Source organism: Anguilla anguilla, chromosome 4, assembly GCF_013347855.1.
Source record: "Anguilla anguilla isolate fAngAng1 chromosome 4, fAngAng1.pri, whole genome shotgun sequence".
NCBI lineage: Eukaryota > Metazoa > Chordata > Actinopteri > Anguilliformes > Anguillidae > Anguilla > Anguilla anguilla.
In genome coordinates, this window is record NC_049204.1 from 51,049,269 (window position 1) to 51,181,958 (window position 132,690).

At 41.1% G+C, this 132,690-nt stretch overlaps 1 protein-coding gene and 1 long non-coding RNA gene across 10 annotated transcripts; one reads left to right on the forward strand and one right to left on the reverse strand.

Annotated features, from left to right (window-relative positions):
• Positions 1-34,971: 34,971 nt before the first annotated feature.
• Positions 34,972-117,707, reverse strand: eya1 (EYA transcriptional coactivator and phosphatase 1). 9 transcript variants are annotated; one of them, XM_035415573.1, is made up of 20 exons: positions 117,582-117,705; positions 79,598-79,875; positions 73,633-73,683; positions 71,742-71,869; positions 71,057-71,122; positions 69,244-69,321; positions 66,999-67,065; positions 66,462-66,607; positions 65,095-65,232; positions 61,225-61,307; positions 60,620-60,806; positions 56,477-56,619; positions 55,026-55,109; positions 50,323-50,412; positions 40,021-40,079; positions 39,750-39,910; positions 39,462-39,576; positions 39,008-39,129; positions 38,183-38,283; positions 34,972-35,122 (listed from the first exon to the last, which is right to left on the reverse strand). In XM_035415573.1, exons 4-20 carry the CDS (start codon positions 71,863-71,865, stop codon positions 35,042-35,044), a joined length of 1,845 nt encoding a protein of 614 aa, XP_035271464.1. In that variant the 5' UTR covers positions 71,866-71,869; positions 73,633-73,683; positions 79,598-79,875; positions 117,582-117,705; the 3' UTR covers positions 34,972-35,041. The 9 variants fall into 9 exon arrangements, with proteins under 9 accessions (XP_035271464.1, XP_035271465.1, XP_035271466.1 ...); XM_035415574.1 differs by lacking the exon at positions 79,598-79,875 and having other exon boundaries at positions 117,582-117,707; XM_035415575.1 differs by lacking the exon at positions 117,582-117,705 and having other exon boundaries at positions 65,095-65,217; positions 79,598-79,910.
• LOC118226178 lies at positions 93,510-120,583 on the forward strand. The gene is made up of 3 exons (XR_004764975.1): positions 93,510-93,950; positions 107,818-107,885; positions 120,219-120,583. It is a non-coding gene; the product is annotated as an uncharacterized LOC118226178 (long non-coding RNA).
• The last annotated feature ends 12,107 nt before the right edge of the window (positions 120,584-132,690 follow it).

Below are 132,690 nucleotides of genomic sequence, written 5' to 3' on the forward strand. Positions count from 1 at the left end.
GATTGGCTTGTGCTGTTGCTTTTTAACTGATGAGCCTTCAGAGAATCAGGCTTTTGAATGGGCTCGGGTTTCAGGGGATTTTTTTTCTGTTGGAGTGAACATGGGACTTCTCACAAACAGGTCTCAACTGAAAAAGTAAATCTGGTCTCAGTGATAACTCAATATTCTTATATAACTGTGGAGAAGGTCATTACATATACATTTAAAACAGAACTTCTGCCTTGATGCATGTAGTCTTTAGTTTCCCATGGTGATGGACCGGTTCAACACAGCTAGGTTTAAAATCCAACGAGAATTACGGCAAAACAACCTAAAGTTTGTTCTACTGTCACTGTAAAACGCATACATTCTCTTCTATTGTTTAGTCTTGTTTTCATTTGTATTAAGCTTGACAGAATGTTCCTCCATAAGGGACTATGTTTAATAAAATAAAGCAACAACATTTTTAATATATGCCCAGAAAACAACCGTCTTGATTACAGCCCATGATTTGCATTTGCATGTTAGCACTGTGAAATTTGAAATGACAAATGAGGTCTTGATGTTTTGAAGCCCGGACCCATAGTCCTAACCTACTAACCAAGGCAGATGTTTCATCTGGAAAACATATACATCCCTTTTCTCTTTTTTGTGTGTTTAATTCATTGTGAAGGCTTGAAGTAATGTGGTTCCTTAATTAGGATTGTTTCCGACATATTTCTTCCCAGAATCCTTCGCCTAGCAGGCGAATCAGAATGGCTTGACTGGAAAGGGTAGAACTACGCGTTGGATGTGAATTAGTGTGTGAACACGAGGAAAACAGGGCACAGAGTTACATTAATCACGAGATTCACTGAAATGTATTTGCCTTGTGATTTTGATAACTCTCCATTTCTCTGTCATTTGCTAAAAGCAAAAAATATCATTTCAATTCAGTGGACATAATCCTGATTTTATGAGAAGGGAAAACCTATTTAAGGCCTACAATTTAGTCTACAATTTAAGATATAGGTTTTCCTTCCTTTGCTGTTTATTCCATCAATGAAATGCTTATTTAGTTTCAGGTCAGTTTGTTTGCATGAACCAAAAGAGCTTTCACAATAACATCAAGGTAATGTTGAGTTTGGACATTTCCTTTGTGCTAATTTCAAGGTGGGAAACCCTTTGCATGAAAGAAAATATCTACCTACAGCACGTATGGAAAGGGAGCAACCTTCACATAATTGAGGGCTGCTCACGCACATAACAGTACATTGTCCCAAGAAGGTTACAGGTTGCAATCCCAAATATTTTGTCCCTGCCTGGATCATGGGTGTCTACTCCGGATCCAACCGCCTAGAGGTATTTTTGTCACTGATAGCATGCCAGTGTTTCTCAGGGGGGTGACACTGACACTGCGATGTCACCCTCACTTTGTCAAAATAGCGTGCCTCCACCTTTTACCCTCCGGGCATTTCTCAGGCCTTGCTCTTTCACACCTTCCATTGTCCCCAGCATATTCACGCACACACAATGTGCTGTGTACCTATAGGACTGCCTCACACCTGTGAAATCTTTGTTGTTGTTGTTTTTTTTTTTTGCCCCTTAGTACTTTTAAGGATAACCCGTGGAAAGATTCTCAAATGTTTCCCAAACTATCAATGTGAGGCAGGCAAATGTGACCTCAGTGTTGCCGGGGAAACAAAAGAAGCAGTGTGAATGCGCAGCGCATCACTCCAACAGTGACGGCATAGCGTGACGGCGCCTTGTAAACAGCATTTTCATATTGCTGTTTGAGGGACATGATGCTTGACGTAATTATGTCCAGACCTTCCACGCAGCTCATATTAGACAACATTTCAGTTGCCGTTCGAATTATACAAGGGGGCTACCATAAATTATGGAAAATTATGGCACTGCGCGTGTTGTTTTTGTTCAAAGAAAGTCTGCTTGAGTTTAGATTAAGGCTTCTGCTCCAAATAATGTGGTGTTGCTCTGGTGGTCAAAGTTAAAATAAATGTAATGTGTTCAGCTCAGTTTTAGCCCTTTTGCATTTAATTTTAAAAAAGTATTTCTTGGAAGATTTTTTTTTTTTTTAACATTGTGGCTGTAGTCCATTTTGAATGCTAAATTTAGTCATAATGGTGCCTTTTGGAAATTGATTAAATATCCTCCTGAGGATATATATTTTCTACAGATTACATGTGTCTTGGATGACAAAAAACATGCTGTGAAAATAGTTTTAAAAATGTGATTTATTTTATTTTTACTGAACCTCTCTTGTAGTGTAAATTTCAACACAGCAGAATATTGTGCTTTTTGAGATTATGACCACAGGTTGGACCACAGGTATGTGTGTCCCCTACAGGGGACAAAAATGAATTGGCCAGTCTTAGGAGGATATATATGTAAAAACCCCTAACCCGGACACTCCCGGGGACAGGCCGGAAGCAAAGAACACTGGTACACACGTTGCTCAGGACAGAACAGTTTTACTGAATATATTCTATATATAATGTTATTAATGTATTTATGTTATTAATGTTTCAAATGAATAGCTCAAAAGAACCTGCAATAAGCAGCAGCATTCATTTAAATTGCTGTAAACACAGCCTGATTTCATGCGAGCGCAAACTACACAGTGAATACCTACTAACCGCGCATATCAACTGCGTTCAAAAAGATACAGACTATCCTCATGACACTTAACAGGCCAATAACTAATAGCATGTGAATGATTTGGCCCATATGTGCGCTCATGTCTTACAATGTTAGGACATTCCAAAAAGCATTGGGGTTTAGTGATTGTCAGCATACCTGCTCTGCTTCAGGATTCCTCCTCATTACAGGCTTAGTGTTCCAAATGGATTTTACAGTTGCCGAGTGGGACATATGTTGAAAAACCCTTGGTTCCAGGAATTAGAACCACTTGTGTCGGGCAAGGGCTTCTCAGCCTGCAACTGGCATGCTTCACCAGCTGAAGAATAGAGTTTGAATGAGAGCATCCTTACATAACAGGTATTTACATTGTCAAGATGGGGGTGGGGTGGGGGATTGATTCTCCTGTCATGCACACATTATTTCAGAGGGTTCCCATGAAACCCAGGAATGCAGAATGCATATATATTTGATTGGTAAACATTTGCCAGGAATGACCAAATGATAAGTCTTTGGTCTGAATGGAGTTTGGTTGTTATATGATATACGGATGTTGTTCTCAAGAGCCTGTTTTACATTGGTTCGCCAATGCGAATCCTGGCGAATTTAAAAAAGCCATTATGTGGTCTGAGCATCTGCTGTAATAATTTCATCCTTTCATCACCAAGCTTTAGCCGCTAAAGTTTAGCGCAGTGGTTTCATAATATTACCTGCCTCGTCATGTGTCCGACTGCATTAAACACACCACCGAGGGGTTGGTCACATAGGTCACAGTCCAAATGCACCTTTGCATTGAAGAACAGGTTGCCAGAAACCAATGAGCCACGCTCATTTGTGTATTTCTAAAGTATTCAAATCCCCAAGACAGAACGCTGAAAAAAATCATGAGCATTGAAATGTAAACAAATGTAAAGGAGCGAAAAGTTTTGATAAGATAGTAAAATATCACAGGCCTGTCATAACAGCCTACTCTCAGTTTGTTTAGCTTTACGTATATTCTTTGGCTGTGATTCTGGAGGGTGGGGGGGGGTGGGTGTTTTACAAAGCCTTTCATCTTGTGTCTTCAACTTGTGACCTCATTTGACTGACAGTTACTCTCATCAGTCAGGAGAAAACAGAGTGGGTAATGAAATAATGGGCAGGAGCTGTTTTGCAGGAAGGTGCAATATGTACAGCACCGAAAAGTGATGCAAAATGTATGGTATGACTAAACTGAAAGTCTGAAATGTATAATTAGTTCAGGTCCTGATACGGAAAAAAGCTTCCAATGACGAAAGATAGTTTTAACATCCATTCGTTTAGCCCAGCACAGCACTGTTCATGTTGGAAAGCGCTATAGTGTTGCTGGTTTCCAGGGGGCATGATCAGTCACATGCGTAAAAGATGTGGCCTGTCTTTTATCAGTCTCCATTAACTGGGACAGGAGGTCAGCTTCAGATGGCTCGTTTGTGTTGCTACATTAATCTCCATAAGTAAGCAGGAGCAGGTGTGAATTCCTGCCCCTGCTAATCACGTGGCAACGGAGGAGCAGCACCTGGACACGGCCGGGACATCTGCGCCTCCTCTCCGGCCCGCTTGTTTTTCAGCGGCCCCCTTGAAACCCCCCCCCCCCCCCCCCCCCTCCCCACACAGGCCTGGCGGGGCCGGGCCCTGGATCACCTGGCCGTCACCGTCGCCGTCAGAGGGGTGATGTATGAAGACGAGACACGGCACGATTGAGCGATGGGGGAGGGGGCGGGGGGGCGGGGGGGGGGCAACCTTCCTTTCTGCTGCCAGACTGATTCGTCAGCGTCGTGTGACACGCGTGCAATAAACTGCCACTGCATCAGGCCAAAACATGACTCGCCAAAGCAGTGACAAACACAATCTACCAAGCTGGACTGAGACCCAAACATTATTTTAAAATAATGACACTTTAACAAGCCACTGGCTAAAGTGTGTACACACCCTGACTTCAACAGTCAGCTTTGTACAGTCCATTAATTTTTTGGCAGCATTCTGTCCGCTGAAGGTAAACATCACATAACCCTCGAGCAACGATCTGGAAGGGGCCGGGCCCTCGACCAGACCATCCCAGCAGGGCACACTGTGGCACAGGACGACGCTACGGCACCACGCTCTGGCGGCGGTGACTGTCAGGCTCGGTCACGCTAAATGCATTCATCACCCGGCCTGTAAATATCGGGTTCTGCTGACTCCGCCTCTTCTATTATCCGATCATTCATCTTTGTTTAGCGAGGGCTGTGGAGGGAGTGCTGTTTACTTTCTGGCCCTCGTGACGCTAAACTAAAACACCGCTACCTAATTGTCAGTGGCAGCTTTCTGAGTTCGGTCTCTTGTGGATTTCTGTAGGCTGAATAGCTGTCATCTTTCTAATGATTTCTTTATTTTTCAGGAAAACCTTCTCACCAGGGGAAACGGGGAACTTCCGGCAAAGAGAAATATAAGCTGGCTCAGTCCAGGCCTTCGAACCCGTCTCGTCTAGAGCCTCATCTTGGGGGACCAGCGGCCTGCTTTCATCCTCCTTATGTTTCTCTTCTTTTTTGACCCTTGTTTTTTATTTCTCAACACAGAATTCTTCTTAGAATAGGAATGAGCCCTCTCTGGAGCTTATTTCTGACAGAAAGACTTGCACTTAAAGCTGCAAGGGCACTTTTTCTCAGTGTGTGTTTATTTTTTCATTGAGGTTTCATAAAGCGCACTCCATGAACTTCTAAAGTCTTATGTGCATACACACACACACACACACACACACACACACGCACATATATTATTTTGAAGGCTATATGACTATAAAAATGACCACTGAATAATGAGTGCTGAAAGAAGACTGATTGAAAACTGTACATTTCAACATATAATTTACCCTTTGCCCCAGTCTACAACTGATTGTTTTGGTTCCAGTTGCTGAACCCAAAAGTGAATGCATATATATACAGAGTATATATATATATATATATACACACACACACACACACACGGTGCAACATCTTGATTTTGCTATTTCCAACATTCTTGAATATTAGATTTTCATATAGCTTGCAGAGAATGTAACTGTGGACAGGGCGAGTTGAGTTTAGCTAATATCCTCATGCTGAGTGAACTATAGTGAAAACAGCCCACTGACAGGGAACGGCACGGCGCTTTAAAGGGTAACACAGATCCAGCGGGTCCGGCAGAACAGAAACAAGGGTCTGACGAAAAACTAAACATTTTTTTTTTCAGTTGAGCTGCAGATAATCAGGTCCAGCTTCCAATCATGAAACATAAGTTGAGCGAGACTCAGAGCAATTTTCTTTGTTTCTTTCTAGGCACTACTGATTGTTCCAGAAACAACAGATGGAAATTATGAATGTAAACATGTAAATATTGCAAAGTCATCGCTGAATATCTGCAAAAAAGCTCTGCGTTCTGATGGTTATTTATCTACAGAGCATAGATTTAGGTGAAACTGTACAATACTGTTAAATATCTCTCTCACAAGCGCTTTACACACACAGGCATGCACGCATGTGAACAGGCATTAAACTAGTGCAACGTTTAATTGAATGAAATTGAATGATGCAATCAATATTAATTTACTGTAAATATAAAATAAAATGTACTATGCCTTTATGTTGTGTACTCATACAGCTTATTAGGTTGTGATCTTAAGAAGTATTATTTTATAAGTAATTTATTTATGCAGATCTCATTAGCCAGAGCATAATTAAGCTATAGCACAGAATAGAAATGTCAAATAAGAGTACAATATATCCAGTAGCCACACAACTGAATAGCAAGCTTTTAAAAATAAGCTGAAAGCATACCATTTTAATAGGCTCAGAAAATCTTAAACTTTAATGTTTCTGTATCAATACTCCGTTTAAATATTTTCCAGAGGCAATGTGACAGAACAAGCGTCAAAACCTTTTGAGGTGGTGTTATTTGCCTCAGTGTGTATACAAAAATTAATTTAAAGTTTACTAGAATATTAATTTGTAATCTTTATTTTTTCAGGGTAAATGAAGGACAACCTTTATTTATAAAGAGTAGGTTCACTGAGTACTAGATAAAGTGTATGCTTGGTAGCTAGCTATGAACCAATTTTAATTAATTTTTTAATTAAAATTTTCTTTGATAAAAATAGTCGACTTTATTTGAAAGGCACGTTTATGTGCAGAAACATATGTTGCTAATGCAGGGGGGACACCAACATGTGCTCTCTTCTAATGTGTGTGCTGCCAACTCCAGTGTGCTGTAAACTCCTGTTGAGCTCCTGACCACAGTCAGGAATGGCATGGCTAGGATTTGATATCAGACTAGGGCTACATCACTCCTTTGAAATCTAATGTATTAGTGGGATGAGCCCCCTGGCAGCACCAACCATTGATGATTTTTCTACATTTTTCCCCCCCGCTGTACCTAGTTCCAGACTGGCTCTAGAGATTCTTAAGGCAGTGATTCTCGACACTTGATACTGCTGAGGGTTATATTTTCCTAGTGCAATGAAGGTAGGTCTGCTGTGGGTTTTCAACCGCAGCCCTCACCAGTACACTGAACAGCAAAAAGTAATATTTAAAACCAAGGTTCTCTGGCAAAGGAACTGATCACACTCGCCACCTTCTGTTGCGAATGTTCACGTGTCATGTCTCTGCGCCCTGTAATATTTGCTATCCATAGAAGTTTCATGAGTCTTTAAATAGCTTGCTATCTATAGTTTTTTGTTTGTTTGTTTTGACTTTGTGGCATTTTAGTGATTGCATCCTGCTAGTTAAATAAAAATGAAAGATAGCTAAATTAACTATCTGGTTCATTCACTAATGTCAAGAATGAATAGAAGTTGCAAGGTACAGTGAAATATTAATGTGAATTAAAGTTATTATAGTGTGCAATTTGTTTATCTTGGTTGTTACTCCCACGCAACAAGCTGGCTCCAGCCTAATATTTGTGCAAGATTGGATTTCATCATGTTATGTACAAGCAGAAATAGGCCAACATATCAACTGTGGACATAATCAACAACAACAAAAAAGTTTTAAGCAGTTAACTTATTTAGCTATAAACTATATGACAGTTTATATAAAATACTATACCACTGTCTGAAAAAAGATGAAAATTATTATAAATAGAGAATGCCACAATCATGTTGCTGTGCACATGTGAGATAATGGTTAGCATGCTGGCTGTGGCAGAGCAAGGGGCCATAGTTTATGAAAGAGCCTGTGGGTTTTAAATGAGCACTGGGATTCCTCTTAACTTCTGTACCGTAAGCTGAGCATTGCCATTGGCCTTGTGTCATCTATTGTTGATTATGTCATTATATTTATTTGTGCTTGTCTGATAATCCTTTCTCACCAAAGAGTCTGCTAAGAATCTGCAATACATACATATGTTATGCATCAAAAGACCAATACTGTAAACACGAATACACCACAAGAGCTTCAGTCAGAGGACTCACAATGCATATTACCACAAAATTCTCATACTGCTGGAAAATCGTATAAAATCAAGGACTATTTTTTGTGTGGCTACAGTGCAGTTTTTACGGGTCCTTGGATTTAGGGGATTTGCATTTGAATTAGTGGTATAGACGCACAGTAAATGAGAACACTGTTACTACTTCAAAGTCATTGACAAATTCAGTTCCACAATGTCAGCTAGTCCTGTTATGTCTGTCTCCCTTTCTTTTCTCTTTTCTTTTCGTGTTTTTTCTGAATCACTTTCCAATGAAATGACAACGAATGCTGATTTAGAACCTTGCAATCTGGAAAGTTCACGCATGTGTCCTTAAAAATTAAAAATTTTAAATTTAAAAATCAAATTACAATGGCAACCATATCAAGGAATGCTTACCTCAAATATTAATTTACTGCCATTGAATTTATATAATTATGCCATTGGGTTTATATAATTATTATCCTCTTTTCTTTAACCCCACAATACTGCAAATAGAAATAAAGTTATGGAAAAGGCACCGGTTTATGGGATGGAAGTTCCATTCCTGCAGTAAGCCTAAACTGGGATTTAATCAATCCTGTCTGGATCCAGTCAAACGTGTGACTGACAGAAGCTTTTTAGCCAAAGGCCTGATACCGAAAAGGCAGGCTGCCATCGGTGCTGGGTGTGTCATTTTCAATCGGCACGTGGGTGATGGGTTTGATTTGATCTGAGCCACAGCCCGGCGATCGGCGTTACTGTTGCGGGATTCCCGAAGTCCCCCCTTCAGGGTTTCCTCTGTCGCGTTCTGTCCGGCCAGCTTTCACCGCCGCCAGCTGGATCTACAGCATGGGGTGCGTGCTGGCGGGATTAGCCACACGCACGGACTCACGCCCTCTAACGCCCCTGTCTTTTACTACCAAGCTCATTTACTTCCGCATCTGTATTTACTTTGAAATCTGTCCATCTCTCAAAATGTGGCCAGACGTGCGGGACGGAGAGCGTTACGACCGTGGATGTCTCCATAGTCCGCCAGGTCATCCGGGTCAGGCGAGGTCTGTGAATGATATGCAGTTTCGCTCAGTAAGTGAGGGGTTTGTGGTGGCATGTGTATATGGTCTCTAAAGCTATCAAATATAACAGCTGGAAAACAAGGCAAAATTGACCAGCATTACAGAGAATGAAATATGTTTACTTTAGGTGAGAAGCCCCAATTTTCTCAAGTGCTTTAATGAGCTAAAATGCTGCGTTATAAATTCACTTTGTTTACCTTCTTGTTTTAAGATGCAATTTGGAGAGAGATCTTAATTTAAACTAACAACATAAGCAGAGCTTTACTTGCATTATACTAAATTGTAGCAAATGCCTCTCCAATATAACATCACACGGGCAAGGATGAGTTATAATTTCACAAGCAGTTCATTTTGCACATGAAAAAAAAGTGTTTTAATTTAGAAATGTCATTTGTCACTGTAGAGATTTATAAATAAAAAAGTATGTGTCAAGAGGAAATCTGTTGCAGAAAAATTATGTTCGTTTATTCTATTAGTCCCAGCCCTTCTGCTGAACTGGATAAAGTGCACATTAATTTCCAGCCGTAGTTGCTGTTTTGGGAGCTGCTTTGGTTCACATAATACTCCCATCAGCGTTTGGACATATGTTACAGATACATCATCATCACTATGACTATAAGTGCAATAAGCTACAAGCGGTGAATGCGACAATATTACGAAGTATGGTGACTGCAGTGTCATCTGATCATTTGACTGGACACACGGCATTTGCATTATGTGAAGGATACTGTTGTGTGAGCTGTGTCTCATGTGCATGTGCATGCGGGTCTGTCTGTGTGTTGGGGGTGTACTTGGCTGTGCTGGCTGTTTCCTGTGTTTTACTGATCTCAATTGTATTTTGGAGACTAACAAAGGCAGTTACAGTCTTTCTTCGTCACACAACTCAACATTGGATGTTAGAGAAAAAGGATTTAAAAATCATCCTTTTTCAGTTTCTGTACCTCGAATCCAGTAAAAAAAAGAAAGGATTTTATTATTTTTTTTGGGTTCATATTCATCTTGCACTTATTTTCTTATTTGCATTATTTTACAGTATTCCATGCTAATTAGTATCATTTTGTATGGTTATCACGGTAAAGAAAGTTTATTTCAAAAAGATGATAGAATAAACAACTAACAACTATTCAGTTTGATCTTTAGCGAATTGGATAAAGATCCTAGTCACAGTCTCAGTCTACTTGTTGTTCTAAATGTTTTAGTAAATTAAGTAAAGACATGTTTATAAATCAATATTGGTCTTGCTACTCTAAATAGTCTAGAAATAAGACTACAAATGAATACAAATAAGATCTATAAGGCGTCATAAGTTCAGTCTTCATATAAGTGGAATACAGACAGCAGGAGAAGCCGATGTACGTTTGAAAGCAGAATTGAACTGGTTTGATTTTTTTGATGTCAGGCCAGTCAGTTTGAGGTGGGAATGGTGATGAATGGGGCCCTGAATTCCAGCGTCTAGCCAGACCCTCTTGTCTCCCGATGAGCCGCAGCGTTTCTTGTGGCCTTGTTACGGGGGCTGTGGTGTGAGCGTTCTGCCACGCCAGTCATGGTCAGGCCTCTCTGGGACTGCAGAGAGCTGGGGAAACTCATCGCTCTCCTTCCAGAACCTGGCTAATGTCACGTTTCAAGACCTTCCCCGCCTGAAACCATGGCGACATGCGCCAAGACATACAACTCGGGACCAATACGTGTCATACTTAGGCTTTTGATTCTGACTTCTTCTGGTTAGAGCTACTGCCCATTCTGGTTTCATTTGCTTCAAGGGCTGATGCTGTAGGCTCTTTTTTTTCTGGATTTCCAGAGTAAGTCTCAGAAATCCTTCACCATCTTTATCTGAAGTTTTGGAAAAGTAAGGTCACTATAAATCATTTTCTGTAATCGGATTTGGTAGCCTTAAATTCATTTGGAATCCATTGTGCATCGGAGCTTTTTAAAATTGCATACACAGTTGTGATTATTTAAATTAAGCCAACCATATTGGCTTTGGTGAAATCAAACTAATTACTGCTTTAACTCGATTAATTTTAATAATTCTGTGAACAATGCGACCTATCAGAGAACAAGCTCGAGTTTCATATCCATCTGGTGAGGTTTTGCTCCATATGGGTATTGTTGGTATTCGTTAAATTGCAATTTGAGCTGATTCAGTTAACATGGAATGTGATTTGAATGGGTTTTTTTAAATGATTGCTCTTAACTGCTTTTGTAGAAGACAGTATATCAGCATCTTGTTGCAGGAGGACTGAATTATGGCCAGAAAATGACATCCATCAGTCAGGAGAAAATTCTGGGCCAAATGAAAAAGACATGAAAATGCCAGCTTTTGCCATTTGGCCAGGTCAGGCCAGATATAAGCTGATAAGATAAGAAAACAACTTTGAAATCTTCGGCAAAGTTGAGTTTGTCAAATTTCCAGTTCATATTAAAAAAAAGATAAGCACTTAGTCGTTCAAAAATAAATTCTAATTATTTTTTAAAAATTGGTTCCAGTTCTGGTAAGAAATTAATTAAACTTTAATTTAATTCAGACACTGCTGATTTTTTTGCCTATCTGGTCTGGTCTTACCTTTATTGTGATATCACGATATGTGACATTTTTTATATAACATTGTCCCCATTCCCCAATTTTTCTCAGTTTATATTGCATACCACACTGTCCAAGTTTTAAAAAATGATAATAATTCAAAAATTCGCCAATCAAACTAGAATGAATGAATCAAAATGATGCTCAGTTCCCATTGGTGCACAGTTTGAGTTATTCTCTCTGACAAAATTAGGCCTTTATGTCATAGTGTTATTTCAGCTATCTCACTGCTAGACTCATCAGTTATCTTCTGCAGGTTCCAGAGTGTCTGCTGTCCCTTTCTTATTATTTGCTTTAAGACATTCAGATCCCTCTCTTGGATGGGAATGTAGCGTGGGTGGTACTGGAAATAAAAAAAGAAAACTTTTATGGCTAACTAAACCTGACAAAGAAATGCTATATGACTCGCCGCCTTACAGTTCTCTAAAAAGCCATTGAGCGCAAAATGGCAATAACATATAATCCAATTGGCTTCTTTACTTTGAAAACTTCTTAGCAGATGTACGATGTAATGTGAAAGTTATTCACCCACTCAGTAGAGCTAAGTCTATTATATCACCACGTCCTGTTATTTTTTATTGCTTCCACAGGTATTAAAGAGGAGAGAAGCTATTTTCTTTTCATTACTTCTTTCTCCTGGGAAGATTGGTGAATCTGTCCAACTCTTCCATCTACTCCAAAATTCTTTCCAATTAAGGACCTATCCCAACAGATGGTATTGGCATTAGAACCAAGTCTGTAGCTTCTACAACAACAAATAAAGAGGTATTTCAGGAATTGGACAATAAATCATTTTGTACCCAGCAGTCTGGTGCTTTCACTGAAGAGCGACACAGAAGCCCTTATGGTCGGCAGATTGTGGGGCACGAACAGAGCCACCAGTCCCTGATACGTAACATTTATTGACAAGAACATGCGAACACGTGTATTGTCTCAGCTGCGGAAGACTGATCAATTAAAAGCATGAGGCAAAAAAAAAAAAGAGCAGAATGGATGTCTTCCAAGAAGCTGGTCATAGAGCGCATTCAAAGCGTGAATAATTTATCCAGAAACTCTATCACGGAGTTGTATCAGTTTCCATCATAAAAGCTGGCAAGGGGGAAGGAAAATGCATCAGCCGGCGCGAGGCGCCCCGGGAAGGGCCGGCCCCTGAGCCGTTTTGGGCACTGGTGGCAGGGGCTCGTCCTGCTAAATGTCCTCAGTGTGAAAGCCGCAGGAACTCAGGGACGGCACCCCACAGCAAGCCTGGCCATCACTTCCAACTGTCACACAAGCGATGTGGGATTCTCCGTCTTTTCGGAGCACGCTATCCAAATAGGTTTTAGGCAGGAGAAAAAGATAGAGTGAGAAAGTGTGTGTGTGTGAGAGAGAGAGAAAGAAAGAGGCCGTGAGAGAGAAACAGAGAGAGAGAACGCAGCATCTTTGGAAAAGCTTCTTTGACCGACCCCTGTGTGTATAGTGTGGCCTCCAGTGATGACATAATTAGTCATTTTGCCTGGCAGACTTCAGTAAGCAAGCAAATTTACTCTGAGGCAATGTCTGAATCTATAATACACATTGCATGCTGATTGCTTATCAAAAGGAGCACTGCTGCTAGTTGTGCAGTTGCGGTTGGTGGAGTTATCCTTTTTGCTCTCTGTTACCCTTTTCACAATACAAGATCATGAGAGTGGAGGAGAGAAAGAGAGTCATGCCCTAGACATGATACATTTAATGAATAGGGATCCTCATGAATGAGGACACTGGACACAAATAAACACAGAAACACTGTCCTTCTTTCCTCATATTTGTCAAAGCCGTGACAATGGGACAGAGCGCCATTAACCCTGAAGCTAAGACATAATCCACAGCGAGAGAAAGGGGGAGAAAGAGCAGAAATATTTTGTTTCATGCTCCTGTTTGCCTGATTTTATGCTAGTGCACTTAAATGGATGTGGTTGTGTAAACACTGCCCCAAATATGTTTCTTTGACCCAATTAAAAGATGATATTTGACCAGACTCACAATTGTACAGGGTGTACTTCAGGCCATCAGTTTTTAAAGATACCTGGTGCACCTTTGGATGTAGAACACCCATCAGTCAAATCAGTAGAAAGCCTTGCAATTGCACTATGAAATTCAGCTCCTTTGAGGCCACAGTCTCTAGCATAGCCCCTTGCTGATTTCAGCCATGCGACCTCCTATGGGATCCAAGGGAGAGAAAAGAGTATTTAAAATAAAGGCTTCCATCTGGGGGGGGTGACGGAGCAATTTTATTTCAATTCACAATGGCATCATTTCCATCTGCTGGGAAGGGAGCCGGCTGCTCCCGTGTTCACGGGAAAAAAATCACAGCGCAGGGGTTTGAACAAAATTACAAGACCGCTTGTTCCCAGAGGTCCAAATTTTCCCAAATGCAATGTCTGTTTCTCAATTCTTTGTTATTCACAACTGAAAACGTTTTTGCATGCTGATTTTTTTTTTATTATTCACACAGAAATGCACTCAATATGTTTAAGAATGATATTTAAATTTCAGGTAAATTTGATTGATAAATTAATAAAGGAAACAAGTTATCCAGATCAGCGTCAGGATGCACATTAAGGGTCAATCCAGTGCAGTAACTGCTGATTCACATATAAATGGTTGCTTTTCCATATTCATTGTTTACAAAGCAATGCCTTTAAGGGAAAGGGGTCATGGCAGTCACAGCACCATGAGAGCTGTATTGCTTCAGGTGTGTTTGAAAGTCAGGGAGGCAGCGGACCATAAGGGGCAAACATCAAGGCTGTTTCAACACTGAAAGAGCCAACCTTCTCCATCACACCTAACAAACATCAAAGAATGCGCCCGACAGGCCATGTCAAAACACTCAGGGAGATTCCTGTGGGTTTAATGCATGGGCTATACCATGCATGCAGTTCCATATCAGAGGGAATGTGTGAAGCAACGTAAAACAAAAAACCATACAAATCAACTCAGCACAAAATTTAAGAAGCAAACTCAATCGTTCTAATACTGAATTGATAAGGTAAAGTTTTTACATGGCCCAGAATAATTTAATCTGGACAACACAGTAATTCATACAGGAATAACTACCAATACTTATGGTATGAACTGTGAAATTGATGCATATTCCACGAAGACAGCTGTCTTGAATATTTTGGCATTCATTTCAAATGTCCTTGGCAGTTGTGTTTGTACCTTTGAATTTTATAACTTGATTCTGTTAAAGGCCAAAGTTTCTCTATGCTCTACCTTGCTAACCTAAACCACCATGAGTTAAACTGCTGTGCCCCTTTCTTTCCAGTAAGATGTCCGGCATGGTAAAAGGTAATTAGGTAATGGAGCTTTCCAAATAAACACATAATATAATGATTCATAAATAAAGTACCTCCCATAGGATACAAGCCTCAATCACCCATTTGTAATGGCTTACTTCACACCCATCAAACCATATTAAGTTATCCTGCCTCTTATGTTTTCTGCAATGAGGGAATGGCTCCATGCAGTACATCCAGACGCACCAGCTCTGTGCTTTAACACTGCAGCACGTCCCTGTGGGTGTAAATGTATATTGTGCTTGCAGTGTTTAGCCAGGTGAAAATCTGCTGCTGGCAAACACGGTTTTGCACTGTGCTTATTTCATAATAAAAGAATAATTAGATAAAAATGTGGGAAACACACTGATGTTACTTGATATGACGGACACAAAAGTGTTGTGTAACTTGATGGGCATTTCAAAGAGTATACTACTTGCTATTTAATGTGTAAAATGTTACACCTGTATAGGCTTTCTCTTCAAGGATGTACGGAGCAGTAGACATTAGCATGGCATGTTGCTACAATCAACAAGCCGCAAAACAATACAACAAGCCATGCCTTATTAATACAGACTATTTAAAGTATTTGAGAATTCCATAAAGAGAAATGATACCTCTCTTCCCAATCATACACATTTTAACATTGGAAATAAATAGTGACGTCCATGTAATGCAGTTTCTATTAGTGAGAAACTACAGATCAGTGCAAACTAGTTTCAGACCCTCCTTCTGCTAAGTTGACATCAAATCCTGTCAGGGGAGCTCTAATTGAAAAGAAAGCTTCATACAATGCAGCATACCAGTACACAGGAACACATGATAAACACCAGGTGATGTTAAGCCTTGAATAAGATTTAAGCCACACTTTGAATAACCAGTGGTGTTTCATCAACAAGCCCAACATATCTTAGGAACACTGACCGTTCCCAGTGCCTTTTTTCTTCTTTCCTTTCTTCACCCACCAACTGTCTCCATTCTCTAATTACCAACATTGTGTATTTACGCATTGTTATGTGTGACACACTAGAGTTGAGAAAGTGATTTCTTTTTGGAAAATGCATCTATCAGCTCAGACGAGGAAACAGCATTAAGTTGCCATAGAGATGCTGTTTATCACCAAAGGATAAAGAGGATGACAGAAGATATTGGATAATGGAGTTCTTCTAGCCAAGATGGCATCCGGGTGTAGAACCCAGTCCTTCCCTCCCACTACAGCCGGCAGTATGAGGGCCCACGGCTGAACTTCGTGGTCATTTCTGTTTCCCTCACAAAGTACCACAGTTTCATTCCCATGCAGGGCTGTGCTGCTACTCCTGGTGAGGAGAGATGAAGGCTATAAGCTGTCAACGGCCACATCAGTCCTGCAGAAGACAATGCCCAGTCACAGGCCTTCTATTCACATCCAAACACAATCATATGTAGCCCGAGTCCTCATCCACCATGTGCTAATAATGTCTTCTACATCATCAGTGTTTCATGATTTTCAATCAGTTTACCCTCCTCTGACATAAAATACACTCTTGTACATATTTTTTAAATACATTGTGAGGGCAATTCTTTTTTCTATGGAGAACATACCAAAAAGTGCTCAGTTTTCCATTTGAATTCTAAGGATCTAAGAGAACCATATAACAAAATCATTGGTTTCGTGGTAATATAAAATTTCACTTGAATGAAAAATAACGCGCTAAAAGTTTCTAACTGCATTTTAAATGTTGAATTTAATGTATGAATATGTTTCCCTTTATCCTTTTTTGAAGTAAGCAATAAAGGTTTTTGTCCCCTGTTTTCCAACAGAGAGTGCCAAAAATGTATAAATAATTTTTTGTTTTTGATGTGGTTGAGGAAATGGCAACAGTATTCTAAATGCTAGTGTTCTTGTAAAAGCTTTTCATCACATGAAAAAACACAGTTGTATTTTTTAATGTAAATATACTAAATTGCAATAAACTGACATAATTAAGAAAGACATATATAAATGATTGCATTATGGCAGCTGTTTAGGTGCAAAAAAGTTTAATGGAGCATAATAAAGAAAAAAAAATTCTGAGAATTTAAAACCACAAAAAAGAAAAGAAAAACAATTATATTATTTATTGGGTATGCATCAAGGTTACTTGACAATTATAATATACTCACACAAAAAGAACCTGAGAATTACATTCATCAAACAATTCAAATCATGACCTTTTAGTTCTAAGTGAGTAGCATTTTGCAATGCTGCCACTTTAACTATATATGTTAAAGATGGGAACAAAAGGCATAAATCATTCAATTCACCATCTATGAGCTCCAATTATCTAAGCTTTAAAACTGGTATCCCACAAAAAAGAAAAGAAAAATATATACTGTTTGCACTTGAAAAGATTTAATTGACGTCAATTAGCTGGTGTGCGGGGGAATAAATTTGCGCTGTTTACAAAACACGTTTGAGGGCCTCATGCCGGGCCCTGTCCTCTGCTTTACCTGCAGTAAAGTTTCAGACCTGCGCTAACCAGAACAGAGCCCCAGGCGGTAGACATGGTGCCTGAGAAACCGCTAACAAGGTCGGCTTCCTTCCTAAAGGCCCGCCTCCACCCTGCAAAGTCCCGAAACCAGTGCCAGCGACATAAAGAAGAGGTGATAACTAATATAGCCTTGGCTACTTTTGCATACCCCCAAGCCATAGGTCCATTGTTGCTGTGCTCTTTTGAAGCCTGGGAAAATATCAAAGTGTTACAGGCGGACAGAGCTTTGAACGCTCCGAAATTGGCCCTTTGACAAAAAAAAAAAAAAGAAGAAAAAAAGGGGGGAAAAAAACAGACAACAGAAATAAGTTTGCTCTCTCCCTTCTTCTCCTCGCCCCGCGTCACGGAGCTCGCATAGCGTTTCTCCAGTTACAAGCCCCGACTCGATTTGTGTCGGCGGGGTTGTGTGAACGGCCTGCTCTTAGCGGGTAGACGCGGGCCCTGCTGCCCCAGGTAACACTGTCCCGCAGCCTGACAGCTTGACAAGTGAGCTCCCATTTACGCCGGGCTCAGGAAGCGAATAGCCGGGCGGCCCGCAAGTTCTGGCACATGGAAAGCCCGCGCGCCTTTTTTACGCCTCGTAGGAATTTCCGTCAAGCTCAAACACACAGCGAGGGGCAGGGGGGACCCCGGCCCACGGATGAGCCGCCCTTTGTAGAACGGCGACACGGAGGCAATGCCAAATACCTGCCTTCCCGTTTCCACAAGGAACAAGCTTGTCAAAGCGGTATCCTCCATCTGACGTGCTCTGAGAGCGAAAGTGATGTCTGGGCACTCACTACTGTCTGCACGGTGACTAACTGTCAGCCAATACAGGAAATGAAGAAATAGGATAAGCTGCAAATATGCAAGCCCTATCTCACTAGTACACCTATTGAAAAGTGTTGCACTGTCAGCATGTAATGGACGGAATCCAGGAAAGGTCTTTTCTGAGTGAATGGCTTTCAACTGTTTACTAGTTTCCAGTAGGAAGTGATGATTTTATACTATTTATAGTGGTTAAAAGCCATATCTTTCAACATGTTTCATAAAAATATACAATTTGAATGTGTCTTGTTCTGGACATTAAGGGGTAAAGGTGTCTGTATAAACACATCACTGTCTCCCCAGCTCTCTCTCTCTCTCTCTCTCTCTCCATCTGTCCTCATCATACTCTTTATCTCTTTTACTGTCACTCTATCTTCCCCTTGTTCAAAACCTTGTCTCTCTCAAAACCCGCCCACCCCCCCCTCACTATACCTCCCTACCTGACCTTCCCGCCCCTCTCCTGCTACACACAAGCACACAAAGTGTACACCGAATTTGGCACAGGGCTTCAGTATGCATACTCTGTACTCCATAGCCAGAAGAGGAGACTCATCAGAGCGGTTGTACGGGTCTAGAATTGCTTGACCACCAAATTGGTCTAAAAAGCATGCTGATCGGGATGCAGTATTCCAGGCGTTAACACTCAAAACCCATGCTTTTCTCATCAGAATATGAAGCAGAATGCTGCGCAGATGTGCTAACCTCACAGTGTTCGTACCGTAGCGTGTTTTTTTATGGACGGTGCACGCTGCACATTTATTGGACTCGGGTTCCCCGTTATTGAAATGTTCTTTTACTTACGATAATTTCGCTTTGCGTGGTGCGGGACACGCGGGTCACGGTTAAAGTGAAAATAAAATGGGCGCAGAAAGAGGGAACAGATTGAGAGGAAGTTTGCACGCCGTGGTTTTGGAGCAGGTGGGGCTCCCTCCATATTATATATTCGGATGTGATTACAGTTGGCAAAGTTCCACCTTCCCTGCAGCTAGCAAAACATTATCAGTGGGTCTGTAAATTCAGTTTTACTTGAAATTTTCAGGGCGAGAGAGTTCCTCAGTTTTAATGACAGTTAAACGAACCCCATTGCACATTTCCCCTGCATTTTCATTTAGAGCACGGCTTTGCAAGTCAAGGAAGAAATGTAAATGGAACGGACTGAAACATGCCAAAAAAGAGGCAACATAACACATTCTTCAAAAGCAAGCATTATGGTTTGAACACTAGTTTCCTCTTGCTTAAAGTTTGTAATAACAAAAACACACACTTTGAAATTTGGCCATGTACAAATGCCACATATGCACACACACAAAAAAATCCACACCAAATGACAGCAAAACAGGTGACTCCTCTTCAACCTAACAGTAATGAAAAAAAGTCACAATTGTTCACAATTTTATATCTGTAGCTGAAGACACATTATTTCACATGACCAGTTTTCCTGCGCGTAGGAAATGGAAGCAGCTCGTGTTTGAGCCACCGATCGTCTCTCAACAGTACGCTTTGAGCTTCGCTTCACGAAGATGAGGCGGAAAACTCATAAGAACAGCGCTGAGAGTGCAGGATGATGTAATTTACGCTCTGCCGTCAGCGAAGAGCCGGCTGGTAATTTACTGAGCAGAATGGGAAGACATGACAGAGACTAATTGCCTTCATTAATCACGTTTGCGAGCGCATTCAGAGGTAAACTAATTGAAATCCTCTTACCTGTCAGCACGCCAGCAATCGTGCATGTGTAGGAGTCATGCAGGGGGGAGAGGGCCTAGACAGGAAATGAAGCTTTAACTCCAAATAAACCGGGTCTTTGTCTAGACAAATCTCTTTTCAAACCGTAATGCTCTCTGAAATGTGTTAATGTCATGTAAAGTCTTTCAGGGCTGCAAACCAGTGAGGAACCGAGGAGAAATATGGCTTTTGAAGAGGGGCTCGTTTCCCGGATAAAACGCCAAATCAAATTATGCTCCGTAACAGCTGCCACTGCAGTCTGAGGGAATAGAACTTCAGCCTCATATCCCTGTGTGACAGGAAGTACTGCAGTGCCTGTGTGTCTGCACCATTACAACACAGTACTGGGACCACAGCACAGGACTGGGACTACAACACAGGACTGGTACTACAGCACAGGACTGGGACTACAATACAGGACTGGGACTACAACACAGGACTGGGACTACAACACAGGACTGGGACTACAACACAGGACTGGTACTACAGCACAGGACTGGGACTACAATACAGGACTGGGACTACAACCCAGGACTGGGACTACAGCACAGGACTGGGACTACAGCACAGGACTGGGACTATAATACAGGACTGGGACTACAGCACAGGACTGGGACTAGATCTACTTGCAATAAATTGGCACCACAGCCAAAATTCAAATATGTCTGCCAATGATTCTATGGCGAGTAGTATAATGAGAATAGATTTTCCAGTAGTTCAGACCCCTCGTGCTCTTGGACTGGAAGTGAATAAAGTTTACGGCTGTGAAACCAACCATCACACTGCAATGGACTGAACCTTCCTGGTGTCAAGCCACACACACACACTTCAACACACACACACCATTGCCATTGACAGAGAAACCACACTGCCCATGTGACAACTACAGCTGTGGCTGAGTGGTCAGCCTTCCACTGTTTTTATTCTGGGTTCATGTGTCAGATGTGTGGCACTGCAGAACTGCAGAACTGCAGTACGAGAACAGGATTTGTCTGAGGCTATGGCATTTTCAGACTTAAATGGAGCAAGGTACCTAACCTGAATCAATTCAGTAAAAGTACAGCTGCATAAATGGATGATACACAAAAATATGAGCTATAAAAGGGCCATCTGCTAAGCAAACAACTGATTTCTGGACTGTAATGCCCCATTGAGAGTATTATTATGTTTGAATAGGCATACAGTATGAATGGGCATGAAGTTCACGAGTGCACACAATAAATTTTCAGAATGTTAAAAAAAGGCAAAAGTCATAATTATTTGGGTCGATTCTCTCCTGAAAATGGGCAGGTCTGGAAAGGTAAATTAAAAGGCAAAGTAATTTCTTCTCATAATGGTTCCTACCGTCCACGCCCTGCTCTTTGGTGGCATTCAGGGGATGCGGAGGACAAACTCAAAAGTGATTGCCGTGTGAAAAGAAATCTACCTGCCCCGAGAGTGTCTCACGTTACAGGGTCAGAAACAATTAGAGGGAGAGGACGGGACTGACCTGCCGTTGCCATGGTGCCGCGGCCCGGTTACGCAGCGCACGGGCTGGAAGGAAAGCTATTAGCTAACACCTTCAGTTTCCCCTCTCTCCCTTTTAATAAGTCTAAAAACCTGGGTGGGGGCTGTTGGGGGGGGTGGGGGGATTTTGAGGGGGAGAGGAGGGGAAGGGCACAAACATTTTTTGGACCTGAAAATGTAATTCAAGGTTTAGGAATGAATTTATTGAGGGGAATGATATCTGTTGATCTAGATAGCGCTCGCTTCCTGAACATCACTTGTCATTTATATACGTGCAGTGTGGCTGAGGCCTGCAGGGACGCTGGCTGAATTAAGATCTTATCGCGCATTTGATCCGATCATGTTACAAGGATTTTTTTTAATATAGCACGGAGGGAGACAGGAGGATATTAACAATGAGGCATTCATTTTTTTTTGTTTCTGTTGTGTGTTTTTTTTTTTCCCAGTTCCTACACTGCTCGTCCTTTCTGTTGAACATACATATGCTGACTGGCTGTGCTTTTTTTTTTTTTTTTTTTTAACCTGGAGAGTGAGACATTAGGAGCTTGCTGCCTGTTGATGAATTGCATGAATGCCTTTCAGTCTCATCTGGTTGATGGTGAAGGCTTCCTGTCCGTTCATAGCGATTTCCTCTTCCGTGCACTCTAACAGGGAGACCATCTTTCTGGAGCCTGGAGCCAGTTCCTCTTCATTATGACTTCATCCAGGATTTGTTCAAAATGAATACTGTCAGTCAAAGAGGATTACAGCGTCCCATTGGCATGCTGTGTGTACTCTCGATGACATAATTAGAGATCCTGGTTGTAGGTACAGAGCACCAGTGATCTGAAAGAAGTAAATAGACACTTGCGGAGATACTAACAACACGATCCTTGCAGTGAGACGCCTAGTTCATCAGTACTGAGGGAGGCTCTAAAGAGGCAGGGGGACACAGTATATTCCTCATGGGAATGGCGGTTGTGTAGCGTAAGGATGAGCAGGCCATGAACGTAGGTGTTGTTTTCCACAACTGGTGCTGTGGTATTCTTTCACACACACACACATACACATACACACACACACACACACACACATACACGCGCACATACGCACACACACACACACACCTGCGCAAAGAAAAACATATGTACTTGTATATACAGTGAACTCCATAATGTTCGGTAAAAACATATTTTTTCTTGATTTTACGCTGTACTGTGCAATTTTAGATTTGTAGTCAGACAATTCACATGTGGTTATCCTCAGCTGGTATTCTTTATACATTTTGGTTTCACCATATAGAAATGACGGTACTTTTTATATGCAGTCCCCCCCATTTGAGGGCACCATAATGTTTGGGACTTATTACTGCTATGTGAATGCAAGTAGTCATACTTTGTACTTTGTTGCATATCCTTTGCATGCAATGACTGCTTGACATCTGTGACCCACAGCCATCACCACGTGCTGTTCTTTGGTGATGCTCTGCCAGGCCTGAACTTCAACTCCTGCTTGTTTAGGGGCTAGTTGCCTTGAGTTCTTTCTTCAGCATATGAAACGCATGTTCAGTTGGATTCAGATCGAATAAATGACTTAGACAGTCAAGCATGTTTTTCCGTTTTTGGCTTTGAAAAACTCCTGTGTTGCTTTAGCAGTATGTTTGGGATCATTGTCCTGCTGTGGGATGAATCACCATCCAATGGGTTTAGAGGAATTTGGTTGAACCTGATCAACAACATGTTTCACAGATGAGGAGGAACGATTTGGATCATGGGTAGTTTCTTATTGCCTCCACACTTTGCTCTTGTCATCACTGAGCTGAACTGAACATCCAGCTTTTGCAGCTAAGTAGTGGTTTGTATCTGGCAGTATAGCCTCTTCTGTTCAGTTCATGAAATCTATTGCAGACAGTAGTTATTGACATACACACGCCTGCCTCCTGACGAGTGTTTCTAATCTGTCTGCAGGTGTTTGGGGGCTTTTCTACATTATGATGAGGATTCTTTTGTCATCAGCCTAGAGTTCTTCCTTATTTACAATTACTGTACAAACCAGTGCTGTCTTGATGACGTTACAATTAATTGATTTTGGTAAGCCTAAGGTTTGGCCTATGTCTCTGATTTTTATATTTTCTTATTTTTTAGCCTCATAATGGTTATTGTGACTTTGACTGTCACAACTCTGGTCCTCATATAGATAAATGTCCATAACAGACTCCATAGGCAACCAAAAGCCTAGAATCGAGACTAGCTACTGAAAGCTCTCCTATACACTACCTGCTCTAAGGAAATAACTGAACACACCTGTCTGATCAGAAACACTTGTGAAGCCATTTGTCCCAAACATTATGGCACAATGAAATGAGGGGACTATGTATAAAAAGTTATGTCATTTCTACATGGTGAAACCAAAATGGATGGAAATACCCTTCAATAAAAGCTAAGAATCTGCACTTTAACCACACAAATTGTTTGATTACAAATGTAAAATTGTGCAGTACAGAGCCATATAAAATCATATATATTTCACTGTCTCAAAAAATTATGGAGCTCACGGTATTAAAACACAGTACTAAGATTCCTATATACAGTCCCACAAACTAACATACTCAATCCACCCACACAGCCACACAAATATGTAAGCATGCATACGCTATAATGATTTGAATTTTACAAGCGACAACCCCATCAAGACCAGAAGCCCTAATGATATTTCCAGATTTTCAAATAGAACTGACTATTTATCAAAACATATTTCTTATTCAAGTCTAAAACATTATCAACACACTGTACCTCACCAATGCTCTTGGAAAAAAGACTTTTTCCCTCCGTTTTTACTCAATTGTAAAACATACCCCTAAAGATGTCCACATGAAAACAGAGACTTTAATCAGAGGCTGCTCCAAAACCACATACCCACAATGCATGGCAAGCAACTGCATTCCTCTCCCAAGTCATGCTGGGAGTTGTGTGATCTGAAGGCAAGTTGTAATTACCCACTTGTCACCCACCTAACTAAACGCATAATTGCATGCACAAACATTGACAATCAAACACACACACACACACACACACACACACGCACACACATACACATATGCACACACACACACACACACACATACAAAAACACACACACGCACACACATGTGCACACATGCGCACACAAACACAAGCATGCACACACACACACACACACACACACACACACACAATCTGCTGGTTATGTCTGTGCTTTAACCAGTGCTAGGTGGTTGTTTCCCCAGGAACAGCTTACAAAACAGCTCAACCAGTCAAGTCGGCCCAAATGTGCAGAGGTGCTACTTTGGGCTTCCACACTCAGTTTCTAAAGTGAGCGCCCTCAATGATTTAATGCGGTTGCTGGGTCAATGGATTGAGATAGCATGAATTATTGATCAAGGATAAAAGATATTCTTCCTGTTCACCTCACAGTGCATCTAAAGCTTGTTAGAAAATAGCTGCAGTGCATTGCTGGTCCAGGACTACGCATCAGAAATGAATGGTGCATTCTGAAGCGCCCGGGGGAACAAAAAGCTATTTGTTTCGCCGACGATCCAGTGTTTTTCACAATCCACATGACTTAGAATGCATTTTAAACCATTAAACTTTGATGCAGAAAGGTTTTGAGTTTCAAAACTTGCCCTTTGTGGAGGCTAAACATTTTAAAGAGAAGAATCAAAGGTATATTTTTCTCTCTTAACGCTGTGGTTTTAAACCTACTGTAAGTAAGTATGTGTTACGCATCAGTTAGGATAATCAGCAAAAAAAAAAAAAAAAAAAACCTGTGCAATGAATGAAAATGTTGAAAAAAAGAGTTGAAAGTCGATACAAATGGCAATTGGCTCAACGCAGTAAAACAACAAAGCTTTTCCCGTATAGCATGGGTGTATGCTCAGTGTGTGTCAGCTGAACATTTTCTTCAGCTGTAGCTATTGGATGGCACCCTATTGGGCAGCACTGGTGTTTCTACATCCTGCATTCTCCAGTGGAAGAAACACACACACTCCCACACACACACACACACACACACACATATGTAAATGCGTGCACACACACACGCACGCACGCACGCACACGCACACGCACACTCACACGCACACGCACACGCACACGCACACGCACACGCACACACACACACACATTAATACCGCTTTCTTTTCAGCATTGAATAGCGTCTCACAAAAAGTTCAGGCCAATGTCTCCTAGTTCCCTTTCCCCCCTGACCCAGCAGAGACTCTCCTCTGGCCCTGCCTATGTGTTTGTGTTCCTAAGTGACTGGATGGGGGAAGGTGTGCAGAGAATAGCATACTGTATATAGTGTCTGTTGCAGGGCCTAGGGGGAAGGCCACGGTTTCCTGTTCCACAAATTCCCAGCTCCTGTCTGCGAGCAGGTACACAAAGCTCCCTTTAACGGGGCCGGGGAGAGCGGGCAGATGAAAAGCAGGCCGCTGATGGCTAACAGATCTGTCCCCACAGACCCCCTCTCCTCAGAACACAGAGTTTGTTTACACTCTCCCAAGCCTTTTTAGCATTTTCAGGCCTCTGAGAGGCTTTGGCCCCGGTCCATGCTGCTGATTGCCATATTCCCAGACCAGAAATGTCACTTACCACTTCGCTTCCCTCATCCGCCTCTTAAACCCTTTGTAATCCTCCCGTAGACTGGAATCACCTAGGATGTATAATATTTGCTTTTTTTCCGGAGAGAAACATTTTCAAATCAACCGGAACAGAAGCTTAACATTCCTGCCTGGGAGTTTTTTGCACTTTATTTGTACGTGCAGCAATGTGGTAACGAAGCGGCTGTTCGTAGGCTCGAGAAGGAGAGAGAAGAACTGGCACTGAGAAAGGGGAATCCACTGAAACCTTTTTATTTCCCTGTCTCCCTCTTTGCTGTGTCTGAGATCCAGGCAGTGGTGTGGGGACAGACCTGGTTTGTCATACAGGTGTGTGGTTGTCTTTCTGCTCACTGAGAAACGCTCATCAGTGCCCGGCAAAATGAGGCGGATGTGTGCCACTGTGTGCCTGTGTGTGCCACTGTGTATACTCATTGAAGCTCCAGTGGGCATGTTAGAACACTGGCTGCCAGGAGGAACGATAAACTCACGCTAAAAAATGCTAAAATGAGCTCACAGACTTAGGAAGAGCGCTGAACAGAGAGGGTGCTCAATTCACATCCTTAACCAGCAGACGAAGCTACAAAGTTATGGAGGTATAAACAAAGGTATAAATGACAAAGTTTACTTAAACGTTGGGCCACTTTGATGAAGCAAAGTGAGCCTCTAAGATCTATATAAACAGGGCATTGATCTTGCTCTTGTCAAAATCCTATGAAATATATTACTCCAGGCACTGATTCCGCTCATCTGTAAGCCCTCATAAACAAAGGAGCAATCTGTATAAATCCATAGTGTGATTTTCTAAAGCCCCATTGCAGTTTGAGGCCATTTGGAGGTAAGCACAAACAAAGAATGAAATCGACAGTAAGGGGAAAGTAACCGTGTTTAAAAGGAAAACTGAGCATGCACCGCCAGCATCTTGAAAAACACCATTCTGACACGGCCCATAGAAAGAAAAACAGGAATAATCACGCGGAAACTAGCGGAGCCTAGACGCAGTGTTGTTTTATTAACCGGACGGCATAAAGTTCATTAAGCTGGCAGCGAGCTTCACGCTACTGCCGGTAGAGAAGGACCTTGGACCCGGTCCGAGCCATAACAGGAGAGAGTCGGACCAATTAACACCAGACAGGGAGGTCCTGTGCGAGCCTGCACAGCCAAATTAAGTCCCGGGGGAGGCAGAAGCTCACATCGCGGGGCTGGGGGGGGGGAGGCAGGAGTCACAGGCCTCCGCTTGCCAAATGAGGCCTCAGCCTACCATATAACTCACTGCCACTCACTCCTTGGTGGGCCTACAAAATCTTACCGGTCTGACCGCAAGCGCAGGTGGAGGCTGGAAGACGGTAAAAATCCCCCACCGCGGTCGCGGACTCTGCACAAAACGCCCTCTGTCTCGCGACAGGGCCCCGTTGGACTTTCCACTCTAACCTTTCCCTGGCTAAAGGCGGAGAAGTGACATCTGTGGGGGCGGGCAGAGCACTTAAGCGGGCTTCCTGCAGGTGATGAACGCGAGCGCGCTCACACTAGGGCGCTAAGAATCTCCGCTCCGCTCCAGACCCGCCGTCCGCACGCGCTCGGGTTGGGGCAGCTCGCTCCCCGGCCGGAGTCGCCCCGAGCTGAGATGAGGAGCGCGGGGGAGGTGCGCGCGGCACCGCCGACGAGGCAGGTGAGCGATTTCAGGAATGGCGGGAGCCTCGCTCCGCTCCGCTCCGCACGCTGCTCCGGTGTCGCGGGGGGCAGGGCAGCGGCTCTGACAGGAAACAGCAGCTGAGGGCCACACGAACGATGTGCCTCCCTCTGCATGACAGCCGTCTGATTTATCATGTGCCACCCTCCTGATTTATCATGTGCCACCCTACTGATTTATCATGTGCCACCCCTCTGATTTATTATGTGCCACCCTTCTGATTTATCGCGTGCCACCCTTTTGAATCAAATACATTTTTAGCTATATGAGAAATATGCAGAACAAATGGCAGAATTGTGAGAGTCTTCTGACTTTCCTATATAAGAGGCAACTGGTAATTCCTTAAATTATAAAATTACTCTTAATTGCTAAATGACAAACGATTACATTGGATAATATTAATTGTACAATTGTCGATTCAAGCTATTATAATTATAACGCATCAAAATGGCCATCAAACAACAGAATCCTTGGCTCCAAAGTCTTTTATGCTGTTTCTTATCACGAGATTCCACTGGCCGAAGCCTGTTTAATTTCACCCTGGATGCTCTGTGTGCTCGGTCCTAAACCTCTGTGACCCCTGCATGACAATGCCCCCACTGACATGTTCATCGACAATGATGGGGAGGGGCCCCCCAGGTCTTTTTCAGAATGTGATGATGTCAGCGCGGGGTCCTCTTTGTGAACGCCCATCCGTGCTGACAGGCGGAGCCCCCCGGACCCCTGCCCCTGTGTGTCAGCCCCCTAACCCCCCCCCACCCCCCCTTCAAATACCTGTGGGAGCCAGGGCAGCACCGGTTAAAAAACAATAAGCACCGGACCTGATTTAGCAGCACGGTAATAACGCTGGTATGATGATATGCAGCCTTAAGTGTTTTTTTTTTTTTTTACAGGGGCCGATCACAGGCACACAGCCCCCTGTCCAAAGCACCACGCGAGCAGAAGCAATTTAAGTATTTAACTATATGTGCGGTGCAGTGCGTGGACTGCGGCCATTTTAAAGTTCAAACTGGACTGCAGCTCGCTTCAGAAAGAACTCCCGGAGTGTGAAACACATTAACTACTGCATCTGGAGGAACATGCAACTATTAATAGACTGGCTGGTTGTAAAGGAACTCAAGCAGATCAGGTTCTTTTGTTTGATATGTGTGTAATATAATATTTTTTTTTTCTGAATGCGACGCACTGTTTAGAGGCACTCTGTGAAAATCTGCATGAAATCCCTGTCTGGGCAGTGGTGTAAATCTCGGCGGAGTTGCTTATTATTGAGTTACAGTTTTATGGGTGCTGGGTGCTTTCCTGGGAAAGGCAGTCCAGCATTGGAGGCGATTGTACCCTTGTACCAGGCAATTATGTCAGGGGGATAAGAAGCCTGTCGGGAACAGATAGCGTAGCGCCTTGTTGTCACTGTAAAATCTGATGACTTAAAGATTTAAGTACAGCATCAACAAAATACCTTTCTGCGATGAGGATTTTACAGTATGTAATTACTAATAGCATTAAACTGCTATATGTTTGTTGTATAAGCTATATTTAAGCCGTATGTTTCAATGGATATTTTATTGTGAATATTATGTGTATTTATTGCATGTTATTGTACATTTTTTGTCACAAACATCTCTGGGATTACACTCATGCAGTGTTTCCATATGTGTTTTGAGTAAAGTGGGACAGTCAGGACAGTATTTGAATATTCACTACTACTAATAAAAGATCATTTTAAAGCGTGTGAAATATGCTGATTTCTTCACTGCACTGCCAAAAAAGGCATCCCTGCTCCAGCTGACCTACCATACATTTTCAGTGTGTGTGTCTGTGTGTGTGTGTGTGTGTGTGTGTGTGTACCAACAAAAAACCCATTCTGTAAAGAAAGTCCTTTTTTCCCCACTGAGATGTAAGGCCCCAGAAGGTCTTCTGACTTTCAGCTGTTCAGAAGTGGGAAAAACACAATATAAGGTCATTGTGTTGTTGCATTCCACGGATAACAGACCGAACTGCTGTTCCTGGCAGACAAGCCCTTCTCTGGACTATCGTTCAGACGGCATCTGAAAACATAATTAATTTCAATATTAAAGAGCGGGGGCCTAAATAAAATTCCACGCATGCTTAATTCTCCTGTGTGGTTCTCCGGGAGAAATGCTTTCTTCCTTTTCCAGTATAGCGTTACATGCTGGACTGTCTTTTCTTTGACCACCACATAAAGGAGGTCTCATAAATATTTTTCACGTGTTATTTTAACTAACTCATCTCCCTGTGGCAAAAGCGGGTTTGATGTTTTAGAAACTCTCTGGGCGCAAGTGCTATTGTAAACGACTGGGTCGGCTCTTAAGAGAACGCAAACTTAGCGAAGCGCCCTGCTTTTACAGACTGTTAGAATGATAGCATGTGTCTCAATTATCTATGTGTGCTATCCACTTGTCTGCTTCCACCAACAAACTGCACTCTTACGACACAACTTCCTCCAGTGCCAAAGGACACCGGTGCGGTTTTGGGACAGTAGACGATACTGTGGTTTTAGAACACAGCCCTTATGACCTAGACATGAGCAGTTCCATTTCATGCTGTCCACATATTTGCATTGTAATGTTAATGAGTGCTGGTTTGTTTGACAAAAACATTTTATACACATCAATCATTTTAGAGGGAGAGATGTGAAATTGAATATTCAGTTAGCGTGTTACATTACAGTTAAATTTCACCCGCATGAACACTATATTTGGTAAACAGCCACACAAATGCATCGGCAATGGATAATTTACACTACTTTGTAAAACACCTGCAATTTAGCATTTTGTCCTCTGATACATATGGAAAAAGTTTGTGTATGAATACACAACAGAATGAACTCATAATAATAATAAACTGAAATTTATAATTAACTGAAAAAACAGACCTAAGGGGGCTCTGCTTTTGAAGGGATGTTGCTGACACATAATATAAGCTTTATTATACAGTAAACAGGTAGGTCCTTTTTTCATAAAGATAAACTTAATTTAATAAAACAATGCAAAAATGTCTGACTTTTTATAGATTGTAGAAATTTAGAAATGTCGGCTTAAGCTGGTATTAAAATAATAATAATAAAAATTAACAATTAATAATATTTTAAGTTAAGAATTAAAATGACTTTGCAGCTAATGTAAATTGTTTTTAAAATGTAAAATTTGTTGGGTAAACAATTTAAATGAGTTTCATGAGCTGCATACATAATTTGGGCATTAATTAATTGCTAAGCAATTATAAACCAGGTTACTTACAAGTTAAATAATAATTGATCTAATGACACCATGGCTGTTTCCAAATAATTACATCATTCTATTAGATCCCCAGTTGCACATTAAAAATGTTGATGACAAAAAATTGTATGAGAGCTGTCAAAATGTCTACACCTACAGTATATTTCAAGTGCTACTACAGTCAGAATACCTCAAGCCATCTTTAGTTATCATCAAAACAAAGGAAGTGAGGTCTAAAATCAATAATATACTAAAAGCCTTATTCTCTTTGCTTCACTATTGGATAATATAGCCATCCAGTGGTTTTATTTGGCAGTTTGAAGCTTCCATAGAGAGGAGAACATTAACACAATGAATCAGGGCCAATGCCATGCAATGCCAATGCAAGGCTGGGTGTCCATTGGAGAGTATAGGCAAAATCAACGTTTACATTTGGTTAAATCTGATGCCGTTTCGGTGTTATTGCAATCAAAATCAAATGAAGCTGCTATAAATTAAAAATGTAAAATGCCATCACGTGATTGGTGATTTTTACATGCAGGAAAAAGGAAGCTATTGGGAAGGGATTTGTACCCTGTGATTAGTGTGAGGGTCAGTGTTTTTATTTGGTCTAGACCTCCAGTAGATCTTGTTTCTGTTTGTTTCCTGACCCAAATTGGTTTCTGAGACTGGCAACACCATTGTGGCTCCTGATTGAACTGCACTACTACCAGGGAGACGGTGCTTTTTTCCATGAGGTTTGACAGAAAGGCAAGCAAGTAATGCTCCGGATATCCTCATCGCCATTGCCCTCCACACAGGAGACGAAGGGCTTTCCGTGATTATGGACATGTTACGTTTACACTGTCACACATCCTTCAAGCAGCTCATTTAATCCTTCACCCAACACAAGCAGGGAAATTGGGGGATGGATTTAAGAGTGTAAAAAAGCCCGCTAGTCCTCCTAGTTAAAACAATCCTAGCAAAATATTTTTTTAAAAATGAGAGGATGTATAATTGTTCCTGTGAGCAAAATTTGAAACAAAAGCACAAGAACTGACATTCGAAAAGAAGGAAGTACGAAGAGAGAGGTCGCATTGTATTATATGCTGTATGCTATCATGCCAAATGCACTTGACATTACAATATTACTGCAATACAAGAAGTCAAATATCAAAATATGATATGTTGCAAAATATGTATGAAACCCATACAGCCATAACTGAGAGGTGTTTTTTCTCTTTCAGAGTACCGGATTCAGCTGCAGAACCTTTTCTTCTCCTTTTCTCCTTCACCGTGATGCAACTTGCTATATGTTTCTCTGTAGGCACCCAAAGGTCAAATTTAGCTAAGTTCTGTGACTACATAATTTTTCATGTTAACCATGATCTTGTGTTGAATCATACACAGACCTTTAGTACAAAATTCACAATTATATTCTAATTTAGAATTAAATATTTAATATGCATAGTAAAGTGAACAGAATATGAAAATGCTTTTGAATGTAGTTATTGATGTATTGAAAATCCATTTTGATTTACAATACAATAGTATGACCTGTATCCTTTTGTTGTGTGGCTTATTGAAGATTTGTAAACATAGCTCTTTAATTGAAAAATAAAATAAAAACTATTTTATACCCTGGATACGTGAATCATTAATAAATAACCATTATAATATAATAATAATAACCATTCTTCTTGTTTAAAATGTGCCATTTATAAACCAACATTAATGCATTCATTATTCAGATGTTAAATGCATTAAAATGTCTTCATATCAATACATTTCATTATTTGTTGCATTGTTCTTACTTGAATACAAAGAATGTGATGATTATTAAATAGGCTACTATTTGATTAACTAGAAAAAATAAAATGTACTTTAACAGTTCACAAATCAATTTTATTAATTTAAACACAAACAAATAATAATGTCAAAAAAATCTGTACACATCTTTTGCAGACACAACAAACTGTGTTTAACAATGAGGCCCAGGTAATGTCAATTTTCCAGTTTGCATTATTGCAACATAAAAAAAAGCTTGCTGTACTGTATCTATAAAACATTTCATTGCCTACTGTTACCTTGATCTAGCAGCAAATATGTTGTTCCCCCTTGATACCAGGGGAAACGTTGCTTTCAAAAGAGCAAAAAAAAATTAACAAAATAAAAATTGCATATGTGGTGAAAAATATGGTTTTACATGTCGGCTTTGGGACAGAGGCCCTCACCAGCAGAAACTGAGCTACAGTGACCATGTGTGGGCAAGGAGAGTCAGAGACAGCTAGAGTAAGTTCCTGGGTAGGAGATTCACAGTTGAAAGCACACACATGTTCTCAGCCCTCTCGAGTCATGGCTTCCTCTAGGTCCGAGACCTAGGATAATGCCAGGCCATATTCCGAGTTAGCATTACGAAGATGGGCGTTATGAATTTAAACTACAGCGATCATAGAGGACACGGAATACGATTCAAAAATCAAAGTAACATGACTCGTTAAAAAGACTACTTCATACAAAATAATGCTCGGTGTACAAGAGTTTTTGTTTTTTGCGCTGGTAAAAAAAAAAAAAAGTAATAAAAGACATTCTAAGCTTTCGATGTTTCTTCTAGGGAGGCTGAGGTTAAACCTTGCTTTGTTCAAATAGTAGTTACATTGGTTATAGTGTCTCTCAGACCTCTGCTAGGTACCAGACGTCTGCATAATCAAACCCCTTCCCAACTTTAATCAATCCTTTAAACATGCTCTTTGTTATTATTTTCATGGATGCCCGGATGTGGGATTTAAAACCTAATGACTTATCTCAAGTACTCAATTTAAAAGTTACAGTTCAAAGACGTGAGCTCTAATATAAGGTATCTCTAAAAAAAACAATTCGAAGAGTGATTTTTTTTCTTCTTCTAGAAGAGCCTCTCATTTTTGATTAGATTTGAGTGGAGACTCAAGGCCATCGCAAACTGCAAAACTGGGACAGGGTAGCAGGTAGAGAAGATGAAGAGCTTGAACGAAATAGTCATTGACACTTGACATCCATGCTTTTGGTCTTGACAAAACAAATTATCACAAAAAAATCCCATTATCTACATATTTATATAATGAACAAAAAACCTTGAACACATCAACACTTTTAAGGCACAGCACCAGCCGATGTGCAACCATGCCTTTATACTTCAATTAAAACGCATTGCCACCGTCCAACAGCATGTACCTAAACGAATAGTGAAGGGAGAGTCCAGTGATTATAAATTTACACACACAAAAAAAAAAAGAGATCTCTTCTGTACACGATTGTCTCAGCAATGTAAATAAAGTTTCTTTTCTTAAATTATTAGAAAACCTTTTTCCATAAACAACTTCTTCTCGGTGGGATGGAATCAAAAAGTACTTTGCATTGTGAAAAGGCACAAGTCTTACACTGAAGTACCTTGGAGGTTTGGGGGTGGTGGGGGGGGGGGATGGGTTGCTTTGCTCTCACACCCTCAGTCCATAAATAAGAACGCAGGATACCACAGAGACAATGGTGATCAAAAGAGGGCCTTCTACGGGCGGACGAGTCCCACTGTCTTAGCACTGGGAGAGGCTGGGCCGGAGGGAGGCCGAGTGGAGTTTAGGTCCGGTGAGGCTCGGAGACGTCGGTAGCTCTGGTTTCTTCACAGGTGTGAACCCTTGTAGAGGCGCGGCACAGACAGGGCTGTAAAACATTTTGATGGCTTTTTGAAAGCAGCCAATTCACAGTAACCGGGGCCAGCAGCTGCACGGCCGTAAATTCACTCTCCTCCGCTCAGAAAGAAAGGTCAGGGGTTAAGACGAACTGTGGCTGTGTGTCAGCGCGCCGGGGGCGCGTCGCTCAGTTTGTGGCGCAGACGCTCGGGGACGCTCGGGGACGCGGGAGGAGCGCGGCGAGGTCCGCGGCGGGCGGGCGGGTGGGCGGGCGGGCGGGTTGGGCGCGGGACGGGGCCTCCAGGGAGTCAGCGGGCCGCCGCCGTACCGCTACAAGTACTCCAGCTCCAGGGCGTGGTGCAGCGCCATCAGGTCCGAGTGGCTGGAGATCCTCCAGAAGGGCATGTTGTGCTGCGGGAGGAGAGCGGACGCGTCAGGAGTCAGGGACACACAAGCGCCTGTGCTGGGGCTCGGCCACGCCCGGCGGCTCCAAACCCCCCAGCCAGAAACAGCCTCAGCCCTCCTCACTGCCACCGTAACACCTGGAGCACTACGCCTGCAGCTACCGCCTATGGGGCATTCTCAGTTTGGAACTCCAGCTTCAAGTCAAAATAGCCTGATAGGTGTAAAATCCTGAAAGCATGGTAACATACGCATTCATGTTTTATACTGTCCGAACAGGCTGGATTTATTGGATGGGGCCATTTCTTTAAAATGCAAACGTTTTCCTGTTTTCGCTCACAATTCCATTTCTGGGATTTGGGAATCTCAGGCTAAAATCTGATTAGGCATTGCTTTTGCATAAGAAATCCACAGGGAATGAAGGAGTTTACCTAATATGTAAGGGTTAATGACCTTGGGGCATTATGCAGTTCGAATGGGCGACACAGAGGTAGTAAACTGCCTGAGGCGAAGACAAGGGAAATCTCCCTAGAATTCAAACTGCGCAATGCCCAGCCCCACGGTCATTATTCCGCTTACACAGCGGCTTACCAATAAAAAGCATAATTGTAATCAAAACATGGATTTCACAATATGCAATTATATTGCAATGGAAACGTCAGGTATTCCAGCAAATATTGCAAACCCAATACCACTTAGCAACCAACGCCTCCCTCAAGTGGGTTAGTTATCAAGCTAGCTTTATGCTAGGTCCGCCATCACTCACATTACCTAAAATTAAAATTCAGTTTGGTTTCAGGTCAAACTTGTCTCACAGTATGCTTGTTATCATGGATAGCTAGCTAACTAACTACTTAATTGTGTTCAAAACAGAGGCAAAAATATAAACATAGTGAAGATATAACTACACTAGCTACTCTCTGCAGTCATTCATTTACATCAACCCGACTATGCTTGAGTTGAGATCATTAACACTGTTGCAAGTATGATACTGTAAATGCAATTTACGACAAACAGTCATCATTGTCCACACACGTATGTAAAAAAAGGCATTGCTGAGTGTGCAGAAATAGTTAATGTCCAATCACTGCTTAGGAGTGCGAGTTAGAAGCTCTTCATTGAGAGAGATTAGAAGGCTGTGGAATCTGTAGGGAAATGAGAGTGGGGGGCTGTGGAAGCTGTGGGGGAATGTGAGTGGGGGGCTGTGGAAGCTGTGGGGGAATGTGAGTGAGGGGCTGTGGAATCTGTGGGTAAATGTGAGTGGGAGGCTGTGGGGAAATGTGAGTGGGGGGCTGTGGAATCTGTGGGGCAATGTGAGTGGGAGGCTGTGGGGAAATGTGAGTGGGGGGCTGTGGAATCTGTGGGGGAATGTGAGTGGGGGGCTGTGGAAGCTGTGGGGGAATGTGAGTGAGGGGCTGTGGAATCTGTGGGTAAATGTGAGTGGGGGGCTGTGGGGAAATGTGAGTGGGGGGCAGTGGAATCTGTGGGTAAATGTGAGTGGGGGGCTGTGGGGAAATGTGAGTGGGGGGCAGTGGAATCTGTGGGGGAATGTGAGTGGGAAGCTGTGGGACAATGTGAGTGGGGAGCTGTGGAATCTGTGGGTAAATGTGAGTGGGAGGCTGTGGGGAAATGTGAGTGGGGGGCAGTGAAAGGGGCTTGTCAGGGACAGGCCTCTCCCTCTCTGGACCATTACCTGCTCTTATCAAAGGTAAAGGTCCTCCCAGGCATGCGTTCCGCTTAGTAAAGCTTGCACTGACCCTAAAAATGCTCTTTCCCTTTTGTTTTGTAAATTGCCTGTGCTTTTAAGTTTAAAAGCTCGAGATGTTATCTCGTTCCTCATTCACAGATTTAATAACTTGGGGGATCGTGGGGGGGCTGAGAGACCTGTTTTTACTGGGTCCCTTTGAGAACCACTCATCCCCCCACCCCTGCTTTTTTCCCCACCCCAATTTGCACTTACGGCAGACCGGTCTAGATTTCCTTACAGCGTCAGCGCTAAACGGCAGCGGGGTTTTGCACTGCTACAGGCAGGCCCGGAGACAGGCCTTCCAGTTCCCCTCTCTAGCTCTGAAACAGAAAGTCATTCCAGCGCCACAGTGCAGGGGCACTTAAACTCCACAGACGCGGAGGAATCACTTTTGCTTTCGTCAATCACGAGCAGGTCTCTGTGCACGCACTTGTCTCCAAGCACGACAGGCATCATGGAGAGCCTGCAGCAGGCTTCACGGAGCGACAGTCGTTTTTCTTTCTCTTTCTCTTCCTCCGTAAAGTTCACGCTGCTGAATTAGCCCGAGTGAAAACAAAGCCTGTTTGGACAAATTCTCTCCGGAGAAATGCTGATTTGACAGTGCGAATAATACCCGTGCCCGGTGCTTTGGGGCGGGGGTCTCCTCTCCTTCACCTCAGCAGTGAAAACAGCTCTCGTCGTCAGGCAAAGCAGCTAGCGCTGCCGCTAATTAATGAATCTTTGGACGGGTGGCTTTATTGTGAGGGAATTCGGTTTACATCAAAGGCTTGGCGGAAAAGCTGAATGCGCCAGCTCCTTGGCAACGGACGGCAGGTAACATAAATCTCCTTGTTCGAGAAACAAAAGGGAAAAACAGGCCTGGATGGAGAAACACCTGAGCTGATATGCTGTCTTAGCGCACATCAAAAGCCCACGCCAGCCAGGCCTCCTAGTTCCTATTCTCATGCGCTTGTCATTGCAGCAAATAGCCTAATTTCATCAACAATGATTTAAGCCTCTTAAATGCATGTTCTATTTATGGGCAAGTCCCCTCCAACATGCCTGAAAGGACTTGTATAGCGTTACACATATTTATGCCGCTTAGGCTCTGGGCAGAAATTCTATATAATTATGCCATGTCGTCCACTCTGTCCTGTGACTCGCTCAAGAATGGCACTGATTCAGTGAGGGGGGTTTGTCAAGCGCAGATACCATTTCAATAAGCTCCTGGCATGACATAAAAAATGACCAAGCTAAAGAGGTGAGCAAAGGGAGAGCGCTCCTGCTCTTACATCACTGCGGTGTGCATGTGTCACGGCTCGTGAGCGAGCGCTGAGTTTTACCTTTTTAGAGCCTTGCTCCTCTTCCACTCCGTCTCCCACGACAACGTAAACCACTTTCCTCCCGAACCTCTGGATTACTCTCTCAAAGCAGCTTTCTTTCCCTGCAGAGAGCAGAAATGACTTCAGTGCCTCGCGACACCTCGCAAATCGCTTCAGTTCAATGTGGACGCCTCCTTAAAACATCATGCTGTTACGCGTAATACGCTGCGACAGATTATACAAACTGTCAGCCTTCACTTAGGGATACAATGAGATCAATGTCCTTGATACAAAAATACAAAAGGCATTAAGCGTGTGTCGTTGTTTTCTCAGAAGACGGGACAAATAGAGTCTAACAGTCTAAATCAGGCTCATATGCTAACGCATTAGCACAGCATTTTGGGCCATCTCCCCAGTAGGAGTGATCTAGCTAGCCCCAGAAACAGCACTAATGTGAAGGTTGGTGTTTATTTTGCAGTTAAAACGCGGGAGGGGGGGAAAAAAAAAAAAAACGTCGGTGTGGAATGACATAAATTTGCAGAAGTGGTTTCATATGCAGGGCTGAGGCGCAGAGGCCCGCTTTGGGGCGGAGCTCGGGGAAAATAAGCCCGGCCTGATTAGACCCCTTCCTCAGAACTGCACATCAACCCTCTCCAGTGTCCGCCTCTCTGCGGCACCACGCCATCACACGCCATGCGCCCCGCTCTGTTTACACATCGCATCGCGTTCGCTACGGCCACTCCCACGCCACGCACACACGGGCACCGTTCATGCGCACGCATCACGCGTGTTCACGCACCGCACCGCGCCGCTCAAAGCACACGGACGACATGAGAGGACACTTACCGATTTTCGTTGCGCTATAAATATTTTCAATTGGAAACACTATTCCCAGTCCATACAGCAAGACCTTTGCCAGAGCGGGTATGAGCTGCGTTGTTGTGACTAAAATATTCACACAGTTTGACCTGGAAGAGAAACAGGAGCATCACCATCTAGCACAAAAATGGTGGAGTTCAACTCCAACGTGAACTGCATTGGTCAGACACTTCTAGGTTTGCCATTTAAAAAAAGGACACTGTCTAGCAATGAGTGACTGAACATAGTGTGTTATGCTAAATGAAGGCTTCACTTAGTTTTTTCTCAAAATCAACAGAAGCAAATGAAGACCTTCTCTAAAAAAGGGAACATGATTTTTCTGTGCATTTCTGAGGCCTTGCCTTCTGAAATGTTTATTGCATGTGCTTTTTCCATATGTGTGGGGTATGCATGCATGTAATTTTCATGCGCAAAGCTCTACCTTGAGTGGATTAATGTTAGTGCTTTCAGTGCCAGTGTTAACCAGGAGTCTGTCAAGGCTTCAATTTCTGCTCGCAATTGCAACCAGGCTTCCCTTTTGGCTGGTCCGAGCAGACCTGAAAGGCAGGGAGATATTGTTTGAGTTGGAACTGCCGAGCGAATGCTCTTCTATTTCAAAACGTAGCCCAAACCTAGCAGTGCTCCAAATGGATTCTTAAAAATACACGCAGTCCTTTTTAGACGCACTTCCCTCTCCGCGCATCGAGTGAGCAGTTTATTGGGGGATTACCTCCGACGTTATTTTTGTACGTGGTGTAAATTTCTTTTACTCGTCTGTAGCGGAAGGCCAGCTTTCTCATCCAGTCCACTCCCCCCCGCACGCCGGTGGCCAGGCACAGGTTGGCGCTGGTCGCCGCCGCGTGGAAGCCGTCCGTGGCGAAGTTGTACGTGCTAACCGGAAAAAAGAAGGCGCAATTCAGGCGGCTGCGGGAGTCAACTGTGGCGCCGCTAACGCTGGAAACGCTACACACGCGGAAACGGGCACAGGAAATCAGCCGCACCTCAGATCCTGACCGTTGTCGTCTGAGGAAACGTCATCGATGTGGACCTGGTCGCACTCCTGAAACAACAAAAAAAAAAAGAGTGCAGTGAGACAGGTGGCACGATGACTTCTGAAACTGTGTCCTGCTTGATTCAAGCGAATGCTAACAAAAACCATGTTTTAATTCAAACGGCAGTTACATATGCAGCATGTCACCCTGACTGCACACACACACAAATCTATATGCATCTGACCGTGTCCAGCTAGTTCACACACCTGGACTTAAGCAAGAATAGGATCTGGACCCACCAGCCCCTACCCATTACACTTCTACCACTAGGTGGCTGTCTTGATATGCCTTCCTGAAAGTACAATCGATTGAGATATAATCAGCAGGCTTTAATAGCCATCTGGTGGGTAGCTGCCATTTTCTATTGGTGAAATACACGAAGACACAAACTTTCACAGGAACTAAGAGATAGCTGCATGAAAGGAGCGTGTGTGCGTGTGTGCGTGTGTGTGTGTGTGTGTGTGTGTGCTCTCCATCCAGGGTCTCTCTCTTCTTGGAGAGCCTGAATGGTTCTGCAGCTTGAAGCTGATTCGGCCAGTGTACACAGTAACACAAACCAGACTTTCTGGTAAATGTAACGTACTAGAAAAATTGAACCTGATGCTAACCGCCAATGAAATTATGACCTCTGATTGCTGCTGAGCCACACACCAACACAGCCCGGGGCCAGCTTTCTGGAGAGAGCAGACTGAAAATCTGTTATTAGTTTACCATTTATAGGAGTTCCACCCCACCCCCCTCCCCTCTGCCCCCCCTCAGGAGCTCAGAATGTTAGCGAGCTTTGCTCGAGCATTCAGATCAACAAATTTCACATGGGGAGGGAGATGGAAATCTTTTTCAAATTCAGCCATACACATAATGCTGCCAACAATGGGTCTGGACGTGCGAAACTGAGGTTATAGCTAGATACTTTAGGGTAAATGTTTGCACAATTTTTAAGAGAGGGAGAAAAGCTATTTGATTCAATTTTCCCAGTGAGTAATTTCTCCTATTTTTAAGAAATTGAATAATGACATGAACAACTGTGTAAATAACTGCAGGTGATTTGAAGGATTTGTGTAATGAAAATGCATTTGCTGTTGTCAAGTCACTGGACAAAATAGACATAGAAATCATCACCTGTTTTAAGTTTTATGAAACCATTTCTTTGAAAGCTGAAACCTTGAAAAGAGAATTCCTTTCATTTTAAAATGTTCTTCTCCATACTTTCATATTAAGCCTGTAATTAAGTTTCAACCGACAGTTAAGACACCAAAACACAAAAATGACTTCCTTGTTTTAACTCCATCTGAACCTGGCCAAATGCTGACGTTATTGCATTCCTGTCTAATGCAACAGCAGGGTAAGAGTAAGGGCTTTAGACCGTAAACCTTTTTTATTTTACTGGTTCCCCTCTGAACAAATTTTTCATCTCCCTGGATTTGTGGGGAAGGGAGGAGAGAGAGACGTGAGGAGAAACTCAAACCAGCTGTTCTTTAACAGAATTAAAATCTTGACCCCCAACCCCTGTTCTAATGCAGCCATTCTCTCGCCAAGCCTATCCCAGCAAGGCTCGAGATCCAAAGAGGAAAAGACTTTGACCCTGTAACCTTCTCCTCCTCTCCAGGGGTCAACAGCCTCAGATAAGGGCTGGGAGGGGGGGGGGAGAAAGTCAATGTGGCCTCACATGTAGTGCTGCTAGCCTGCCGTTCGAGAAGATGGACTGCCAATTGAAGACATGGGTCAGGAACTCCTCAAGTTGTTTGCATTATCTGTTTCGGACAAAGTCGCCAATGTTTCTTTAATGTTTGCGGGGCACCAATTTGTCATAAGCGGGGCTTCGGACAGGCTGAAATCATTAAGCCCGGTCTTGTTAATGACTTCTCCAAACCCCCCTCCCCCCCCCCCCCCGCCCCCCCCCTTCTTTAACACTTCTAATTCTGACGAAAACAGGCCATTTCTAGGGGAGGGATTCTTTTCTGAACTTCACAAAGAGCTTTAATCCCTGGAATCGGCGGGGGCGTGTTTGTATGTATAGGCCTGCCAAAACCTAAAATTACACATTTCGCAGAGAGAGAGAGGGGCAGAATGCCATTCAAATACCATTCAGCTGCAAATCACTGGAATGGCCCAATTATCTACTAATTGACTGGTAATGAAGCTAATGCAATCACACAGCTCAAAGGCCCTTAGCACTTCTTTGTGCCATTTGCTATATCAGAGATCTGGAGCTGAAGGAGAGGCATTGACTGGCGTTGTTTGATGAAGGAGAAGCTCATTGTGCTCTGCTTTTCCACACCTCTTTATCTCTCCAAACCACCTCATCTCTGCTCACACACACTGGGACTGAGGGACGACCTTACAGCAGAGATCCCACAACTGACTTCTGAAAAAGAACTTTGTTCAACACACTGATTTGACCAGGGATAATGGCTGTGGAATTTCTTCAAATGACAGCATAGTTTCAACTTTGCAACTTTTGTGCAGTGGAATTGATGAAACCAATGCAACTCTGAACACTGGGAAGACTCTGAATCCATAATGAACTTGGAAACATGACCTCGGAACAGACTGTCTGACCACTGCATCCCCCCAGTTAGCTTCTGCATTCTCCACATCCAATCTGCTGTGGAGCACAGAGTGTTTACACAGCCTTCAAAAGCTCTCCTAATTCGGCAGCCATTACAATGTGCAATTAACACAGCGCTGGAGATCTGCGGGACGCGGGACCTCCAGGACGGAGGTTAGAGCACTGAAAGAATGCGCAGCCTCCGACAATTACAGAGCACAGCTGGGGCTCACATAAACCACTTGACTGCCATTCTGGTAGCATAAGCAGTGCTCTGGTGGAAATGACTGAGCTCACTGTTATACAGTAACTCCTGGGGTGTGCTCCTTAAGCTCCCAAGCACATAGTTAAAGCCACTTGGTTAAGGCTAAATCATATTTATGCCCCGAAGGACACACCAGGGGCTGAAAATCAGGCGATACTGTGCCGAGCACCATTAGGAGGTGTTGGCGAATTGGCGAGGGACAACCTAGATGAGGCCAGGTGTGAAGAGCCATACAGTGATTAGTGCTGTGCTACAAGCTTAATGTGTGTGTGTGTGTATGTGCGAGTGTGTGCGTGCGTACGCACGTGCGTGTGTGTGCATGTGTGTGAGTGTGTGCATGATTGTGTGTGTGTGTGTGTGTGTGTGAGTGTGAATGTGTGTGTGTTTGTGTGTGTGTGTGTGTGTGTGTGTTTGTGTGTGCATGTGCGTGTGTGTGTGTGAGTGATTGTGTGTGTGTGTGAGTGTGTGTGTGTATGTGTGTGTGTGTGTGTGTATGTGCGTGTGTGAGAGTGTGTTGTTTCTGAACCAGCTCACTTCTTTATGACTGGCTTTTGTTCTTCCTCACCAAGCAGTGGTCTTCACAAACCTGACAATCACCGCTAACTCACACCAGATGTTACTACTGTATACTGTGCTAAGATCCACCACTGTAACTCCTACTTAATTACTGAGAATGCAAACACTTTGTCCAGCCGTTGGATTCATCAAAGCTTTTTTCTTCTTCAGTGCAGCTCCTTTTTTCCAGAAATGGAAAGTAAGGACAATTCTACACAATTTTACCAGAACGCAGCAGCTACTGCAGCCAGCTTACAGAAGGGCGGAATCACACACTTAAATAATAAACACCTTCAAATCAAGCAGATTTGAATGTCTTTTCTCTTTTTCTCTACATTTCCCTTTCCCATTCCGGGACGTTTGAGCCATTTTGTCTTAAAGGAAGTTATCAGAGCCTCCTTTGTTCGTCGGGCATCTGTCAGTGAGCAATCAGAACAGACTGGCTGATTCTTCCTGTTGGGCAGAGGGAAAGGTTAGTGGTGACTGCTCTGCAGAGAGCTGCAGAATGTCAGAAAGAAAATGATTATTTAAAACTATAAACCTTCCTCCGCCTGTCATAGGGCCGGATCAGGAAACATCCGTATTGCATTACACTCCCTCACTTCGCCTTTGAGCATGAGGCACGGCTCTCTCTCTCTCTACCTCCCTCTCTCTCTGCCTCTCTCTATTTACCTCCCTCTCTCTTTCTCTCTCTCCCTCTTTATCTCCCTCTGTATCCCTCTCTTTTTTTCTCCCCCTCTCTGTTTCTCTCTCTTTCTCTCTCTACCTCCTGCTCCCTCTCTCTCTCTCTCTCTACCTCCCTCTCTCTTTCTGTCTCTCTCCCTATTTATCTCCCTCTGTCTCCCACTCTCTTTTTCTCCCCCCTCTCTGTTTCTCTCTCTCTCTCTCTACCTACTCCCCTCTCTATCTCTGTCTCTCTCCCTCTTTTACCTCCCTCTGTCTCTCTCTCTTTCTCCCCCCCCCCCCCTCTCCCTCTCTCTCCCTGGGCAGGTGAGTAGCCCTGTGACAATGCCACAGTGTGAGCGATTACAGACATCATCACAGCATTCCTCGCAGCGTACAAGCTAATTCCATGTGAAAAAGCCCAATCTATGGTTCGCAGGTTCTCAATGCTGCCACTCAATTGGCAGGAGCTGTCATCCCCGTCTGGGCTGCAGTTCGTGACCCTCACATTTCCCCCGCTTTCCCACCACAATTACCCCGCGCCGAAGAAAGGGGTGCAGATTACCTGTGGGTCAGGCACAGGATATGGAGAACAAAGGGAGTTCTTCAAGCCTACTTCATTCCAATCTACAATTTGTGCTTGAACAGCGAAGGAATTAAAACAGTACCGCAAACACAGCCTTCTAGAAATACACGCATGTATCCTTGTACTGTTCTTTTCACCCCGCCCCCAGCCCATATATCCACAGACTAAAAGCAAAGGGGGAAAAAAGAACCTCTGTTTGTGCAGAGCTAAAAAGTTCAGGCTAGTCTGATTTTTGCCTGAAGCCACGGGCCTATGTGTCCCCCAGCAAATAAAGCAGGAGCAGCTTTTCCTCAAAGGTCTTTGAATTGGTGACATTGTTTTAAACTGTCATTTCAAAATGCAACCAATGCGGCGCATGTTGAAATGTTCATGGAAAATGTATATTTTAGAAATGGCAGCTACTGAAATCAAAATTAAAACAGCTGGTTGGGAAAGTGATTACTGTCACAAACTGGCAAATTGGATTTCAGTGAATTATTTTAAGCCACAGACACTGATCACTTTAAGTTCTCTGCAGTAATAGGTCTAAAAATGCATATACCGTAGTTATAACCATACTGAATATACCACATGCCCTTACCTCAAGTCTATCATTTGTTAAGATTTTAAGTTTGAATCAAAAAATAAAAATTGTGATTCTGAAATTAAATTTGTCTAATGACGTTCTGTGTAAGATGTAAAAAATAATGAATACAAATCCAAGAAGAACTACTATAAAAAATAAAATAGGGACTATTTTTAATAGAAAAACCCAAGAGATCTGTGAACAAGCATGTTCTGTTTGTACCGTGCAGATAGTCTTTATATTATATCTTTAAATTTGCACCTTATTCAAATTATCAACTGGTAAACCTCCAGAAATCTGTCACACCAAGTAAACAGAGTGATTCAGTGATTCAATCACACACCGTTTCATGACCGCAAATTATGTTATTTGTACCTCGTAGATATCAGTTTCTTTCTTTAGAGTCTTTAAAAACACATACATTCCTTTAACTACTCCAACTCTGCCTAAACTTGTACCAGTTAACTTCACAAAGAAATTAGATATCAACGACTTATTACACATCTGAAATTAATTAATTTTACACCCCAAATGTGTCAAAAAAACACAGCCGCAGACTGGTTTAGATATGTCTAGACAACTCTGTTTCAGGCATTTCACTGAAGACTATGACAAGCAGGTAGCACAACTCTTTATATAACTTAAGGCAGGTAATACATTTAAAATAATCTCATTTGTCATCAGCATGTTGGTCATGTTTTGGTTTTTTGCAAACCCACTACCCCTATTCCGATGTTGAGTCACATTAATGTGCCTCAGGTGGTGGAGGTGGTGGTTGGATAAAAGCGTCTGCCAAATAAATGTAATGTAATGTAATGTTGAGGTGTGTGTATCCGTATGTGTGTGTGCGTGTGTTTGTGTGTGTATGCGTATGGGCGCGAGTGTGTGTGTGTGTATGTGCGCGAGTGTGCGTGTGAGTGTGTGACTGTGAGTTTGTGTGTGGCAGGAGGGAGGGGGGGAGGGGGTAGTGCAGGGTCAAAGGTGACTGGCACACTTCTGAACCATTACCCTCTCTATTATTACCAACACACATCACTGTTCCTCATATGGAGCAATCAGCAAGCAGGCTGCACAAGTCGTCAGAGCAGAAACACATTAAACCCAGACCTCTAACTTCCAAACCACACGGGAGAGAACAAAGTCGTGCACAGAAGTGAAGCACACAAAGGAATAAAACAATTCCACACCGGGCTTCTCATGACTAAGTCACGGGTAACGTTCCACTCTTCCTGTGAATCACTCCAATCAATGCAGGACAATAGCTAGAGCATTAGCGCACATTTTTGTGTGGAACCTAAATCACACAGGTAAAAGAACACGCTCCGCATGACAAAATAACACCCAAAGGTGAATGATGGTATCAAACAGAGAGAGTCTCTCAGCAGGTAAAACCTGTTATAAAATATATTACGTAAAAATAAATAAAAAATTGTAGAATCACATATTGTAGAATCACAACAAAAAAAATCCAGCCAAATTCATGGCATTGAACAGAGCCCATCAGAGCACTGGTAAATTTAAACTGACTGCAGCCTGTCACTGTGGAGCTGACGGTGTCTCCCCGGCGCAGCGGCTGTGGCGTGTCACCGGGCCGCCCGCCGGCATGCCTGCTGAGAGGTACCGAGAGGTACCGGCGCTCTGATTTAAAGTGTTCCCGCCTCTCCGCACCCCGTCCCCGCACCGCCGCCCTTTGTCCTCCGGACGCACGGTGTTGTTTTCCGTCCCGGGGAGCGGAGCAGCCCCCACCCACCCCCCCCCCCACCCACCCCCCCGCGGTGAGGGGAGCGCGGCCCCGGTTCCCACACGCAGGACGCCGCTTTTACTGCGCCCACGGAGCGGCCAGGAATGCTTTCATCCTCGCCCCCCCCCCCCCCCCCTTTTTTTTTTGGAGCTCGCGCTCAGGTACCGGGCCTCTGTTCTCCCCCCCCCCCCTGCCTGCGGTGTGAAACGCGGTCCGACGCCACACGAGGTCGACGCGCGGGGGCGGGGCCTAAAACAGGAACCTGCGTTAAGGCCACGTGGTTACTGCACGGGCCTCGGTGAGGTTTCGCCGCGGAGCGCCGTCGTTCCAAACGCGGGCCGAGGACGGGGCGTAAATCTGGCAGCCCTTCGTATGCGGAGTGCGCGTCGGCGCACACGCACAGCGCATCCACAGCGCATCCACAGCCCCCGCTGGGACCACAGCTGCTGACGGGAAAGCTTCCCATCGCTGCTAATAGAGATTTCAAAGAGAATAAACGTCTGTGGAGCTCATTAAAAGGAGCTCATTCTGACACCTCCCCAGCAATAAAACAACAGCACGTGACCCTGAATCAAGCGCCATAAATGCTTTCTCATAGGAAAATGTCATCATGTACAACAGAAATATATTTATAAAATTCAATAATACCATTACTAAAATTCAGGTTTTCAGTGTGAAATAAAACATGCAGTTACTCAACATTCACATTTACCTGCAACATGAATGTAAACTCTGCCACAATGTACGCATCACTATTTTACGCACTAATTGAAAACTATTGAGTAAAAATAAATGAAAGCTTAGAAGACGCTTTTTCTCAAAAACTATTCATGTTACTATGTTCACAACCGTAATATATTAATTGACCAATTGAAATAAAGCGCAAAGATCCAATATTGATCATTTTAGGAGTGTAGTATTGTTGATATATTCTATGAATCCTTAAATTGAATTCCGTAAATGAATTTAAAACTTCCTAAATTAATTAAAGCTCAATTATAAGACTGATTAATTGTGCTTTTGTCATTATGTTCCTAAAGTTATACACATTTCAAGTTTATATTCTATTCTGCATGTACAGTAGTACTGGAACAATTGCTTTAAATGAGATAGCTTAAAAAGGTTTTATTATTACATGCTATCACCGCCCCAGTGGGGTTTAAAAAAAGACGGCGTGAAAGGATAAAAATAGTTTAATCGTCCATTTTAATAAATCACTATTTGGGGATTTGTCAGTGGGGCGTTTGGGCTGATTTACGGAGACGTTTCTGCTTTCCCATGCGCTGTCCAAAGGTCACCTCGAACACACCTTATTTACCACGCCGCCATTTCTTAGATTCTCCCGCGCCCGGCCGCCAGCGCCGGGCCGAGAGTGAAACCGATCCCCGCCGACCCCCGCGCCGCGCCCCCGTCTTTTTTTACTTCCTGTGCATCATCACTTATCGGCAGCGACGGCGGCCCAGACTGAACCCCTTCCCCCCACCACCCCCCACCCCCCCCCCTCCCCGTCGCGCGGCCAGGCTAGCGGAAACGGCGGGGTGCTACTGAGCCACTGTTTAAATCCGTTCAGAGCGCTAACGGCACCAAAAAAACAAACTAAACAAAACAAAGGAAGAGACCGGCCCATTCGTGTAGCTGCAAAGCCAAGAGGCCTGCCCTAACAGCTTGGACAATGCGGGATCTTTAAATATATGCATGCTTAACTTTAAAGCCCCTGGGGTGTTTGTACTGTATTTAGTTCTGTTAGCATGGGGCCGGTAAATCAGGCGAGAGGAAGCGCTCTCTTTCAATAGCGCCGCTGCCCTCCATTTGAGAAGCTCAGCGCTAATGGCGAACACATTATGATATAAAGTTCATACGTGGAGAGAAGCGTAGGAACAGTCCAAAAACACGCCAATCATGAAATTCATTATCATTCTTACAACAAAAACAATTACGAGAGACGCTTGACTTGTTTTCTTTCGGGTGTAACGGGAAACGTAGCGGGAAAATAGCATTTTTGTTCAACACTATACATTGTTATTTCAGTCTCCATGATACTCTAGTTTTACCAGGGGAAAAAAAGCACTTGGCTTTTAAGTGACAGAAAAATGTAATAATTCTGTTGCTGAGATAGAGCAGACGAAAAAAAATATGCATCGCACATTTAAATAATTTTATAGCAGCCCAAACTGCCAATTCGTCCTGGAGCAGTTTCATCGCAGATGAAAAGAAATCAAAATATAGGACAGATGTTGAACAAACCACATTTAAGCTTTGTCACAAACTGCCATTTTTCAGATGATTGGGGCACATCTATTAAATAAGGTGCAGTTGGCTCAATTGCAAACTGAGAAGCATAAGGAAATATTTAACAACCAATTTCTACCAATTAACTTTGATCAGCCTGGCTTGAGATTGGAATCCGTTTCAGAGCCTCTCAGCTTGTCTGAAGTGGTACAAACATTAGCTTCCTTTGTTTTTCCCCTGCAGAAAAAAAGGCATGGCGGGGAACGCTGAGTCCTAGCAGACCGGACGCAGATCTCCCTTCACACCGCGGTGGAGAGCAAGCCGCCACTCGTCCTGGGAGGCCCGACTGAGCGAGGGCCCCGAGAGGTGCCCCTGGGTGGACAGGTTTCTCCCGCGTTAGGCACGGGGTGCCCAGCGGCGGTGCGGTGGCCGCGCCCGACGCGCCGCCCGGGGGGTTCAAAGCTCGCCGGGCGAGGCAGACGCACGGACAACGAAAAGCGGCGGTCGCCTGGCGACGGATTTTAAAGCGTCTCACATGAATCACCGCTTCACGCCGTGACCGAGGAGCCGGGGCCTCTGCCGTCAGTGACACCGGGCACACAGCGTGACACACAGACAGACAGAGCCCACGCAGAAACCCGAGAGGCTGACAAATTGCACCAGCCGCCAGGGGAGAGAGGCAGGGCCTGGTCACGGGCTGGGGAGACTGACAGTGCATGTAAAATTCATAAGAGTCCCATGGGCTCCAAGGTAATACTTCACCACAGTGGGACGTAACTGAGAAACAGGCACCCCGCTATTAAATGGTTGTTGATGCTCAAGCTAAATCTTTAATGGACTGCTCTCGCTCGTAATGCAATGCACATACGCTGTTGTGACTGATCTACATCTCAACCTGGGCCTTAAATATTACTGCAAAGTAAACACGCTGGTAAAGTAATTATGGCACGGAAGAAATTTGCTCAGTGGGCAGCAGCACACGTGTTTTAAACGCCCGGAGCTCATTGGCGGTAAACTAGGCCTGTGGCTCAACGCTGAGCCCGGAGAAAAAAACAACAACAACACAGCAGCTGGGCAGCACAGCGGCGCAAACGCTCACCTCTAAGTCGTTGAAGAATAGGTGCGTGTCCGCCAGGTTGAAGATCATTTCTTCCATCCTCAGCCCTAATGACACAGACGTAGGCGGATCCTGAAAAAAAAGCAAAAACCAAGGCCGTTATCAAAAGGGAAAAACAAAAACGAATTAAATAAAAAAGCTTCACCAAAAGCAATCTATATGAGTGATTATGACAGAGAAAAACCGGAAAGTTCAGAGTTTAGCTGTAGTCCTGCTTTCCCTCTAGTCAGTTTCTATGTGCTGGCTACAGGTGAACAGTGACACACACACAAGAGAACAGGACAAACCTTACTCAGATACCCTTTTTATAACAATAACAACAAAGCCAGCATTGTAACCACATTAAGATGAAGCACTTAAGTAATGCTTAATTGAGCTCAAAAGTGCATAATTGGTGCCATTGTTACACAAATTATAGTCCATTCACACAATTAACCACCATTTTGTCTCTCTCAATGAGCTCAGCTGTTTTGCTCTTCAGGGTCATAGTCCCTAAGCAGATAAATTACTGGTCCAGTGATGAACAACATTTAATAAGAGAAAGCCTTACTCTTTCATTTTAGGTCTAGTCGTTGATGTTCACATCACACAATGTACAGATGTTGCGCGAAGCCAGTTGACGCAAATTTATGAAAAATGGAAAATTCTCCTAAGTGAACACATTAAGGGTATGAGCAATCTTAATGTTGCGGAAGCATCTGAAACGCGTTGGTCTCCCGGCCTCGCAAGAAATATTCCATCCTCTTTATGCCTTCGGTGATTTAACATACAGCCCTCCACCAAGTCCCCCCGTACTCCATAACAGTCCGTTTCACACAAATCACGTGATTTTGAGTCTGACATTTACAGCCATGCGGAGGTCTGAATAATCTTTTCACACAAATAATAACGTATTGGCCTTTAATTCGAATAGTAGGAAAAGTCTGCTTCTGACCCGCACAAATAAGAATTTAATGGTTTACTGCTTTCCTACATTAGGTCAAATAAATCTATGCGGTGCCGCATTCCATTCCCACTGAATTACCTTCCCCAGTGACTTAATTATATGGGATAAAATAAATGAGTCAATGGTATCAATATTTCATTGAATACTCTGCAAGAGAAAAGGTCACAATGTATTCAGTTCACGGGGCCTAAACGGGAGGTCAGGGAGAGAACTGCACAACACACTACTATAAAATGTACCTCCGTATAACTGCGGATACACTGAATCACTGTATGTGAACTGTGAAGCCCAGTGCAAAATATAGTCAATGCAATTTTACATAAATGGCATACTAAAGACAACGTTGATATGTTTTGAAAGATAATACAAAGAGAAGAGCTATCTACTAAATAGTTAATGAACGGTTAGTGACTTCCTGACAGTGTTTTTTCCTTCATTCAATCAGTCGATAATTAATTTTTGAGGAAAATAACAGGGCAACACCTTGCCTGCGTGCTCATTTCTGTGAGAACACTGCGGTTCTGTGGACATGTGAGACTTCCTCTTCACCTTTTTGACTTACGCACGCTTCATGGAGCGTGACAGGCGAGTAAGCAGTTCGGCTGCCTTATCTCTTCAGCTGAGCAGAACACGAGTCTCTGTCAACTTTCATATCATAAATGCTCCACGACGAGGTAAACAGATGGTAGATTAGAGCAGACCATCTTGGCAACTAGCCACTGAAAAATAAACAACCACTGGAATAAAAAGGGAGCATTTTCCCTTCTCTTGGTTGTACAGGAAAAAAAATATATTTCTGGCCACAGTCAAAGTAAATAAACATAATTTAAGCAGACAGCGCTCATCATTTGAGTATCGGGGTAATTCATGAAATAAGCATTTGGGGGCATTGTGCTTAATCGTGTATTTTTGCATTATGCCACTAATCACACAGTTACTCTTCAATTTGAAATAACGCACACATGAAACGCGCAGATGATAAAACAGCGGAGAGCTGCGACTCGGCGTCCTGGTGTGCCCCTGTGTTTCCAGGTCGCGCTCTCAGGCAGGATTATGAATAAAGTCCGGGGCCCGACACGCCTGAGCTTTTTACTGATTGCCTGACAACAGAGGGAACCACACAAGAAGAGCCAAATCCCACCCAAAGCACCTGCAACACCTTTCCTCAGATTAGAGGTAATTACATGCCTTCCACTCGCCGTCACCACCATCACATTTAATTACATTTGAAAAAAAAAAGAAAAACTTTTAAAATCTAACTTAGTTTTCTGTTTTGGCGCTTAAAATAAATACAAAGCCCAGCCCCAATGCTGATGATAATTTAATTTTAAAAAGAGCAGTGTGGAGTCAAATGCGGACAAACGCACGAGCAAAGTTCCACAGGATAGGCAAATCCTTTCCAATCAAATCCAAACAATCGTTCAGGGAGGGAGTTAAGAACGCCAGCGGGCCAGAAGGCTAAAGGCGGCTGCTGCCACTTGTGCAGCTCCACCTGTCTCCAGACGTCAGTGTCATCTACAGGGCGCCAACTCCACCCCCCAGCAACCTCCCACCCCCCACCCTCTCCCCCACCCCCACCTCCTCCAGCCCAATGGCTGCACAGCTGGCCTCACCCATCAGCTTTATGGGAGCAGGCTGCCTTGATGCCAATTAGGATAACTGATAACCACAGCGGTGCACTGGGGTACTCTATTTATAGGCCCTGCTTGGCAGCTAAGGACGAAAAAACACCGTTTTGCAACTTTTTGCTTTCGTCTTCTTGCAAAAATCTGAATACGTTTCATGTGTGCATATTGTATAAAGCAATTAATAGAAAACACCGCACTACAGATAGCAGTGAGGAATTTAATTTTTTTGTTTCCCTCAACAAAATGTGTTTATGCAAGCACGCAAACTGTTATTTGTCAGTTCCTAATCTCTTCAGGTGATCGGGGAATGGTCCATGTTTGAAGTACCAGCACAGCACAGAAACCGAGAGTCAGCATTCTGACTGAGTGGGAAAAACGACTGTCCCAAAACAGAGAACACACAGAACAGAGTTTGGGAGGAAAGCCATAGCATGAGCAGCCTTCCCTGCCAGAGGGCTTGTGCTGTTTGTGAAGAGCTTCTTCTCCAAGCTGCTGGCCCAGCACCTTCGTTACCCCACCGCACATGACTAAACCAGAATCACGCCAGCCTCACAAACAATGTCCTCCCTGGACCCCAGGCAAATGAGCCGAGGCAATTAAATGAATGCTCAATTACTGTAGTGTTTCCAAACATAAAAAAATAATCTAACTGAAAATGGTATACATTTATATATCCTTGCCATTGAAAGCTGTGCAAATTTAAAAATAAACTACAGTTTGGTTACAAGGAAAGCTACAGTAGTTCCATAGTCACATTACAATATGACAGGCCATCTAACCGCTAACATTTAAATTTCTGTTTATATGTACAACAAAAGGTATCAATTTGCATACATTATAAATCTCCTTTCTGCTTATATGTTTATGAACGTAATCATATTTCCAAAAATGTTCCCTAATTTTCTGTCCATCATACCAGCCAGCACAACAAAAAGATATAATCTTATAGAGCCTTACAGAGTTCAAAAAGATACAATCTTAAAATACACTTTAATTTAATTCAAGCTTATTCAAGAACAGTAATGCTTCTCTCCCACAGAAGATGAACAGCAGGTGCCATCTAACTTCTTTTGGCTGTTTAAACCAAAGAAAGCTTTGGCTTGGTCTTCCTCTGGGAAAGCCACCTAAGGGCTTGAGCAGTGTAGAGCAGTAACAGCAGAGTATCAGGAGGAAGGCCATTCGCCCCCTCAGATAAAACACACCCACATTGTATGCCTTCAGCTTGAAATACTTGATTTAGGATGAATGTACTTTACATCTAAGACAAAGAACAAAGAAAATCTCACTTTTGCATATTAAGCTTTCTAACATTCCTTTCTATATTTTCCTCACCACATAATGATGTTAAGTGCAAAGGTTGCATGTGCACAAAAACAGACACGATTACACACACATACACAAATATGTATAAGTTCATCAATACAGCCAATTTCATTCCTGCTTTTAATGCATATAATCAGTGTTATGTAAAGACTATGAGGTCACTGCAAACTATGAGAAAATTGAAGATTACCATAATTCCAAAAATGTTTGTTTTAAGAGTTTATATTTAGATTCAATGGTTTCAACAGAATAACAAATATGATGTCCCGAAAATCCAAGCCTAATTCTCAATGCTATGCGCAAACTCCTTATAAGCTGCAGTTTTTGGGAGAAAATTATTCCTGTGATTACATGCTATAATTATAAAAAGCACCATATAGTCAGAATCTGGTAATGTTCTAATTCATCAGATGAAATATTACTTGAGCTTTATTTGCCCGCTCAGTCTTCTAGCCTGAAGTTGGAAAAGCACCGAACAAAAATGATTGCATTTCTGAATTTAAAAGGAACTGTTCAATAGATTTTTATAGAGAATAACTGTTTTGTCTCCCCAGTCACGTCCAGTCAAATATTTCAAACAGCTGTGAAATGAATTCAAATACTTGAGAAGCCTCATTGGACCTCTTAAAAAAACCAAACAATTATTTGCACACTGGGATCAGACCAAGCCAGACGAACACCCTGTCCAAACTGTTTCCGAATGCTCAGCTAACTGCACTTTTGAACATTCATGTACAGTACAACAGAAGTGCTGGCAGAAGACGCTGCTGCAGTCTGATGTCACTTACCCTTCCGTATCTGTTGGCGTAAGACCCGGTGAGCAAGGAATGGAAAACGATGATTGTTTCATCCAAGTCCCAGATGAAAACGCGCTGTGGAAGAAAGAGGAAAATCGATGCTGCACTCTGTACCCTGCAAGGCGATCCCCCTTGTCAATAAAGCTGGGAGTTTGTATTTATGTGCCACTGGGAGACTGCTCCATTTGCTACTGCCGGCCACCGCAGGACACCACCTCCACTACACGCAATCCATTTCTGCCCTCTACATTAAAGCAATCAATAACGGCAGACTAATTAACTGGATATGTTAACATGCTATGATGTCAGAGCTATTATGGGTCAGATCAACTATTATTTTTCAAATAATTCATATTAACACTCAAGAACTGCAAAGAGATTCAGCTTCTTTGGGGCACACTGTATGCTGGATTCTAACTGAAAGTGCATTATAAGGTACTATAGTTGATGCAGATGCAAGAACTGTCACTGTCAGTAAAAATGTCATAATGCAGTGGAACAACATCAGCGCATGAGTAAATTATGCCATTTCGCTTCAGCTGGTATGTGCCATCCTCGAATTATGGTTCTGACAACTGTATCAAGATCCACTCCCATTCTCACAGAGTGAACATTTCCAGAAACTGTTTAAACAGCCAATACAGGCAGCAGGAATAACAGCAGTATGGTCATTGTGATACTGGACAAGACAAACACTTTTCTGTTTCACAATTTATGTTCTCTGTGAGCTAGATAGAGGTGTGTGTGTGTATGAATGATTGTGCGTGTGTATGGGTGTGTGTGTGCGTGCGTGTGTGTGTGTTTGTGTGCATGCATGCGTGCGTGTGTGCCTGTGTGTGTGTGTGTGTTTGTGTGCATGCATGCGTACGTGTGTGCCTGTATGTGTGTGTGTGTTTGTGTGTGTGTGTGTGCGTGCTTGTGTATGTGTGTGTGTGTGTGTGTGTGTGTGTGTGTGTATGTGTGTGTGTATGGGTGTATGTGTATGTGTATGTGTGTGTGTGTGTGTGTGTGTGTGCGTGTGTGTGCTTGTGCGTGCTTGTGTGTGTGTGTAAGTGTGTGTGTGTATGGGTGTATGTGTATGTGTATGTGTGTGTGTGTGTGTGTGTGTGTGTGTGTGTGCGTGCTTGTGTGTGTGTATGTGTGTGTGTATGGGTGTATGTGTATGTGTATGTGTGTGTGTGTGTGTGTGTGTGTGTGCTTGTGCGTGCTTGTGTGTGTGTGTAAGTGTGTGTGTGTGTGTGTGTGTGTGTGTATGTGTGTGTGTGTGTGTGTGTGTGTGTGTGTGTGTATGTGTGTGTGTAGGGGTGTGTGTGTGTGTGTGTGTGTGTGTGTGTGTATGTGTATGTGTGTGTGTAGGGGTGTATGTGTATGTGTATGTGTATGTGTGTGTGTGTGTGTGTGTGTGTATCTCACAGAGACAAAGGACAGGAGAGGGGCCGTACCTCAAGGTCAGAGTCCGGAGGCGGTGACGGGTTATTGTTCCTTCTCCCCCGGCCACGTGACTTTCCATCCGAAGCTCGACGCAATCGATCCGATTCTGAATCTTTAATGGGAGTTGATGGACTGTGGATTGTACTGTACTCTCCTGTACCAGAAAAAAGAACAACTATAAAAAAGACTTTCACCTTCAAGCCTGAACTGTGTGGTAAGATCTTTTTACCTCGTGGATGGACGGGATGCTAGCTACTGCCCACATCGTCTGATATGCCGTTAATTTAATACTAACACTCGTGATACCCTTTACAGCAGATAACCACAGCTAATGCACAGCTTTGTACTCTTTCTTGTACAACACATCTTGATTACTTCACATCGGCGCACTCTGTCAGTCTATTTGTAACAGAGAAGTGAAGGTTTTTAGCAGCATTTAAGACTGCGTGATGCTTAGACTTCGATGCTTTTTGAAATTCCGATAAAACCACCGCAACATTGGGAAATAAATATTCCATCTGGGTGATGCAGCCACATGCTGACGACAGTACTAGTAAATGGTGGGCAGAGACTGGGAAATCAGCCTGATAGCTTGACACCTAATACTCCGTGATACAATTAATAATCCATCTGCCAAGGCTATAAAGGGACTGCACAAACGATTCAGTAGAACTAAACAACAGTGCATAAAAGTGCATAAAAGCGCACGGTTTGATCTCAGAGAGGGAGAAACATGTGCCGGTTGGCAGGTAGAGAGTCTGTAATCACAAAAAATATGACAATCAAGTGATGGCGTATTGTAAGTGACAGTAAATCCTGTCCAGGTCGTGCCTGTGGGGCTGCTGGAGGTTTAAAGCTGTCTTCCCTGATAAGATCTAGCCTCATGACTCAATAAAATTCATTAGAAATGATGTCATGGGTTTCTGCTGGCTGTTTTGGCAAATGTATGGAGAGCAGAGGGGGTCACTTAGTCTTCCTATAAACACACACCATTTCCCCCGCGGAGTCAAAGAGTCATGCCCAAGCATAACAAACAGAAAAAGAGAAACAGATTATGCGCATACTAGAAATTATATATCTAAATTATACAACAAAATGCAGGTGCAAGTTATAGCCCAAACTATAGTAAGAGATGAATAAGGCAAAGAACAGAAAAAAGCAACAGAGACATAATTAACATTTAAAACACTAACTGCATATTACCATTGTGCATCATAAGTTAAGACATGAATGTAAAAATGTAAATTATCTTAAATCAACTGGCCAAACGTTTTTTAGTTTTTATTTTAAGACCCTACATTACAGAACTCTTCACAACATAAATGTGAGAATCCATCATCAAAGTAATCTTCCTTGCTAAATATAATATTGACTTATTAACAGTATGTCATAATCAGAAATGCGTTACTCTAAACAATACACAGGATACACAGGGACTTGAGAGTTCAGTACTTGTACCTAGACTGCTGACACTCATAGTTTAAGAATACATTTACAGCAATGTTGGAACATGTTTGCTGATGAAAGGCATTTGACAGCTGAAGAAGTCATTTATTTTCAATGTGGTTGGAACAAGGGTATCAGAGAGAAGTGATAAAAGACCAAAGAACAAAAGCCTCCATTTAAAGCACGTTCTGCTTATGTAACTAACCGCTTTCATATCGCACAGGTACTCAAGAGAGATAAAGAAAACATATCTGACTGACAGGTGAAAGCCCTCTTTACATGAAAAAAGTGTATGCATATATGCTTTACCACTTTACAGAAACGACTGTTTTTGCATTGAGTTCCCCCCCCCCCCCCCCCATTTCCAGCAGTGCAAATATGAAGTTAATGGATTCATTTAAAAGTAAATCAAAGCAATAATGGCTGCAGTCAACGACCCATTGATATCACCAAATGTTTGGTAACTTCTTTGAAAATGCTTTTACAGGCCTTCACTTCAGCTGCTTTCAGTTGATCATTGTTTTGGGGGGTTTCTGTCATCCGTCTCCTCTTCAGCAAGAGAAATCCTTGCTTGATTGGATTTAATTCAAGTGACTGATTTAAATTTCCCACTTTTTCTCACTGATGAATGCTTTGGTAGCGTACGCAGTCATTTGGGGGGCACTGTCTATGTGGTTGAAGGATTTCTTTGCACATAGCCAAAAAAAATGTTTGTATACTTCTAAATGCATTCTACTGCAGCCATCTTCAGTTACATCATCAATAAAGATGAGTGAGCCTGTTCTAGAAGTAGTCATACATGCCCATGTCATGACGCTACTTCCTTTGTATTTCACAGATGAGGTGGTATGCTTTGATTCATGGGTTTTTCCTTCCTTTCTCCACACTACTGGCTATCCATTGGTTTGGTAAAGGTTTATTTTGTTCTCACATGTCCATAAAACTTTGCTCAAGAACTCTTCAGGCTTGAGTCTGTATTTTTTGGCAAATTCTACTTTGACCTTTTGATTCTTGCTGCAGATGAGAGGTTTGCATCTTGACATGTAGCCTCTATAATTCTTCTCTCAAAGTCTTCCGTGTGTGGTGGCTTGTGATATTTTCGCCCCTGCTCTCTAGAGACTCCCAGTGATGTCACTGACTGATGTTGCAGGTTTCTCTTCACATCTCTTAGGATTCATCTGTCATTAACTGTAGTTGTTTTCCTTGATCTTTCCAATTTCTGTGTGATCCTTCTTAATGAATTATTCTATTCTCAGCTTACAAATTTGTAGTTTTTCAGCCATTGTTATGTCTCTCTGGTCTGCATGATGGTGTATGCCCCTGACTCCAAATGCAATCTCCACAGATGAAAACAAAGACTGAAACCAAGATTAGACACTCACTGCTCTTTTATGTGTGAACAATCCATGCAAAAGGGAAACACCTGAGCAACAGTTAACACCTGCCAGTCATCCGATAACTTAATTTTGCACAGCTGAAAACGGGGAACTAAAGACAAAAACAGCAGTCTCGCTAAACTGGAAAAACACATGCACATTAAAATGCCATGCAATAAAAGATGACTGTCCTTCTGTCTCATATTCATATATTCATCTTTTGATTTCAAATCAAGTATATAGAAAAAATAATGTTTATGTATAATACCAGTTATTGAATCTTTATTTAGTCTTTTTCAAAGTGTCAGTATATGTGTGAAAATGGCATGGGTGGTACCAGGACCCAGCTGGCACATGCCCACCTCTAGAGTTTCTGGATCGTAGTCCCAAGACATTTTAATCCATCAGCAGGGACATGGCCAGTGTGTAAGCCACCGATAGCACTGGTATGTTTTGCACTCCTGCACTCGCTTTCCTCCCCGTAGAGCCCCCACAGTGTACAAAACCATACTTCACGGCATGAGAAGATATTATAAATTGCCATTCTGTATTGCAGGAAATGTGTGCATTTTCATATACAAACCACATAGCTTGTTCAATATGATGCTGATAAGTGGATGCAATGCAATTATTGTAAATACATTTTAATTACTTTAGACATCCAAAGCTTCAGAGGAAGATGAAATGCATCTCTGTAGCTGGCTGGTATTTAGAGTCATCAGCCTTTGAATTCAAGACCAGGACAGCCCTGCAGCCTTCATAACACTAAAGTGGTTTTACAGTGAAGCCAACAACGTTTAATCTGGCTCATGATGAAAACACACCAATCAACAAAGATCAGTCCATCACTCCCTTCAGAAGCAGCAACGTACAATTACGGGATCTTACAGGGCTGTCCTGTTTCAAAAACAGTTTTATTGGTACTTGAACGGACTTGTATTCCAATGCTAGCTGCACTTCTGCAGCTGTTCCATTAGCTGATGGCAGCCACATAATCTGGACACGCTATAAAGCTTTACTAAGGGGCAAGGGAGCCCGCAAGCAAACACAGACCCAACATTTGCAGCATAAGTTCATCTGTATAATAACCACACGCACACACACATGCACACAAACACACACGCACCCACGCACACAAACACACACGCACCCACGCACACACACACGCACACACACACACACACACACACACACACTCACACGCACAAACACTCTATTCACTTTACATTACCACTAAAGGATTCTCAGCAACCTGTGTACAGCTACACACGAAGCTCACGCTCTGTCCACCTCTGGCGATAGAGCACATCCTCCTCCCCAGCGGAGCCTTACCTGCAGGGGGGTCGGTGAGCGCCTGGCTGGTGATGCCGGAGGGGGGCTCCTGCAGGGTGTAGGTGGCCGTGGTGGAAGGGGTGGAGGGACTGGTGTTGTTGCTTGTCATGTACGGGGACGTGTACGGCGAGCTGTTGTAATACTGTGCGTATTGACCTTGGCCGAAGGCTGGGTACGAGGGATAGTCCTGCAGGAAAATATGGCGGGGGGGAGGAGGGGGGGGGGGGTAACACGAGATTACCCTGTTTCAAAATGTTGCTACTTTACAGTAGAGAATCCAAAACATAAATGCAAACATATGTCTCCTCTCTCTTGCATCTGGACTCCAAGCCCTTCACTTTCCCCCCTGTGGCATGATTACAGATGTGCAGGGAGAACCAGATAATCCATGTCTACATTAGTCAAAACATGTTATGAGATTCATGAAATGTGGGTAATATGTAAATGGCCACATGGAGACATAAATGCTTCCAGACAAAGAGGCAACCTGAAATGTATCTGTTTGTTTAAAATGCAGTATCAGCACGCGGATAGTGCGCTTTCAGTGTTTGTAAATACAGCTAACAAATGTCACACTTTGGGAAATGAAAGCAGACAATGATTACCTGCTGTGTGCTGTTAAATCCAGACGAATTTGTCAGAGAATTGCTTCCTGCATACAGCCCAGACGTTGTTGTGAAACTGCCTCCTGGAAGAGCCAACACATAATCATCTTTTTATTGTGTTTATATAGAGTAGTAAAAAAATACAGTGTCTAATATAAGTGAGCTCAACGTCAGCTACTGAATTTAATTGTGATACACACCAAAAAGTTCCATTCTAACATTCAGCTGCACTCAAAGGAATGCCGTGGAATTGGAACAACGCGGTTAAAAACCAGTAAAACAAACAAATTGCAAATTTCTGCGGAACATTTTTCCCTTTTAAAAGTTGGCATGAAAGAGCCTCTGGATCACGAGCCTTATCTTCATCCACTTCCTTTCCTATGGTGATTGGGTCCTGAGAGGGAGGGGGTGGGGCCTGGGCTCACTGCCACTGCTGTCCTCACAATGATAGGAACAGTGGTGCTGTTGTATTAGTGGTGGGGGGGGGTGGGGGAGGGGAGGGGAGGGGGGCAGGGGCAGTCCCTCTTCCTGACATTCTGTGCAATGAATATGCATGTCTGTCTGCTCTTCATTGAGCTGGGCGGCTCAAAAGAGGCACCTTCGGGTCATTAAATCAATCAAACGGCGATAACATCTAATGACTTAATAATATACATGACATGAATTATAAGGGCTGAGAGGGAGAGCGGGCGAGCGGGAGAGGAGAGTGTGCCTGCAGGGCAGGCTATCCCTGAGAGCTCAAATGAGGCCCGCTCCTTTCAGAGGTCTTTAACCCTCCACCTGTACCCTCACATCACTGAGCACCACTGACAGCCGAGCACTTAAACACTGCCTGGCTGTCTCACAAAGAAAAAAAAAAAAAAAGACCCAGAATATTTCATTATTCTTATCTGTCTGTTTCGAGAAAGAATCGAGGCTGTCTTATGCTTTTCATGAGTTCTTGAAGCTATCAAGTGTATTACATCAGCGGTGGTCAATGAGAGTATTCCAGGTATTACATGCATTAAACCCATGCAGATCAGCACCTCACGTAAATACGTACATTTTTAAAGTGAACCTGAGGAACACCTTAAGACATACATTTCAGAAATTACTAAGGTTTTTATAAAAGTCCCTGTTTAATGCCTGAATAAATAACCATCTGACCATGAACCACTTAACTTAATATACAAGGACATATTTTTAAGAAATCACAAGAAGCCTCAAAACATACAAATCAATTTCTACACCACTTATTTCCGATAGATCGCTTTAATTCATTTTTTACTATTAAAAACGAGAAATTTGGTTATTCAAAACTAGTTCTACTTTTCCATAGCGGATAGAGAAATTTGCAGTCTACATCCAAACTCACACATTCCAAATGAAAAAAAAAACAAAAAAACTTTCAGGCGCACCAAGAGTTGTGTTATTATCTGAGAGTCCTTCTTCGGTTAGCACTGAACCTCCTATGGAAATGCACCAGAGATTCATTTACTGCGCTCGCAGAAAAGCGTAATTACACCTTTGTTCAGGGGAAGCAAACAGAGCGAGGGCCTTTCATCCTCCGGTCATCACTTCCATCAGGCCAGGCCCCCCAGACCGTAACCAACGTGAACCAGCCTCATTGTGAGCCAGTTGTGTGGCCTAGCTCGGCAGCGGCGGTTTTAGCTAAACACTTTTATCAAACGAGATGGCGGGAGATTACAGGGCTTTCTTATTTATTTAAGCGATTCTCCTACACGCGGTGGTTTATTTAAAACATTTTTTTAAAATTGACTGCTTCTTTTATTTTATTTTGAGGATTTCAGAATCCAAAACTGTGAATCTATGAGGTTTTCTCTTTCACGCCAAAGTAGAAGTATAAACCCCCATTGTACAACAAATTAGCTTAATGCACAGTTCAAAAAAAGTGATAAAAGCTCTAAGTTGCGGGGCAAAGGTCCTCCCGGTGGAGAGTGAGGATCCACATAAAAGAGAAGAGAGCTCTGCTAGCACTTGAAGAATGAACACATGCTGGGGGACACTTTGTGGCTCCCAGGGGCACTTTTCTCTCTCTCTTTCTCTCTCTCTCTCTCTCTCTCTCTCTCTTTTTGCAGCCCCAGTTTTGTATGTTCCAGACCAGACACTGGCCTGCCTTATGGCTGCCCAATTGGGGCTCCATTTGCTTTGCATGATCAGTCTTCTTGCCATGGGCTATGTCTATCATCAGCGCACAATATTTGTAGCAGAAGTTAGCCAGCCTCTCCTGGGGATACGCTATGAAGTCCAGATGGGCTTGTTTTAAAGAGTCAGACTTCAGCCTTTCTTGCACTCTCCAATGTGAAGAGGGGGAATCCCCAATCATTTTCCCAATCCCCACTAAGAGAATAAAAATGTACAATTTAAATTATATCCACTTTTCAAGATGTTTCAAAAACATAGCTGGATATTAAATAAATAAAAAAAATTCACTCCTCATTTGATATTAAATTATTGTATTATTTTAATATTATTTGTTTTTAATATGGCCGCCTAAACATAGCTTACACAGTATTAGACATTTGACTATAATTGTTATCATCACATCACTAAACAAGCCAGCACTATCTGATGGCATGGTTTTTAAGTTTTTTTATTTTTATTTCAGCTATTACTGAAGTGCATCGGCCATTATGTACCAACACATAAGTGAAAGTTAAAAACTCTTTTCCCCACGCGCTTCTGTATCACTGGTCGAGCGCCACGCCAAAGCCCCATATCATCAGACATGGAGGCAAAGTGTAAAAACATTAATCTAATTGTATTCCCTTTGACAGCTGGGAACAGACTGGCAGTAATAGCGGCGGCTCGGACCGGGGGAGTATCGGATGGTGAGGGGGTCTGCTGTGGCCTCGGCGCTCTGTCTCCTGCCATTCCGCCCTGGCAGTCTCTAGGAACACCCAATCAATACGGAGCACGGGCTACATAATGGGAGCCCCCGGTCTGACCCGGTTAATGCACAGGCGGTCATCTGCGACTCGACGTGTCAGTCGATCGCTAACGTGCTAATCGCAGCAGGGGGCATTAAAAGGCAGCTCCTGGAGCGGCGACCGTCATGGCGGACGGCGGAGCTGACAGTGGGGGGGGGGATACGCGGCCCTCGGAAGACAAATGGGCACATAATGCTGTCATCATGACTTAAAAGCGCCGCGGTACAGGAGGAGCGACGCTCGAACGTTAGCGCAACACAACAGAAAACCCGCGGCGGCGGCGGCGGCGGCGGCGGCTTCACCAGGAACCCAGGAGAAGCTGCTTGCACGTGCGCATCTGCTGCCGTGCTCTGTTATTTATTGTGAGATGCTCCGGGGGAATTTGCTAAAAACATCTGCGCATGTTTCCACTGTCACACATCATTCTCCATAAAGCTAACACAAAGCCGCACAAAAGTGCGAGGGGGCAGCGGAACTTAGCACCCAACGCAACTCGTTCTGCCGCTGCTGCTGCCAAGCACGAGGAAGCCTGACATGAAATACAGCAGCCAGTCCGCTGCACTCGCTCACAGAAGCGGCATAATGCAGGTTTGCAGTGAAATATCGATTTCTTAGTTTTGCCCATATTTCTTGAAATGTGTGCAAGCACAAAAAAGGTAAGTTGATGGTACACGGCCAGCGAAAACAGAAAAAAGCAGCAGAGAGGGCGGCTGTTCGTTTGTGAAAAGCCCGCCATTTTCCCCTCTCCCCTCAGTCCGCGTTGATTCCTCTGAAACGGTAACACTATATAGACTGTGTACACCCGCCGCTCGCCGCAGCCATCTGGTTGGGGATGTTATGGAGCGGTCTGTGCATGCCATTAATTGTTTTTCTTTTGAAGGAGACGGAGAGAAAACGTGTTTCTGTTTCGCCACTTGCTACAGAGAGGAGTGATCCTGACCTTGCATCTGGTAGCTGTAGGGAGCCTGTCCCGTCTGGGGCGTGGAGAAGCCGGAGCTGTAGCTCAGAAAGCCCGCCTGTCCTGGCGACTGGGACTGGGCAAGCCCACCCTCCGTCTTGATGCCTGCCCACAATGGACCTAAATCAGTTAGTGACACCAGATCTGTATGACGCACGGCTTTCAACCTTTGTCCTCAAATGTATACATTAAAAAAAAAAAAAACAAACCCATTAAATTTCTTAAAAAAACAAATCAAATGTTATAAATGTTACTATTTTTTTCTCAGTAATATAGCCTTCCTAAAATTGACTGTACATTAATATCATTGAAGATAGCTACAGTTAAAAAAATTGTTTTGATATATAATTGACCTCCATTGCTAGTATTGAATGCATAACTTAGGCCCATGTTCTGCTGGTGAGCTCTGCTTTTACAGTTGCTGTAATATGTGACATTTTGATGAAGAGTCTGCAATCTTCAAAATCTGTCTGTGTAGCATATTCATTTGCGAAGTCAAACAATGCAGGTGGAACACAGAGGGCAGTTCAGGGTAGTGTTGGGTTTCTATACTTTTTTTGTTAAACCAAAGTCAACTGAAACTCAGGTGGGAGAAAGGAACACTGTGTTCCACGCTAAAAAAAATCACTGTAGGGATATTTTTAAGAAAGGCACTAAATCATGCAGTTTAAAATCCCACTGATTACTTCTCTCATTTTTTACAGACCCCACTATTTGAGTACTTTTTGAATGGAAAACTGGAAGGCTTTTAGGTGCGGCAGTGGTCAGCAGTATGGCCGGCCTCTAAAATGTCATTAGAGTCATGCCATTGCAGGTCACGACCCAGCGCAGAGTTGCCCTGGTGGAAGGGAATGAGTTATTGGCCAATGGGTGCTGCCATCACTGCAACTAAAGAGCCCACAGAAACCCCAGGTCTGTAGAGTCCAGGCTGAGGTACTGTCTCTCGAACATAAAATAAAGAAATGTCGCAAGCCCTTCGCCAAGTTGCCATGACCATAAATCTTTAGCTACACAGCCTTAAGAACCACCAAAATGCAGGCTCCCAGTGTTAACCGCGCTACACTTCATTTACATTCTTTCCTGAGGAAGAACACTGTTCTGCATTATGCAATCCTGAAAGGGGAGCCGGCGAACAATGCAACAAGAACGTACACTATATTTAAATGTGCGTATGACATGAATCCTAAGACGTGGTAAAGAGTTTCTGAAGCTGAAGCTGCCCTGACGCATGCGTTGAGCTTCAGCTCGCATAAAGCAGCGCTGTAAAATGCGTCCAAATCGTGTATAGCCTACACATCATTATTAATAGCATAGCGACGCGGGCTACGTTCCGCCCCCCGTGTAATTACCATAGGCTGGAATTCCATAGGGCTGTCCAGGCTGAGGGTAAGTGGCATACGCCGCGGCCTGCTGCATGCCTGTGGTGTACTGCGTCTGCCCGTACGCAGCCATATTTTGGGACGAAGGAGTAGGAAGAATATGCGGATAAGGCCTGCTGTTTTAAAAATAGAAAGCGAGAGAAAGGTTTTAAAAAAAAAATTTAAAAAAACCTGCACACATCTTAGCATTAAAAAATTATTCTCAAGTTTGCTCACTGACAAATTCATTATGATTCTGCTACTTGATCAAAAAAAAAAAATACAGGACAGAACTATTTAAAAAAATGAATGAAATCAAATCACCAATATACATTGCGAAAGAATAATAAATCACAAAAGAAATTTTTGCAAGATAATAATTACAACAGATTTTGAATATGCGAACTGCAGACGTCCACACAAACAAAGCTGGTCAAAAAATCCAGATCCTACAGAAGGATCTAATTAGAGCTCCAAATGAATTCGGATGATGCTTATTTTCTTAAAGAAAAATAAAAGAAGTCTTACTTGGAAGGATAAATCTGTGGAGAGAACTGGTGAGTTTGTCTTGGGCTGAAGCCACTGGTTCCAATAGCTGAGGAGAGTAAAAAGAAGGAAAAAAAGCAAGCACATATTTAAACATTAAAAAATAAGGTAAATATTATTTTTTGCCAACAGAACTTCTGGATTCCAAGGAAACGGCAATTACATTGCATTACTATATTTATTTCTGTAACCTTACTTTAGGTTAAAAAACGAAGAGCAATAACAAAGTAAAATAATCAGGTAAAAACATTCATTTTTCTGCTGACTTTGTATCTCTTCTAATACTTAACTGTGCGGTGGAAACCAGTGATGAAAATGCACAGTGGGAAAAGTGATTCACCACTGAGCCCGTGGCCCTGTTCCCTCCAAGCCTCAAAGGCACCGATGCTATGAATGTGACAGCACTAATTACAGGTAACTGTTTCACCATTACAAAGCACAGTGTCATCATTGTGGTTCCCACTTCTAATAACACATTAGAAGGCCACTTTAATTTGAAGACAAAATCTACTATTCGCAAATACAAGCTTGTGTCTGGAAGCATGTAAATGATGACAAGGTTTCTGTGAACATTAACACCTTTGCACTGAGAAAAAAATCAAAAACAACAACACTAATAATCATGTTTTTTTAATTCCATGAAAAATACTAACTGAAATGTAGGCCAGGTAAAACGTTTGAAGAATTCAGTCACTCACAATTACTCTCACTACAAGTGTAGCAAATGTTTTGTATTTTTCATATTCATATTCAAATTGTAATTAAGTAGTCAATGAACAGATTTTGTTGTAACAATATAAACCCATTGTCACATTTGACAGAACAAACCCATTTCTTTTTAATCAATAATAATGAAGGTGCAAATTAGCATAATTTATTTAAGTAAATACCCCCCAAAAAAAAGTATATCTGCATGTGAGCTTATTTCAGTCAGGCCTACTTGTAAATAGCATTCATTATTTTCAGGACAACATGTTCTCACATTCCCCCAAAGCTTGTAAGCTTGTGTAACATGAGTAACATTAACCCTTGTATTGAAATGCTATGAATGTTAATGTGCAAATTTGTCTAAAAGAAATAAAGCGGTACTGTATAACAACACAGTAGTGCACAAATAGGAACACTGAGGCTATTCAGTAATTCCTTTACTTCTTTGAAAGAAAACCCCACTGAATTAAATTCACAAATGTTTTTAATAATGAAACATTGCAAACAGTGCAGGAAGCAGGAAGAACCTTTTGCAACAATGAGGCGTGCCTAAAATTATATTGGCGAGGTAAGTAATCCTGTAAAATTTGAAAGGGTAAATATATTTAGGGTTCAGGCTTACTAAGAGAGCGTGAGTCAGTTGCTCAGTATATGTTAAATTGGTCATGACATGCAAAGTAAGGATTTAGTTCTCTTTGAGGAACACAGTATGCTGTTAGCCCAGAGACATTATTGATATTGAACACTTTTCCCAACACATCAGCACCTGTGTGTGGAACAGACGTTTGGCCTTCTGCTTGGAGCAAACCTTCTCTTTCCCCAAAGAACTAAAGTGGTTTAAAATTACTAATTCTCATTAATACTGTGAAAGAGAGAAGGCATAGTCACGATTTATGTGGGTCTAACATTCACAGTCCAGGTCTGTAGTTAAAAATGGATGAAAATTAAGCACATTAGCAGCATGCTAAATTCTATTTTCAGCTTTTCTTACTAATGACTGTTTTGTGTACAGTACAATATAAAACGTTTGAGTAAGAGGTCACAAGAGGTTTTTTCACCATTTAAATAATTATTTAAACATTAAATGTGTATTAAATTGAAAAGGCCTGTGATTTGCTCTTATATCTTGTGTTTGTACCTGAGAGGCATGGTTTGCAGGCGGGGTAATTACTCTGAAAGGATCACAGAAAAAAGCGTGAAGGCTAGGGGATGCCATGTCACTGGACCGGTGAGACCTGTCTCATATTATTTCAGATCATAATTCAGCCGAGTTGGCATGGGAACAGAGTGTCTCTCTCTCTCTCTCTCTGTATCGCTGTCTCTGTCTCTCTCTCTTTCTCCCTCTCTCCTTCTCTCCCTCTCCCCCCTCCCTCTCTCTCCCTCTCTCCCTGTCCCTCAGTGCTTTAGCTGCAGGGGCACTTCCTGGGCCCCTGCTTATCGGAGCAGGATCTCTCGGCCCATCTCCTGCTAATCAATTCCGCAGCTGTGCGAAGCGGTGTGGGGCCCCTCCCCCTCTCACCTGATCCTGAGAAGCTGTCTAGTGACCCGTCGGCTGCCGAGGTGGCTATCTCACTGCTGCTCATTGGCTCTGTTTTAACTACAAACAGAAAGAGGCCACATCGTCACCAACACACCCAAACACTCGCCCACAGTCACAGTGCACCTTGGCCTCTCGTGTGCTTTTTTCTCAATTCAACAATAGCTCCTCAAAGTTTTACTTTGCCATGAGAGTTACTCATAGACTTCATATAATGCATATTTCAATATAACAGAGGGATGCTGCCACATCATGAATTTACTTCAATTAGTGCTTTGAAAAACAGTCATTTAAATTCCTACTTGAATAATAAGTAAATTTAAGATTATCCACAAACAGCTCATTTTGGTAAATCAGGGGGGACTAGAGAAAGGTATTAAAAGTACATCAGCAGGTAAAAGGTCCAATTTATGTTTAGGTAAGAACTGGACATATTCACTCCCTCTATTTATGTGTAAACAGTGCAGCCTTCCATTAGTGTTGTATTCGTCTACGCAGACAAACAAAATGGGCTGAAAACCCTCCCCCAAACTTGTGAGACTGACAGCTGTCATTCTGCGCCTCTACAATGAATAACCATTACAATTAAGAACTATGCGATGAAACTGTTTGCAGCAGATTTTGATTCAAAGTGTGACCAGTGTTTCAATGCACAAATTAAATGACAGAAGTAACAAGCTGACTAATTCCATTGCCTAAAGGCAGTTGACTAATCTGAATTCTGACATTACCTCATTATTTTCCAATTACATCTTTAAAAAAAAAAAACTGATAAGTGTTATTATTTGAGTGCTTACCGCAGGTTTATGGGTAGCATCAGGAAAAAATAGGCAAAAAGGGTCAGAGTCATTGAAAAGGATGTGTCAATGTGTGCATTAATGTGCAACGCAATTAAACTGCTACAACAGTGTACACGACACTTTAGATTTTTACAATAAACCACGACAGTTGAACTAAAAGGATGAAAGGACAGAGACATGTTTGCAGCTGACTGACAACTCAGGATCTTTGAAATAAATCCATTTCACCTCAGGAGAGGGATGGTTCTGAGAACAAATTCACAATGTGGGTATGGAGTCATGCCCATTCAAATCCCTCATGGTGGAAGAAGCCATTCGCTGTCATGTTTTACACGTTTCTACTATGCTCACTGCGCTGAGAAACACATGTTGATGTGAAAGCAAGTCAAACTTTGGGATAGACACCAACATTTCTCTTTGACTAGATCAGGAACACAGTGGTACAGGGCATGCACAAACTAGAGCTCTTGAGTCTACATTCCACAAATACCCACTGCGCCTTCAAAATACAGCAATACATCAAATCTCAAAGCCCATTGCTCGTGCCCATATCTGAATCATTCATTAACGATAGTGTCGCTGCCAACCAATCTCAAACCATGCTTTGGACATATTCAACAACACACAACAATGAATGCCAAAAATATATATCCTCATAATGAAAGGCACAATAATTGAAGTAATTTTTTATCACTGTTATTACAAAAAAACAAAACAATTGTAATTATGTAAATATAAACAGGCCGAATCAACTGAAATTTCCTGTGATGATTATTTAATAAAGAAGGTAATTGTGGTTTTACAAATAATTCATATGCTTACGAAACATATCAAATAAATTGCCTCTGAGAAAACCTTTATTTACAGATTCCATATTTACAATAACTCCCTTTAAAAGGAAATAATAATAATAATAACAATAATAATAATAATAATAATTATGAATAAAAACACCAAGTATTGTCCTTTCATTGTATCACCAGAACTGCACAAACCTGCAGCGGTCTGTGAACTAGAACTTAACAACCAGTCAGCTGTGGTAAGCATAGTGATGTTATCACCTATGGGAAAAAAGAACAGTAGAATGGCAAAGGAGAATGACAATCTGCACCATTAGTTTACTGTTTCAGTTTTTTTTTTTTTTAAATCTAGCAACTACACTACAGCAGACTACTCAGTTTAATATCACATGCCAAAAGCACACGAAGGAGAAAACACATTCAGGAGCGGAATTAAAGTTTAAGGGCAACAGAGGACAAGGACCTCCGAGCTCCTCGTCTCCAGGTGTAAAACAATAAATAAAAATAAACTGACGTGATTCTTCTGGTATGCCTACGCTTCTTCAGCTAGTTAAAAAAAAAACTGAGCATTGATTTCACTAATCTTTTCAGTGAAGATAAATGTGAAAAAATCATCAGAAACACTCTTTAAAAAAGTTCTTCCAGATTAAAGTCTCCACATATTAGCAGAATCTTAATTATTATTAATTTTCAAACTGCAAGTATTATTGAATAATTATTGACTGTTTCATAATTCAACATTTCAACAACTTTACACTTCAAACGCTACACTTCACCAGAAGAATAAAGCAGATCAATCGCAGAAGGAAGAAAAAAAACATATTGTCATGTGTAAATCTGAAATGACGAGAAACGTGTCATAGACCCCAGGAGAACCTACCTTCAGTGCCATTTGGTGTGATGGAATTGTTATTGATATGTGAGTTGTCAAGGTTTGGACCATTCGGGGACTCGCTGCTTCCACTTACTCGGCTGTGCGGACTGGCTAGATCCTGCATTTCCATAGACCTGATGTAGAGCACAGACAATTTCACACTTCTCTTCAAAACAATTACAGGGAGGGAGGGGAGGGGGGTACACTGCCAGCACTTTGATATCGAAGTTACACAGACAAGTTACACAGACAGGCAACGCTAGCAGTTGTGCCAATTAAATGGCCCCTTTGGCATTTACGGTCACACGGCAGGACAAGGAAACAGCGTGCAGAGTACACACCGTCTAGAAAAAGACTCAAATTCTAAAGAACATTTCTGTTAATGGTAAAAGAAAAAACTATTAGCTGAGAAGCATCTGTAGAAAGTTTTACAATTCCAAACAAGAGTGAAAATAGCACGATAAAGTTATCACAGAATGTTTTAACTTTCCAGAGAACATTCAGATAAAATGAATACATTTCATAGTAAAAAGTATTGCACGTCCAAATTTGTGGATTTCCACTGGTTTATTTAGGAAATTTTGCTTTACATTTTACACAAAAACACACATTTTAAATCATTTTTACAGTTAAACATTTGTGTCAGATTTTAAATTAAGCACAAAAAAACTGTGTCAAATTACGCGCTCACACCGCTCAGCTCTCGTGATGGAAATCTCTGTGTAGCACAGAAAGCCTTGCCCGGTTGGTGTAGCAATCGGGTCGGCAACGCGGTAGTTAAAAGCACAGTGCCTCAAGTAATGGCCAGAGCTCATGCTTCAGTAGGGAGGAATGAGGAATTCACGAGGCATTTGTTTGCTCTGGCAACCCCCTTAATTGTTTCTCTGTTTATACTGAAGGCCACTCCATTGAAAACATTATTTTATCTTCTCATCCGTGTGCTTTCTGGATTTTATTACGCACAGCAAATGGAAAAGAGATCAGGCCAACGTATACTGAAGGCAGACCCACAAATTCAAATACACATTCGTCTTTGCAACAGCTCTCCGCGCATTATTGTGCTAATGAAATAAGGGGGAAATTTAGCTCTTTGCAGTATCGTACTGACTATTTCAATTAGACTGAAAACTCAAACTGTTTCTGTTATCAATTACGTAAAGTGGTTTTAAAATGCATCGGAGTACATACACAGTTACATTTTGCTCCATCAATAAACATAGTTTGATATGATAAAATTAATGTTTATATATACTATATAATTTCTTGGCCATTATATAAAATACAATAGCAATTTAAGGGCAATTTTATTTTGCCGCACTCAGATGGATAGGTCAACCAAACGTTCAAAAGTTAATCCGAAATATCAAATATCAAAACAGCATTTTTTCATTCACTTGAGTTGGATTAAGTTCTGTCTTAAAGTCATCAAGACTCTCACATTATTGACTTTAGTAGATTGAGACTGAAGTCTCACATATAACCACTGAATCAAACTATAGAATTTGAGAGCTTTCCCTCATTTTCACTCTCTTCATCTTGAGAAAAAATAGGTGTTATTTTACATTTCCCAAGAGAACATGTCTTTTTTTTTTTTTTTTTTACAAACTAATCTTTACAAACTCATTGTTACGCCTAGTACTACATCTGAAACTAAAGTACAATTGTAAACTAGAGCAGTTACCTTTAATACAAGGCTACATGTAACATGATGTGGCCTTGGTTTTTTTTTTTTTTTATCAGTGACGGTAAGAAACGCAGCCGCCTTTTTGTTTTCCTTTTTGGTTACTCCTGAGTGCGGAGTGCAGCTGAACAGTATTTAGCAATCAGAGTTCACATTGGTGAGCGGTGCTCGGATCTCAGCGATGCTGCTGGCAGCGCACCAGAGGAGCTCTCTTACCTGGAACTGGGTGGACCAGAATCATCTGAATCAGTCTGTGCTTTTTTTCACCTGCCAAGCAGAAAACAATATTACTCCTTGTTATTTCAGCTCGGTGTCACTGTCCAGACCCATCCGTGACACAATAGACATTGTCTGAGAAAACATTATTGTTGTTCCCTAGCAGAACGAGGAGAGAGGGAGACCCAGGGAACAGAGAGGCACATTGTCTCTGGGTTAAACCCTCCACTGTTGTTTCCTCCTTCAGGTCTTCCCTCCTCCCCGAGTGAGGGGAGAGCAGCCAAATGACGGGAAGGTGATTCATCATTGGCCTACGACAGCTGCAAACTGGATTAGCCCTCCCCCAATCAACATGCAAAGCGGCTTAGCTAAGGTAAGCAGGAAAGGGGGGGGGGATGGGGGGTGGCCGGTGGAGGTAGCTGGCCGCTGGAAAATGAACTTGTTGAACAGAAGCGAGCGGAGCGTGACACCCCCAGCGTCTTCGGGCGGATCTTTCATCCGCGGGTTGACGCTATCTGAAATACATCTCCGCTCCCCCTCTTCTCCCCCACCCCGGAGAACTGACAGCCTCTAAATGATGGTGGGAGCAGCGTCCCGCAGGCCCGCGTTAGCTCGGGGATATAAAGGGGGGTGGAGGTGAGGGGGGGTCTGCTTAAAGGACCCCGGCGAGGTCTGAGGCCGCTGGGAATGGGGGAGAGGGGGGGGGGCGCATCTGGAGCCGGCCGGCCGGGTTGGCTCACAGACCCGGCCAGCGACAGAGCATCTCCCCGCTACGAGACAGAATGGAAATGAGAACACGGTAAACATATGGAAGCACATATGGTTCCTATGACGGCGCAAATGCCGCTATTACTCTTTTCACCTGACAGTTACCGTTCGGCCGTCCATCCCTGCTCTGCACATTACTTTTATTAAACCTAGCTTCAACTCCCAGGAAAATCATTACAGCGAAGCATCTGATCTGGACAAAAAAATTCACCTTCAACACCCGCTCATCGAAAAAAAAAGTGCACACCACTCATTTAAAAAAAAAAGTCTGCAAATCCCTGCATGAATTTTTAATTGTTTCTGGCTCCTAGGTAACATGAGCCGTTTGGTCTTATGTGGACTTTTTTTTTTGTTTTTTTTTTTGTGTGAAGGTTCTGTATTTTGCACCATGGTAAAGTCTTCATGAATATGCTTAAAGCTTCAAAAATGTTTCACTCATTATTTCCTCCTTTGTCAATAGCTAGCGTAGTATATTCACCTCACTTACTTTCTGTACACAGTCCCTGTTAGCTTTGTAAAAGCACATGTTCCATACTGGTGAGTAAAAGCAAGGTAAACACACATATATAGAGAATGGACGTGCGTTTTGCAATGTCACATGTCAAAGGAAAGGGTGCCTGTGATGCCGGTTGCGTAGCGTGTGCTGCGCTCAGCAGCGAGACCCTGTAAACTGAACACAGCAAACACGCGCTGGCCTTTCCACAGGCCGCCAGCAGGTGACACGCAGCCTTTCCCGAAGGTGGGACTTAAAAGCAAAAACAAGCCCTTCTTCCGCGCCGCTAAATATTTATTGTTTAAAGAAAATGCGCGTTCGGGCATCTTTGAAGTGCATCTCCATCGGACCCGAACTGCCTGGGCCCTTTGATGGGCGGAGAACAAAGCCAGGTGAGACGGAGCATTCAAAGTGTCATCGGGAGAGGAGCAAAACACTCTCGGCTGGCTCCTGCTCGCTCATTGTCTCGCTTTACTTGTTCTAAGAAGCGCGCATCTCCGTTAGAAGCTCCAGCCAGGCTTTTAGCGTTTATGAGCGCAGTATGCTGGTAGCCTGCAGGTCTTCAGGCACACCCACAAAAATCATTTATTTATCTGTCTGTTGGATTTTATTTTAAAATAAAAGAGACCCAGCATGTCCCTCAAATATATTTTGGAGGTATATCAGCTAATGGAGAAATCTTTTTTTCCAACTAAGCTAAATATTCAAATAGTCCATATATCTTTCTTTATCTCTGATTTAAAATATAAACTTGCCATATTAAAATAGTTTAAAAGCACTGTGTTTTTTTTAAAATACAACCCTTTGCTGGTTTTTAAAGATAAAAAAACTAAAACAAGGCAGGACTGAAATAAAATGTATATATCAAACATATCTCCACTGCTGAGTTTCTACCATGCTCTGCCAGGCTCCTTCACCCATGTTTTATGGCATTTTCATTTTACAGGGCATGCAGCACATATTCCTTGGAGTTTTATAGATCATGCGAGCCATGTGCTGTGTGTTACTTGGTTTAAAAAACAACGCTTTAATCAAAATAACTTTAAAACAACTAATCCCCACTTAAGCTGGTCAGCTGAGTCCACATGGTGGCCCAGGAAAAATAAATCTACTCGCAAAGAATGTGGATGCAGACAACAATTGGACACAGATGTGAGAGGATTCGGTCGCAGTTTACAAAACGCTACACTTCACTCGTGTCTGTTACGTGGACGTCCAAACGAACAACAAACGGCACGAAGACGACTTCTCTTCCTTCACACAACAATGGGGCTACGACAAAAACACGAACGCTGGCCTAGCCGTGTTTCTGACTTCTCACATGGGTCGTGTTACACCACGACTGCTCGGTTTGTTCAGAAAAAAAATAAAAAAACGTGAACCAGCCACATCCATTAGAAATAGATAAAATTACTTAGTGCGAAAACAATATCCAACATGCATCATCCTTGCCTCATTTTTAGTATGGTATGAAACAATCAATATATCTTACCTTCGCTATTCAAAACTAAGATCTTGGCTTTACTTTAATTCATTTTGTAAATATTCAGCAATAAGCCATGTGAAATTCCAAATAGTGCTGAGTAAAAAAAAAGGGCTCGTCTAACATATAATTTAACAGAAAATTACACAAAGTTAAGAGAGGAAAGAATAACGACAATTTGAAATTTTCACTTTCTTTAATTAAAGGTGTAATTCTTCACAGATGTGCGGTTTGTTGACGTGCAATTTGTCTCTCTCATTTTGTTAAATCTGACATGGTGCTCCAGCAATCCACTGAATAGCTACATTAAATCTGTTAATACTGTGCTCTTCAACCCTCGAAATTATTTCCAGAAGGCAAGCTCACTTCGAGGGCCCATCAAACAAGATTTAAGGTACACATTTTATCACATTCTCCCTACCACAGAGCCACTCAGTGAAAGAGGTAGAAATTAGGAAACAAAACAACAAATTCAACAACAACAAAAAAACGACTGGCCAGCCTTGCGTGGAAACATGCTTATCCGACAAGATATTTTAACAAGATTGTAAGAAAACATTCAATTTTGTTTCTTGCTTATCAAGCTGCCAATCAAACATGCAATTTAATATAATATATGAAATAATGACGGCAAAATAATACTAAATGATAACAAATCCTTGTTCAATGGAAATATATTAATTGTGGGAAATGATTTGCATTTTCAGTGAAAAGATAACTAGAGAAAATATAAAAAATATTGAAATATTGATTAACTATTCATAAAAATCTCATGCTGGCATTGTATTTTAATCATAGTATTATTCACAAACACAACAGACATGATTGTTATTAAACTGAGATGCTGTGTTAAAGTTAATGCCGAATGCAAAAGTCACTCCGGTGGGTTCAGCTCAACAGAGTCCTCGTTAGCCTATTAAAAAGTCAAATAAATAATCAATTACCAGCAAACAGGCAAATAAGTGTCCCTGAGAGGGGATTGCGACGATCACGTGAAAAAGCTCGGCCCTCATTTCCTCCTCTCTCTGCGACATGTTCCAGAGACAAACAGCGGCGCGCTAGCAGAATAACACCCCTCCGTATTTAGTAAACAGCCCACCTCGCTAATCACTCAGAACGGGCTTGGGGCTCCCACTTCCTACGCCCCTCTCTGATAAACAGGAGAGAGCCGGGCCGGTATCAGTTAGCCCTCTGTGTCTTTCACCGCGCACAGTTTCGCAGCTTCGAAAGACCCGGGCCGCACATACACACAGCAAAGCACTGGGCCTTCAGCAAACAACGCGGGAGCAACGGGGGCAGCCTGCACGGCAGCTTATCAAGGGGAGCTTAATTCAGTCAAATGAAGGCCTTATTAAAACAAATACAGTGAGTAAACAATCTAAACCAGGCAACTCATTATCAGTTAATTAGATAAACAGGCTTATTGTGAGAAACAATGGGTGCAGCCGAGCCGAGCCCCGGCGGTTTCGTTAGCACAGAAGGGAAGAGGAGCTTCTGTAAACGGCTCCTCTTTATTCGCATCTTTTCTCTTTTTTTTCTCTCTCTCTCTTCAATTCCGAAACTTTGAAAATTCTCCATTTTATTTCCGAGGCACTACAGAGGCACGTGTACATTGTGCTCTGTACATTATGACAGGATTCTAAGAGCGAAAAGGACCCTACTTCTGCTGCAGAATGCTAAATTTCAGATTAAAGCACGGGCAGATGCTTGTTTTGCGAAATGTTTGGAAAATGTTTATATTATATTCAATTATTAAAAACAATTGTCATAATTTAGAATGGGTACACTCCACTCTCAGCAACAACTATCATGTTTCTAAGTTAATCATATTGCAGCTTTTAAAATGTTAAATAAACACTTTTTTTATTTATTTAGAACTGCACTTAGTAAAACAGAAAACCTTTTTTTTCTTAAATTGAGGACGCAAGGCCATTATTTGATAATGCTTCGGCCTGGGACTTGCAGAGCGTCTGTGCTCTGTGCATTCCACTCTGTAGCAGATGTCATTGGATGTCAACCGCTTTCACTGTGTTGGTTTTGTTTATTCGGCCTGCCGAAAAGGGTCTCCAATGGGGACCGCTGTGTTTTGCTCGCTGCATGGAAAATGTACACTTATTTGGTGTGGGGATATCCTTCACTACAAAATATTTCCAAATCAAACTTTTCTTTTTTGCAGGACCAACTTGGTACACCTGTTTTGTGCATTTTTTTTTTTCTTTACAGATCACAATATGTTCGTTTAATTGTTTTTTTCATGAGCTCAAATGTAAGTGTGTGGAAACCAAGGAACCCGGGTTACTAGGAAATGTTTGCTTCTAGGCCTGTGACAATTGTTCCATTGTAAGAAAAACGGAAGGTTACAGTAAACAAAACAAACCGACAGAGTGATAGACCTGGGTGCATGTCTCGTGCTGCTGACACATGAATTTCACTTAAACAATGATCTGATCCTACTCCAGTAAACTAGGCACAATCATTGACAATGAAGAAATTAACTGTCCTATTATTGCAAGCTTTTTAAAATCACACTTGATGAAACTACATACTGTACTTACTGAAAATGACCACTTATTGAATAAGTCCCACGAGTACTATTACTTATTTGAGCTAAACAAAAAAAAAGTCGTATTTGAATGTATCTATATGCCAAGCAGTATTCGAAACATTTTTTTTTTTTTCCCATTTGAATACAATCTCACTTTGATACTGGGCCAATACAATTTCGTTTATTTGGCCAATTCAATGAAAATATAAAATTACTTTCTGTGTCTTAAAAAATAAGCCCTGTTTTTAATTTTCCGTACAGTGGGTACAACATGAACATTCCCATTGGGACAATTCCCAATTTAAAATCTGAAATGTCTACTTTAAATAAAAAATCTGAAATGCCTAGGTTTTCATTTCAAGCCCAAACATTTCACAATAGTCAGTTAGAAATATGCTTCACTGTCAATTCTTACACAGTTGGGTTGGCTAATGACATGATAATTTACTGATGTTGATTGACGCATACACACATATCACTCTTTTCCATCAGTTAAAAACACTGCAGCTTAGTCTGTAAAATAAAATCCCCTTTCATTCAATGAGGGCTTTTGACAAACTTAAAAATGCAGTTGGACAGGAAATTAACACATTACGGACTCCAGTTACAAAAAAGAGAGAAGTAAAAGTGACACCCACAGCCTACCTTCGAAAATACGATTCAAAATAATACTCACAATTATTATTACGGCTGGATCCTCTTTACTTTTCCTTCTCTCAACCCTTTCCTAGTTGTCTTCTACAGTCTCTCTCTCCAGGTCGGAAATATCGCCAACTGTTCAAAGAGTCTTTGTTCGCGGCGGCCTCAAACATAAATTACGGATAAGGCAACTTTTTTCTTTTTCATTTTAGGTGTGAAAAGCCACAGAGCGCCCCGTGCAGTGTGTGGAGGGGCTGGCGCGGAGCGAGAAGGAGAGCTGTCCGATCCCTGCTGCAGGCTGGGACTAGCGAGTGTCTGAGGAAGAGAGGGGGGGAGAAAAAAAAAGAGAGAGAGAGAGAGAGAGAGCGGGGGGGGGGGGGGGGGGGGGGGGGAAGCTGCTGTTTGAAAGAGCAGAAGGCTGCCCCGCGCTGCTTCACAGGAAGGCTTCAGACCGGAGGAGTGCACTGGGGAGGACAGTGCTCTCTGGCCCTCCGTGTGTCACTCACTCCGCTTAAAGAAGCGCGGCCTTTTGCAGATTGTATCAGTGATCCTGAGACAATGAAAAGGCAGATCCTTCAGCCATCACTGCTCGTCTGCACAATCCTGCGGTTCTGCTCACGCACCCTGAGGGTACAGAATTCCCCCCCCCCTCTCTCCCTACCTCCCTCTCTCTCTCTCTCTCTCTTTCTCCCCCCTCTCTGTTGTTTTTTTTGTTTTTACAGTGCAAACAGTAGTTTTTCCTCTTCATTTGGCCTTACTGCTTTCAGTTTGACAAAGGAGCCCAGCAGATGCGAGGCACTCTCTCACATAAAGTCATTAGGTAAATGACCGAGCCTCTCATAATCGGAGCAGACTGGCCTGTCTTACCAGCAGCCTAGTGGAAGCCCTCCATCAACAAGTAGCCACCACTGCTGTTTGCAAGGTAATGAGTGCATTCTGTCTGCTGTTGGTGACATTTCCTATTTCTGATTGCTTTAAAGAAACAGTTGCCTTTAAAAGGAATGATAGCATTAAAAATAATAGTTTTCATGAAGGCTTTTACTATTTTCTAATCATTGCAGGCCTGTGAATTCTTAAATTCACAAAGTAAAATGTGCATCAGTAGACTAAATGAATATAAAATATCATTATTTGAGACTAACTTTAGAAAATAAAGTTGACATATTCTTGATAAGTATTTTTATCTAAATATTTTTATGCCAAATGTATTCAATATATAAATTCGCTGCCATTATTGAGGCACATGTAAAATGAATGAGTGTACAATGTAGACACAAATGCTCTTAAATTTTTACTTCAAAGGAATGAATGAGGGAAATAGGAAAAAATAGTTGAAAAAAATAGCAATGAAATAACGTCTAAAATGGAGTAGAACAATCCATCAGCAGCAAACTCATGTAATACAAAATACAGAAAGGGAAGTGGCGCCTGTCTCCATGATGTGTGTATTTTTATGTGGCAGTCACCTTACCTTTTCAACAATTCAGAAAGAGGGGCAACAGCAGATATTGTAATATTAGGTATCCAATTGCCCCGTGTGTGTATGCTGGTGTATGCCCTTTCTTTGTAGTGCCCCGAGTAAGCTGAAGAATTCCCAGAAAAGGAGACTGTTTTGCCAGTAGGCTACACAGGGGGGTAAAAGTCGAACGCACACCTTGGATTTCATTTTGCCTGTGTGCTGCCGTGAAACTGTGCTGTATTCACAAGCCATATATGGGAGACCAGGTCAACGCGAGCAAAGCGCTGTTGAGCCTGTGCGAGACGCTGACATAAATAGACCGCACTGCACTTCTCCTGATCTAAGTGCACTGCTATACTGAGGCAGCAACACTGTGAAAATAATCAGCCCTCCTTTGGTACGCCTGTACCTACAGGTAAACCAGGAGTTTCACATTTCCAATTCTGAAAATGAAGTATATTACATTCTGAAGAGGTTCTTGATAACTCAATTGACTAATAAATGCTCCGGGACTCTCAAGTAACTATTTGTAATAGCTGAGGGGTATAAATGCCTATTGAGTTATTGCAATTTACTCTCGTTCATTGACCAGCTGTATAAAATTATCTCTCAATGTAATCTTGCAAGTGAGTTATTTTGAAATTGCGCAGTATAATTACGCTGAATTGTTTATGTCTCATGCTAAACTCTCTCATATTTTTTCCACGTGCTCAGTCATCTACAGTAAGCCCTGGTATATGTTTTGAATCAGATTTAGATGTTGCTAGAGCCAAAGGAGTGGGCAGTTCTTGTTTGCTATAATTGCAATACTTGCAAATGCAAAATGAACGTTTCTCAGGCGCTGCAGTAAAAATTAAAACCCCTATCTCCCCCAAAGCAAAACCTGCCACTGAAACAGTTCTCAGACCTGCGAGAACTTGTTCTTACGCTATATCTCCTAAGAATCTGATTCGTGCACGATATGGGTCAAGATCCTCAAAACATTAATATATCAAAGCTAAATGACTCAGATCTACTTCCACGCATGTCCTGGTGGGGCCTTGGTGACCCAACGGCTGGTGATGCATTTAAATCTTACCGTGCCGCAGTAAAATCAGAGGCGGCGTAATGGCTTTTTTAAATATGTGAAAGCAGAGAATAGGTGAAGGCTGGGAGCTTAGAGCAGGCAGTGTTTTCCCCCCCCCTTCCCTTCCGCAGCGAGCAGGAGAAAATGAGCCGGGCTCCTCTGCCCTCACAGCCTGCCTAATCTGGACTTAACAAAGCCGCGCTGCTGCAGCCGGACCGACATCTGCGCTAAAACGCCGCTCGCCAAAAACTATATCAGGTCGGAAACATGAGAACCGGGCCGAGATTAAACGCCAAGCCGTTCTTTATTAAAGATTATCTTGCTGGAACTCCGCGGCTTTAAGCGCGGGGTGGCGGAGTTCTCCGCTCGCAATTAAAATAGAAAGGGGACCTGTTGTGTCCTACCTCTTCCACAGCTCCTTCGCAGAGGGTACGTGCCACTGACACGTACATATTTCATGACCCACCGTTACAAGGAAATAATACAAAAAGTGCACGTGTGTGCGTGTGTGTGTGCGTCTGTTTGTGTGTGCGTTCGTCTCTGTGCGTATGTGTGTGTTTGCGTGCTTGCGTGTTTGTGTGTGTGTGTGTGTGTATGTGTGTGTGCTGGGGGAGGGGAGAATTAGTGCTCAATGATTAATATGACTGCCCAGTGGATCACAAAGGTAGCACAAATAAAGCAAGCAGCTACGTGACAGATTGCCCGATTCAGGCCAATCTGCTCGGCAATGCCTGGGCACCACACTTGTGCGATTTTTATGCACGCTTTCTGCAGGTTTGTTTTGGTAGAACTACTACAACATTTACACAATGTCACACTTTTGGAGGATCAAGTTGCTTTCCTGCCACAAGTCTGTGACCATTACTCTCCAAACCTACCCCAGAGATGAGAAATCTGAACTCTGCCCCTTAGCCTAATGAAAACAACACCTTTCATATATTTATCTAGACACTTAACCAGCAAAGTGTTTTTCTATTAACTATGAGGAAAATAAAGTTTCTAAACCTCACAGCTCTCCCCGGTCCCCTGACGCACTGGGAACCTAAAGGTTGCTGAATGGTAATTTGTCAAGTGACCATGCAGCTGGCATTGGATAGTCTGCACTCCCTCTGTGTCCCCTCACTCTCTCTCTCTCTCTCTCTCTCTCTCTCTCTCACTCTCTCTCTCTCTCTCTCTCTCTCTCTTGCACTCACTCTCTCTCTCTCTCTCTCTTTCTCTTTCCAAATAACCTAGCTCCGAGGACGGCCCTTGCGTAATACAATAGCTTGTCCAGGGGAGAGAGGGAAAAAAAGCACTATTTGTGAACCTGAAAATATTGAGTAATACTTTCCCATGTTATGCGGTACACAGCTTTTTTCAGACATCGTGAGAAACTTTTTTTTAACACTTAGGGACAGACATCCACCATAAGACGAGCCAAGAAAGGAGAGCCCTGGCAGCTCACTAAGCATGTGCTGAGATTGCTGCTGAAAGCGTGCGGGTGTGCAGGAGAGCTCCTGAGACACAGCTTACCGTCAGCGCCTTTTCACTGACACCTTCAGCAATGCTAAAGCACAAAGGGCTAATATCTGTCCTCCTCTGGACGCCGTTTTATCACCACAAATGTCACGACTGATTTCAAAATAAAATACCCCCTGGTATTGCTCTTAATTGGAACACAGTCCTTTTCCTTTGCAGGTATCCAGCATGTTGATTTCATTTTTTAGGTAAAATCATACCCAGTCTGAATAGAGGAGTGAACATACAGTTGTGAATATCAGCACACACACACACACATGCACACACACACAGGCACACACACACACACAAACACACACACACACGCACACACACACACCACACACAGGCACACACACACACACGTGCGCGCGTTTAACCATAATTTGCCTGGCCCTAGACACATGTTATGGAGCGGAGCAGTGAGGCCCGGCTCCCCGCAGCTTCATTTCACCTCACTGTAGCATTAATAGAGGGTCAACAGCTCTGCCCATATCCTGCGGTGCGCATTTTCCCTTATTATTTTAGGCCGCTCACCATGACCAAGAGCGTCATGCCTTCCATACAGCCTGACCTCTGGACATCTCTGGTCAGGAATATGAACTTGGTTTAGGGCCACACCGTCATTTCATTAGCAGTTTCACAATTCCCTTGAAACAAATGTGAAAATGTAATGGAAAAATTATATATAAAAATGATTATATGTATGTATACAAAATTACACACATTCACACATACACACACACACACACACGCACACATTGTATGTGTGTAAAAAGCATAAGTAAATGTTTTTGTTCGCTGTTCTTTATCAATTACAGACAGCAGAGATCCCAAAGCCGCAGTGCATTTTAGACACTGTACGCTGGTGCAGGACTTTTGGCTTTGACTACCTTCATATGACAGAGAATACTGTCATAACGTGTAGTTATTATTATTGCATTGCACCTCTGCTGAATTTGTGGTTGGCTTGCTTGGAACAAGTTTAAATGTGTCCCTTATCGATGAAAACTCTTAGGCTGTTAAGGGCAACCACTGCTTTTTAAGCAAGCTACAAATATTTAAAAATGTAATAGCTAAACTGAGAAAAAGCCACAGCGGTCAGTGCCAAAACAGTTACCAAAATGTACAACATTCTTCAGCTAGCTAAGTTAGCCAGAAGGTGAACAGATACAGTGGAAGATTGAGTTGGAGAACTATCTTAACAGCTGACAGACATTCAGTACATATCAGAATGTATTGGATATTTACTGACTCCATCAATATCTGTAGTGCCTCTATGACCTGCTGTTATCTGCAGGGCAACTGGCCAACTGTTAGTCAGTGCCCAGTATGGTCACTAAGAATTCTAACCTCTGTATGATGTAACATCTGTCCGATGCTTAAAAATAGTAAAATGTATAATACAAATAGAAATTATTTTTTACAGCAATGCATTATCTGCATTTCAAAATCTACAAAATGGATTCACGGAAATTATAATTTTAGAAGAATTTTGGCAGATGTGGTTATTTTACTAAATTTCAAGTTGCAGTTCCTTTTTATCAACCCAGAATAACAACCGCAATAGAGCAGAAGGCAACTGATCAAACTAAATACTATTTCAGCTCTGCTCTGAAGATAATCTTTGTTGATGACAAGGTGGCACCACAATAAAGCATTTGACAGTACAGACAGAAACATTAAAAGTCCACAGAATGGATTAGTAGGAACCGAGGCGCTTTCATGTGGTGAATGAAAGTTAGAGCAAACCTGACCTTCTTCATAAACAAACTGCTGATTTGTCTCACGCAAATTATGCGATGGATGTGAAAACATCCAAACATAGATCTGGCTGCAGTAACTCCCAGAAACCAGTGTTTATCATTCTGGAAAGTTCTAAGCAAGGGCAAATCATACCCATAATAAAAATCACAAACTATGGGGTGTTAATCAGATGATCCCACTAAATCATGTCACATTACTCATAAATAAATTAATAAGAAAATAAGAAAATAAATAAACCCTTGCCTGAATAATTTGTACTTCAAATCATCAAATCCAAATTGTGAAGAAAAAAAATGTAAAAAGAAAGTAAAAAGCGTGATTAAAAAGAAAAACAAGCAAAAATAATGATGTAACACTTAAAAACGCCAGTCGAGCAAAAGGCAAGGCTGTGAAGCTAATCATGAAACAAAAACATTACAGCGAACTTTAGGGCAAACTGATCAGGCACAGAGGAGGAATTCTGCTCATACGCAATGAAAAGTGTCTTGATTTTACAGGGACTCGAACCCCAGTAACGCTCAGCCTGAAAGCCCCAGTAACACTCAGCCTGAGAGCCCCAGTAACGCTCAGCCTGAGAGCCCCAGTAACGCTCAGCCTGAGAGCCCCAGTAACGCTCAGCCTGAGAGCCCCAGTAATGCTCAGCCCCAGTAACGCTCAGCCTGAGAGCCCCAGTAACGCTCAGCCCCAGTAACGCTCAGCCTGAGAGCCCCAGTAACGCTCAGCCTGAGAGCCCCAGTAACGCTCAGCCTGAGAGCCCCAGTAACGCTCAGTCTGAGAGCCCCAGTAACGCTCAGCCTGAGAGCCCCAGTAACGCTCAGCCCCAGTAATGCTCAGCCTGAGAGCCCCAGTAACGCTCAGCCTGAGAGCCCCAGTAACGCTCAGCCTGAGAGCCCCAGTAACGCTCAGCCCCAGTAACGCTCAGTCTGAGAGCCCCAGTAACGCTCAGCCTGAGAGCCCCAGTAACGCTCAGTCTGAGAGCCCCAGTAACGCTCAGCCTGAGAGCCCCAGTAATGCTCAGCCTGAGAGCCCCAGTAACGCTCAGCCCCAGTAACGCTCAGCCTGAGAGCCCCAGTAACGCTCAGCCTGAGAGCCCCAGTAACGCTCAGCCTGAGAGCCCCAGTAATGCTCAGTCTGAGAGCCCCAGTAACGCTCAGCCTGAGAGCCCCAGTAATGCTCAGCCCCAGTAACACTCAGTCTGAGAGCCCCAGTAACGCTCAGCCTGAGAGCCCCAGTAACACTCAGCCCCAGTAACACTCAGCCTGAGAGCCCCAGTAATGCTCAGCCCCAGTAACACTCAGCCTGAGAGCCCCAGTAATGCTCAGCCCCAGTAACACTCAGTCTGAGAGCCCCAGTAACGCTCAGCCTGAGAGCCCCAGTAACACTCAGCCCCAGTAACGCTCAGCCTGAGAGCCCCAGTAATGCTCAGCCCCAGTAACACTCAGCCTGAGAGCCCCAGTAATGCTCAGCCCCAGTAACACTCAGTCTGAGAGCCCCAGTAATGCTCAGCCCCAGTAACGCTCAGTCTGAGAGCCCCAGTAACGCTCAGCCTGAGAGCCCCAGTAACGCTCAGCCTGAGCCCCAGTAATGCTCAGCCCCAGTAACGCTCAGCCTGAGAGCCCCAGTAATGCTCAGCCCCAGTAACGCTCAGCCTGAGAGCCCCAGTAATGCTCAGCCCCAGTAACGCTCAGCCTGAGAGCCCCAGTAATGCTCAGCCCCAGTAACGCTCAGCCTGAGAGCCCCAGTAACGCTCAGCCCCAGTAACGCTCAGCCTGAGAGCCCCAGTAACGCTCAGCCTGAGAGCCCCAGTAACGCTCAGCCTGAGAGCCCCAGTAACGCTCAGCCTGAGAGCCCCAGTAACGCTCAGCCTGAAAGCCCCAGTAACGCTCAGCCCCAGTAACGCTCAGCCCCAGTAACGCTCAGCCTGAGAGCCCCAGTAACGCTCAGTCCCAGTAACGCTCAGCCTGAGAGCCCCAGTAACGCTCAGCCCCAGTAACGCTCAGCCTGAGAGCCCCAGTAACGCTCAGCCCCAGTAACGCTCAGCCCCAGTAACGCTCAGCCCCAGTAACGCTCAGCCTGAGAGCCCCAGTAACGCTCAGCCCCAGTAACACTCAGCCCCAGTAACGCTCAGCCCCAGTAACGCTCAGCCCCAGTAACGCTCAGCCTGAGAGCCCCAGTAACGCTCAGCCCCAGTAACGCTCAGCCTGAGAGCCCCAGTAACGCTCAGCCCCAGTAACGCTCAGCCTGAGAGCCCCAGTAACGCTCAGCCTGAGAGCCCCAGTAACGCTCAGTCTGAGAGCCCCAGTAACGCTCAGCCTGAGAGCCCCAGTAACGCTCAGGCAGACGGCTCTGTGCTCCACTGGGAGCAGAAGACCAGTCCAAGTCCCAGACCTACTGTGCCGCACTGACAGAAGCTTAAAAAGTCATAAAAACCACATGGCCTGTTGGCCCACAGACTCTTTTCCCTTTTCTGCTAAAAAGCATGGGCAATTCCACTACATTTTACCCGTGAAATGAGCCGCATTTTTTCTCAGCTGTTTTATTTGCGTTTTATTAATGCGCATAGCCCAGCCTTGCAAGGTGCCAAGTCTGAAATGATCTGATGTAACCCTTGACCTGCTGAGTGGCGATCACCCTTTGTTTGGAAATAATACACATACTGCATGGTGCCTTTGTGCTCTTTACTTCATCTTCCCCATGGTTTCAGTTTTGTCAACACTTATGGTCACTAATGCATAGATTATTGAAGGGAATCTCCATTGTTTTTAGACAATGAAGCCAGTAATTTACATAGGCTAGAAAACAACAGGTTCATTATAACAGGTCCATTATAAAGTTGCAGGGAGGTAAGGTGAATACACTGATTCAGTCAATAATGCTGGATCACACAAATACATATGTACCTACTGTACCTGGCTTTATATAGGAAAGACATAAACTGGGTGTTGTGGAACCAACACACATGTCATTGAAGGTGCCTTACGGTGCGCTGCGGTTCTCAAGAGGTGGCAAAGTGGTTAATTCACGATGCATAGGATTGAGCAGCCAAGAAAAACCAGAAGAAAAAAAGTCATAATTCTGAGACTGTGGAAAACTGTTTAGCAACACTGACTTTATGTTAGCTTCACACTTCAGAATTGAATATCATACAACTGGCAATATGAATAAAACAAGAAGAAATCCCCCGACACTACACACTCGAAATCTGGTTTTGATGCATGGGAACAACTCTGAAACATTTAAACACACATTCATGCTTAAAACGATATTATTTGAGGAATGTTGAATATTTCTGTGGAATTTTCTGATAGATTTCACACAGGTTGACACAAGTTCAGCTTTGGGGGAGCCATGTCAAGCAGGTGTCTGATGTAAATGGTGCTGGTAGGTCAGCCAATCACATGAATCACATGAAGTATTAGATGAACGTTGGTGGGTGGCTAGTTGACCTCAGTTTTGTAATGTATATAATTACAGATTTAAAATGCAATTTCGAGGGAAAGGGGAAGTGTCATGTCATGTGTAATAATTCATGGGAGCTTTCTTTTGAATACTGGACTTCTGATTAAAATGGTTACACAGGCCCTTGAAGAAGGAAGTAGGTAGACTGACATCCAGCGGGAACAAAACTCTGACATTATGACCCCTGCAGGGAGGTCCGTCATAGTAAGCGAGTTATGCTGCATATATATACATGCATACAAAATCATCAAAACCTTGTGTTCGGAATTAATTCCACCAATGCACAAGAAAGCTCAAGGCTGAAAACGTACAATGTGCATTGAGTTATCAGGTATAGTCAAGCACTATTGTTCTGATTCTACCACTGGAATTGATGACATTACTTCACTATAAATGTGAAGACATACAAACACTACACAAAAACATGTTTTACGAAGTCATGGTTAAATGTTGCAAAATCAAAAGGAATGTTTTCCATTTCTGAGGCCTCACAGCAACATTGTTCATAGCAGTTTGTTTGCTGCAAGTAACCACATGAATTTCCTTTTGGCCATAAAATTGCTGTCAGAATAAACATGACAATGTTCAACTGACAGCTTTTATTTAAAAGCCCCCATAAAAACAAAAAAGTATATCAAAAATCAAGCACGACCCACCAGAAAAAAGGGTGTTAATTGACGATCAGCTAATATGCCAAAGTCACACTGAGATAAATACTGTTCCTGAGTCCTCACATGTTTTCAACTATTCCAGGCCATAAGAAGTATGCCTGACAATCAGCAATTCCTGAAAAAGCTAAAAGCGCCCAAGCACTAAATTTAAATCAGCTGCACCCTAAAATACAGATCTGTTTGGCAATAAATTTGGAGCCTCCTAATGACTTGACCTCGGCATGCCGAACGTCCGCGGAAACATTTGTCAGAGAAAGCCCAACTGTCTGGGCCACTTACTTGCAGGCCCCCGTGCATCCACAGATTTGGCATTCCCGGCCCCGCAGCTGCCTCCCCCAGTTGGGTCCAGGTCAGCGCAGCACCGCCGGCCAGACGGCTCAACACCAACGCACAGCAGGAGTGGGGGGGGGGGTGGGGATGTGGGGGAGATGGGCCGCCCCCCCCCTCTCTCCATAGGACAGTCCGGCGTTACGATTAGTTTCACCCCAGCACCGCCCCAGCAGGGGAGAGGGGTACAGACCGCAGGGGTTAGAGACACGGCCCCCCCCTGACATTTGTGGAGCGCTGCTTCCCAATGATGAAAACGCGTTAGGCAAATGCTGGTGCGTGGCCCCTACTAAAACTGGCCATCAACTTACACCGGGGCAGTGCCATTCTGCTTAATGACCACGCACCACGTCTACAACACTTCTCACGCTCTGTGAGTTCAGCTCATTTCAGGAATGGGAAATCTGTTGGTAACTGCACATTCAACAAAGTCATATAATGTGAAGGATAAATACAACACTGCAATCAATGGTGCATGCATTGCCTATAACAGGGAATTGCTGGAACTAATGACATAGTAAAAGATGGGTCAGCACAGCATACGTTGTCATTACAGATTTTGTCTAATACCTACATGTTTGTGTTATTGGAAAACTCAATGGTCATAATATGTTTACTTCTCAAACTATGTAAGATACTTCACTCTTTTTTCGGTAAATTTTAATATAAAAAAGGTAGCCTTAGCTATATCTAGGTTACATGAAACATTTCCCACACGTGCACTTAAGCTGCGTTTCCACCAAAATTACCCGGAACTTTCAGTCCCAGGAACTACTTTACCAGGAACTAAAAGGTTCCTTCAGCCAATGGTTGTCTGCGTTTCCACCGGGGTCTAAAGTACCGCGAAGATTAGGCAAATTAGCCCACTGACGTTGCCGTCGGTCCATCTGTCATATGATTTCTTCTGTAACCCCATACTACCACCGAAGTAGCCTACATTATTTTCTAATAACCGGGACAGCCCGGAGGGGTTTATTCCACTTATATACAACGGGTTACCAACAATGACTATATATGGTTACTTTTGTATTTATTGATTTTCATATATCCTCTCAAACACATTCATTAACAGCAGAAAACATGCACACGTTGTAAACAATTTGCTGTTTTATTACTTTCTCGTCGTCAATTCCATATAGGCTAATCGCAAAATGACAAGAATAGAACGAAAACTCGGACTTGCGTGAAAATGTAAATTAGTAGTGGTACAGCCACCGTTTGCTTTCCTTCGAAGTTACTGCTAGCCGAGCAGCGAAGTGTGCCCTCCAGATGCGAACCATGCACCATAAATGAGTCCATAGTCTTCCTGGTCTTTTCGTGGAATTGAAAAATGGCAGTAAAATTGAGTAAAATTACGCCAGTCTGAAAAAGCTAAAGGGAAGATTACTAGAATTAACCTGTTATTTTACCCGGATAAAAAGTGCGGAAGGTGATTTCCAGTTTGCTTATACTGTATCACCAATGTTAATTATGCAGAACTACCGCATACCTCACATAACTGTATCAAACGTTTTGAGTCAATTACAACGGGCTAACAAAGAAAATCCGGAAGAAAATATTCAGCAACCGAATTAATCCGTTTGAATGTTTTGGTAGCCTACGTAATATGCTGTCCCAGCACGAATGCTTAGCATTTTATAAAACGAATACTAAAGCAAGAAAAGAACAGAAGAGCACACGTTATAATTCCAAGACGTTGACAGGCTATAACCAAAAGTAGGCTACTGCGCCGCATAACATACAAGTTTGATTTGAAGTTATTATGAAAATAAATTGGTTTGCCGCTGCATATTTTCAAACATGGCGGGTAATGGCGGAAAATAAATACAACACAAATGCTACGAGTACTCGACCAATCAGAAATGTTCAGCGCTGCAAGCTCCACCCAAAAGGTTCCTGTACTTTCGGAAAGTACTACCCCCCGAGCAGGAACGTTTTAGGGGGTAAAACAAAGCCCCCAGAACTAAATTTAGACCCTAGTTCCTGCGGTGGAAACGCACTGAGTTCCTCAAAAGGTTCCTAGTTCCGGGGTATAGTTCCTGCGGTGGAAACGCGGCTTTAAAGAGCTGTTACAGAAACTGAGCTCATGCTAAGCTAAGGCTGTTTTCCCATGTACTGTATTTGGTGTCAGCGGTGTGTTGCTAACCAGTGCCAGATCCCAGTTCATTTTTAACTCTTTTAACAGCTGAGATTCCCTGCCACTGTCTCCTGGTGTATGTGCATATAAAAAGAGACACTTGGATTATCCGAACAGGGAATGCCATTCATTTTATAGGGCCGGGGAAGATGCTGAGTCTCGCACTTTTTCGCAGTCTCGAAGAGTGTGTGAACTATTAGCAGCTCCCCTGCCATCATGCTGGCGTCACATAAAATGACTCGAGGCATGACAAGAAGTTCAAAAATAACCAAAGGTTAATAACCGCTCAAGACTACGCATGAGACTGCTCAAGTGAATGCTAACAGACCCTGCCGTGCTTCTTCGCCATGTCTGCACACCTATCACCGACGTGTTCTGTTTCTGGTGTAAATCCCGTCAGAAAGTTCTTCTACCAGTACCCTGTCGTTGTGGGGTAGAGGGGACTGATTTCTGAGTGGCACATTGCATTTTCTTTAAAAAATATATTTTATTTAACTTTTTTATATAGCAAACAGCTACTTTTTGAAGAAACCAGAAATGTAACATAAAGCAATAAGCAGCCACCTCTCTCCTCCCTGTGCCAGTTTTGTTCTGAGTGGAACTGTTCTGATATTTGAGCACACGACGACCTTTCGAATTTCCATGTTTACTTCCTCTGATGTGCTCTGCGCCGCAGTGTCCTTTCTCTGAAGGAAATGGAAATCACACTGTGGGCCGCAGTGCTACAGAATTAAAGCCTACTATTAAATATGTCCAATCATACACAACAAACGGATCAGACCTGTTTGTTGCCTACAGTTGTGTTACTTTCCTATACCAGAAAAAAATCACCCGTGCCTGTAATAAAATAAAAAAACTGCCTTAACATTCTTTAAAACTGCTTCAAAATTCTCAACACTAAAATCCACCTTTTGAAAATGTACCTTTGCCATTAACAGCTTAGTTTAATGCATAAAGTTGCGCAATGAATGGCAGGAGATCTTAACAGGATGTGCCCAGTGAAGAAATAGGATAAAGAAACTATTGAGGAAAAAAGAAAGAAAAGCACCAATGATGCATCCCTCATTGCCTGCTGTCTCCTGGACATCGCTGGATCAGAACAGCTTCCGACAGATCTTTCAAAAGCATGGCATTCCAAAAGCAGTGCTCATTCACACAGGGGTCAGGTTCACAGAATGCTTAAATGCATTAAAAACGTTCATAAAGAGATGGCGCTGCGGTATTGTATTTCTTACTCAATGGTGTAAATTCATTCACTTATTAATATCAGTGTTTGTATTTTAAATGAGTGAGTCAGTGATTATAAAAATATTATGTAGATCTAATGCACATTATGCACATAGTTGATATATAAATTCCCCTTATCATTTCATTCACAGCAATAATGCTTAACCATCAAATTAAATCATAATTAGTTTGTCCACTAAATCACATAGACACCATAACTACTGTATAAAATATCAAACTGGAACACAAAAGCTCAAGGATCAGTAGCTGAACTTCTGCATGCATTAGCGAGTGACTAGTGTGAGTGACTGATTCAACAGCACCACCATAGCGCACAGCACTGAGCCACCATACCGCAACAAAAACATTCCGGTCACAGGGAACAACTCCTGTACAACATAGATTATTTAAAAGCATAACAGTGCAAAGAAAAGAGATAAAATAATACTCAATCATCACCGTTCTCCTATTTGGACGCGTGCCTGTACTTTTTTTTCCACTCCTATGAGGACATGAATTATTTTTCACCCCCCGAGCTTATACAGTATAACTGCTATACTTGCAGTTATGGAGTCAAAGCATAATAAATGAGTTCATTATCTAACGGTACCTGATAAAGGTAGATCTATAAATAGAGGACATCTCCACTGTGGTAACTCTACCAACCAAGTTTCAATTACGTGTGTCTTTTTTTAGGCCCGCCTCGCACACGCAGTGGCAAAGGTTCCTGTTGCCTTGGATACAGGGCAGAAGAGCAGTCAGATCCGGGAGGCGAAGCAGGTAAGACTGGTCTGAGCAATTAGAGGGCCCATTCACTGGAATGAGTGCTATCGGAGGGGCAGTGCCAGTAACTGTGGGTTCATTCAGTCACAGTGATGGACAGCTCTGCCTATTGGATGCACCTGGTAAAGGGCTCATTGAACACAATGAGGGGAGCATTCAGCTTTTCTGAAATAGGAAGTACGAGCATCCTTTCACACTATATGCACCTCTCAGGCAAACACACAGAGCATTGCGCTCTGTATACTGCCTGTTTGTGTTGAATAGCGTTATTATCCATCATCCATCCATTATCTAACCTGCTTATTTCTGGTCAGAGTCGCGGGGGATGCTGGAGTCTATCCCAGCATGCATTGTGCAAGCATTACTATCTGTTAGCTAGAAAACCTCAAATTTGGGTTGGATAGCATAACCAACTTTGCAATATTTGAATTTCAATATTTGAAAATCCTACAGTAGCACATTGCTCATTATAAAAAGGGCTAATTTAAAAAAAAAATGTTTTATTTAGTTGTAATAAATTTACTTCCCACCAATAACATTTCTTAGCATGTAGGAAACAAAAAAATACATGTTGGCTTGCAAGTTGAACTGAACGCAATCTTAGGCATCATTTTCTCTATGAGTTGCACCATGATATGTAATTATATATACTAACGGAAATGGCCTTAAACATCTGGTCACTTATTGGATTAGCAAATAATGTAGACAGAATGAAAATACAAGTGGAGTCACAATATCCGGGTGTCCTTTGTGACCCCTTCATATTGGGCACTTCACTGAGCAGGCCGGGCTCTTAATTGAATCCATTTGATACACAACACATACCATACTGAGTTAGTTCACTGTGCTGAAGGGTCAATACAAGGCAGGGGCCCAAGCGCCATGCATGTAATAATCACTGTGCAATGCTTTAGCATCAGGATAAAGATTTCAAGACCATTTCAACTGTTCAAAAAAGATACGGCTCTGGTATAAAATCATTTTTAATTGCACATATTTTTTGATGTTGTTCTAATTGTCAAAAAGATTTTCTTTTTTTATATTTTCTTAAGATAATGAACTGGCATATACACTTGACTAAATGACTAAACTTGGTTGTATAACTGCAATAGAAACAGCTTTGTCATAGATGAGGAGTATTATCTCAAATAACACATATAACATGAATACAAATAAAACTGGATCACTTATGTAACACAATGTACTGTAAGTACAGCATTAATTATATGGGATTGATTCTGAAAAAAATGGAAAAATACAGGCATGGAATTCATTAAATAACGGCTTCTATAACAGCAGAAATTCTAGGCAGGTGTTCCTTCCTGAACTCCTGAATGTACCCAGCATTTGTAATTGTAAGGAATGACCCCTTGCATGATGACTATGCAATTTAGGGGAAGGACAGGCTAGCTGAAATCCTGTCCCAAAGAACCCCCATCTCTGCTTGAATAATTAATTGCATATTGATGAGGTCTAATAAAAGAACATTGCTCAGTACCCTATTGACATTCATGTCTTCTGCTCAGGGCAGCACAGACACATTTCTAAGATATGTACACAAGAGCCGATCATGAACAGGTCCATTATTTATTCTTATTGTTTGAAAAGAAAAAAAAATTCTAATAAGACTATATTAGCCTATCTGCGGTGCCAAAAAAGACATAATGCAAACACTCATGCCAAATAATTACAGATTCACACAGTGTGACAGTGGGCAATTTCCTTTTATTGGTTTGGCCTGGCACCAAGTGTGTTCATTTGTTCACACAAGGGTATTTTCTATATAAACCTGGCAGACCCAGTGGTACATAAACATCAAAATTAAATAAGTTACGTGATCAAGGCTTCCTACTAGTACATCTCAAACTAACCCTTTAAACCCTATATTATAATTTGTAACATGAAGCTGTTGAGGGTAAAAATTGAATTTTCTACTGAATTTCCCAGGTTACTTGCACTTTTTTGCACTAAAAAGAAAATCTTCTACAGTATGTATGTTCAAGGAAGGCTTTGGTGCTCATGAAGCATACTTAAAAAAAACAGGGTAGCTCAAGCACCTTTACACAGCTATGACCTCTGTTCGCCTGGTTATATCTCTGGACCCATCTTTGGCAGCTGCACTGCACTTAATAAATTGCACCTTTTACAAAAGGAAAAGGTGATGAATTGAAAAATGTTTAGCTAGACCATACATAATTGATACGGTCTCTAGCGCAAATCAGCTCCTGATAAATAATTAAAATTAATCTCATTATAGGAGATTTCATTATGGGATAATTTAATTAAATGGAAGCCAAAGGGCCTCTAAGGTCTGAGAGATGCTTGTGCTCGTAGCTCCGGCTAATGGTCTGAGGACAGTGGAGAGCGGTAATGCACATGGGTCCATACATTATTTAATGGATCCTTCTAAGTAAGATGAAAGGGCAGATCAATGATAAGTTGTCATCTCGTCAATTCGTTGAAAGCATTCCGGACCCGTACCAAAATAGATCCAAAATCATTTTCAGAAACGCTGCAATGTCACCGGCCGTCGTTTCAGAATGATTCCAGCGGCTCGCGTATATCTACACACACATCTTCGGATGAAATCCCATCACATAGCGAATATTTCCCAGGGCAAGGACCAAGACCAAAAACAGAAAAGGTCTGTAACTCACAGTGAGAGCTAGGTCAAACGTGCCTCTGTGAAAAGTATAATGGGTACAGCACGTATATCTGATACCAAAAAAGTGATATCACAGTCATTTGGGACCCATTAGCAGGCTTTCTTAGCAAGGAGCTTTTTTATGCTGCTAGCCTTCAGGAGCACTTAAAGCAGAGGAGTGCTGCACCACTCCTATCCCCGTGCTGTTAGGTCCTGTTGAACTCATCACAGGTACAGTAACCCAATGACAGAACACTGTCATGACAACAGGCCAGATTTGTCACTTGGAAAACAAAAATAATTTGCAGCTAAATCATTACAGATAAAAACAAAATTGACCCAAATCTGAAAGCAGTTTTATAATGCCAAACCTGTGCTTCAACAGTATGCCTGCAGCATATGCACTCATCCTCTTCACTTGCAAAATGATTAGCTGCAAAGCTTTCAAAATCTTGTAGAATGGTTTACACAAAAATAAGGAAAAAAGCTAAGCCAGGAAATATGGAGCAATGTCTGCCTATTAGCTTTTTTATGAACATTAAAGTATAACATAAATGATATATAAACAAAAATAAAACATGAACTGTTTATGGTCTGTATAATATTGTCACTTACAGAGGGAAGTTCTTCTTGGAGTGTGCTTAGAATAGCAGATGGGCCATTTAACTCCTCTACATTTGAGGTGGTTGTGTGTGTGTGTGGGGGGGGGGGGGGGGGTACTTTCTGGCTAGTAAAGTTAACAAAGAACATCTGGTTTTCATTTTGAGTGCATTCAACTGTTCATTAAAAAGTCCTGACTTCTCATTTTGTTAATTTGTGCTCAACAATAGGTTGTCTTTTCCAATATAACAACAAGCCATGCATGGACTCTGAGACATCAAAGTGCCTTTCTCCTGAAGCCTTGCGTGAATCTCAAAACAGATCCAAATTGCCCTCTCCCCCTCTCGCTCCCCCCCCCCCCCCCCCCCCCCCACACACACACACACACCCCTCTCTCCCGCTTTTCCCCCAGCTAACTTAATACAGTTCTCACTTCTACTGCTTCCTAAGGGTGTTTATTTTCCATTTAAACATTCAACAGTCATTCACCGGGTCTCCAATGGATCTGGATGCTAATAAATTTGAAGAAATGAAACAAGGAGGCCCTTACTGGTTCCAGCAGTGAGCCCAATAGCACCAGGCTCCGCTGAGGGCTGTAAATATTAGCACCTTCGGTGGCAGTATGTTTCACTGCTACAGCAGGTCTGGAAACGCCCTGTAAAGCTTGGGTAAAGTCTACCAACGTCATGGATGGTCCTAGTTTTGATGATATATAATAATGATAAATTAATTGTAATGTTATGTAACATTTAGTATGTGCAACAGATCAAAATTACATGTGTTCATGGTTCATGGTGCATGGTTTACACTTTAAATCGTGGTCATCTTTTTAATGCTTAACACAAACTCTGTGTTCTTAGATAAATTCAATGTTCAATCCTGTCTGTTTACATCTTGTACAAATACTTTTTTCTTTCAAAGATATCTGATGCGACTATAAAATGAGGAGTGTTCACTTTTTTGGGGAAATGAATACAGTAAATACATTTCATATAATACAATTTACAAGCAGTACATATGAAGGGGTGACCAGCTATGTGAAGGGCCTGGTCTTGCCCATGGGATATACAGATGAAGCAATCCATGCAGAATACTTAAAGTAAATGTACAGACACAGTGTCATTTTTCTGATACAGTATGTACTGCATTAAACAAACCCTGAACATGCACAAGAGCAGGATAGCATGTTGACAGATATGTGACAGCATGTGAGAAACAGGCATGGCCCTCCATTTAAAATAAGCGAATCCTTTACCTAAACATTACATTTAGTGCAAACAGTAGAATAATTTGTTTAGCCTCATAATAAGTGGACAGACAGCACACAATAAAAGAAAGCATTTTGGTTTTAAAATGAATAAAAATTGATTGCGTCTCAATAAAAACTAAATTGGCAGAGTGTTAACTGAATTCCGCATAAACATCTGTAGCAGTCCCAGGCTGCTTTATTGTGTGCTAATGCAATAGAGCACACTTAGGAATAAATGCATCCTTCTGATGAGCTCAGAGAGGATTTCCAAAATGGGCCTGATGAAATTGTAAAAATCAGATTAGACAGAGCTGCTAATGACTCCTAAAACAAAGGGAAATCTGGAAATAAAATTAGCTCACCCCCTTGTTCTCTAAATAAATCATATGCAAATTACTGTCATTAGAAAAAGATGTCTGCCTGGAAGGTAAAGTCATCATTAACTCAATGGGATTAAAATGATTTAACAAGGACACTTCTGAGGCAATTAAAAGTTGATGTTTTCATACTAAGAATGCTTTTGAAATAAGTAGTTCAATGTTCACAGCAAAATATTCCTTACTTCCATAGTGTATAATTTCTATTTTTACAACATGCTGTAATTTTGAAAGACTAATACACCAAAAAATCAAAAAAGAGAAAACATGGATCATTGCAAAATGGCCTCTCTTTTTACTGTTTTAGTTGAAGCTACTGCCAAATCTATAGTATATCCTATATACACAAGCACAGATGTCTAACATTCCATACATTGATGCTGTCTTATTTGCACTACATGCTTCCTCAAATTTATATTTCTCATATTTTAGGGGAAGAATTTGCCAGTATTAATTTTTGGACTATGCTGTCCTTTGTCTTTACCGTAGTGCTACTGCAAGGGTACATGGATCTTTTCAAACATAATAATTATTGAAGGTATCACAAATAAAAACTTGAAAATAAACTTCCTGTTTACTGAAAATGTAATCTCCTATGATTCTTTTCTGTCTCTGATAAATGCACAAAAAATAGATATTTCAAATTAGTCCTTCAGTGCCTCTTCCATATAACTGGGAAAAAAAGATCTGCATCCATCTTGAGTTACATTTTATGAAATGGTATGTTGCTGTTGTCATTACAATGTAAATGGTTAATGTGTCCAGGACAACTGCTGACTGTGGCTATAGTATTCAGGTTGTCCAAACTTGTTATAGTGAAGGTGAAAGTAGAGTACATGCATACAGTACCGTAATACATACAGTAAATGTGTATATTCTCATTTTTCATTTCATATTTTATTTTAACTGTCATTTAATCTCCAGCTTTCAGAGAAAGAGCTTACAGTATGAAGCTTAAGTGACATTATTTCTCAAGATGTAAAATATATTACACAGCTGTAAATGTCCCCTGGGTGGTTTCTCCCACACACTTTCTGTTATTTCCATGTCAACAATTTGCTAAGTTGTTGCCTATTAAAAATAGCTATCTACTAAGGAAATTCTATTAATTTATGGTGTTCAACATGAATTCTCTTGTTTCACATGATATTGAAAACGCCCCCATTGCCAGGCATAGTTCTTAGTGTTGCACTATGCCTAGGCTACGAGCTAGCAGAGTGACTGACCCCTCAGCACAGTTCTGAGGGCTGGTCACGCTGCCATCCCCAGCAAACAGCTTTAAGCCTTTGCACTGCCTCTGACCCGTGTCCCCTCAGGTGTTTCCCATTTAATTCCTCTCCTCTACAGCAGAAGCACTAAAAGGAAGCAGGAAAATACATCAGAATTTAATCAACCTGCCCAACTGATGTATTTCTGTCCATTCATATTACAGTTATTCAGCATGCTAGGGGAGGGGGGGAAAAAACAGGCATTCTAACTGCCCTTTGTACACGGAAAAGCAAACAAGCAAATATGACAACTTCTCAACAATTACACAGCCATTAAACAGGATAAGCAATGTTTGCCGTGTCCCTTTTGTGTTGATAAATACAAACGGTACAATGCCAGTTGCCTAGCTGCGAAGCAACCACTCTTTGGCATTTGTGCCATGTAGGTAATTCACTTGTCTGGGCATTGTTCTCATTTCATCCCGGTTTAACCACTCGGATTTGCTGTTAGATTTTCTGAGCTCTGGCCATAACCCCTTCACATATGCAGGGACTTAAAATATGCAGGTGCCTCCCACATTAACCTGCCAGACCCAGTTTTAAAGTCTTTGTTTCTCTGTGCAATTACATTGAAAGGCCAACTGCTTGGTGATCTGCAAAATGTCGTCCCTGCCCAGAGTAGATCTTTTTTGTTCTCAAAATGTTTGCTTTTTCAATTGGTTGGTCATTTTGCCAGTTTAAGAGTTTTTGTCAGAATAAAAATCTAGGAAATTTCATATATTGTCCTTTTTTTATTTTCCTTGTTACCAGAAATATCAGGAATAGCAACATCAATGTTGACTCACTAATCAGTTTTTATTAAAAGCTTAACTTTTTAACTTTATTAGCATGTACATTTTGTCTTATGCTACTTCATGAAAAATGTGTCATATGCTACAGTATTTCATACTTCACACTTGCAATTCATGCAAATATATCACCTGCCAAGCAATTACAGATAAAATCTGTTAGCATTTCTGCTTTGCACAGCTCTCAAATTCCAAAGACCAAATAACAAAAACAAATGTAAAAAAAACTGCTGTCATGGGTTTGCTATTGGTTAGCTGATCATCCAAGTTTTGTATGTAAAAGGTTCACCATTGGTAAATTAGGATTAAACACTGAGAGTATACTGAACTCCATTACTTTCACCCTGGTAGTGTCCAAAATACTAATCTCATATACTGTATTACTTCTGCCAGGGTGACAGTTGTCTTTTCCTGCTTTTGCCTCAACACCAGACCTTTCTACTCTGACACATGACAACCTGTATCTATCGTTGTTGTAGTTATTATTATTATTATTATTACTACTACTACTACTACTACTACTACTACTATTATAATAATAATAATAATAATAATAATAATAATAATAATAATGAACTCTATGAATATCACTGTGATACTATTTTAAATGGACAGACAGGCTACATATATAGCATAGCACATATATTACATATAGGTACATTTAACATTGTATATCTTGGAGATCACAGAGATATTGAAACTGCAATAAGTGTAATTGGCAACCATAAGAAAAACAGAAGGAAAATGCTTAACAACCACATCTTAATATAATATCACTCTCAATATAACAATAGATTGTTATTCCTAGAAGGTGCAAATTCTCCTTAAGCTAATGCGAAATAGAGTTTCCAACAACTCTAACTGATAAAATCAATGAAACACTTGCTTTTATATTAGATTGTTATTTGCTCAAAGTTGGTCTAGATATGGATTGCACTCATTTGGGGTAAGTTGTCTTGAAGGAGCTAAGCAACAGATTACCTTAATTGAAAGTCCATACTGTGACAAAAATAACTGTTCTCCTACAGAGCTAGACCCACTGGTGCCGTTTGCGTCTGATGGTGAGAACTAAATATATTTTCTGCATTCTGAAAGGCATTCCAGTCCAAAGCAGACGTGCCAGTAGTTACCAGTGAGAATAAATAGCTTTCTCAGCAGAGCATTTTCAAGGCTGAAATGTGTGCGAATGCATGAGAAAAAAATACGGTCAAAATAAGTTAAGCAAAGAAACAAACATGCTCTTTATGTGCACCACTTATACCTTTCATTCATATGGCATTCACGTGCACTGCCAGGCAAAGAACCTTTGCTGGCAGGGCAATAAACTATGGTTTCACAGGTTCTAAATGCTGAGCCAAAATCATGTCACTTGCACCACCTGTTCTTGGAAACGTCATCACCCTTAAGTAGTTCCGGCAAGTTTCCAGAAAGTGAACTTGTGAACCGTTTGCCCTATTTTCTCATTTGTGATTAAGTGGTGGCGAGCATATAGCAACAGCCACTCTAGCATTGTGAGAATAGCACAAGGGGTTGTATCAAAGATATTCCGCCTCGTGCATGTCAGTCAGTATCACGTTAATAACATGGACTGTCAATGATGGTTGTTCTCCTGTTATAAAAGTTGCTGTGGATAGTGCTGTGTATCAATGCACATAATACACATTTCAAATATACACAATGCATAACTTATTAAAAAGGTCATACATGACATTTTCCTATTCAAAGAAAACTGCAATAATAAACGTAAGAGAAGAAGCTTCCATATCCCATTCATCCTAAATTATGATGCTGATCTCAAGATTCAAACGCAGGCAAATTCATGACAATACATTATCAAAGCTGTTGGAAATGTACACATACATGAGGCATCTGCTTAATTATGTCATAATTATTGCTTTAAATTAGCTTCCGTTCACTTTTCATACTTTCTGTTCCAGCCTATGTAAGCGCTTTAAATAGAAATAATGTATTTATAATGAGTCATGGATTAATTACAGACTCCGGAGCTCAACTGCAATAATCCTTCATCTGTCAGGAAGAAAATCTAAATGCTTTTCTCATTACTATAAAATCCTATTCTCAATTTCAGGTTACAAATATACATCCTATAAAAGAATTTCAAAAGAAAATCTACAAGAATTAGAAGAGGAGTTGAGGCTGACTGAGCACACACATACATGTCACCAGATTACCACTATCAAGTGTTTCTCACCTTACCAGACTGCATCAGAGGAACGTGGTGAGATAATGTGCAATACTCATGAGCTCTGTGCTTATAATAGCTCCCCTCTTCTGGAGGCACCAGCGTCCTGTAAAGATTTTTTTTTTTTTAACCCAGCAAAAGCAAACTTTATAAACCACATATAAACCATATGAAAACCACCACTTTTACCGTACTGTGTAAAATACCACATGTTATAGCAATGAGGAAAAGAAGTAAAAGTGTATTTTACACTGGTGCAAGCATAAACAACTCAGTTAAATGTATTTGATTTAGGGTAATGCAAGATCTGCCAGCAGAAAACCCTGATATTTTTAGGAAGTGACAAAAACGGGTCATTTAAATAACTATAAATAACTGAAGTTAGTCAGAAAATGTCGCTGTACATGTTCCTTCACAGATTGGAGCAAGACAAAATTTGCTTGTAAAGAAAGCCTTACCATACCAGCTGTTTTTGAACTACACTCGGAGCATTGTAGATGTCAGATATTAAATGTTTACATTTTGTCTTGACAGGGAGTAAAATTGTTCATTTGTGAACAAAGTGAAACTTTCTCTCACATTACTGAAAAGTATTTGACCACTCACATTTTAGACCACAATTAACCAGCTCAAACAATCCTCTGGAGAAGGTTTACCTTCCCCCAAGGTAGTCTAAACAATTTTAAGGACTTCTTCCGCTTGTCCTTGCAGTTCTGAAGCACTTTCCTATCGGAAACAATTCAAACATACTCATTTATTGTAGTCCCAGCATCATGTTAGGAGCCAATTATTACATACATTGCATCCAGCAACACTGTTACTGAGTCATCTCTATAGCCAATTGTTTTTTCCCACAACTTATTTCATTCTTGTCTGCCAATAACACCCTGTCTAGAATTGGCCAAAGACTTGCTGAAGTAACTGCTGGAACATTTGTGAATAGACATGACACTCATTTCCTCATAGTTATTTCTTTTTTCACACCAAGCTAAGACAATGCATATAAACAGAGTAGTGTAGGGGGGGGGGGGACTGCAGACACTGTGGATTGTCTGGCAGAATGCTTGATGAAATAACCATGCACTTTGGAGGTGTTGACAGTGGGGATAAGGACTTTAACTGCAGAGGTGACAGCGACACAGCGCTGACAAGTACAAAAATGATGTCATCAAAACAAGAAGATGAAAAGCCTCAAATGCACTCGATGTGTATCCATCCTGTACTTAATACAATATAGGTTTACTTCTCAGATGCATGCAGGAGGCCAGTGAGGGAATCAGCAGGGGGCAGTGTGTTATCCAGTATAAGGCACTCTACTGTATATCCGTGCCTGTATACAGTACATATGGAACTGTGAAAATCTATCATCATGTTTGATTTATTTCAGATAATCAAGAGAATCCATCAGCCATAAAAAACGTTGATTTGATATAGTACAACATTTATGGAAATCCAAAAAACAAAAAATAACAAATGGAATAATCACTATAAAGTGATGCATCGATGAACCTAAATGAACCATATAAGTTCCATATAAACCAAACATACTTATTTGAGGGTTGATGAAAACACTATGACTGTTTGAAATGGCTCAATACTACCTTCCCCAAACACTCACTTTTATATACAGTAGTTCATTGTCCAAAATTGGATATAGTGTAGTGTAATATAATGCAGTTTAATAGCAGTGTGCTTAAATACTGTATTTTATAATAGCATACCGACACCACAGTGCATGTTAAAATACACATTGTTTCTAATTTCTGTAATCCCTATAGTGAATTTTCAAGGCTAATTATTTTGCTTCAATATCAAGCTATATGCAAACACTACCCATTGCTTATGATGTAATATATTGGGCCAGAAGTGCTGTGCTTTCAGTTTATACAGCTAGTTAAAAACAGCAGCCTTCACACAAAGTTCAACAGGAAGAAGCCATAAAGTGAAACTGGGGAGACCTACAGTATTTCATAATTAATGGGGTGCAGTGAAGGAAAAAGGTCACTGGTGACGTGAGAGGTTAAGAGTAGCCATGCCCTTTTCAGAGGGCCTGAAAAAAACAGTACGCTTTTACCTTTCATAAACTGCGAATGATAACTCTTTTGTTTGAAACGCAAGTCACACTGTGATGGCAACATATTGTTTTCATCCATAAGTGGCTTTGAATACTCATCTTGACATAAATTACAAGCGAGACCCTTCAAAATTACAAACTGCTTTAGTTGTTACCACGGTGATCCTGGTTCATTCCAGACCACCACCTGCAAGCCATACAGTAAATAATTTGGCAGGCCTAATTATCCCTGTCCAGCATATTACTATAAAGCAGCAGTACTGCACTAACGCTATTGTCGAGCACTTAATCACAGTCACCAGATTTATTTTTCTTGGCTAACCCAGGGGAATCATTCCAGAAAAGCAACGACTGCTTTATTTGCCAAAAAGCACCTTCACACACCTATAAAAGGAATTAAAGACTGCACAAAGTGCAAGAAATTAAAATAGATCAACTGGCAAATAGACCAGAAATATTAACGACACGGTATTTGAGATTTGGCAGAAGCGAATACGATTTATACATAATACATGAAAAATGTGTCTATTATTTTGCTGCATATTCAATAAGATATGATTGCTTCCCATTTGGGAAACAAGATAAGAGTTAAGGAGCAAATAAAAGTTAATACAGTTGCTGTCACAAACCTCCAAATGAATTATTGGTGAAGTCTTAAAAACAAAAGTCATACCATTTTTTATTATTTGTGCCAAACTTGATCACTTATCCAGTGAATCTGCTTTATGTTTCAGAGGCATTCATTACAAGCTTCATGGTATGACAAGAATGCAACAAACAGCTCATACTGATTCAATGATAATACATATTTACCTTTATAAAAGTGATGAGAGAAAGAACTGAGACGTTACACCAACAAATTACATCCACTTCCAACACAACAGCACAAGTAAAAAAATACATTTAGCAAAAGGTTCAGCACCATTAAAGGACCTGAACCATGACTACAGGGCGAAAATGGTTACTATTCCACCCCATGAGTAGCTGTGACAACAGATCAAAGTGTTTCTAACGTTAAATTATTAGCAGAGAAAAATAGAAAAAAAATATGATTGAGCGATTCATCAATGTAGTCATCTGAAAGAGCAGGGAGACAGAAGTGATCCAGCTGAAGGGAGTCAGACAGTGTAGAGATGTCAAGCACATAATGGCGAGCTGAGTCATAGGTTATAAAAAGCTGTCATTAGGGATTCAACCCACAGCAGCTCTGGCCAGTGGAACAGTTAATTATTTATTGTTGTAGAAACTTTAGAGCCTGTCCATCAGTGGACCTTTTTTTAAAAAAACATTTCTGAGCATTAATTCCTCTGAGTGAAGGATTAAAATATGTGGGGTGTATTAAACTAATTGACAGAAACAAAATAAACAAAATTTAGAATTTGTGTAACCTGCCATGAAGGAACAAGAGCCAGACTTATTTTGTTTTGTTTTCATTATAAAACTCAAATCAAAACAAAACACTGATAACACTGATGGAAGTTATCAAAAGAAGCTGGCCACGTTGGCCAATTAGAAAACATGCCCCTGTACAGCATGTTTACCAACACCAAAATTAGCTGTTGCTTATCTTTCTTAACCAGTATATTAAGCCTTTTTCACCCAAAGAGGAAGACCCAAATGTGGCCCTTCACATTTAGAGCGTAAATTTGGGAGAGTGAGCCTAGCATGCTTCTCTTCTGAAAGTACAGGCTCTCAGCCACCCCTTCTTCTGATTCTGCAGTCCACCAGCTGAGCTGTGCAGTCATTGTGTCAGTGTATTATTCTTCAGGCCCCTAATCATTGTGAGATGTCCCTCTTGCACATATAGCCACAGGAAACCCACCAGACACTTACCCTGCCTGCCTGGACATTTCTACTGACAGCTGTGTGTTGCTCTGTAAGACACCTGTCCTGGAACAGTCAGGTTTGGTATGTAAGGTCTGATTCCAGAACACTGGGTCACTACACTGTATTTTACGATCAATGGTTCAGCTGAATGTGCTGGCCTATAATTGCTGAGCTTTTTAGAAACTACAAAAAACTGAACTATATTTTGCAGTGAGCATATGTTGACACGCTTTACGCAACAATGAACTGAGAACTGAACTTGGTTTGCAAGCTGGCTCATCCAATTCAAAACAGGGTTTAAACTCAAATGAACAGCTGTAATACACTCGGGGTGAATTTCTGAATGGAGAAAACAAACAGAAGTGGATATTATTTAAAACTGGTGTTCCGACTGAAGGTCATTTTTCTATGTAATACTTATTCGACAAGCAACACATCTTTTCAGCATATCATAGAATATATTAAAAGATATCGATAAAAATGTATAAATACATTTATCATTCATGTAACATAAAAATTAACTTTTCAAAAAATATTCCCAGGCCTTTTTAAATTATATGGCTGTATTATACCATCTCTCTTTAATTAACTTTATATATCGCAATTTGACCAATTCCCTGTCTCATTTCAATCCCCAATGATTTCTACTGTAATTTCCTGTACCGACGAACCTGCATCACATTATTGTGAATTGTTTTTTTCAGCTTGGGTGGTCAAAGTTATAAAGTAATAAGTCATAATGGCCTCAATGTAATTTTCTTTTTCCGAAATATATATTTAAACATCATTCAAGTTTAAAATTGAAATTAATTTGTCATTTGTTTATAATTTCAGTTTCCTGGTTGCAATTTGCATAGAAGATTAAATTTTAAAACCCAGTTCACCTCTCAGAATATTGTAAGGTAAGTGGGCTTGATTAGTTCTGTTACAGCATCATTGTGATTTATTATTTTATGCATACTTTCCTGTAATCTATCAAGTAAATTAATTCACATTCATTGAAACCATACTAATTGGACAATAGTCCCAATAGGAAATGCTATTATAAAGATGTAATCACGTTTTTTCTTTCCATATTTGCTCATGCAAAGTTATAGCAATAGTGTTCTATTTTTCACTAGTCTCTGTGTTGTGTCACAGAATATATCAAGAAATGTATTACTGAGGTAAACATGATTTATTTAAAAATTTCACAAATTCCATTTTATGCATATTACAATGTCAGACTATGAATTTCACTATGAATTTATATTAATTTATATGTGTAACAACATACATTTGTCCTGCAGATGTAGTATGATACAAAATTTCCAGTTGGGGATTATAAAACCCTCAGAGGCTATGACCATGCATTCATTGGGCAGGGTAGCCTTTGCTTAGAAAAGGGAGAAAACAGGAAACCCTCTCTTTCATTCACAACGTATCATACACACTTTATACATGTATCATTCAGTTGCATGCATTCCATGAATGTAAATATTCTGATTTCTAATGTCAATTGATTGCCTGAGCAAGGCAATCAGATCTTGGCAGTTCTGCTGATTTTAGCTGTGCTTCTCTTTTGTGTGAATAGGTGATAGAAGTCCACTTCCAAATGGAAATTAATGAAATTTTGAAAGATATGAAAAGGGAACTCGGTTACACAAACATAAGCACTGTACTTCATGACTTCAAATAACATTTTTGGGTTCAGGCTGATGAATATAATAATCAAACTTTTATGTTATTTCAGTGCCTAGATGCTCATTAATCAATACATGTTTGAGTAGGTTTAAGTATATACCTCTGTTTAACATCGGAGATAGGTGTAGACATTATCAGTTACATGAAAGATATAACAGGTGAACACCTCCACAATGAACAGTACAGGCTAAACGTATTAGGCTACCTGTGGCTTTTCTAAAAAAAAAATTAAAAAAAATTTATGTAGAGAAGAATTCATTTATGCTTATTAATTAATTAATTTATGCTTATTTATTGAATAACAAACTAAAGTACAAACATTTATTTTCAATTTCTAACTACGATAACACAAAAAGATGAGTTTTAGTAAAACATAGTCTTGGACATGACTTTCTTCAAAATAGCCTCCATTGGCTTTAATTACAATTAAACAAATTATAGGAAATCAATCCAATAATTTTTAAAAGTGGGAGGTGGAGGGGTGGGGGGGTGGTAGAGAGGTAGATGAGGTAGATAAATTGACTGAAATCTTATGCACCTTAAGTTTTTTTTAAACCGCAGGTGAACTTATACCATTGGCCTGTAGCATAGGTACAATAGGCACTAAAGTTGCAATAAATATGGCTAAGAAGTAGTTAGACTTAGATGTGCAAAGCCATAAATATGATGTGGCAAGATTATTCCCAGCAAGAAATTGCAAAGAAGCTTAAGATTTCCAGGAGCAGTGTTCAGTACACACTCAGAAGGGTCCAGCTGATGGGCAGTAATTCTTCTCTACCTCAAGTTTTAAAAAGGTAGCCTAATACTTTTGGCCTGTACTGCACATCATCAATGTGAATTCTATATGTTCTGCTCTTCAACTGCCTTATTGATCGAATCCTGGATGCACTCTAAGGTGAGAATACAAGTACATCATCTCCATGACCATCCATTTAATCACAGAATATCTCAGCAGTGAGCTTTATACAAAATATCTGAAACTGAAAAATATGTCAAATTGTCAGGGGCTCAAGACATGGCTATTACTGTTGAATTTCAGTAAAAATATTTTCAGTTTGAAATGTTTTAAATCTTTCTCTATTTCTCTTGATCCCCCCCCCTCCCCCCCTCAAAAACTGTAAACTGTTCATGAAATTCAAATGAAATTGTTGAAGAGAAATTACATAAATGAATAAACTGGATCAAATAATATGGCTGCTACAATATGGTAAAATACGTCATTATGAATGGTACTGAGTACCATATTCAGAATTGTGTGGCAATACACAGTGATAAATGCTGCCTCTCTCAAAATGCATTACACTGGGCCAAATGTTGATATACAAAAATAAATACCCCTGCATCTGCACTTTGAACTGCTTTACTCCAGCCTGGTTGATTTTTGATTGCTAAGTCAATGCAAATCAGCAAAAGCATTTTTTCTCTTTGTTTTGTTCCTGGTATATGAAAATGGTTAAAAATCCCATGGGTCAAGGAAAACGATCCTTTCATTCCAGCCGCCTGTTTTAAGTCAGTCAAAACATTCCAGACTTCAAAAGGGGGCTTTGCCTACTTAGGCCATTTCAGTGCCCCTGCCTGGCTGGCCCAGGAGGGCTTGATTATTTGGATAAATTAATTTCTGGAGTCTGCCTGGCTTGCAAAAGCCCTCCACGTCTGACAGCAAATTAGTCTCACTGAAGACACTCAAAAATTTAAGAAAACGTAAAGAAATGAAGGAGAGATTTTCAAAAAAAAAATTATAATAACATAGTGTGGGAGATTGCAACTCCACCATTGGGACTGAACTTGAAATACATTGATTTTGAATGAAATCAGTATTACTTCATGACATTGCATTGAGCTAGTATTTGGAGTTGAACAGACTGACCTGAGGGTAGAGACTTTCATGGCCACTGTAGTGATACTCTTGGGCAAGATACTGTTGTGAAATATCATCAGTTGCACAAGGGGGTTCCAGAAGATGTAAATGTACATAGTATCCCTGGATATTGTCATTTGAAACACAAATTATATGTATTCAATATTGAGAAAGGACCACCTGTACAGTATGTGGATGAGCACATGCGGCTGTTCATATCAAATCTCTTGATAATTTATTGTGGAAGCTGTTTATATTGCAGCTACTCTGTACAGAGCTAGAAGGCATGATGAGGCAACAGGGAATTCCATATTATGGTCAGTATTCATTAGTAATGATACTGCACCACAACTATGCACCTCGGCTGGTAGCAGAGGCTGACCCGAGACATTACTGAGGATCTTAAAATGTAATACATATCAAATTCTCAAAAATAGCAGATATAAGACATACTGTATTTAGATATATGCAGAGAGCTACATAATATTTTTGCCAAAACAATATTTTTTCTTGATTTGTCTCTGTACTCCACAATTTTAGATTTGTAATCAAATAATTCACATGCGTGCGCATTCTCAGCTTTTAGGTGTATTTTTTAATACAATTTGGTTTCACCATGTAGAAATTACAACACTTTTTATAACTAGTCCCCCCATTTCCGAGTTTCATAATATCTGGGACAAATGGTTTCACAGGTGTTTCTGATTAGTTTGGTGTGTTCAATTGCTTCCTTAGTGCAGGTATAAGACAGCTTTCAGTCTCTAGTTTTGATTATAGCTTTTTGATTGCCTTGCTGGTCTGTTAATGGTGCTTGTCAACATGAGGACCAGAGTTACGCCAATGAAAGCAAAGGAAGCCTGGAAGTCGAGTCACTCTTCTTTGCAGAACTGCTTTAATTCAGACAAATTGGTAGGTTTTGGAACTGCTCATTTCATCCTGCCACAGCATCTCTATTGGGTTCCAAGTCAAGACTTTGACAAAGCCACTCCAAAGCTTAAATTTTGTTTCTTTTCAGCCATTCAGATGTGGACTTGCTATCATGTTATGGATCATTGTCTTAATCCAATTATGCTTCAGCTCACGGACAGATGACTAGGCATTCTCCTTAAGAATTTTCTGGTACAGAGCAGAAAATTAGCTGCTCGCTCGTTTTATTTGATTCAGATTCTCTCCAAGCCCCTCTGCTTTGCAGATGAATGGATTTTGTGCTTCACCATTCGCTCATTCTTGACCTTGACTCCCTTTGCCCTCTGCTCACTGTATAGTGACTCCGGCTTGGAAGAGTCCTCCCAGCTGGACTACAAATCCTTCCACAGGGACACTATTTTGCATTGTTATTTTGCCTTTATTTTTTTCTGCAGGCACTTTAAATCTCAGTTGGGGGTAATCAATTTGAACTATTGGTCTCAGTCTGAAGACTAATTTTCCAGAAGTTCAAAGCTGTCCCATGTCCAGTAACCCTATGAAGACTAGCCAGGTTTTAGGTAGTGCTCAATAGGCAAATAATGACTGGAGTTACTTGTCAGTCTGCAGTACCATTTTCCCATTCCCCACTCATTTCCCTTATCCTACATCCTGTTATGGTCTAAGCCTAGACCAGGTCATAACACTGCTGGTATGATGTTTTACTGTGAAATGCTGTATTTGCTTTACACCGGGCCAAATGTTTTCTCATCTCTTCAAGAATTTCCTTTGATCGTGGCATAGTGTGCTTGTAGAAACTCTTTAGATTCAGGTTTAGATTCAACAGGGCTGGCTGCAATCAAGCCTGGCTGTGTTTCATCAGCTGAATCTAACTACAAATTAAATTTGGTTAATTGGTTGATTAAGTAATTAAAAATCTGTTTGTTGAAAGATATGACACCATTGTGACAAATATGCAATAATAGAGGAAATCCAGAAGAGGGAAATACTTTTTCACGACACTGCATTTATGAACATTTTGATTGAAACAGGCAGCCAACCCTTCCACAAATGTTCCTGCCTTCCTCCAGTCCCCAGCATGCACATTAAGGCAGTATTTAAAAAAAATATATTTAAATGAGTGTGTTGATGACAACAATACTGCTTGGTAACCTACAGTGGTGTCTAGTTCACTCTATATGCCACTTTAACAGGTGAGCTCAAAGAAATGTTCAGTTTATTGAAGGATCAAATCCAACCGTTCTTATTTGATCTAGGACAATTATTTTGAAAACAGTAAATAAGAGGAATAAGAATTTATCTCTCTCTTGAAATAGAAAATATCAAATCAAGTAGCCAAGCAGTGCTAAGGATGTGTGTCCTGCATTTGTGTGGAAAACTGTGCAATGTAAAGAATATCACACCTGTTTTGTAACAGATACGACTGTGCAACATTTTCTGGAAAACACTTCAGGACTGCTTTTACAAATAAATGATCTTGCTGGACCATGACACAGTCACTGGTCATTGACTATGGTGTTCTGGAGTCATATTTCATTATACCTAAGTTCACATGGAGAAGGCATGCTAAACAAACAGGGCTCAGTTCGATAAATGCCAAGCTTAGAAATTACACGTACAGTGACTGTGTGAACTCTGTCTCATAGCTGCTCAAGTACATCTTACAACTTTTACCTGGTATGAGAAAATCAAGGTTGCAGACGATTACGTTTCTTGGCTCCAATGGACTAGTGTTGTATTACTCGCATTTTTGGCATGCACTGTGTCAGTGTGTCCACAGTGTATCAGCTCTTACAATGACTTTCTCACAGTTCCACATGAAGAAAAAATATTGAATGCAGTTACAATTACTAAAATATAGCTGAATAGCTAGCTAAAAGCACTAATTGTTTTTATTTCAGTTGATAAATTCTTGCCAAAAACATTATTACTCTACTTAATGTGTTTACTTGTACTTATTGATATTTTTACTCGTCTCATCTAGACAGTGTAATCTGCCATATTGCTGGCAAGTAGGCATGGATATATTATAAGAAGATTTGGATACATTAAAAAGCTAACATATTTTCAAGCTACAAATAATTAGCCTCAATTTAATTTCTATAAATGCCGGCTAATTATATAACCAAGAAATGGTTAAATATTTGACTCAAGCATATCTATAAGGGGCCAGATGATTAAGGTATCAACTGTACAAATTTGTATTCAGATGGGTGCACATGAACCTCACTTCCCTAACTGAAATCAAAATTTTGGATAGAAAAACACTTTTGCTTTAACAGATCGCTACAGTACAGTATTGTTGTAACTAGAGAAAACAACTAATCTTTTTTTTTCAGCCAGAAAGCTAAGCTGTCTGCCAAATCATAATTTATTGCCACAGTGATTTCTGACTTTATTGACAGGTAATTAAGAAACATGGTTGAGAAGGCTAAGCACTATTGCTCATATATCTGCTATTCATGCAGCCAACATAACACACTTAAAACAATGGCCTTACAGCAAGCGTCCTATAGGCACAATATATGAGTAGCCAAAAATCATCCCAATAATTGAACTACATTTACCAAAGGAATTAAGAATGAATAATGGAGGATTATATCATATTTCCATGTAAAACCTTGTGGTTTGTTGTCTTTGTGGTTTTATTGTCTTTTTATAATTTTGTTACTTGATAAGTTGCCTTTATGTAAAACAAATGTTATATGAATATACATTAATAAGTGAGCTAGTTAGGATCTGAGAAATACATTTCATCTATAGCCTCTCCATCTGTGTTGTGGACATAACAAATGGTTTCTTCTACCAAACCACATGCAAGTGCCTTTAGAACATCCCCCCAACCTGCCCCCCCCCCACCACCTTGTGAACATTCCACTTTCTCTCACCTAGTTCTGTAACTTCATAAACAACATTTAGAAACAGGGAAGGCTTTGCATTTATCAAATGGAACCAAAGTTCAGTAAAGCACAACACCAGCTGAGGAATTCAACAAGTTAAATTACTGCAAGTTCAACAAGTTAAATTACTGCAGAACCATATCATGGAAACATAGTGTACCAAAATCAACAAGGAAGCAATCAAGAAGTACCACAAAAGGAAACTACACTGAAATCCTAGAATGAAGTCTACCTCCAAAGAAAAAATACGGCTCCTGAGTAAAACTAAAATTTCTGAAACGAACAAACTAAATCCAAGATTAACAGCCAAGATTTCAAAGTCAAAAAGCTGTCAAAGTACACCCGAGCAGGGAATGTTTTACTACTATAAGCAAGCTGTGGAAATGCATCCACCTCCCCTTATGTCTGAATCAGTAACTGCATTATACAATAGAGAGTGACGACTACTAAATGTGGCTATGCTTCTTCTAGAGAATAACCATGGCATTTTCAACATATGTTTTTGAGATTATATTTGAGATATATATATAATTCATCCATCCATTATCTATACCTGCTTGTCGTGGGCAGGGTCACGGGGGTCCTGGAGCCTATCCCAACATGCATTGGGTGAGAGGCAAGATTATACCCGGCACAGGTCGCCAATCTATCGCAAGGCACACTAATATATGAATTCAGTTAATCAGAACTTTAGCAAATGGCCTCACTCCACAAAGTATATGCTCCTGGCATAAACCCTGTAGTCTTGACACCATTAGTTTGAATCTGGGTTACAGGACTGTACAGTATGTGATTAGCTGGCTGTGACTGGCAGACCACAGTGGCTTCATCATGCTGGGATAAATTGGGCATATTACCAGTGCAAAGGTACCCCCTGCCTAAACACCAGGACCTCCGCTGATCAGTGTAGACTCACCTGTAATATATGAAATGGTTGCAGTGTGGAAAATGGTGGATGGTGGGCTCAGATGCAGTGCTACCCATATGAGTGTGCGGCAAGGGTTAGCATTAAGCCCCAGAACATTAAACACAATGGAAAACTTTGCCCATCTTTATCTGGTGTGTCTCAAGTTTAAAGGGTAGTGTATTTACATAGCTCACAGTTTCACACCGCACAGCTTTGACAAGATGCGTTGAGGCTTGTGATGCATTTGTGTATAGTAATGCCTTTACAAATAATGATGTCCTCATGTTTGGAAGGTCAGTTATGCCTGTCTTTTCCACTAGAAACGTTGGCCATTGGGCTTACCAGGTTGAGCACTTGTATTCAAGTCAAGATTGGGCTGTTTCAGCTACAGTACCCTGTCATGTAATCTCTGTTATCCAAAGGTCTCATGACAACCTGATTCAAAAAGTTGTAATTACGGGCCTGCCTCAAGCAGTGACCTGTGGAGAAGCCATATGGGCCTACAGATAAAGAAAAATAAATCAACCAAATATTAATTTAAAAAGTACAGAGAATAGAACAGGCACTGCAAAACCTCAGCCCTGACACTGTTCTTGCAATATATCTGGCCCTGAAAATCACTCAGGATGGGCCTCTGAAGGATGTCACACACAACAGAAGGAGCCATGGGAAGAACTGAAACCAAAACGCGTGCGACCGTGGATCTGGTACAGCACCCTCATTATCTGACCGAATACCACTGAATGCGCATACATAGACCATGTATACATGTGCTATACACATCACAACCACAGTGCACAGTCATAAAACATGCAGGCCTTAGAAATACAGTAGGTGCCCAGTGTATGTACACTTGAAGAAAACTCTGCGGTTTGAAATTTGCAATGAAAATATGTATCTGGAGATCAAATCGACCTGGTTTTCTTTTGCCATGTTGTCAGAGAGAAAGAAAATATTTTTTTTCAGAACCATCGGATGGTAGCAAAAACGTAAATTTACTTTTGTTCTTGATGTTTCTTTGTAATCAAAGCTGATATTGAAATACCCTCAAAAGACCACTATTGACTACGACAGAAAATACAATGAAGAAAAACAATTAAGGCCATGTGAATGTGTGCACTCAGGGTGAATATCCCTTCTAAGACATTTGTATCTTGATGGGTGTGCACATTTCTGTATCAGTGCATTTTACAATGCTGCAGCCAATGCAAAAGTAACATGTTCATAAAGAAAAGCATTCATGTCTAGAATGTGATTTATAACTCAAATGTGCTGCATTATAAAAAAAGGAAATAATACAAAATATAATTGCAGGCTTGGAACAGGATGAAAAAGAAAAATTAAAATAACATTCACTGAGCTGACCTTTGGCTAAGGATGTTATTTTGCTAACCGTCTGTGAGGGCTTTTCCACATGCCCCTTGAAAATTCTGCTGAATTGTGTAGCCTATAAGCGCAAACTAACATTGGACGGATTCGTGCTTGGCTAATTTGGACAAAGGACATTTTGCTGAGCCGAAAGACTTCTGGATCATATTGCTTCGAAATAACTCAATACATTTTTTCTCCCTTCGAACCAAAGAACGACCTTCATTCTGAATGGAATTGGAGAGCACCAGTTCCAACAGTAACCACAAATAGTTTTGAAACTAAATTCACCCTAAAATCAACCCACGTAAAAATGTAGGCCTATAGATTGTTTTTAAGTGAACTAAACAAAGTTGAGATACTGCATCAAAGCACCGAAGGACAGTCTTGCTACAATGTGAAGTAAAAGGCAAATATAACGAAAACTCTGTTCATATGCTGGTTTATCTAAATTGTTTCACCTTTTTAAGGTGTGACATCACACATATGTAATCTCATTGCCGAAAAGTATAAAGATGCCTGTGAAGCGATCCTGCTTGTTATGACAAAAAACTTATGGGGGAACTGCAGTACTGGGGAAATTACCATGTCTCCGCCCCTATCCCAACACTGGGAATACGACATATGCAAATACATTCATGTTCGAGAAGTCAAAACGTCTGGTTGCAGAATAGATTTGTGATTACTGTCGCTATATCGGCGAACAGCCCTAAAGAGTAATGCAATGTTGTTAAAAACTAGAACGTTCATTGAGCATGTTGAAAAACGGTTTTACCATACATTCTACTGTTTTTCTTTTTCTTTGTGAAGCTGTCAGACTTGGGATTTGAATGCCACGGTCATTCTGGCAATAACGTTAACAGTGCTTAGAACCAAAAAACGAAATTAAACCAGTTTCACGTTCGTGTTCTGAAACTATCACCCGTAGTGGTGCAGTTACAAAGAAAGGAGTACTTACTGATTTCTGAATGCTTGTGTAGGTTATTTCCTCCAAGATTAAAACATTAAACTCGTATAGGATCCTTACTCTCAGGAGGCACGTCGTTTCATAAAGCGACAGGTCTCGAGCGTGCTAGCATCACAGTTTGTATGTCTCGAGATCAGGCGCGAGAGTATTGAAATGTGCTGTGCTCGGCTTTACGCACGACTTTTGGTGCGCGCGCGCGCACTTATGTGTTTTTCCTGTCCTCTGAATAAAGGTCTTTTTCTTTTCTAACTTCTGTAAAGGGTGTAAGTTTGGAGGTCGGGGGATTTATCATGACTGTGTTGGCAACCCTATTACAAACAATGCGCATTTTTAATAATACCCTATTACAAAAAAGTCGCGTTTTCGTAATGGTTGAAAAACGGATTGTTGAAGAACTTGCACGCATACAAATAAACATTCTGCAATAGTGGGCGAATCGTTGAGTATGTGCCATGTAATGACAACAGAATAAATTGCCTGATCTTACAAACTTTCTATTGCATTGAATTAATTCCAAATAAGAGTAGCCGTAAATAGATTAGCTCCTGGTTGCGCTGCAAGTGATATTATTTTGTATAACAATACTCGCCAAAAAACCGATTTCAACACTTGCCATTTCTACATACACAGTACGTGCACCCTTAATGAAATTAGATCCTATCGCAAGTAATGCATTTTCCGAAATAAATAAATAAACAATAATAAAATAGCACCGTCTTGCAAAACAGTTTGCTGCTTTAGCCACTGCCATGCTCTGTCAACAAAATGAAGTACTGTTAAAGTATAACAAATGTGTCGAACATACGTTTAATATTTCAGATGATAAGACACGCAGACGTATTAATAAGACATGATCCTTGCTTATTAAAACGATATCAAACCGTTTTACACAATTACAACTATCACTATGTAAAGACAACAAGTACCAACAGATAGGCTATATTGCGAAAATGTAATGCAATTTTCTATTTGAATGGCAGTGTATAGAATTATCTCAAAAGCTATGTAACTCTTAATCAGAACATGCGCATTTAAACTGTTGCGCGTTTAAAACTAATGGATAAGTTACAAATCTGGATATTATTCAGTATATTACTTTTACTTATTTGAAGTTATATTTGATTCTTCTTCTTCTTCTTCTTCTTCTTCTTCTTCTTCTTCTTCTTCTTCTTCTTCTTCTTCTTATTATTATTATTATTATTATTATTATTATTATATCCGTGCCTACTTGTATGTAGAATATGTATAAGTATGCACTTTGCCCCCTGCAGGTCATTTATTAAAACTACATTTCTGCTGAAGGTAAAGAAACTCATGAAAAACCATCTATGTATATTTACAAATTATGAAGTTCAGTAATTCATTGCTTGGGCAACAATGATATCATACTCTATAAAATATGAAAAGTACTCAAGTCTTTATGAGTTCCATTGTTGATGGCTGTAAATTGGCTCAGATTTTTCAAACTGTGTTAATTGTAAGTAATCTTGCTGTATTTTAATGTGCATGTCCCACTTAATTTGATAATGAAACAAATATAATAAAAGTGCAATAACGTTTATTTGATATTCCCATTTACATTATAAAATTACTGAGGAGAGATGAGAATTTCCATTAGACTGCTAATTGATAAAGTAGGTTCCTGTCTCTCATTCAGGCACTGAGAAGTGGCCACTTATGTATTATTTGCTGAGGTACAGGCAACAATGGTCATGAATATAATTTCACAGTTAATATATTCAATGCAATTGCATTTGTGAGTATTATTTCTATTCTCTTTAGGTGAGACTCAAATGAAATCTAGTGATAGTCTGTACAAAGCGGTCATTATTTTCTTTGTAACCAAACACGAGGGCAAACAATACTGTATTTAGCTATTCGATAGTATTTTTATAGTTTAGTGTTAGTCATGTTTATTCCCTGATATGTTGTTTGTAAATCTGAAAGTGTTGCTTCAAATACAATGTGATTTTGGGCAAGATAAGTAATAGTATTGATACAAAAAAACAGTTAGCTGTTCTTCATTCTCATTTATTAAGTAGAACGCATTTGACTCAATAATTCAATATTCTAGAAAAAAAATGCTTTGGGGGATAAGATAATATTCAGCGCAAAATTTTTAACTGCAATACAGTTTACTTTACGACACTTAAATGTAGGGACACATGTAGGGATTCAGCCATCATGTCCGAAGACTAATTCCTCAAAAGAAAATAAGACTGTGAGTGAAAGGCACTTGGCAAGAAACGCATTCTTAATTTCTCCATGCTCCATCTGTGGAAATGATAAAGTGCAGCCATAATGGAACACAACAAGATTAAATTAATTAGGTTTGTCCATTACACTGCAGCCTTCCAAAGACAATTGCAATTTTCTCTGTGAAGGCCATTATTGTGAGATCTATTGTGCAGCTGATGCAATTAAGATGGACCTAATGTAAATTTAACAATACAAATAACACTTCTCTCCCATGTATGTTTTAGAAGGCCATGGAGGAATCCAAAATAGCTACTGATAAGCAAGGCTGTAAACATTTTTAACTTCAAACAAACCAGAGAAGGTGTTTTATTTCTTTCCTATGGTGAATTCTGTGATCAATATCTTTGTTTCATGTTTTCATGTTCATAGCAATGTAGAAAGGATCCGGTTGCAGACCTATCTGAGAGACAGCACACACCACCTCCAGAGAATTAAAGAACAAAAGGAAAACAATATGAACTGTGAAGTGAACAAAGGGCTAACATGATGTGCTAAAGTCAGGACTGAAGACATCTGGCACAGAATTGGACCTGAGACTTTTCGGTTAATTGTTCTCCCTGAACTGATCCAGTCGCTCCCTCCCTGGTTTCTTCCTACAGCTGGATTGGGTCACCACCAGGGAAACGGTCTGCATGGAAGTGGGCTGAGCAGAAGGAGGTGTCTACATATCATGCAATGTTCAGACTGCCTTTAAACCAGGATCTGCGGGTCACTGACACACAAAAATGTCAAACACCACTTTTATTCTCAGCACTTCTATAACATTTGATTTATTCAGTGCCATAAAATATAACAATGCTCTCATGTTTTTCACATACTGAAATTCTCATGCACCGTTAACAGCCGATACCAGTGATAGTCTGCTCTACAGCATGCATAAATTAAACCTTAATCTGTTTTTGTGACTTTATTTAGATTTTAGAAGTTCGAAGAAAAATGGAAATACTGCATATTGTTGCTGAATGGACCAATTGCTGGAATGAATAAGACAAACATATTTATACTATTTCATGCTGCTTTTTTAATGCAGGTGCTTTGGATTAGTGTCCTATCATATTACCTATGATGCAAAATAACTTGCCCCTGGTAAGTGTGGCATGTTTTTCTTTATTTTGAAAAAATGAAAAGGAAAACTAGTTTTTCATAAAAATCATTCTTTTTTGTGTCTTTCTTGAAAATCAGACAGTAGGATCTATAATACCTGTAGATTACTCAGGGTAACTTAGCCATGAAACCTGAGAGTGTGAGAGCCTGAACTGTTAGCTGAGGCCAACAATACTCTCATGGGACACATTCCAGAGGCCATAGCGGCCCAGCTCTGAATATTTTTAGACATTTTCCTCTAAAGTATAAATTTTCTTAAATAACCGTACATTGTTTCTGACACTTAATGAATATTATGAATTCAACCAGCAAATCATTACATTTTAATAGCCCTTTTGTCTTTTATTTTTAAACCTGAGGTTTTTGCAAAATAAGTTTTGTTACATTTGGATCCTTCTCCAGTTAATTTATGTTTTTGGTTGTTAGATAAAGCATGCTGCCTGATAAGCTCATATTTTACACATGGGTATGTTATAACAGTCAGCAGTCTTCACTGTGTTTAACACTGGACATTTCTCAGATGCATAAAAGGAATCATAGAGCCATACCATGATCTATATTTTCTTCATACAAATCTGTGAATACTGACATTAATTCAATTAACTAATGAGCATATGCCTCTTGAATTTCTGTATCCAGCTTTTAAATCCTGAAGATTCCTGATACATTGATACTGTGGGAAAAAAACCTGTAAATGTGAATTGTGACACACACCCACTGACATACACTATGTGAGCAAAATTATCTGGACACCCCTTGGTCTGGGGCTGTTTATCAAGGTTTGGGCTAGGCCCCTTAGTTCCATTGAAGGCAAATCTTAGTGCTACAGCATACAATTACATTCTAGATGATTCTGAGCTACCCCAACAGTTTTGGGATGACCGTTTCCTGTTTCAGCATGATAATGCGTCCGGGCACATAGCAAGGACCATATAGAAACTATTTTGTCAAAAACTATGTTGAAGAACTTGACAGGCCTGCACAGAGCCCTGTCCTCGGCCCCATCCAACACCTTTGGGATCATTTGGAAAGCTAACTGTCAGATGTAATCATCCAACTGATGCCTGACCTCACTAATGCTATTTTGGCTGAATTTAAACACATCTCCAAAAACTAGTATAAAGCCTTCCCAGAAGTATGGAGGTTGTTGTAGCAGCAATGGGTAGACCAACACCATATTAATGCCAGTAATTTTAGACGAGATGTTGCTTGTCAGGTGTCCACATACTTTTGGCTATGTAGTGTATTTGTCCACACATACATAAAATATCCAGTAACTTGTGGTTCAATCATTTCTTAGTTGCAGAAACAATGTGATTTGATGTAATTTCATAACGTTCAATAACTTACTTTGCAGTTGATGTTTGGACTAGACTAAAAAACCACTGAAATTCACTGCTTCCGATAATAGTTCAAATTATATTGCCATTATAAGCTTGTGTGTGCTGAGTCGGATGAAATATTAATGAAATACTCAACTACTGGCCACAACAATTTTATTCCCTCTAAAGAATATTAACATTGCAATAGTGTTTTTGGGTGTTAGCATAAGACAGCCTCCAAAATCCTGGATTATCTTTGTCCATTAGAACATGCTATGATTATGAAATCATGTGTCATTATTGCTTGAATGTGAATCGTGACAAATAGACCCTGCCAGATTTCTTGGACTCATTCTATTACTAATGTTACTAATACCAAATAAAAACTTCTACCGGTCTATAAAGGTTAGCAAATTTTGCTTAAAAAAATAAGAAAAATCTTTGAATTATTATCTTCTTTAATACAATCTCTCTCGAAACCTGCTGAAAAATAATAATAATGACAATGTTCACACAGAAGTACTGAAATACAGTGTACCGAAGTACTCCCCATTCCCAACACAGCCCCCACTTTGCATTCATTTTTGTTACAGCATGACGTACATACAGTATCTCTTGCTTCATCAAAGCAGATTTCATATGCAAATTAGTTTTCATATTTATGGCATGCCCAAATGCCCAAATAATGAAATTAGAAGAAACTTCAGTTGTTCCTTTGAGAAATGACATCTTGTCTTAATATTTTATTTTTATGCTGTGGTTTCTATTCTCAACCAAAAAATCTAAAGCATTGTTCCCTCATTGGTAATGCCATGAAATGCCAGATAATGCCATATATTCCTTTAGTTTATGATAAGGTAACTTTACAGAGGTGCACTTGACCCATAGGATGTAGGATGCATCCACTGTGCTGTAATATGAAGTATAATAATATGGTAATTATGGGCCTTTGCGATAAGAGGTGGTGGAACTGACTCAATTATTGCATTTCTAGTTGCATGGGGGATTTCAAAGCATTTCCCTTCATCATGTCATCAAATGTTTTATCAGCATTTGTCCTGAAGAAGGGAAAAAATGAAACGCATTTTTGAAAACAATGCAGAAATGGGTTTGCCTTGTAGCAGTGGGTCAGTAGGCGTGGTTCCGCACTCACATGGCTGGTGATCATATGGATTACACCACATTTAGCCACACTTGTCTCCCGGGATATTCTTTGGCCATGTGCTGCAATGCCCTGAGCCAAAAACCCGACTCACTATTTTGACAGCGGAGCCAGAAAAAACAAAAAAAAAAAAAAAAAGAGTTTTGCCTCAGAAAAAAGAAATGAAGATGTAGAAGGGAGAAACAGTAGTCTCTGCCACTGCCTTACTCAATCCATATGTGAGCTTAAACACAGGAAATACCCACCATTCACTGTAATCAGGCTGGAGGCCTATCCATCTAGGAACGCCTGGTGGAACTAATTGGACACCATTGGGATAGACAAATCTGAATATGCAAGGCGCTTAAAGGCAGCGTTTGCTGGTATTTAGGATTGCAGTTGCTGTGTAATTTATAGGGGTGACAGTTGTTGTTTAATTTACAATTAGATTTTTTTAAATTATTTTTTCCCTTCTGTAAGTAAAATGACATTCAGCTTATTGCTGACCATCCTCAATCTGTTACTTCTGATATGGATATAAGTGTTTGCACTGCAAACCCATTTGACAGCTAAATATATCTTCAAAACAAACTGATCATAGGATTTTTGCATGGTGTTAGATTTGCATGGTTTTAGATTAAATGTGTTAATCCATTTTGGTAATTAATTTCCTGCAGGGCACTTGTTTTGTATATACCTGCCTTAAATTTGAAAAGCATAACAAGCATGACGGTGCAAATAGAAGACTATAGAAGATTTCTGATTGTCTGTAGCATTTAATATTAAGCCCAAACACTTTATGAGGTTATATTGTGGCCCATGTGTTTTTCTTCCTCTTGATTTTAAGTGAGTGATTTTCTCGTTCAGTGTTTTAATACAGATGTCTTGTTTCTTTTTTTGATGCGCATGAAGTTTTTAGAAATTGCTTGTTTAGTCATTGCTGGGTTTGGTTTGCTGTCACTGGCAGTTTGCAGGGAGATGCCAGTTGGAAAGTGAAAAGCATGAATGCTGACAGCTGTGGGGATTGGTCAGGGAGAGCATATGTCATTGATTTAAAAAGTGGCCCAATGAAGGTTAGAATGGCCTGGGTATGAAACTCACTTCTCACACATTTACACACTGAGGGTAAATATCAGGGGGCAGGAGTATAGTTAAGTTCTTGATTTGTTCCCCTGTCACCCCCCACAGCCACTCCCACACAAGTCCCAGATCAACAAAACTCTTCATACAAGAAAGCGCCATTGGTCTTATGTGACAGCATATGGTTATCCACTCATGGAATCTGGAGACACCAAATGCGTTGTATACAATTTATGTATAGTGTGCAAAGTTCAAGATGCTGGTCCAAGTTATAGAGTAACATAAAGCTGGCTGAAATATGTGCTAGTTTGAAGGTATGGGTATGGTATGAATCATCTTGTTTTCTTGGTACAGTGAGTGTGACTTGAACTAAGATTTCAAGAAGTTACTTTCAGCTTTTTCGTTCCCCCAAAGCAGAAAATCATTCAAATGCTACTTTTCAACTCTCTTAATTTGAATGAACTTTTTTTGTTTTGTTTTTGTTTTTTGTTTAGTTTTTTATGAGCTGGTTACTGTAGGTTCTTAATGTATCATACCATTACACTGCGAAATAAACATGCTGCTTTTTAAAAAATTATATAAAGAAATAACATTTTAAAAATATTTTTATTAAAAAAAAATATTACACTTGTATTAATTTTGAATGGATGGCAGGTTAACATGGCACTTACCATTATATTTCTATAATTACAAAATATGACAAATAACAGTGTGGCAGAACAGCCATTGTCCTAAACAGTTGTAGTTCTAGTATTTCTTCGACAGTGAGAGATGGCACACATTGGACACCTTTTGCTCTTCACAGGCTCACATTGAAAGTCAAATTAATAGCGTTTGAATATAAACGATACTTTAAAAGCAATACAAAATGCTTGCATTAGCAGAAAGCAGAATTGACCCACCCTCCTAAATGCCCTGATGTGGAATGCAAGCCTGTGGCCTGCGACTCTGTGGCAGCTTTTTGACGAAGATGTCTGTACAAACTGATAGGATCTTAAAATGAGCCCGTGGGGACAGGGGAGTTATCCTATTAAGCTATTCGGTATACTCCTTGAGAGTGCCCATCGGGCCCCTGTGTCTGGAGGCAAGGTTGAAGGCTAATGGCTTTCTCTCCCTGTCTGATTGATTCTCAAGATCAATAATGCTCAGCATGTGCCCTTAAATTTCTCCTTTAACCCTCAGCGTCATAAATCATGGCTGTAGTCCTGTAAGAAGGACTTTTTCTGAACAATGTTTATACGAAACACTGGCCATGTGTAAAGGTGCGGACAGTTTAACTGGTACTCCCAAACAGGACTCCTGAACCCCCTTCTCCACCAAAGAAAACCCTTAACAGATTTTTTTTTTTTTTTTAAGGGGAGGGAGGTGTTGGGTGGGTAGAGAATGAATATCCAGCAAGCATTAACCTGTCATCTTCCTGAATCACAATAAGGGCTTTCTTACAACACACTCTCTTGGCTTGAATGCCACAACAGTGAGTTATTCTTACTGTTCCACACTTTTTCTGCAAAAGCATAGGCAGAAATCTCTTGATAACTGAGGGCGCAATGTTTTTTAGCGCATAGCTTTCCGCTTACATCATAGCAGGACCGCTGGAATTTGAAATGCCTTTGTTTTAATTTGATTTAGGCTCAATACAACTTTCATGCTCACTCATCCAAAAAGTTTGAATACTTCACTTAAGCCAATTTATGGTCATTTCCATTGGCTGGAGGTTACAGCTTGCCATCTGAAAAAGGTTGATGAATGTGTTTTTTAACATCATTTGAGAAATAAATAATGGAATATTATTACTAAATACAGAATGCATTTTAAAGCATTGTTAATATGTAGCTCCTTCCCCCACACTCAAGTTACTGAATTCACAATAATGGTGTTTGCTGAGAATTGGTAAGTATACGATAGCTATGGCTATAATGTAATCAATAATTAATGCTTAATTTATTTTTGTAGTATAACAAAATTAAATGTCACTGTGAATTTTTCTATAAAGATCTCAACATATAATCATAAGTCAACAAAATCAAATACCTACATTTTTATTTGAACTGGTTTAGTACTGTTTAGACTACATGTGCCTGTTTTCTTTTGCCTTCAAACAAGAGAAACTCCCAAACAGCAGAGAATGTCAACATGTTGACAATAGCAGTTTATCATACACTTGCCACATCAAAATAATCCCCTCCAGCATTTTACTGCGATAAAATGTTGCTTCATATACCACATCTCCAGCCCCACATGCCTTTAAATGACATAAAAATTGTGCTTTATCTCTTACTTACAGTAGATAACATTTTTCAACTAGAAGTGTCTTCTTTAAAGATGATGACAGTCCGCAGTGCCACGGGAGTCCGTACGGAATGAGAACATTCTGGAAGAGGTGATTGGAAACACCGGCACCTCAACTGTGCTGCGTATGAATGATGGGCCCCTGTGCAGCCATACTTCTCAGAACCTCCTTGAGCCCTTCAAAATGGCGGAACTGGAATCCTGGAAGCGCGGACATTTCCTATTGTAATTTACTCAACTATCGACAAGGGCGCTTTTTCAGATGTTACAATAACGGATGTGAGCGGGGACTGTAAAACTTGGCCCGAGTTTGTCAGTGCGGCCTGGTAGGGAGGTGGTCCCCACAGAGGCCAGCACCATGGTGACTACTGAGAGAAGAGGTTCAACATCATATGGACATCAAAAGTGGTGTGCGGAAGGTCACCACCCCTAAGGGGGGTGGGAGTGTAACAGGAAAAAAAGCAAAAGAAAGGAATAAAGAGAAAGAATGAGGTGCATTGAGGAGTTACATTGTGGCCTTTTTAAAGGACACAGTGTGTAAAGTGGGCCAACAAGGTACACGTTTTGATGCTAAATCCACAGGTATAGTAGATATAATGTGATGTTGAAGATTAAATCAAATTTTGGATGAATACAAAAAGCGTTTTAGTATTCGGAGCAGTATGGTACAGAAAATTTCTATGTTGATTTGCAGTCATTGTAAATTTTTCCATTCTCTTTTTTTCTCTACTTTAAATAATGGCTATATCCTGTAAATGTAATTGTCACTATAATGTAATACATTTTTTTAACAGTTAGGTCTGAACATGACAGATCTTTATAAAGTGAACTTCATTTAATATACTCACAAATGTTTTATTGCTGCCACCACTGGCTTATCTGTCTCTTGTATGGTTTTATCCTAGTTACAGTGATAATTTTATTGTATTTTTTAAAATATCCCGAACATATAAAGTAGTCTCTCACTTTTCTCACTTCTCATGTATTTTTTGGAAAAATGATGAACAAATTAAACCAGCATTACAATATGTTTTGATTTGACTTACTTATCCTTAATAGTATGGGGCATTATAAATTAAACATTTACCAAACCTTTCCATATTTTTTCTTAATCTTGGTTGCTCCCCCCATATTGTATGTTTGTTAATATGTCAGATTTTTTTCCCAGATAATAGTCCATATTTCTATACGTTTGTTTGAAGTTTAAACTCACTTAGAACGCCATAGATTTACAGCTGTGACAGTGGGACACAGTTTAGTTTTTGTGGACTAAACAGCCCTCCGCCTCTAAATTAATAAATGGCCAGTTTTTGGAATAGGGGGGCTACAAATATCCTCCAACCATGTATACAAGCAAGCCATTATGTTGTGTATTAAGATTAAAAATAGGAAGATAAGTGGGAACTTTCGCAGGACAAAGGCTTTCCTATTGCGAGTGTGGATAATCTTCCAGAAAAGCCAGTGTGTTTTGGCAAATTGCACCAGATTCATCTATTAGGCATCTCCTTTCATTATCGAGTTTCCGCTGCCTGTCACAGAGGCAGCCTTATCGTGGAGCTGGCTCTCAATAGCAAGGCCATTGCTAAGATTTCAGGTGCTGGCCCTCCGCGCTCAGAAAACAGGTGTCCTCTCTGTCTGCAGGCAGCAAAGGTCTCCGGTAGGAAGCATGAGAAAGGGCAGCCACCAGCGCAGTTCTGCGCCAGCGGCCAGGTAACAGAGAGCTCTGCATTTTAATGAATTCAAGTCAATTGGCATACTGCGGGGCAGATTCAAGCGGCAGCGGGTACAAATGAAAAGCGTCCTTTAGGGCACATTCGCTGAGAGCGTTATTCAGGGGGTTCTGAGAAAAGGAATTGTTGCACCGTACAATGAGTTGTTACGACAGGAAGGATTCCTGAGTCTTCTGCTTTGGAATGCTGTGGTGTTTTGTGTAAAAAATAAATTGAGTTTTGCATGTGTACGTGTGTGTGTGCATGTATGGGTGTGTGCATGCGTGTGTGTGTGTGTATGTATTTTGTTGTTGTCGTTGTTGTTGTTGTTGTTGTTGTGTAAGCGAGAGTGTCTGCAGGTGGAGGTGTGTTGAGGACTTGAGTGCGTGACCCTGTGTTGTATGTGAGAACGTGCGCATGCATGCATTCTTAAATGTGTATGTGTATGCGTGTAACATGGTAACAAGTACTTTCACAAAAGCTTCCGCGCAGGGGCATTTGATCTTGGGATTTCTGCAGCCTTCTGCATAAAATAATAAGGGGCTGGTTGGCAGTGACAGCAGGAAGTGGCTGTCTGCTGGTGTCACTTGACAACAGGGTCACAGCACAGTGTGGAGATGGCTCTGTCACTCCACGTCCTGAGTAAACAAGCCTTTGATGATCCTTCGCAGAGCTTTTCTTCCTGTCCGGAACAACAAGCGCTTTGTCCACTGGGCATGTGATCGTATGGTAGGGAAGTAAGTTCGACTAATTTTTTTTTCTCACTCCTAGAGAAGGACTGAATTTTCTGGAAGGATTTAAGTGGTAGGAAACTGGATTGTGTAGCTTTAATTATAAAATGTACCCACAGTCTTAACAAAAAGGAATGCTTGTTCATGCTGTTTAATTTCAATGTGTTTAGCAGATTATTTTCCCAAGAGCAACTTATGCTCTTTATGCACAATCCATTTATACAGCTGCTGCACTACTGCAGCACTTCAGGGTAAATATTGCTCAAAGGCTGTGCCCCACCCACTGTAAGAATCTAACCTAAAACTTTTAAATTGCACACTTCCCTAATCATAATGATACACTAACATATCTAACATGTATGTTGCCAGTGGCAGCAGTAACTATAATAACCAAAATGTGCACATTGTGCTTGTATCCAATAGTACAATGTAAATGCATGAATATGTTTTGTGTGACTGAACCTTCTAGCCATGAGAAAAAGACTTTGCATTGGCATGTACTGATCTTACGGATCTTTTGTAAGTTTCGTACCATTTCCTTTGCAATGGACTGCAAGAGATTCATATAACATTCTAACCTAAAGACCAAGGTCTCAACCTAAAACCTTAGGAACTGATCACACTCTTGTTGCAGCTCTGGGTGAAGTCATTTCCTGTGTTGGTCCCCCATGCATGCACTCATTCTGTAGTTATTTTAAAAGTCACTTGTTCAATGCTTGTGAAATATTTTTATTTCTATTTGATTCGATTTGACCTCCTGGGCTCCTGCAGTTTATTTTGACCTGTTTAGTTTATTAAAGGTGTGAAATTATTACAAAAAGCCTAATATCCTTATATCATTATCCAGTGCCCATTGTCCATCAACTGGTGAAAAGAGATAGAGTAGCTTTTTCTACTGTTGGCGCTTCTACTTGCCACCTTGTTTTACTGATGGGTCAGGTCCCAGCTGGTGAAGTACATATCAGTCTTCATTGTGTGAAAATATTTCCAGTATCCTTTAGGATACTGCAATCTGCCAATAAGTGCAACAGTGAAAAACAAGCATCTTGTTGCAGGTCAAATGACGTGAGTGATGACAGACAGCAATGATGAGCAAAATGTCGATGCCTCTGGTAAAAATAGACGGAGAGGGGAAAATATTAAATATGACAGTTGGAGGAAAGGTCAGATGTAAAACTTGGAGATACATATCGCCATATCCAAATTAACTAGATGTTCTTGGAACAGTATGTCACATTGCAGATATACATGTATATGGGAGTTTACTGCAGTGTTCACCTATAAAAACTAAAGAACATACCTATTTTAAATATTAGTAGCATATATGTATAAATGGTTTAAACAAATCTTTTGCAAATGATCTGCTCCATATCACAAAGAATAAACATGTTATGTTGATCACAAATAATAAACAAGCTTAGCCTGCCTCTTATTCAGTATAGTTTTACTACAGTTTTGAAAATTGTTTTGATTCTATCAACTCTACCAATTTTATTTGCATATTGTAATTTTGTATGTGTTAAGAGCTCACTTTGGATAAGAGAATCAGCTAAATGCCAAAAAATGTACATGTAAATGTATAATGTGCTAAAATCACAATGAAAACTAAATGATCATGTACAGCTTTCAGAGGAAAAATGACATGATATAAAAGATACTACAGTAAAATACTCAAGTACAGTACAATTGTAAGATACTGCTAATGACACCAACACCATAAGCACACAAATTTATTTTCTCATTTTGGGAAACAACTAAAGCAGACAAAATATATACAGCTAATATAGGTCCAAGTAATGTATGACACATAAATATTTTTTGCAACCATGCAAAGCCTTCTGATTTTACGGAAGGCACCGCATATAGCACTGTATATAGCTTTATATAGGTATATAGGTCAAATACTTTTATATGCATTTTGTTGAATTAGTTAATTAACAATGTAATAATTTTTAATGGAAATAAATAAAACTTTATACCGTTTTTTATTGGGGAAAAATGCAATAAACCTTGCAATCAATTAAGTTTTTACTGACTAATCTCGGTAAAGTTTTTCATTAGTTGACATACTAGTCATAACGCGTTCCTTAATTATTCCACTCAGAACCTAATATGTGTGTTCAGAGTTCACAGCACATCCATAAACCTCAGAGAAATCATCATTACTGTCAGCAAGGAAGCAAAGGGCTGAGAACAAAGCCATTTGCAAATGTCATTAAATTCCCTTCCACTTTAAGCTGCGCAAAAGTGATAATATACAGATCAGATTGTCATTAAAAGCTATTTCTTGCTCCTTGAGGATTCATTTGCGCTGACCCAGAATTCAGTATTTTCTTAACACAGGCAGCAGGCGTCTTTGATGTTATCTGCTTATCCAAACATTAATGCAGCCTTCTCAGCGGAGCCGCGGCGGCTATGGATCTGCGCAGGGCTGGCTGTATTAATCATCGTGAAGTCTCGGAGAGCACGCTCATAAATTGTGTGCCGGTCCATAACGGGAGAGTCCCCGGGCGCCCTGTCGTCATTTATCAACACGTTTATACTCCGGATGTGGAGTAAATAAAACGACATATTTGGGGGGTTAAGTCTGTGATGTTGAGCATATCGGGGAGGACGTATAATTGCTTTATTCTGTGAGTAAATGTATACTTTGAGGCTTTTCCCCGCGGCGCAATAAATAGCCGCCACGGCTGCCTTATGTTTCCCTCAAGTGGAGAGGAAGAAAAATGCACACAGGAGTTCCCCAGGCCCGGCAGGAAACGTGTGTGTCTGTATGCCCACTGTGCTGGGAGTGTGTTCGTCTTCCACATCCACCTCTCAGAGTCTGGATAGCACAAGAGCTGCCTGACACATTGAGTGAAATATATATGCAATATTTCTAACACACGGCATGTACTGCAGTTGTCAATTGTTCAGTAGTTAACTGCAGATACAGCAGTATGCCTGAGGGCATGTACAAGTAGCATCATTTCTAATTCCGCATTTAGGTGACAATTTTCTGATATGAACATTATTCAAGAAAAAAAATAATGATGCTAATAAATGAACAATTTTTTAAGCTGAATAACGCACTAATTGAATGTCTAGCGTTTTGGTTACGAGAAAAACTGTTTGTTTTCTCTGTGATGACTGTGCTATCTTTATTATTTTACTATCATTTATTGCTGTACTCCCTCTCTTCCTCTCAAATTATCTTGCACTTGAGAGCAGCATTTCTCATTTATAATATCCCATTGCTTTTATCTTTAAGTGGTGAGAGGACTACAGATTCTCTTTTCCTTGTTTTCATGTTGCATGGAATATTTAAACTACAACAAAACATAAGCTCAAGGAAACCAGTTCAGAACATATTCATTAGTGAGAAGTACATTTTTCCAATTACATTTAGTTTTCATGATTTTATTTAAAATCATTTAAAACTTCAATTATTGGAAAATTAACATATGGAAAATATCATAAGAAAGT

Coding starts and splice junctions, on each gene's coding strand:
- eya1 (XM_035415574.1), bottom strand. CDS start 71,865: ATGGAAATGCAGGATCTAGCCAGTCCGCACAGCCGAGTAAGTGGAAGC. Junction 67,066..69,243: donor AGACAGCTTCTCAGGATCAG/GTGAGAGGGGGA, acceptor TACTCTCCTCAG/CTATTGGAACCAGTGGCTTC. Junction 35,123..38,182: donor AGGAGCAAGGCTCTAAAAAG/GTAAAACTCAGC, acceptor CTCCTCCCGCAG/CACAACATGCCCTTCTGGAG.